Genomic DNA, 129,937 nt, shown 5'->3' on the forward strand with positions numbered 1-129,937 from the left:
TTCTCCCGAGAGCCGCCGAAGGGGTCCAGTTTCGGAGTTGGGGGGGCCCTGCAATGGGATTGGGAGGCCGGGGTGCGGGGTGGGGGTGGGGGGCTCTGTCCTGGGCTTCCTAAGAGACTCTGGTCTCCTAAGCCAGGGGGCCGGGGGGGGGGATTCCTGCCCTATATGAGGGTCTCCCTCCTGAGTCCGCAGAAGGGCTGGGGGGGGTCCCTGCCCTGTAGGAAGGGGGGCGGCTGTTTGTCCCTAGGCGGCAGAGGGGTTGGGGAGCTCCTTTCCCTGTCTGAATGGGGGTCTCTGTCTTGAGCTGGCAGAGGGGCCGGGACGTCCCTGCCCTGTCCTGAGCCGGCAGAGGAGTTGGGGGTGGTCCCTGCCCTGTTCGAGGTGGGGGGAGGGGGTCTATCTCCTGAACTGTCGGGGTGGGGGGCGGGTCTCTGTCCTGTCCGGGGGTCGGGGAGGGAGTAGGGTGTCTCTGTCCCGAGCCGTCGGGTGGGTGTCAGAAGGTGCTGGAGCTGCAGATGGAGACCCAGCGGGAGACCCATCACCGGCAGCTGTCGCGTCTGCGGGACGAGATCAACGAGAAGCAGAAGACCATCGACGAACTCACTGAGTGAGGGAGCAGGCCGGGCCCCGGGGGTGGGAGTGGGGGCCGGCGAGCCCAGCCCCGAGGGGCGGGGGGAGGGTGCGGAGTCGGGGCTGCCGCGTCTCCCCTGCAGCCCCCCGTCCCCGCCCCCGCCCTCCGCAGCCTCAACCAGAAGCTGCAGTTGGAGCTGGAGCGGCTGCAGGCCGACTACGAGGCTCTGAAAAGCGAGGAGCGCGTCAAGAGCGTCAAACTGCAGGAGCTGACGTGAGTCCCGCCCGCTCCCCCGCACACCGGCCTCACCCCCGCCACACGGACGCCGGGCGTGGGACTCGCCCACACAAGGGCCTGGACGGGGACCGGTCGCGCTGTGTGTGTGTGTGTGTGTGTGTGTGTGTGTGTGTGCGTGCGGGTGAATGTCTGCGGGTGCGGGGCTGGCGCGGGGCTGCCTGTCCTGAGCCTCGATTCCCTGGCGGCAGAGGACGGGGGCTCACGGTGCCCCCTCCCCTCCCCGGCAGATTTCTGTACGAGCGGCAGGAACAGTCGCAGCAGGACCTCAGGGGGCTGGAGGAGACCGTGGTCAGTGGCTGCGTTCGACGGGGTCTGGCCGGGTGGCGTTGCGGGGGGAGCCCGCGGCTCAGCAGACCGCTCTTCCTTCCGTCCGAGCCGGCGGGGGCGCAAAGAAGCGGTGTCCCTCGGGCTCTGGAGACGGGGTGGGGGCCGCGGGGGCAGGAGATGGTCCAGGGCAGTCCGCCCTTCCCCCCTCAGGCTCGGGAACTCCAGACCCTTCACAACCTGCGGAAACTGTTCGTTCAAGACGTCACGACTCGAGTCAAGAAAGTGAGTGACTCCCTGGGCCCCCCCTCCCGCGGTGTGAGGGCTCCCCCCGCTCAGCCCGGTGCGGTGTCCCTCCCGCGGTGTGAGCGCTCCACCCGCTCGGCTCCTTGCGGTGTCCCTCCCGCGGGGTGCGAGCCCGCCCCTCCCCGTTCGGCTCCTTGCCGTGCCCCTCCCGCGGTGTGCAGCCCCCCACCCCCGCTCAGCCCCGTGCGGGGCCCCTCCCGCGGTAACAGTCCCTCCCGGCCCCGCCGTGCCCCCAGAGCGCAGAGCTGGAACCCGAAGACAGCGGGGGGCCCCACTCCCAGAAACAGAAGATCTCCTTTCTGGAGAACAACCTGGAGCAGCTTACAAAAGTTCACAAGCAGGTGCCGCGCGGGGGGGCCCGGCGGAGGGGGTCGGGGGGCTGGGGGGCCGGAGCGGCCGGCGGGGCCTGATCACCGGTTCCTCCGGCCCTCCTCTCCGTCCGCCCGCCCCGCAGCTGGTCCGTGACAATGCAGACCTGCGCTGTGAGCTTCCGAAGCTGGAGAAACGACTTCGCGCTACGGCTGAGCGCGTTCGGGCCCTGGAGGGGGCACTGAGGGAAGCCAAGGAGGGCGCCGTCAAGGACAAGCGCCGCTACCAGCAGGAGGTGGACCGCATCAAGGAGGCCGTGCGCTGCCAGAGCGCCGGCAAGCGGGGCCGCTCGGCGCACATCGGTGGGCAGGCCCGGGGGCGCGGGGAAAAGGGGCCCGGGAGGGACGGGGCGGGGACGGGGCCTGCAGGGGCCCGCCACCGCGGGCGAGGTAGGAGGCACGGGGAGAGGACCTCCCTCTTCCCCCTCCCCGCCCCCCACCGGTCCCCCCTCGTGGCCTCAGGCCTCCACCCCGTCCCCGGCCTCTCTGCGCCCTCAGCTGGGCCGGGGCCGGGGGTTCTAGCGGCAGGTGGCCGGCGCGGCTCGGACCTCGCCGCGGGGAGGAGGAGAGGAAGGCCGGTCCCCGAGGGGGCCTCCGCGCCCCGGCGCCGGACGGCGTGACCCAAGGTGGGGGACCCCGGGAGCCAGGGGTCAGAAGGCGGGGCCCCGTGCGCCCCCTCCCATCTCTCGTCCTTTCCCCCGCTCCAGCCAAGCCCGTTCGCCCCGGCCACTACCCGGCCGCGTCGCCCACCAACCCCTACGGCAGCCGCAGCCCCGACTGCGCCAGCTACACCAACAACCTCTTCCAGAGCTACCAGGGCCTGTTCCTCCCGCCGCCGGGCCCCGCTCCTGCCGCCGGCCCCGGCCCCGGCCCCGGCCCCGTCGACTCCTAGTGAGTACCCTCTCCTCGCTCGCCCCGCCCTGAGTGGGCTCGCCTCCCCTGAATGTCGTCCCCGGCCCCGAGTGGGCCCTTCTCCCCCGAAAGCCCCCTCCCCGGTTCCTAGGGAGCGCCCCCGGCCCCACCCCTCAGCCACGGCCAGGCTCAGCCGCGGGCAGGGGCCGGGCCTTTCCCAGCGCGCCATCTCCCCTTGGCCCCCTTCCCCTCCGCGCCCCAGTCGACCGGGCCGCGCTTTTCCCGCGGGGGAGAGAGGGGTCTGGGGGCTCCCAGCGGGGTCCCGGCGTTCATGGTGCGGGAGGGTCGTGCGGGAGCGGCGGCTCGTGCTGCAGCCCCCTCGCCCGCTCCCGCAGCTTCGGAAAGGCCTGCAGCGGCCCGAGCGCAGGCGGAGGCGCCACCGCCGCCCACCAGCAGCTCCACGTGGACAATGGTGCGGCCCGTGGGGCCGGGGGCTGGGCTGGGGGGGGGGGGACGGCGGGTCGAAGGGGACCGGGGAGGACCGGGATGGGGGGGGTTAGGGGGAATCGGGCGGGGGAAGACAGGCGGGGGCCTGGGGGAGAGGTCCCTCCTGAAATCCCTTTCGTTTCCCCGCCCCGGGCCGCCGTCTTGCAGGAAACGTCACCGACATCAACGACAACAGGTGCTCGTGCTTGGGTCCCGGCTGCTGGTCCTGTCCTCGGGGGGCTGCCAGTCTCACGGGAGGGACGGGACGGACACCCTGCCCCTCCCCCACCTTCACCCCGGGAAGAGATAGAGACAAGAGGGAAAACCATCCCTGCCCTCGTGGGGGAAGGGTTGAGGAGGGCTGCCAGTCTGACGGGAAGAGACGGGACATTTGCAGCTGGAGGAGGGGGAGCGCTGGCCCATAGGGTCAGACCGGGGGGGGGGGGTGTCTCCCTAGAGTAGGAGAGTGCGGGAAGAGGGGTGGGGGTGTCGCCTCACTCGCACCTTCCCCCTTCCCTGCCCCAGGAGTGACCTCCCCTGCGGCTGTGAAGCCGATGACCAGTCCAAGCTGTTTCCATTGCAGCAGCCAGAGACGGCGGCCAGTTAGAGCCGGGCCAGCAGGTGCCCCGATCGGGGGGCGGGGGGGGAGGGGGGAGGCTGAGCCCTAGGGGTGGGGTTGAGCCCTGGGGATGGGGCTGTGGGGAGGGGCTGAGCCCTGGGGGGTGGGGCTGGGGCCCGCACAGCTCCAGGGAGGTCCGAGGCCCAGGGAGGCCTGCGCTGTGGACTCAGACCTGCCATCCCTTGCTTCCCCCGACCCCCGTCCCTAGTGGCGTAATGGGATCAAAGCCTCTGCCGTCCGTCCGTCCGTCCTTCCTTCCGTCCTTCCGTCTCTCCGTCCGTCCTGTCTCTCAGCATGCTGCTCCCTGTGATCTGACTCTCCCACCCTCCTGTAACTCGCTGCTGCTGTGCCTGGACTATGGGTGGTTCGGCCCCGGCCCCGGCCCCAGCCCCGGTCCCGGCTCCAGACCCCTCCCTGGTCCTGCCGCTCGAAGCTGCTGCTGATCCGGCCCCCTCCCCACAAGCGGCCGACAATTCCCCAGTCAAAGTTTAGTGTCTGTCCGTGTCCAGGTCTAGGGACGGTCCACTCTTAGCCCCCTTCCCCCAAGCCGGGGGCTGAGGCCGGGCCCTCTCTCTGCCCCTCCCACACTGTTGGCTGCATTTTGGGGGTGCAAGAAGGGGACACAGCAGCACAGCCAGACTCAGCCTCAGCCTCAGCCTCCGCCTCCCTCCCAAGCTCCCCCACAGACTGCACACGGCGACGTGCCCATGTGCTAAGGGGCCTTGCAGGGAGCTCCTGACCTGGGGACTCCTGACCTGGGGGCTCCTGGCCTGGGGACTCCTGACTTGGGGGCTCCCGGCCTGGGGGCTGGGGGAAAAGCCTGGACACTGGATTCCCTTCTGCTGGAGGCTGGGGCGAGTTGGTGGGGCAGCTAGGGAGAAGACCAGTAGGGGACCGGTGCCCCCTGCCCTGGCAGCCGCCCTCTCGGAGAAGGAGGAGGAGGAAGAAGAGGGGCGGGAGGTGACCTCACGTGTCTCAGCAATGTTGCATGTCGAGTGGAAAGGAGCCCCCGGCCCTCTCCCCTAGGCCCTGCCTCTGTTGCCATAAATAACTGAAATACAAAGCTACCATCACCACAGTGGTCCTAGTGTGACTCATTCGAGCAGTAGTAGTTTTTAGCGAGGTCCAGTGCTCTACCAAGTGCTTGGGAGAGTGCGATAGTCAGGAGGTGGTATCCCTGCCCTTACAGCCTAGTGGGGGTGGCGGACCCGAAAGCAAACTACTGGTAGGAGGAAGTCACGGGGTATTAAGACATGTGCCTAAATTCATGGGGCAGGGAGAGGGGAGGCCCCAGGGGCTAAGGTGATTTGTGGGTACCCACTGGCTATGGTGCCCTCTATCGTGCTTGGGAAAGTCAGAACAAAGGAGGGGCACGTTCCTTGCCTGCAAAAAGCTTATGCTCTAATGGAAGGACTCAAGAGGCAGTGGGAGGGGGACATTAGGTTAGCTTCACAGGGCAAGGTATCACTGGGGTAGGGGTACCACCCCTTGCCTGCTGGGGAGACCTAGGGCCAATCGCTTAACTTCTCTGGGTCTCGGTTCTTTGCTGTGGAGACCCAAGTCTGATCGCTTGATGTCCCGGGGCCTCGGGTTCTTCCATCTGTAAAATGGAAATTAAACGACCTGTTCTTCCTCCCTTTTAGACCCGGAAGTCCAGGTGAGACCAGGACTGCGCCTGATCTGATTGTTCTCTATCTACCCCAGCACTCAGCACAGTGTTCAGTGTCTAGTAGGCATAGATTGAATGCCACAGTCATTATAGTTACCGTTCTTATCGTGCCATCGGTGTGCTACCTGCAGCCCACGACTTTCTTGCCCTGCACCTGAGGCAGGAAGGGAAGCACCTGGGGTTCAGCTGGCCAGTCCCATTCCCCAAGAGATCAGCCTGCCCCGCGCTCCGCTAGTCCCTCGGAGGTTCCTTGGTTGGAGCCAGACACCCCTGGCTCTGTACAGATAACCAGTGCTTACTTGAGGGATTAAAAGGCAATGATATTTGAGCCCCGGGTCTGGAAAGATCCCCAACCTCCTTTCCCTAGTCTAGAACATGTCCCCCACTCACCGGGGTGGCCTCGGCCCCAAGCCACCGGATGCAGCTCTCCGAGGGGAGCTGCCTTCTCCCCCATCCCCTCCTCCCCCTAATTTTGGGCCGGTGACCCTCTCTGTGACCACGGCTTTCTTGGTGAGTGACCCCCACCCCCGGCCGGCCCCACGATGGAGCCCGCGCTCCGGTGGCCTTTCCCCCCGGATGACTCCAAGATGGAGAATGGGACTTTCGCTTCCAGGTCCTTTGGGTGCCCACCCGGCCCAAGTGGGCCCACAAACCACCCTGGGGTTTCTTCCCCATTGAGCTAGCCCCACCTGCTTGGCCAAATCCCGCCCTATGTTTGGCTGTGTTCCCTCTGATATCACCAAGGGGCAGGGGAGGGAACTGACATCTTGGGAGGGCTCTGGTGTCATCTGAGCAGGGAGGCATGTCTGCTCTTGGAATCTCCGAGGCCCACCCCCAACCTTCTCTCCAGGCACAAGCGAGGCTAGGGTGAGAGCTGCCCTTGGAGCTCCAGGCCGGACCGGGCCCTCCCGGAGCCAGGGCTGGAGCCGGGAGCGGCAAGAGCCAGAAGGTCCCGCTAATCAATCCATCGGTGGTATTGGTAGAATGCCTCTGCATGCGGCGCACTATACTAAGCGCTTGGGACAGTACCGTTAAGTTAAAATACACAATCCCTGTCCTCAAGCGACTTGCAGACTGGGGGAGGAGAAAGAAAGGGAAATTAGGGTTGTGGACCTGAATACTGGGGGGGGGGGGGGTGGAGGGGAGGATGGAGGGGGAAGGTGGGAGGAGGAGGAGGAAGAGAAGATGGACCTCAGGAGGAGCCTTGATTTCTCTCTCACTTGGGAATCTCTGCACCGCCTCTTGCTCCCAGAACCTCTGTCTTAGCTCAACATGTCAAAATTTTGCTGAAGGCTGAATTCATCTTCCTGACCAAATCCTCACCTTTCCCATCACAGCTGACAAAACCACATTGTCCTGTCTTGTCCCGTCTCCAAAGCCCACAACCTGGACGTTATCCTTAAGTCTCACTCTTAATTCTCACATTCAGCCTGTCACTAAAGCCCACTGGTTCTCACCTCCACACCATTTCCAAGATCCGCCCCCATCCTCTCCATCCAAACAGCCACCAGCCTTGTTACCCCGCGCCTCGACCGGTGAATCAGGCTCCTCACTGATCTCCTCTGGCTCTCCTCTCTCCAGCCCCTACTTCACGCTGCTGCCCAGGTGATAGTTCTAAAATGTCGCCCTGTACGTTTCCACATCCCTCAAGTACCTCTAATGGTCACCCATTCCTCTCGACATCAAGCAGAAAATCCTGACCCCTGGCTTCAAGGGACTCTAGGCGGTAAGCTCCCCTCTCGACGGTAAACCCGTTGTGGGCAGGGAATGTTTCTGTTATATTCTTCTATTGTACTCTCCCAAGCGCTCAGTACAGTGCTCTGCACACAGTAAGCGCTCAATAAATACGATTGACTGACTGACTTTGTTCTCTCCCTTTTTCTTATCCGCTCTCTTCTCTCGCCAGACCCCATCTCACACGCTTGGTTCCTCCTCGATTCACCTTCTCACGGGGCCTTGTTCTGGACTGTCCCGCCTCTGATCCCTAGACCGGACCCTTCTTCCCACCTGGAACCCCCTTCCCTTTCAAATCCGACAGGCCACTTACACTTTCAAGGCCTCCTGAAATCCTCCCTCCACCAAAACAGCCTTCTCTATTAACGCCTCACGACCCACGTCACATCAACCCATAAGCCTCCTCTAGCTCTCGCCTATCGACTTCCTCAGCATCGTGAATATATGAATAAAACTACCGCATAGTTACAACTGATAGTTACTTATTCTGATTACCCTATTCGTAAATTATTGTATTTCTGTCTCTCTCATTAGACTGCAAGCTTCTTATGGGAAGGGAGGGCGTCTACTTATGGAAGTGCTCAGTACAGTGCTCTGCCCAGAGAAAGTGCTCAATAAATACCATTGATTAATTGATTGGCCAATGATGGCCCTCGCCGATACCAGACAAGGAGACCCATGAGACAGAAATTCCTCACCACTGGCTTTAAAGTACTCAATCAGCTCTCCCCTTCCGACCTTACCTCACAGATCTCCTACTACAGCTCAGGCCACCCACTTTGTTCCCCCAGTGCCAGCTGACCCGATGTGCCCTTGTCTCGTCTGTCTCACCATCGACCCCTTTCCCACGTTCCTCCCCCAGCCCGAAGCTCCCTCTCCCTTCATGTATAGCGGACCACCACTCTCCCCACCTTCAAAGCCTTAGCGAGGTCACATCTCCTCCTCGAGGCCTTCCCTGATTAAGCCTTCTTTACCCCAGCTCTCTCTCCCTGCTGTGTCATCTATGCACTTGGATCTGTGACCTCTGGGCATTCGATACTCGCCCCACTGTCAACCCATGGCACTTATGTACATATCATCCATTAGTTATATACTATAAATTATTTATTTACATTAATGTCTGTCTTCCCCTCTAGACCGTAAACTCACTGTGGGCAGGAAACCTATCTGCCAACTCTTGGTTTTTTTTTGTATTTTCTGAGCGCTTAGTATGTGCAGGGCACCGCACGTGCACTTGGGAGAGTAAGTGCAACAGAATTAGTGGGCACATTCCCTGCCCATAATGAGGTTACGGTCTAGAGGGGGAGACAGACATTAATATGAACAACTAAGTAATTTCTAATGTGTAATATATCAGTTACATTGGACTCCCCCAAGCGCTTAGTACATTGCTCTGCACACAGTGAGTGCTCAGTAAGTAGCATTTACGAGTGACGATACGAGATGTGTAACACGTGATTACGTGACGGGTGCCATTCGGGCGCCACCCTAGCTTTTTCCTCCTGGGCCCCGGGGGGGACTTTGGGCCCCTCTCGCTCCAGGGCCTTCAGGCCCCTCCCCGGGGAAGTGTGAAACGTGACAGGGCATCCAGAGAAAACCAGAAAAGGACAGAAAAGCTTCTGGTCCGAAGTGGTCCCGGACCGGGGACAGGCCGGCTGGAAACCAGGCCGTCACTGTCGTAGAAAACCAGGTGACAGAGCACTGTGGCTCGAGGTGGGGAGAGCAGGGCCGCTTAGTCATTGGGATGAACGTTCAGAGCACCTAACCCGGGGCTAGGCGCTCTACTGAGGAAGCTCTTCGGAGGATGGCAAGACACGTGATCCGTGGCTTCGGTTTTACCGGCTAATCAAATAATTAAATGTATAGGCAAACGAATAAAAACATTCCCAACCTACACGGGGATTGGGATTAGGGATAAAAAGCAAGAAGTTAAAGGTGAACGTTGGAGGGACGTGACGGGGGAAGGCCTCCCGGAGGAGGCAGAAAGCCGCGGGACGGAGGCCGGCACTTAAACCGGGCCAAAGGCCAGTCTGTAATGGTCGCTTCGGCCTCGGTTTCCCCCACGACCCCGGGAGGGGAGAGCCTCGGGGGTGCGGCCGCCCACCGACTTGGCCGTCGGTTGGGCGAGGCCCGGGGACGGACGAGGCTCAGGGACCATCGAGCGCTTAATACAGTGCTCCGCACATAGTAAGCGCTCAGTAAATACTGTTGAGTGATAATAACGTTGGTATTTGTTAAGCGCTTCTTATGTGCAGAGCCCTGTTCTAAGCGCTGGGGGAGATCCAGGGTCATCGGGTTGCCCCACGTGAGGCTCACGGTCTTCATCCCCATTTGGCAGACGAGGGAACTGAGGCCCAGAGGAAGGGAAGTGACTGGCCCACGGTCACCCAGCGGACAGGTGGCGGAGGCGGGATTCGAACCCATGACCTCCGGCTCCCAAGCTCGACCTCTTTCCGCGGAGCCACGCGCCGAAGGAATCGTCGGGGCCGCGCAAGGGGGCGGGACCAAGGGCGCCCGCCCGGCGGCGGCGGTCGAGAGACAGGTGCGAACCGGCTCCCCGCTAGGGGGCAGCGGGCGCTGCCTCAGGCGCCGCCGCCGGGGCGCCCCCTCGCGGCCGACCCAGGTCCCCCCCCCCCCCCCCCCGCCTGCCTCGCCGCCCTCCCTCTGGCGCCGCGGGGAGGGGGGGGGCGGGGGCCGGCGCGATGACGTCACAGGTCTCGCGGAGCGGAGCCAAACGGCCCTCGTCACGTGACGGAGGGGCCGCCCGACGCCACTTCCGGGGTTGGTGTGGGGCGGGAGGCTCCGGCTCCGGCTCCGGCGGGGCGGGGGCTCCGGGGGCTCCGGGGGCTCCGGGGGGCGGCCATGGCGTCGTCGGCGTCGTCGGCGGCGTCGGCGTCGGCCACGGCGGGTCCGGCGGGGGCGGCGTCGGCGGGTCCGGCGGGGGCGGGCCCGGGCCCGGGCTGCGGCTTCGCCTCCAAGACGAAGAAGAAGCATTTCGTGCAGCAGAAGGTGAAGGTGTTCCGGGCGGCGGACCCGCTGCTCGGCGTCTTCCTCTGGGGCGTGGCCCACTCGGTGAGCGCCCCCTCCCCCCACCCCCCGGGACCCCCGGACCCCGCCCGTCCCGGTCCCCCGCCCCGCCCCGCCCCCCCCCCGGGGGTCGGCGAGGCTCCCCGTGCCCCCCTCCCCACCGCCCGGCCCGGCCCCGGCCCCGGCCCCGGCCCGTCCTCTCCCCGCAGATCAACGAGCTCAGCCAGGTGCCCCCCCCGGTCATGCTGCTGCCCGACGACTTCAAAGCCAGCTCCAAGGTCAAAGTCAACAACCACCTGTTCCACCGGTGAGCCCCGGCTCCGCCCTGCAGCCCCCGGACCCCGTCCGTGGTGTCCGCCGGGCACCCGCTCTCTGCAGAGCCCTGCGCTAATAAATAATAATGTTGGTATTTAATAATAACGTTGGTATCTGTTAAGCGCCTACTATGTGCAGAGCACTGTTCTCAGCGCTGGGGTAGACACAGGGGAATCAGGCTGTCCCACGGGGGGCTCCCAGTCTTCATCCCCATTTGACAGATGAGGTCACTGAGGCCCAGAGAAGCGAAGGGACTTGCCCACAGTCACCCAGCTGCCGAGTGGCAGAGCTGGGGTTCGAACTCATGACCCCTGACTCCAAAGCCCGTGCTCTTTCCACTGAGCCACGCTGCTTCTCTACTAATAATAACGCGGGTATTTGCTAAGCGCTTACTACGTGCCAAGCACTGGGATGATCCGGATGCGGGGCTCCCAGTCTTCATCCCCAGTTTTACGGATGAGATGACCGAGGCACAGGGAAGCGAAGTGTCTTGCCCCAGGTCACACAGCTGACAAGCGGCGGAGTCGGGATTAGAACCCGTGACCTCTGACTCCCCAGCCCGGGCTCCTTTGGAGCCACGGGAGAGTGGGGGACGTAGACGCCATCCCCGCTTTCGGGGAGGCGACGGTTTAGGGCTGTGGGCGGATGCTAGGAGGAATCGGCCGGCGGGATCGATGGAACGTTTTTCCTGTGCGGAACACCGGACGGAGCACTTGGCGACAGGACGGTTCCACGCGACGGGCAGACGCGTTCCCTGTCCTGGGGAGTTGACAGCCTAGAAGGGGAGGTAGACGTGAAAATAAATCACAGCTCAACCGGTGGCATGTTTTGGAGTCTTTACGGCGTGTGCAGACTGCCGTACTAAGCGCTTGGGAAAGTACAATAGAGCAGAGTTGGTAGACACATTCCCTGCCCACGGGGAGCTTACAGTCTAGAGGCGTGCACGTCTCCCGACGTGTCGGTCGCCAGTTGAAGGTTGAATGAGAGCGGTGAGGAGAGGGCCAGAGTCAAGGGCCTGCGAGACAAAGGAGGACGGCGGCGTTTTCGGTGACGGGAAAGTCGAGGGGAGGATAGGGTCCGGGTGGAAAGATGAGTTCTGTTTTGGACGTGTTAAGTTTTGAGGTATCTTTAGGACATCCAAGTAGAGACGCACCGGAGGCAGGAGGAAATGCGAGACTGCAGAGAGGGAGGTAGGTCAGAGCTGGAGATGGAGATTTATGAATCATCTGCCCCTTGGAGGAGATGTGCTCGTTAGTAAGTTGAAAGGTATGAAGATATGAATGTGAGGGCTCTGTGGGGCACAGAGCGAGGGAAAGCCCAAAGGTGGCAGAATCGCAGAAGGCCAAAATGACAGTCGGGGAGGAGATGTAAGGCGGCAAGTTAGAAATTAATCGGGGGAGGACTTCGGAGATAGGAGAGTTGTGGTCTGCTGGAGATGAGGTTCCAGACTGCAAGGAGAGTGTGAGCGAGAGGTTGGTGGTGAGAGAGATTAGAACAAGGCACAGTAACTGGGTCTTTGAGCTGAGGTCGGGTGGGAACGGAGGGAGGGTAAGGAGGAGGGAGATTGCCGATCGACTGTCTTCAAGGCAGGGTTCTGGAGTTTCGGCTCATGGCAAAGGGGATAGGCAGCCGTTGGAGATTTCTGAGAAGCGAGGAGATGTGTGCCGAGGGGGTTTTAGAGAAATGATCAGGGCAGCAGGGTGTAGCATGGACTAAAAAGGGAGGTCTGCGAGGAGGCGGTTGCAGTAGACGAGGCGGGAGATGCCGGTTGTTTGGACTAGCCTGGTGGCTATTTGGATGGAGAGGAAAGACTGTATTCCACGCACATCACGGAGAAAGAACGGTAGCTTCTGTTGACCGAAGATAGGGCCTGGAAGAGAGGGAGGAGTCGACGATAATGTCGAGGTTGTGGGCTTGAGAGTTGGGGAGAATGATGGTGTTGTCACCAGGTGTGGGAAAGTGAGGAGAAGGAGAGGATTTGGGAGGGAGGTTGAGGAGATCAGTTGTGCATACGTTGAGCTTGAGGTGCCGGCAAAACATCCACGTAGGGATGTCCCAGAGGCAGGAGGAGGAGGAGCGAGGTGGCAGGGGAGAACGTTGGGGCTAGCGCGACGACAGGGAGGACAGCGTGTGGCGTTTGCACCGGGGCTCACACCCTCCCTCTGGTCTGGAACCTCCTCACATCTGGCAGACCACGACGCTCCCCAACTCTGGAATGAATCAGTCCACCCCTGATTAATTTTTAATTTGTCACCTTACATGCCTTCCCCAACTGTCATTTTGGCCTTCCGCGATTCCTACACCTTTGGGCGCTCCCTTGCTCTGTCCCGCCCCGGAGCACTCACATCCCTATCTTCATTCCCTTCAACTTACTAAAATTCACATTTCCTCCAAGGAACAGTTGTTCTACACATCTACATCAGATCAGACTCTCAGTTCCTGCCCCGCATGGGGCTCACAGGTTTAAGGGGAAGGGAGAAGAGGTGTCTCGCCCTCATTAGAAGCAGTGTGGCTCCGTGGAAGTCAGAGGTCATGGGTTCGAATCCCTGCTCCACCACTTGTCAGCTGTGTGACTTGGGGCAAGCCACTTCACTTCTCTGTGCCTCAGTTACCTCCTGTAAAATGGGAATTAAGACTGTGAGTCCCACGTGGGACAACCCGATCACCTTGTATCCCCCAGTGCTTAGAACAGTGCTCTGCACGTAGGAAGCGCTTAACAAATGCCATCATTATTACTATTTGATCGATGAGGAAACGAAGGCACAAAGAAGTGAAATACCCAAGATTACCCGGTAGGCAACGATCTTCAGTGGAGTTCTTCAGTCTCGTCTATCTTGCCGTCGATCTCTTGCCCACGTCCTGCCTCAGGCCTGGAACACCCTCCCTCAAATCCGACAGACAGTGACTCTCCCTGCCTTCAGAACCTTATTAGAGGCACGTCTCCTCCAAGAGGTCGTCCCTAAGCCCTCGTTTCCTCTTCTCCCACTCCCTTCTGTGTCACCTTGACTCTCTCCCAGCCCCACAGCACTTACGTACGTATCTGTCATTCATTTATTAACGTCTGCCTCCCCCTCTAGACTGTTTGCTTGTTGTGGGCAGGGAATGTCTGCTTATTGTTATACTGTACTCTCCCAAGTGCTTAGTACAGTGCCGTGTACACAGTAAGCGCTCAAAAAATATGATTGAATGAATGAATGAATGGACAGAGTCAGGATTAGAATCTGAATCTCCCAACTCCCGGTCTGGGGCACTTTCCACTTGGAGTCTAGGTATCTGCCTGGTGATGGCCCTGGAAGTCTTGGGAGTGGGCGGGTAAACGGAGGACAGAAGAGGTCCTAGAGAAAAGTCCTGAGGAACACTCACTGTGCGGGAGTGGGAGGCAGAGGCGGGGTCGGTGACAGGGCCTGAGAAGGAATGGACAAAGAGGCAGGAGGAGAGAACTAGGAGAGGGCAGGGTCAGAGCAACCAAGCCCCAAGTAGCACTTCTGGGAGAAGCGGTGGTCCGCGGTGTCCGAGGCAGCCGGGAGGTTGGGGAGGATGAGGGTGGCGTAGAGGCCGTTAGATTTGGTGAGGAGGAGAAGGTCATCCGTGTCCTGGGAGAGGGCGGTCCCCTCAGTGGAATGGAGGGGGCGGGAGCTGGATCGGCAGAGTTCGAGGAGGGAGTTGGAGAAGAGGACGTGGAGGCAGCGGGGATAAGCAGCCCGCTGGAGGAGTTTGGACAAAAGCGGGAGCAGCGGGGGAGGTGGGTCCTGAGCCGGAGCGGGCCGTGGGGTCGAGAGAGGCTTGCTTTCGGAGAGGGGAGAGGTGGACGTGTTTGAAAGCGGAGGAGAAGGAGCTGTCTGAAGACAGTTGAAGGTGGTGATCCGGGAGGGAAGAAGGATGGGTGTGGGTGTTTTTAGAAGGGGAGAAGGGATGGGGTCAGAGGCGCAGGAGTGAGAGGGACAGATTGTCAAAGCAGACAGGAGGCTCTTTGAGTAAGGGCCGAGAAGTATCAGAGTAGATATTGATATGGGAGGGAGGTGAGGGGCAGATTTTGGGCTATTCCCACCTGATAGTTTCAGCGTTGGCAACAGAATAATTGGCAAGGTCATCGGGCTGACACGAGGGTGGTTTCGGAAGGGAGAGAAAATCAGGGAGTAGTTGGTGCGGGCCGTGGGCACCGGAGTCAGTGAGGGAGGCACACCAGTGACCAAGCCCTCATTTCCTCTTCTTCCACTCCCTTCTGCGTCCCCTTGGATTTGCAGCCTTTATTCACCCCTCAGCTTCACAGCACTTCCGTCCCCATTCATAATCTATTTATTCGTATTTCAGTCTAGAGGGGGAGACGGACGTTAAGCTCACTGTGGGCAGGGAACATGTCTGCCGACTCTGTCGTATTGTAGTGTCCCAAGTGCTTAGTACAGTGCTTGAAAGGTGGATAGTGTTGCCGGGCAGAGTGAGAGCCAGGAAGGTTGGGGAGGACCAGGTAGGGCTGGTGGCAGGATTCTTTTCCTCCAGCAGAGCCGCGCTCCGAGGGCTTAGCGCCTGAACGGAGAAAGTGACTGTGGGGGCCGTCCAGGCCTGCAGGTTAGGGTTGGGGGGCGGGGGAGTGCTGGGGGCCATCCAGGCCGGTGAGTTAGGGTTGGGGGCCGGGGTGAGGGGCAGGACGGGGGCGTCAGATCGAAGAAAAGATGGGCATCGAGAGAGTTGAGTTCAGCGTGGAGTGGGAGACTGGATGTGTGCGTCGAGAAAGGGTACGATGGCGAGGCCACCCTCACGAGGCCTGGCGGCCTGGTGAAAGTGGTGGGCGGAAGGGTGGGTGTCCAGAGATCAGAGGTCTCTGGGCAGAGGGCAGGGTGGTTTTGAGGGGAGGGTTGATGGGAGAGAGGGCAGGTGAGGAGGATGAGGTTGGGGACTGGGATTTCAGAGTCAGTGAAGTTAGAAAAGGTCCAGAGAGCTTCCCGCTGCCCCGAGTCCCTTGGAGCTGACCCCCTGTGTCTCACCTCTAGAGAGAACCTGCCCAGCCAGTTCAAGTTCAAGGAGTATTGCCCCCAGGTGTTCCGCAACCTGCGAGATCGGTTTGGTGTTGATGACCAGGACTACCAGGTGCGTCTTGGCCCCCAACCTTTCTCCCCGGCCCCTCCTGTGGGTTGGACAGTCCCAGCCTCCGTGTCTGGCGTGAGTGCGGGTGATGCCTGCCTCCCTTCCTGCCCCAGGTCTCCCTGACCCGAAGTCCCCCCAGTGAGACGGAGGGCAGCGATGGCCGCTTTCTGGTCTCCTATGACAAGACGCTGGTCATCAAGGAAGTGTCCAGCGAAGACATTGCCGACATGCACAGCAACCTCTCTGACTACCACCAGGTGAGTTCCCTCCCCACCCCCTTCGCTCCCCGCCCTCCCTCCGTTCCCCCCCGCCCCCGCCTCCCTTGACCCCGGGCCGTCCCGGGCAGCACCTCTCTCTCTCTCTCTGCTGCGGCCCAGTACGTGGTGAAGTGTCACGGGAGCACTCTGCTGCCGCAGTTCCTGGGCATGTATCGGGTCAGTGTGGACAGCGAGCACAGCTACCTGCTCGTCATGAGGAACATGTTCAGCCACCGCCTGTCGGTGCACAGGAAGTACGACCTCAAGGTGAGGGGCCGCGATGGGGGGTGGAGGGCGGGGATGGGGCAGTGGGAACCCAGCCCCGCCGCTGATGGCAGCTCTCCATCTGTGTCCTCCCGGCAGGGCTCCCTGGTGTCCCGAGAAGCCAGTGACAAGGAGAAGGTGAGGCCCTGGAGGACCATGGCTTGGAGGGGGTGGGTGGTCCTGGGTCTCTGTCGGAGCCTGGGGGTGTCCAAGGGGGTGGGGGGCATGCAGGTGTGTCGTGGGGGTCTGTATATTTGTGGGGGTGGGGGGGGCTGCATGGGGAAGGGACTCAGTGTGTATGAGCCTGCCACCCCCAGGTGAAGGATCTGCCCACGCTCAAGGACATGGACTTTCTGAACAAGAACCAGAAGATTTACGTAGGGGAGGAAGAGCGGAAAGTCTTCCTGGAGAAGCTCAAGAGAGATGTGGAGGTGGGACTGCCACCTTGGATCCCGCCGGCTCGGGCCCCGGCCGGGAGGGAGAGAATTTGGGGGGTCGGGACGTGGGGGGAGGGAGGGGAAGTGCCGGGCTGTCAGTAGGGAGTGGATGGGGGCAGCGGGGACAATTCCTTGACCACCAGACCCACAGAAGCAGTGTGGCCTGATGGAAAGAGCATGGGCCCGGGAGTCAGAGGACCTTGGTTCTAATGTCGATCCGCCACGCATCTGCACTGTGACCTTAGGCAAGTCACTTCACTTCTCTGGGCCTCAGTTCCCAGAGCTGCAAACTGGAGATTCAGTACGTGGTCTTAGATTATAGATTGTGTAGCCCCATGTGGGAATTGATCTTTATCTAGTCCAGTACTTGGCCCCTAGTAAGCGGTTGACAAGTCCCCCAGTCCCGATTGACGGTGATGACGATGATGATTATTCTGGGTGCGGTGGCTGTGCGCAGTTCCTGGTGCAGCTGAAGATCATGGACTACAGTCTCCTGCTGGGCATCCATGACGTTGAGCGCGCCGAGCAGGAGCAAGAGCAGGAGCAGGAGCTGGACGGCGAGGGGGACTCTGGGGCCACTCCTCACCTTCTCCCGCCGGGCTCCTACGGCTCCTCCCCCGAGGGCATCGGCGGCTCCGTCCACGCCCACCGGCCCCTGGGACCCGGGGAGTTCGAATCGCTGATCGACGTGTACGCCGTCCGCAGTGCCCAGGGTCAGTGGCTTCCCAGGCCGAGCACCCGGTGGGCCGCCCGAACCCCCCCCCCCCCTTCCTCTCTCCCCCCCGCCTCCCTCATCAACCCCACTCTCTTCTCCTCCTCCTCCTTCAGGATGGAAGAGACCCCGTCCCAGGCCTCAAGGGGCTGCCAGTCCTCAGGGGGAGGACATCTCCCCAGCCAGAGCGGGAGGGGTACTGGGGGGCCCGGCGGCGGGCAGAGGAAAGGAGGCGCGTGGCCCTCGCCCCTGAGGAGCCGCCGGCTTCTCGGGGGAGACGTGGCCTACATGTGGAAGGACAGCGGTGTGGGGGAGTGGGTGCTACCGGGTCAGTCCTGAAGGCTGCTTGGGAGAGGGTGGTGGAAGGGGCAGTGGAGTGCTCCCCAAGGGACAGGGTGACCCTTGACCCCTGCCTCCCCATTACGGGTGGGAGTCTAAGTCTGGCCCCCCACCCACTGTACCCCAGGTGCCCCCCAGCAGGAAGTGTACTTCATGGGCGTCATTGACATCTTGACCCAGTACGATGCCAGGAAGAAGGCAGCTCACGCGGCCAAGACGGTCAAACACGGGGTGAGCGTGGGCATCAGGACAGCTGCCCAAGGACCCTTTGCCCCCAACCCCTCTCCCCACCTCCCAAGGGTAGGGCAGAGGGTAAGGCGTTGGGCTAGGCTAGCCGAGTCACCCCGACCCCGAAACTCTCACTGCCCATATTGGATGGTGGGGTTGAGAGCACCTCCATAATGCCCAGCCATGCTCCCAGCCCTCCCTCCGGTGACCCCACGCCTTCTGGGCCCCCCCCCACGTCCCCCACACCTTCTTCCCCTCTGGCCCACTCCCACCCTGCCCTTCTACCCGCAGGCCGGCGCAGAGATCTCCACTGTGCACCCTGAGCAGTATGCCAAGCGTTTCCTGGACTTCATCTCGAACATCTTTGCCTAGGAGATGGGCAGAGGGTCTCTGCCTCCTCCTGCCTCCTTCCTGCCCCTCACCACTCAAGTGCCTTGTCCTTTCTATGATGATCCAAAAGTAGAGGAAGCTGCAGCTCTGCCATCCACCGCCTCCCACACACACATAAAACTCACCCCGGTCCCAGAACTGTGCTGTCGTCTTTATAGGACTGACCCAAGGTCATTCCCCTACCCGCCCCCCCCCCCCACTTGCCCTCCCAGTCTGCCCCAGGTGCTGGCCAGCTGAGGCATCTCACCTGCTGCCCTCCTCCCTGCCAGCAGGCAGCAAGGAGATAGAGGATACAGCTGGGCCTCCAGCCCCCCCACCCCCCGGGCCCTGGCCACGGTCACCCTGCCAGGCTTCCAGGGGTCAATCGTGGACCCCTCCACTCTTCCCCAACCCATCGTGGGCTGAAGCCGGCTTGGGGGGACTGAGGGGTAACAAGGGTCCGTTGGGCCGCGGAGCCATCGGCGACTGGAGTAGTGTGCGGTCCCCCTTTTGGCGTTTGATCAATCTTGTCTGGTCTCCCCATCCTCTCCCCCAAAGGTTGGTTTTGGGTAGGGGGGATGTGAAGGATGCCTGTTTCGGGGAGGGGGGAGGGGCTTTGTTTTTTTAAGAGAAAAAATGGGGACTTTGTCATCGCACCCAGAATAAATTATTGAACTGAGCCTGCCCCCCAGCTGACTTTGGACATCATTTAAGCGGTCGGGGGGCTGTGTGGGTGGCAGTCGTCATGGGGCCCGGGGAAGATGGTCAGCCAGTTGGCTGGCCCACTGGTCACTCAGGATTGGGGGGCAGGGGGAGGGGAGGGCGATGTTTGGTGTCAGAGGCAGCTATCTGATGGGCAGGGGGAACTGGGCATCTGGGGCCGGAGTCGGGGGTCGGGATTGAGAAGCAGCCTGGCGTGGGGGCTAGAGCGCCGGCCTGGGAGTCGGCAGGACCTGGGACCTGGGGCAAGTCACCTGACTTCTCTGTGCCTCAGTTCCCTCATCTGTAAAATGGGGATTACGACTGTGAGCCCCACGTGGGCCACGCTGATGACCTTGTCTCTCCCCCAGCGCTTAGAACAGTGCTCGGCACATAGTAAGTGCTTACCAAATACCACCGTTACTTTTACCGTGCGTGGCCCATAGTGAGCGCCTAGCAAATACTATGATGATTATTATTCTTGTGGTGGGTGTTGCGGGGGCGGGTGGGAGCTTGGCCCCCCGCCCCTCCCCTCCCCTCCCCCCTCCCCCCCCCCGCCGGTCCGTGGGTCGCGCCCGCCCCCGTTGCTAGGGCCGGACCGTCATCCCGGCAACGGCGCGGTCACGTGACGATGATGGCGGCGCTGCCGGGAGGTAGGAGGCACCGCGCCCCCCGCCCGCGCCCCCCGCCCCCGCCCCCCGAGACCCTCTCAGGTCCGGCCTCCCGCCTGCCCCGCACCCCACCCCCACCCCCGGACCCTCTCGGCCTCCGTAGCGGCGTCTGGGGCGGGGGAGCGCGCATCCCGGCCTCCCCCCTCATCCCCTCCCCGGCCTCCCCGTCCCCTCCCCGGCTTCCCCGTCCCCTCCTTGGCCTCCCCCTCCCCTCCCCGGCCTCCCCGTCCCCTCCTTGGCCTCCCCGTCCCCTCCTTGGCCTCCCCGTCCCCTCCTTGGCCTCCCCCTCCCCTCCTTGGCCTCCCCATCCCATCCTTAGCCTCCCCCTCCCCGGCCTCCCCCTCCCATCCTTGGCCTCCCCCTCCCCTCCCCGGCCTGCGGGTCCGGGTGCCCGGGGCTGGAGGTCCTGCCCACCCCCCCCGCCCCCAGCCGCCCGGGTAGCGCCCTCCCGCCCACCTGCCCGGGCCCCGGAGGCCTCATCCCTCGCTCCCTCTCCCCCCATCTCCCCGAACCCCGCTATCCACCGGCCTCATCCTCTCGTGTCCCTTCAGCCTCCCCCGGGCCCCTCCCCGGGCCCCCTCGTGCCTCCCGATTGCCCCCGCCAGACCTCATAGCCTCCATCGTGTCTTGTCTCTCCAAGCCTCAGTTTCCCCGCCGAAGGGAGGGAGACCTCCGGGCGAGGGTCCTCTCTCCGACCCCCTGTGGGGGTAGCGGTTCCCGAGAGGCGAGGGCGGGGGAGAGCCCCGGGCTTGGGGTCTCCCCCGGCCCCCGGGCAGTGAGCGGAGTCCCGGGGTGGGGTCAGTGGGGTTGACCCGGCTCCTTTCCCCGGCCTCAAGGGCCACCCAGTCTTTGGGGGAATGTGTTGAGGGACACTTTTGGAGTCGGGAGGCTGGCAGGGGGCTGCGCTGATGCCGACCTGGCCTTGCAGGAAGCCAGGGAAGTTTACTGGCTCAAGCTGGCCGTTCATTTCTTGGGCAGGGAGACGGGCTAGTTCCCCCGGGGCTGTTTTAGAGGCTCAGTCGCCTGGGGACAGGGCAGTTAGATGGTCCTGTGGTAATGTAGACATTCCCCCTTCCCCCTCCGGCCCCCCACGTGCATCCCCGGGGCCTGAGGCCCATCCTCTCGGAGCCCAGATGGTAGCCGTTCCAGTACCAGCGACATCCGTGGGCTCCCCAGATAGAGCTGACCACCGGGACTGACCCCTCCGGGTTGACTCTCCGAGCATTGATCTCCCCCGCCGGGTTGCCCGCCCGCCTGCCCGCCCGCCCCTAGGGTTGAGCCCTCCATGAGTCTGACCGCCCCCCACCCCCAAACTGACCTCCCCCGGGCTGCCCCCACTCCCGGACCGCCCACCCCTAGGCCTGAGCCCTCCACAAGACTGACCCTCTCTCCTCAGGATTTATCTCCTCCTGGCTTTCCGACCCCCTGGACTGAGCCCACCCCAGGACTGATGTCCCCTTCCCGGGCTGCAGACGCCCCACCACCCCTCCCCGCCCCCCGAGATGGCCCATCCATAGGACCGAGCCCTCCGTGAGACTGACACCTCCATGCGCAGATCACTGGCTCTCAGGGCCATCCCTTCCCCGGGAATGATCCCCCGTGGACCTTGGACTTCCCACCCTAGCGCCTGAACTCTTCTCCAGATTTTCTGTCCCTGCCTGCCTGCGCTCAAGGCTGCTTCCCTCCGCCCTGTTGCCCCCGATCCGGGACTGAGGCCCCGCGCACCCCCCACCGGGCTGATTCTCAAGAAAACTAGTGCAGGAGGTGCCGCAGATAGTTTTAGGGGGCAGGCCCGGGCCAGTGGTGGGGGCCGGGGTCGAGGGGCATCTGGCAGGGGAAGGGGAGCCCCCCGCTCCTGACCGGACCCCCCGCCGGGGGGGTCAGTGTCCTTTGTGCTGTCCAGGATGGCCGGCTGCGGGAGCAGCTGCAAGAGTAAAGTGACGGTGCCCAAGCGGCTGTGGGAGTTCGTGAGCCGGGACAGCCCGGCGCGGCTGGCGCGGCTGCGGGAGGAGTTCCGCGTGTCCATCCTCATCGACGGCGAGACCTCGGACATCTACGTGCTGCAGATCGCCCCCCAGGCCGCCCCGCCGCCCCCCAGCGGCCTCCACCTGGCCCGCAAGGCCCTCAAGGCCCTGCTCAAGGAGGCCGAGAAGGAGCTGCGCAAGGCCGAGCGGCTCGGGGAGCCGGCGCGCTGCCTGGTCCTGGCCGGGCCGCCCCCCGCCGGGCCGCCCCCCGGGCCCGGCCCTGCCCCCCGCGGTCCCCCCGGCCCCGCTCCCCCCGAGGAGCCGGACGACACCTGCCCCATCTGCCTGGGCGAGATCCAGAACGCCAAGACGCTGGAGAAGTGCGGACACTCGTTCTGCGAGGGCTGCATCGCCCGCGCGCTGCAGGTCAAGCAGGCCTGTCCCATGTGCGGCCGCTTCTACGGCCGCCTCGTGGGCAACCAGCCCCTCAATGGCCGCATGCTGGTCTCCCGCGACTCCAGCCTGCTGCTGCCCAGCTACGAGAAGTTCGGCACCATCGTCATCCAGTACGTCTTCCCACCCGGCGTCCAGGGGGTAAGAGCCCCTTCTCCTTCTCCTCCCCCAGCCCCGCCGCCCTCCCCCGCCCCCACAGTGGCGGCCAGCCCCCTCACCCTGTCGAGGGCGGGACGCACAGCAGGGCTGGGGCGAGAGTCTTTATTTGGCCACCCGCGTGCACGGTACCAGAGGAGCGGGAACCTGTTTGCAAAGAATAAGATTGCCCACACCACCACACAGTGGCTCATTGAGGCCACTCTTTTTCCTTTTTTTTTAATGGTATTTGTTCAGTGCTTACTATGTGCCAGGCACCGTTCTAAGCGCCGGGGTAGACCCAAGATCATCGGGTTGGAAACAGTCCCCGTCCCACCTGGGGCTCACAGTCTAAAACCCCACTGTACGGACGAGGTAACTGAGGCCCAGAGGAGTGAAGTGACTTGGCCAAGGGCACACAGCAGACACGTGGCAGAGTCGGGGTCAGTACCCAGGTCCTTCTGACTCCCAGGCCAGGGCTTTATCTAGCGGGCGGCACCCGCTTCTCATCATCATCCCGTTCACTGGGGAGGCAGTGGGTTTCTATGGCCCCGCGCTCCAACGCTAATCCATGGAAGGTGGCTTTCCCAAGGACAGACTCACAGTGGTAGAGAGAGGAAACCTAGGAGACTCCGGTATCACCCATTCCCAAGGGTGATTCAGGGGAACAGTGAGTATCAGGTCTTTAAGGGACATACCTACAGGTCAGACCTGCGCACTCAGCCCCAGGGGGACGCCCGGCGCTGTTCTAGGCCAATGGCAAGGGGAGCTTCACTCACGTTCCCAGTGGGTTCCTCACGGTGTCACCGGTGCCGGCCATCCCAGAGCGGTCGTCCCACACTCTAGGGAGGGGTCTCGTCCCGCTACGGAGAGCCGACTCCCGGGTGCCGGTCGTATAGGGTATCTGGCCCATCCAGGCTTCCCATCCAGGGTGGTTCTCCGATGGCGCGCTCTTGGCCAATCAGGGTAGGCGTGGGCGAATGCCGCCCTCCCGGGGTCTTGCCCACGCGCCATCAGCGATACTGGGCGCGGACCGCTCCCTTGATCTGCTGACAGCGCTTGGCGAGATACACCACTTCCCGTTTCCCGGGGGCTCCTCACTCACTATCAGCCGTGTCGGTCGAGGGTCGCCCCACTGCTCTGCTCACCGCGCCCGTGGACGCGGTGTGTTCGCTCCGACCTAATGGTGGCCCTGGCTGACAAAATGGAATCGGTCCGGTCAAGCCTGTCACAGGCGGGTGGGCGGATGCCCGAAGGAGCTTGGCTGTCCCGCTGTTCCCCATCGTGAGTGCATATCGAGCACCTCCCCTGCCTGCGACCGTTGGACTGGGCTCCACCTGGATACAGGCTGCTTGCCTGCGTACCTGCTGCATGCAGAGCCTGGTGCTGGACGCCGTCTGGGCTCAGAGCCCGGGGCCGAGCACCCACTGTGTGCAGAGCCCCGTGCCGGGCACCCACTGTGTGCAGAGCTCTCTGCTGGGTACCTGCTGTGTGCCAAGCCTTGTGCTGAGTGCCCACTGTGCGCAGAGCCCTGTCTTGTCTTATGCCATCGAGTCGTCTCCGACCATAACGACACAGTGGACACATCTCTCCCAGAGCGCCCCACCTCCTCCTTCAATCATTCCGGTAGGGTACCTATAGAGTTTTCTTGGTAAAAATAGGGAATTGGTTTACCGTTGCCTCTTTGCGTGCAGTAAACTCGAGCCCTCTCCCCCCACCCCCTCCCATGCCGCTGCTGCCCAGCACAGGGAAGTTTTGACTTGTAGCAGAGGCCTTCCACTTGCTAGTCACTGCCCAAGCTAGGAACGGAATGGGTAGGTCTCTGCTTGACTCTCCCTCCCATAGTCGAGACTGGTAGACTACTTGAAACTCTCCAGGTGCGATCCTGAGAGGGGGCAGTGCCCTGTACTGGGCGCCTATTGTGGGTAGAGCCCGGTGTCGGGCACCTACTGTGTGCAGAGCCTCGTCCTGGGTGCCCACTGTGTGCAGAGCCCTGTGCGGGGCGCCTGCTGTATGCGGAGGCACTGCGCTGGGAGCCGGTTGTCACTGCTGGGTGCTGTACTGGGCACCCCCAGGGTACTGGGTTCCCTCCTGGGTGACTGCTGTTTGCAGAGTGCCAGCCTAGACACCTTGTGCTGGGAGCCTTCCGGGTGTACTGGGCATCTAGTGAGGGCAGAACCTTTAATAGGCACCTGCTGGGTGCCTGCTGTATGCAGAACACCGTACTGGGTGCCTACTGTGGCTAGAGCCCTGTGCTGGCTGCCGACTGTTTGCATGACTCTGGTCTGGATGCCCGATGAGTGCAGAGCCTTGTGCTGGGATTCTCCTGGGTGCAGATGACTGCTTTACTGCTCTGTGCAGACTGTTATACTGCTGTGCCCAGGGTTCTTTCCCCTTTCCTCTCCATCCAAACTGCTGCTCCGTTTATCCCATCAGTCACTTATCTTCTCCCACCTGGATTACCGTATCAGCCTCCTTGCTGATCTCCCCGCCTCCTGTCTCTCCCCACTCCAGTTCATACTTCACTCTGCCGCCCGGGCCATTTTTCTACAAAAATGTTCAGGCCGTAATAATAATAATTCCGGTATTTGCGCAGCCCTTACTGTGCGTCAGCCGCTGCAGTAAGCGCTGGGGTGGATATAGGCAAATCGGGTTGAACGCAGTCCCTGTCCCACGTGGCGCCCGCAGTGGCCGTGTTTCCCCATTCCTCAAGAATTCCTCGAGAACTTCCAGTGGTTTGCCCATCCATCTCCGCATCCAACAGAAGCTCCTCACCCTTGGCTTTCAAGCGCTCACTCCATCTCCTTGCCCCCTCCTCCCTCACCTCACTACTCTCCTACTAAAACCCAGCCTGCACACTTCACTCCTCCTAATGCCAACCATCCCACCGTTCCTTGATCTCGTCTCTCTCGCCACTGACCTGTCGCCCACCTCCTGCCTCTGGCCTCGAACTCCCTCCCTCCTCATATCTGACAATGACTCTCCCCGCCTTCAAAGCCTTATTGGAGGCCCATCTCCTCTAAGAGGCCTTCCCTGACTAAGCCCTCTTTTCCTTTTCTCCCACTCCCTTCTGCGTCGCCCTGACTTGCGCCCTTTATGCTTCCCCCCCTCCCAGCCCCACACTACTTATGTCCATATCTGTCATGTATTTATTTCCATCAATGTCTGTCTCCCCCTCTAGACTGTAAGCTCCTTGCGGGCAGGGTATATGTCTGTTATATTGCTATATTGTATTCTCCCAAGCGCCTAGTACAGTGCTCTGCACATAGAAAGCACTCAATCAGTACCATTGACCGACTGACTGGCTGAGTACCTTCAGGCTACAGGGCCCTATCCCGGGTCCCTACTTTAGGCAGAGCCCTGTGCTGGGCAACTTCAGTATGCAGAGCACTCTACTGGACCTCTTGGGAGTGGGCAGTAGACGAAGCAGACCTGGTCCCCGCCCTGGGGACACCAGGGTCCTGATAAACGGTCCACTACAGAGAAGGGGGCTGAGGGTGGAGCCATAACGGGGCCCCTCGCCCTGGGCTGGGGGGCCAGATAGAGTTTCTGCGAATACCACAGGCCTGGGTGGAACTTGGTTCCACTCTGTGAAAAATCCCCAAGAGAGGCAGTGAGGGGCATGTGGGTGGTGGGAGCTCATGGGGCAAAGGGGCCCAGGGGGCAGGGGGCCCCGGGCCCAGGAACGAGATGGGGGGGGTGGTCCCGGCAGGCACACTACCCTCTGGGGCACAGACCTCTCAGTCAATCGTTGGACATAGGCGGGGGAGGCGAAGGGGGGAGCGGTGTCGAGGTCAGCCAAGAGGCAGGTGGTGGAGGGCAGAGCACCCTGGGGAACACCACGCTCGTCTGTCCCGTTACGGCCGGCCGTGCTGCCCCTCTCCACGTGCCCCGCCTCCCCGCAGGCCGAGCACCCGAACCCAGGCGTCCGATACCCTGGCACCACGCGGGTGGCCTACCTTCCCGACTGCCCCGAGGGCAACCGCGTCCTGAGCCTCTTCCGGAAAGCGTTCGACCAGCGGCTCACGTTCACCGTGGGCACCTCCATGACCACCGGGCGGCCCAATGTCATCACCTGGAACGACATCCACCACAAGACCAGCTGTACCGGCGGCCCCCAGCTGTGCGCCCCCTGCAGCCCCCCCCCCCCGCGGCCCCCCGCCGGGCGCCCCCACCGCACCCGTTCCCCAGATGCGACCACAGCCCCTCCCCACACCCCCTGCCCCCCCCCAACGGCCCGCCGACCCCTTGCAGGGCACTGCCCGCCTTTGGCCCCCCGCCGTGCACCCCTCTGACCCCACATTGCGCCTTCAACTCCATCCACTTCAGCCCCCGACCCCAGCTCTGCACTCATCCCTGCAAGTCCCGACTCCGCCAAACCCTCGGGTCCCCTCCTCCCCAGTGTCCCGACTCCCCCTTCCCTGGGAAATGCCCCCCCTGGGGCCCGGGAGGTCACCGGAGGTCAGGTCGGAGTCCGGGCCGGAGGGTGGGAGGGCGGGGGCGGGGGGGGCCTCGGGATCTGGCTGACGCTCCTCTCTCCCGCAGGTTTGGGTATCCCGACCCCACCTACCTGAGCCGAGTGCAGGAGGAGCTGCGAGCCAAGGGCATCACAGACGATTAAGTGACCCCGACCTTTGACCTCTGACCCGACCCCGAGCCCCCCACCCCGACCTGCCTGCCCAGCTCCCTGTTTCCCAGGGCCTGCCTGGATGGGGGGGCTGCCCAGCTCCCCATGTCAAGTGAGCTGTGACCCCCCCGCCCACATTCACACACACACACACACAGACGCATACGCACACCCAATTCCGGGCGAGGCCCAGCATAGCCCAGGACTCAAGCCCTCCGTCCAGCTGGCCTCTGGACAGTGACCCGCCCCCGCCCCCGGCCCGAGCTCCGCCCCGACCCTACCACTAGCTGCTCTAGAAGAGACCTGGGAGAGGCTTCGTGCCCCCTTCCTGGCTCTTATTCCCAGGCTCTCACTGCCGCCCCCCGCCCGCCCCGCCCTTTGGCTCCGCTGTTTCTGTGTCTCTGCCCCTACTTCGTCTCCAGGTCTCTTTGCCTCTCAGTCTCTGCCTCTGCCCTCATCTTCCCCCCACCCCCAAGACCTCGTAGCTTTTGATTTAATAAAAAGAAAATGAAGCAAATGTGACGGGACTTGTCCTGGGAGTGTACTCCCTGCTGAGGGCTGGAGAAAGGCCAGAAGAAAGAGACCGGGCTGACGACTGGGAGACGGCAGACACGTGTGTGGCTGTGTACACACACAAACACACACTTTCCTCTCCTGGCTGCTTCTGGAGGGAGGGCCGGTTGGCGAGGGGCGGGGGAGGGCAACCTCAGAGCCGGGGGCTGGTGGGGGTGAGCTGGGATTGGAAGCAGGGAGCTGGAGGCCAATCAGGGAAGGCTGCGGGGAGGAGGAGGTGAGCGGGGGACGGCTGTGAGGCGGGGCTCGGGCGGGGCACGACCCTCCAATCCCTTTGGCCTTGGGGAAGCGGGGGCGGTGCGAACGTCCCTCGTTCTCCGAGCGCGGGGGCGGGGGCGGGGGCGGGGAGGAGCCGGTCCTCCGGTCGCCGCCGAGGGTCGCGGGGCCCCGGGGCCACCGCCCTCACTCTCCGGCCCGCCCGGGGCCGGACCTGCGGACATTCGCACCGCGCCCAACCCGGCGGGGGAAGGGGACGGGAGAGGAGGGCAAGGGAGGGGTCTCAGAGCCGCCCAAGGCGGGGCCTGCCACACTTGGGGTGCCCTGCGCCCCCCGCCCCGCCCGCGTCCCCCCGAAGGACCCTCCTCCCGGTGTCCAGAAAGAAGGGGTGGCGGTAACGAGGAGGGGGGCGCGGCCCGGGATGTCACCTTAATTGTCCCCGGGCTGCGGCTGGAGGTGGAGGGCCGCCCGGGACCCCCCGGGACCCCCCGGGACCCCGCGGCCCGCTATCCGCAGGGGGAGGAGGGAGGAGGGAGGAGGAGCAGGGTCCGGCCCGGCCCGGCCCGGCCCCGCCCCGGCCCGCGGCCTCCCGGAGCCTCCGGCCTGCTATTTGGTCGGCCTCTGAGCCCGCGGGCTCCCCCGGCCCCCTCCCCCGGCGGGCTCCCCCGGCCCCCTGGGCCCCTGCATGGCCGGGCCGGGGTGGGGGGCGCGGGCGTCATGCGGGGGGGCCGGCGGGGGGGCCGCTGCGCCTGCGCCCACCTCATCCGAAAGCTTTGGGCCAAATGGGGCTGCTGCTTCCCGCGGGGGGCGGCCCGCGGTGAGTGCGGCCCGGGGGTCCCCCGGGGAGGGGGGCGGCCCGCGGGGAGTGCGGCCCGGGGGTCCCCCGGGGAGGGGGGCGGCGGGCCGCGGGGAGTCCGGGCTCGGGGGGCGGCCCGGAAGAGTGGAATGAGCCCCTGGGCGCTTGTCTGTCTGCCTCCGGCGGGGATGGAGGGGCAGGGGGCCGGTGGTCTGCCCTCCCCACCCCAAATCCAGGCCGCCCCTCCCCCTCTCTCCAGGGAGAGGGGGCTGGGGGCGAGGCCTTGCCGGCCCCATGACCGCCCTCCCCCCTCCCGTCCGTCCCCCCAGAGGCCTACTCGGTGGCGGCCAGTGAGGTCAGCGTCTCGGTGGCGGCCGCCTCCGTCCCGCCCAGCTCCGACTGCAGCTCGGGCCCCGCCACGCCCCCGGGACGGCCCAGAGATCGCAGGAGGGAGATGGGAGCCGGCTCCGGACCGGAACCCCGGTCGGACGGAACTCAGGTGAGTAGGTGGGAGCGGAGACCCTGCCGCTGTCCGGGACCCGGCCCCCAGCTCCGCCCCCCTCCCGACGAGGCCCGGACCCGGGCCCGGGGGCTCCGGCCGCTCCCCGCCGACGGCCCTGCTGGGCCAGGCTCAGGGAGGCGAGCGAGGGTTCTTGGAAGATCTGAGGTGTGAGACACCTGCCTCCTGATGTCCTTCCCTCCTCCCAGGACGACACCTCCCACCGGCCCCCAGTAGAGCCCCCGCCCCGGGCCGCAGAGGAGGAAGAAGTGGAGAAGCAAAGTGCGCTGGAGAAAAGCAGGTAAGGACCCCCGGGCTCCCCCGGACTCCCCCGGACTCCCCCGGACCCTGAATCCTGCTCTGCCGGACCCTCCCCCCCACTCCCCTCCACTCCAAACACCGGACCGGCGAGGCGGGGGGGTCCCGGAGGAGGGGGCTGCCCCCGAGGCTGGGGTCGCCTCTCCTAGGTACGTTCTCAGAGAGCTGGTGGAGACCGAGAAGATGTATGTGGAGGACTTGGGGTGCATCGTGAAGGTAACCCCGCCCTTCCCTCCTCATGCCTGTCCCTCCCTGCCCCCGTCCCTGCTCCCTCTGCCCCCGTCCCCCTCTCGAGCGGCTCCCACCTCTCCTCCTCTCCTCGCCGCCCGGCTGCCCGGCCTTCCGATGTTGAGAGCGTGGGCCGGCCGGCCGTCTGTCCATCCTGGCCGGCCGGCCCGCCCCCTCCCCCCCACCCCAGGGCTACATGGCCACCATGGCGGCCCAGGGAGTCCCCGAGACCCTGCGCGGCCGGGATCGCGTCGTCTTCGGCAACGTGCAGCAGATCTACGAGTGGCATCGCGAGTGAGGGCCGGGGTCAGGGCGGGGATGGGGTGGAGCTGGGGCCCGGGGAGGTGGGAGGGGGCCAGGGCACTGGAGAGGGGAGCTTCTTGGTGAACTGTGGAAGCGGGGGCTCCAGGCCGGGGTCTCATCTTCCTTCCCCCTCTCTCTGCCTCCCCAGTTATTTCCTGCTGGAGCTGCAGCGTTGCCTCCTAGACCCCGATTGGCTGGCACAGCTGTTCATCAAGCACGTGAGCGGGAGGGGGACAGTTTCGGGGGTAGGGGCCCTGCCTGGCGCAGGCTGGCGGAGGGGGTGTCGTGGCCTGATCTTCCTGTACCCTTGCCTCCCTCCCACCAGGAACGGCGGCTGCACATGTACGTAGTTTACTGCCACAACAAGCCCAAGTCTGAGCACGTGGTGTCAGAGTTTGGAGACCATTACTTCGAGGTCAGAAGGCGTGGGGCGGGAGTGGAGGCGGGCTGTGGAGGAGGTGGGGAGGGCCCGGGTCAGAGGTTCACAATGCTCACCCTGCCCCTTCCAGGAACTACGCCTGCGTCTCGACCACCGACTGCAGCTCAGCGACCTGCTCATCAAACCCGTCCAGAGAATTATGAAGTACCAGCTGCTGCTCAAGGTCAGGGGTCAGCCGGAGCCAGGGAGATCGATGGGAGCGGGGAGTCGGCGGGAGGCGGGGTTAGTGAGAACCACGGATCCCAGGGGCAGGGAACCCGGGGTGTCGGTGGGGGCCGCAGATGCAGAGGCGGTGGGAGGCGGGGTTAGCGAGAACCGTGGACCCCAGCGTCGTGGAGCCGGGGGGTCCGGTGGAGGCCGCAGATGCGGGGTTAGAAAAAGGCGGGGCCGGTGAAGACCCCAGATCCCGGGGTCAAGGAGCTGGTGGGGCCGACCGGGGCCGACCGGGGCCGCAGAGTTCGGGAGGGTTGGGGGCAAGTCAGCGAGCGCCCTGGAGTTAGGGGGTCAGGGAGGTTTCGGCCCTGCCACGCAAGGATGGGTGGTGGGTGGGAGGTGGCTGGTCTAGGGGCCAAGTATCTTGTTGTAGGATTTTCTCAGATATTACAGCAAAGCGGGGATGGACACAGCAGAGCTCCAGGTGAGCCCTCCCTCTGCCCCCACCCCCACCCCACCTGTGCCCGATCCCCTTCTTCTTACCTTACATGACCTCTCCTCCGCCCCTGCCCGCCCCATCCCTTCCTGCCCCAGTCCCCATCCCTCCTTGCCCCTCCCCATCCTAACCTGCCCCTCCTCTATCTCTCCCTGCCCTGCCTACGTGTGATCCCTGCTTTTCCTACCTGCTCCCTCCTCCGTCCTCATCCGCTCCTGATCCCTCCCTGACTGGCCTGTGTGCAATCCCCACCTTTCCTAAAAGCTCCCTCCTCCCCCAACCTTTTTTTTTTTCAGTGGCGTCTGTCAAACACTTATTACGGGCCAGGCACTATACTAAGTGCCAGGGTAGATACAAGATCACCAAGTTGGTTACAGTCTATGTCCCACATGGGGTTCGCAGTCTTAATTCCCACTTTAAAGAAGAGGTAACTGAGGCCCAGAGAAGTGAAGCAACTTGCCTAAGCTCTCACAGCAGACAAGGGGCAGAGCCGGGATTAGAACCCAGGTCGTCTGACTCCCAAGCCTTTACACTTTCCTTTAGACCACTAGGCCATGCTGCTTCTGTCAGAGACAGAAATGTAATGTAAGGGACTGGAAGGAGTTTGGCTGCCTGCCCCACTCCCCGCCCCTCCCCACAACTCTCCTCTCCCCTCCCCTCAGCGGGCTGTGGACGTCATGTGTTTCGTCCCCAAACGCTGCAACGACATCCTGAGTCTGGGGCGGCTGCAGGGATTTGAGGTACTGGGGCGGGGGGGGGGGGGGCCAGGACCCTCTAAGGGAGAGGGACCACCACCAACCTGACCTCACCCACCGCCCCTCCCTCCCCCTGGGCTGACTGACCCCTGCTGACCCCCACGGCGACTGCCCTTCTCAGTCTGTTGATCCCCTGCCCTGACCCCACTGCCCCCCAGGGACGGCTGACTGCTCAGGGGAAGCTGCTGGCTCAGGACACCTTCTGGGTGACGCAGTTGGCCAGAGGGTCCCGTCCCCCAGCCCCCCGCCCACGCCGCGTCTTCCTCTTTGAGCAAATTATCATCTTCAGTGAGGCTGTGGGGGGCGGGCCATGGTCCAGGGAGCCCAGCTATGCTTACAAGAGCAGCATCAAGGTGGGTCCAGACCGGGCTGGGGGCCGGGCCTGGGGAGCGGGGCCAGGGCCGGGGGGAGCAGGGCCCTGATTTGGGCCGTGGGGTGGCAGGTGGGGCCTTGACTCAGACCACGGGGCAGCTGGGGAGCACTGGATGGGAGAGCCCGGTTCAGACCACCGGGCAGTGGGCGGGAGGGGGAGGGGGGACCCTGGCTAAGACCACAGGGCGGCGGCTGGACTGGGACCCCTGGCTCAGACCTTGGGGTTGGTGCGGGGGGCTGGTCAGGGTCCCTGGTTCAGGCCACGGGGTGGCAGGGGTGTGGCAGGATTGTGGGGGGTCTGGCCAAGCGCTGCCTCTGGCCGGCTGGCCGTGACCCCCTCCTCGGCCCTCAGATGCACTGCCTGGGTCTGGAAGTGTCTGGAGAGGCCGGCCCTTTTGTGCTGACATCCCAGGAGGCGGGGCGCCCGGTCCAGCGCTATGTCCTCCAGGCATCGGACCCAGCGGTCGGCCAGGCCTGGACCAGCCTCGTGGCCCAAATTCTGGAGAGCCAATGCAACTTCCTCAATGGTGAGACCCTTTATCCGATTGACCCCCGTGCCCTGTTCCCAGCGGGCAAGGCCACCCTCCCCCAGCTTCCCCCTCCCTAAGGCTATGCCCTCAGTGGAGGAGAGGGGCCCTCTCTCGTGCTGACCCCAGCTGACCTGTGCCCCCCCCCCCCCCGGCACGGCCCCGCTCCAGCCCTCCAGTCCCCGATCGCCTACCAGCGCCGGGAGAGTGAGAGGAGCAGCCTCGGCCCGCAGGCGGCACTGGGCCAGGGGAGCTCCGGGAGCTGGCCCCGACTGGCCCCTGCCCGCGCTGACCCCCCACACCTGCCGCTCACTGGGCCAGAGGAGCCCTCGCCTCCCCACCATCCTCAGGTATGAGGAAATTGAGAGGAGTGGCAGGAGGCAGGGCAGGAGGGGGTGCTGGGTGGGTGTTTGACCTTCGACCCCTTGATCTGCGCTCCCTGACAGGTCGCCCCAGACGTGGTCCGTCAGGCGCAGTTGGCCAGGCTGGATGAAGACGAACTGTAACCTGGCGGGGAGGGGAAGGCTGCCCAGCCCCTTGGTTCTGGTCTCTCGCCTCCTTTTGGGCCTTTTGGGGTGGGGGGGGTCTTCATGCTGTGGCCCCTCCCGCCTCTTCTTGCATGTGCTTCGTGGGAGGGAACTGGGGGAACGGGGGGGTGCTCACCTTGTTTGGTCACTTCTATTTCCTAAAATAAAGGTTTTGTTACACGTTGGTGGCCGTGACCAAGGGGAAGTGGGTTTCTGGCCCTGCCAAGGTGGGGCCCTCATTGGTGGGGACTGGGGGTGTGGGGGCGGGGGGGTGAGGGAAATAGGAGTCAATCAGTCAGTCATATTTATTGAGCACTTACTGTGTGCAGAGCACTGTATCAAGCACTTGGAGAGTACAATATAACAGACACATTCCCTGCCCACGAGTTTACAGTCTAGAGGGGGAGACAGACTTTAAATAAATAAATGACAGATATATACAGAAGTGCTCTAGGGCTGGGATGGGAGGTGAATAAAGGGAGTGAGTCGGGGTGGCGCAGAAGGGAGAGGAAGAAAAGGAAAAGAGGGCTGAGTCAGGTTAGGCCTCTTAAAGCAGAAGTGCCTTGGGTGAGGCTTTGAAGAGGGGGAGAGTAATTGGCTGCCGGATAAGAGGAAGGAAAGAGTTTCTGGCCAGAGGCAGGTTGTGGGCAAGAGATAGGCAACGGGATAGACAAGATCGAGGTACAGTGAGAAGGTTAGCGTTAGAAGAGCGAAGAGTGCAGGCTGAGTTGTAGTGGGAGAGTAGTGAGGTGAGGTAGGAGGGGGCAAGGTGATTGAGGGCTTTCAAGCCGATGGTGAGGAGTTTCTGTGGGATATAGAAGTGGATGGGCAACCGCTGGAGGTTCATGACGAGTGGGGAAACATGGACTGAACATTTTTGTAGAAAAGTGATCCGGGCAGCAGAGTGAAGGATGGACTGGAGTTAGGAAAGAGAGGAGGCAGGGAGGTCGGCAAGGAGGCTGATACAGTAATCAAGGCGGGAGAGGATAAGAGCTTGGATTAATATGGCGGCAGTTCGGATGCAGAGGAGAAGGGGGAGTTTAGCAACGTTGTGAAGGTCGAAACAACAGGATTTAATGATGCCCTGAATATGTGGGTTGAATGAGGGAGAGGAGTTAAGGATAATGCCCAGGTTACGGGCTTGTGAGACAGGGAGGATGGTGGTGCCGTCTACAGCGATGATGGAGAGGACAGGGTTTGGGTGGGAGGATCAGGAGTTCTGTTTTCGACATGTTAAATTTGAGGTGGTGGCGGGACATCCAAGTAGAGATGCCTTGAAGGCGGGAAGAAACGTGAGACTGAAGAGAGGGAGAGAGACTGGGGCTGGAGATTTAATAGTGAGAATAATAACCTTAGTATTTGTTAAGCATTTACTATGAGCCAAGCACTACGCTAAGCGCTGGGGTGGATACAAGCAAATCCGGTTGGACGCAGTTCTTCTCCCTCGTGGAGCTCACGGTCTCAATCCCCAGTTTACAGATGAGGTAACTGAGGCACAGAGAAGTAAAGTGACTCACCCAAGGTCACACAGCAGACAAGTGGTGGAGCTGGGATTAGGACCGGTGGCCTTCTGACTCTCAGGCCTGTGCTCTCTCCATTACGCCATTCTGCTTTTCTTGTAGTTTTGGGCATCATCCACCTAGAGGTGGTGAATGAGTTCAAGGGAGTGGGCTTAGATGGAGAATAGAAGGGGACCCACGACTGAACCTTGACGGACCCCCACAGTTAGCGGATGGGAGGCGGAGGAGGAGCACATGAAAGAGACTGAGAATGAGGGGCCGGAGAGAGAGGAGGAGAACCAGGAGAGGACAGTTGTCAGGGAAGCCGAGGTTGGAAAACGTTTCTAGAAGGGGGTGGTCCACAGTGTCGAAGGCAGCTGAGAGGTCGAGGCGGATTAGGATGGAGTAGAGGTCGTTGGATTTGATGAGAAGGAAATCACTGGTCACCTTTGAGAGGACGGTTTCTGTGGAGTGAAGAAGGGGACACAAGCCAGATCGCAGTGGATCGAGGAGAGGATTGGAGAAGGGGAACTTGTGCCAGCGGGTGTAGACGATTTGCTCAAGGAGTTCGGAGAGGAATGACGGGAGGGAGATGGGGCGATAACTTGAGGGAGCCGTGGGATCAAGGGAGAGTTTTTTTAGGATGGGGAGACGTGGGCATGTTTGAAAGCAGTGGGAAAGAAGCCACTGGAGATTGAGCAGTTGAAGATGGCCGTTGGAAGAAGGGAGGGGGCGAGTGTTTTGATAAGGTGTGGAATGATGGGGTCGGTCGTGCAGGTGGAGGGGGTTGGATTTTGAGGGAAGGCAGAAGATGTCTTCAGAGGAGGTCACTGCCTGTCTTGAACGAGCCTGGCTCAGGACTGAGATTGGTGGGGGTTGTGACTGAGGGGGTGAGGGGTGGGGAGGATGCCCGGTCGGGGGGCAGTCACGGAGCAGGGTTAACGGGCTCCCTAGCGCTCAGTAGCCGACGGCCACCGACCCTCAGGCGGAGAGGAAAGTCGTGGCTGGAGCCGAGACGGGGGTCAGGCCGGCTGAGCTCCCAGCTCCAGCCAGGGCTCCGTGCCGTTCCCGGCCTCTCCCATCCCCAGCCCTGCTCGTGCTCTCCCTCCCCGCCCAGCCCTTCCCTGATTAGGAACACAGGGTCCTGGGGGACTCTCAAGAGCTGCAGATGCCTTGAGGTAGGTTGCAATGTGAGTTTTTGGCAGGCAAATTTGATCCCTCCCTTCCCGGGACAGGAGCAGGGAGTTGTCCCCCACCCCCTCCCCGCAACCCCATCTCTCCCTTCTCCAGGGCAGGAACATGGAGTCCTCCTTTCCCTGGCCCATCCCCGCTCCTTCCCTACAGGGGGCAGGAGCTGGGCGGGGGGGGGGGGGGTCGCCTCCTCCCTGGCTGTCCTTGGCCAGCTCCCCGCAGGGAGGGGAGGGGCTCGAGTTCACACCTTCCCCGGTACAGGAACCCAGAGAGCAGAGATCAGACATGAACCAGAAGTGACCATGTGTTTAAGGCCCCCAGTCCTCCACTGCCACAGTGAGCCTTCTCAGAGGCCGGGGCTTTGGCACAGGTTGCCGGGGTGGGGGCCGGGGGGGGCGGCGGGGAGGGGCCGGGGCAGGCGAGGGCTCGGGGCATCGTTCTGTCCACAGGGGCCCCCGGCCCCTCCTCGGGGTGGCAGCAGCCGGGGGGGGCGCCTGGCCGGAAGGAGGCGGGGGCTAGGTCACCGGGACCGGGCCCTCTTGGGGCTTCCCCTCAAGACCGTTCCAGAGGCTCGGGTGAAGGAGGGAGCAGTCAGTCAGCGGTCATGCACTGTAGGTGCTGCTTGTGGAAGAAGAAGAGTTGGTGCGTGGTGACCACGCTGGTGTCCGAACTGCTGGGGTAGCGGAAGCGGCTGTAGCTCTCCTCCGCGGCGCCCCGCGCCGCCCACGGCAGCTTGATCTTGGACGCGTGGTCCACGACCACATCCGCACAAGAGCCCACGTGCAGCGAACCCAGCCCGTCCAGGAAGAACTCTGCAGGGGTCAGGGGGCAGAGGGTCAGCTGGAGAGAGGGGCCCGGCTCTGGGAGGGGGCGCGGGCGGGGAGCAGGGGAGCAGGGGAGCAGGTCGGGAGGTAGGGGGGAGGGGAGGGAGAGGGGGCCGACGCAGGTAGGCGGTGGGGGAGAGGGCCGGCGGCCTACCCAGATGTCCCACACGGCTGAGACGGGGGTCGAAGCCGACCTCCCGGACCCGTTCGGTCCGCGCCAGGAAGAAATTGACCACCCCGTCAGTGACCACACAGCCGGGGAAGCCGGGCAGCGGGTGGTGGAAGCCGCGGCGCTGGTGCAGGCAGCCGCCCTGGCCGGGGCCGCCCGGCTCCACGTTCAGCCGCTGCCGGTAGGTGGTGGTGAAGCCGGTGATTTCCCGCACGGCGCCTCCGACCTGCGGAGACGCGGGAGGCTGGTGATGCCAGAGAGCCGCGGGGCTCAGTGGGGCGGCCGGAGGGACGGAGAAGGGGCAGGAGCCAGAGGGAGGGATCAGAGTGGGCTTCCCGCCAGATGACCAGAATGGGCCCCGCCGAGCCCCCCGCCCCCTCCCTGGTTTTCTGCCCGTCTCGGGATAGTACCAGGCCCCTCCTCGTGGAGCCCAGGCTCCGCGGGGTGGGGGTGGGGTGGGATGGGGTGGGGGAGAGTCACGCTCCCCCTCTCCCTTCCCCCTGGCCGGAGCCCGCACGGCTCATCGCTGCCTCACCAGATCCAGGGGAGTCCTCTCCAGGACGTCCACCAGCGTCTCCAGCCGCGTCCGTGCCGTGAACACAAAGTCGTCGTCCACCCACAGCACGTACTTAGTGGTCACTTGGGACACGGCCAGATTGCGGCCGGCGAACCAGCCCTGTGGAGCGCGGGAGACGGGAAGCTGGGGCCTCCGTAGGCGCGGGGGGCGAATGTCCCACCGCGGCCACCCGCTCACGGCCCCCCGCCGCAGACCTTCCCGAAGGGCATGATGTAATGCTCGACGTAGGGTCCGCGAACGGGCTCGGGCCGCTCGCTGTCATCGGCGATGACCACGGTGACGGTGGGGTAGAAGCGCCGGATGCTGGCCAGCAGCGTGCGCAGCCGCTCGTAGCGAAGGAAGGTCTTCGTGGCAATGGTGACCAGGGCGCTGAGATTGTATGGGCCGGGGGCTGTAAGAGACCAGCGAGCCAAAGCTGCAGATGCCCCCCCGGCTCCACCGCCCCCGGCCTCCGCCCTTGCACGGCAGGGCGGGGGTGGAGGTGGGGATGGGGGGGCCCTCGGCCCCTGTTCCAGTGGCAGGCACTGCCTGGCCGCGGTCACCATTGGGCAGCGGTGGCAGAGGAGGCAGGAGCCTCGGCAGCTGTCCGTGCTCCGGCTCGCTCCCCCCCCCCCTTGGGTCGACAAGTGGGGAGACGAGTGCGTGCTTTCACTCCACCCTCCTCCCTGCCTGGCAAAATTATTTCTCCATCCTTATCAACACACACGCAAGCCCCTTGCCCTCGCCGCTTGTTCCAGAAGTTCAACTCCCTCCTCAGTTCCCCTCCTCCCAATCTCTCCCATCTCTTGCCCGGAATGACCTGGCCACCTACTTTATTGAGAAAATTGAGAGTATCAGGTGTGATCTCCCTAAAGTCTTTCCTGCTCCTCTCAAATCACTTCCGCCTCCTCTCCTCCCCCTTCTTCAACTCTCCCATCTTTCTCTGCAGTATCTCAAAAGCAGATCTCTTGCCTTCTCTCAAAATCCACCACCTCCACCTTATGAAAACTCTTCCTTCACACGTTATCGAAACACTTGCCCCCTCCCTTCTTCTCTCCTTAACCTCCATGCTCAACTGTTTGCTCTCCATTGGCTTCTTCCCCAGTGCTTTCAAACATGTCCATGTCTTCCCTATTCTAAAAAAAACCCTCCCTTGACCCCACGGCTCCATCCAGTTAACACCCCATCTCCCTCCTACCATTCCTCTCCAAACTCCTTGAGTGAGTTGTCTATACCCGCTGTCTCAAGTTCCTCTCTTCCAATTCTCTCCTCGACCTCCTCCTGGCTTCCGTCCCCTTCGCTCCATAGAAACCGCCCTCTCGCAAGTCACAAATGATCTCCTGTTCACCAAATCCAACAGCCTCTACTCGATTCTAATCCTTTGCGACCTCTAGGCTGTTGACCACGTCGGCCATCCCCTTCCAACCTCAGCTCCGCAGACACTGTCCTCTCCCGGTTTTCTCTGGTCGCTCATGCTCAATTCTTTTTCTTGGGCTTCTCCTCTGCCTATGCCTCTGCCTCTGCCTCTCCTCTGCCACCCACTCCCTTGGAGGACTCATTTGCTCCCATGGCTTCAACTACCACCTCTTCGCGGATGATTCCCAAACTCCATCTCCATCCCCGATCTCTCTCCCTCGCTGTAATCTCGCATCTCCTCCCGCCTTCAGGACATCTCTACTCAGACGTCCCACCGACACCTCAAACTGCACATGTCCAAAACAGAACTCCCACAGCCCACGCCCTGTCCGCCACCTAAGTTTCCCACCACTGTAGACAGCACCACCATCCTTCGTGTCTCACAAGCCCGTAACCTTGACGTTATCCTCGACTCATCTCTGTTTTTCTACCCCCACATTCCATCCGTCACTAAATCCCGTCAGTTCAACCTTCACAGCACCGCTAAAAATCCAACCTTTCCTCTCCATCCAAACAGCTACCACGTTAATCCAAGCATTTTACCCTCTCCCCTCTGGATCACCATATTGGCCTCCTTGCTGAGGCCCTGCCCCCGACTCTCCCCTCTTCAGTTCATACTTCACTCTGCTGCCCGGATCATTTTTCTACAAACACGTTCAGTCTGTGCTTCCCCACTCCTTCAAAACCTCCAGTCATTGCCCAGTCACATCCACATCAGGCAGAAACTCCTCACCATCGGCTTTAAAGCACTTCATCCCCTTGCCCCCTCCTACTCCTCCCTACTCTCCTACTACAGTCCAGCCTGTCCACTTCAGTCCTCTAATGCCGACCCGCTCACTGTACCTCAATATCATCCATGTCTCCACCGATCTCTCACCCCCATCCCGCCTTTGCCCCGAACACCCACTTTCATTCAATAGTATTTATTGAGCGCTTACTATGTGCAGAGCACCGTACTAAGTGCTTGGAATGAGCAAGTCAGCAACAGATAGAGACAGTCCCTGCCGTTTGACGGGCTTACAGTCTAATCAGGGGAGACAGACAAGAACAATGGCAATAAAGAAAAAAACCCACCCTCTTCGTATCTGACAGACGGTGACTCTTCCCCCGTTCAAAACCTTATTGACGGCGCATCTCCTCCAAGAGGCCTTCCCAGACTAAGCCCTCGTTGCCTCTTTCCCCAATCCCTTCTGCATCACCCTTGTACTTGGATTTCTTCTCTTTACGTCCCTCCCACCCCCAGCCCCAAAGCACTTATGTCCATACCCGCAACTTATTTATATTAGTGCCCGTCTCCCTTTCAAGACCGTAAGCTCGCTGTGGGCAAGGAATGCATCTACCAACCCTGTCATACTCTTATATTGTCCTCTCCCAAGCATTTGGTACAGTGCCGTGTGACCAGTAAGCGCCCGCTAACCACCGTGATCGATCGTTTGAACTCGTGCAGATGGAACTGCCCGCCTCGGGATCTGGGAGAGCCTGGGCTGTGGTGGCGACCCAGGGAATGTGGTCTCCGGGGACCTTGTCTCCCCCCGCCCCCACACACACACACACACACACACTCCCGGGGGAAGGTTCGGGCTGTGGTTTCCGGGCACCCTGCCCCCCACCCTCGGCCGGGCGTCTCTGGCTTCACCCGCCCCAGCGTCGGTTTTGCATACCCCACCCCCATCAATCCCGTTTCCTTCTCCCGAGTTTCGGCGAAAGCTCTGAGATGAATAAGCAATAGTTTAGAAAAAGGGTGAGATTGTTGTAATATCCTGTTGGGAGATTTTGTAAGAGAAAAGGCCCCTAGGGCGAATAATGCCGAACCATAGAGGAATGACTCAGTCCCCCTCTTACTCCCGCCAGACGTCCATTCCCTCCCTCGGCCCAGCCCCCAGCCCCCTGCCCCACGCCCCCGGTCGGCTCCTTGCTCACCCCCATCGGAAGCTGGGCCCGTGGGATACAGGCGGGGATTAGGCCGATGCTGGATCCGGATAACGAAAGCGGCTTGGTGGCCGTCGGTGGTGACCCGAACTGGGAAAGAGGGGGAGAAGTGAGTTGGGCGGGGGCGGGCGGCGGGTGGAGGGAGCGGGCCAGGGTTGCGGCTGGACGGACTGGTTCTCCCCCCTTCTCCCCTCCCCTTCCTGCTCCTCCCCCACCGCGGACAATAGGGCGTTCTTCCCAGACGGAAAACACTGGCCGGGCCGGGCCGGGCCGGGCCGGGCCGAGCCGCCCCGTCCCGCCGCCGCGGCCCGTCGCTGTCGCTTCTCGCACCCGTGTCGGCCGAGTGCGGCCGGTAGTGGACGCTGGTGTAGGTGACCAGCTGGAGCTGACGGTTCAGTCTGTCCAGGTCCGGACTGGCCAGGCCGAGCTGCGCCCGCCCCTCCCCTCGCAGGGCCACCCCCTCCACCTCTCCGGCCACGTCCCAGATTCCCAGGGAGGCGGAGAGGTTGACCTGCGGGTGGAACGGCCCGTCAGACCGCGACGTGCCCCCCTTACCCCCTCCCGGCGCCCCTCGTCGTCTCCTGCCTCCCCGCGCCCCCCACCCATCATTTCCCCCCCGCCCGCCCCCTCCAGGCAGCCCCCTCACCTGGTATAGCTCCCTCCCGGAAGCCTGCAGGCTCAGGCCTGGGGTGGAGGGGGGGAAAATGAGCGGAGAAGGAGGGGTCAGGTCCCCGGCCAGGCAGCGGGCCCCCCCGCCCCCCTCCCGCCCCCGCTCCCGCTCCTCACCGGGGACCAGCACGCTGCCCAGCGGCCGGACCTGTACTCCCTGCAGCGGATACTGCAGCGGACTGTTGGCCGGAGCGACGAGCAGCCGGTCGGCGGGGGACTGGACCCTTCGGGCAGAAGAACGGGCGGTCGGCGGGACGGACGGTCGACGGCCCCCGGCCCCCTCCCCCGTCCCGTCCGCCGCCCCCGCCCCCACCCCCACCCCCGGCCCACCTGTCCAGGAAGCGGCGGTATTCGCGTTCGCGGGCGGCCGACGCTGCGAGCAGCTCGGCGGGGTCGAAGGCCGAGCCGAAGTCTAGGACGTGGACCTGCCGCTGGAAGGGGAGACCCAGTCCGAGGCCGAGGTCCAGCGAACCCCCGGAGCTCCCCACGCAACGGCAGCTGTTCCGAGCCAGCAGCCTGGGCCGGGGACCGGGCCGGGGACAGGCGGTCAGCCATCCCCTTCCTGGACGCTCCCCTCCTCTCCGCTGGGCCGCCCCCTGCCCCCTCGCCCCCCTCGGCCCCCCTCGGCCCCCCTCGGCCCCCTCGGCCCCCCTCGCCCCCCTCGCCCCCTCACCCCGCCACGTGCTCCTTGATCCGGACGGGAATGTGGGCGTAGCGGGGCTCGGCGGGCAGGGCAGCGGGGGGCTCCGGTCCGAGAGGGTCCGGGGGCGGCCGGGGGGACCCGGGGGTCCTGGGCGTCCGCACGCGAAAGTAGAGGAGGCCGAGCGAGGCGGAGAGGAGGAGCAGGAGCGCGCAGAGCGCCCGCTGGCCCAGCCGCATCCTTAGCCTTCGGGCGGGGAGGCGGAGGATGGATGCCCCCTTCGTGAGCCGCGCCGGAGCCGGAGCCGGAGCCGGAGCCGGAGCCCGAGCCCGAGCCCGACCGGGCCCGGACGAACCGGGATCCTTCCCCTTGGCGGCCGGGATTTCCACCCGCAGCCGTCCCCGCCCCCGCTCCGGCCAACGGCCCCGACTCGGGCCCGGAGCCAAGGGCAGAGCGGGAGGGGACCGGGGAAGGCGGGTCCCACCCTCCGCCCGGTCCCGGCTCCGGTCCCGGCTCCGGTCCCGGTCCCGGCGAGGCGAAGACCTCCCCCTCAACGCCCCGACCCCCACCCCCGGCCAGGCCCCACCTCCGCTGCCCGGGGCACCGGCCGCCGACCTCAGGCCCGGGCGGGGCCGGGCTGTCGCCTCTGCGGTGGCGGGATCCTGAAGAACATCGCGGAGGAGGGAGGGGCCCGGGCCGGGTCCGGGGGCGGGGACGGGGGCGGGGGGGTCCGGCCCCGCGGTCAGCGGCTCTGCCGGTCCTGGGGCGGGGGGAGGGGGAAGGGCGGTAAGAGCGGCGCCCCCGTCCCCCTTCTTCCCTCTCCCGCTCCCCGGGCCCCCTCCCTCTCCCGGCCGCGCGCCTGGAACAAAGCCCCGGTTTGGGAATCTCTCGGCACCGCTACCTGCCGAGCCCCGCGACCTCAGGCCGCCGCCGCCGCCGCCGCCGCCCTCTTCCTGCCTCCCGCTCTGCCTGGGTCGCTCCCCCCTCCGGCCCCGGCCCCGGCCCCGGCCCCGGCCCCGACCCCGATCCCGGCCCCGGTCCCGGCCCCGGTCCCCGCTCCGGCCCCGGCCTCGGCCCCGGCCCGGGCCCCGGCCCCGCGCATTCTCCCGCTCCGGCTCCGGCTCCGGCTCCGGTGAGATCGGGAGGCCGGCACCGTCGCCCCCTGGTGGCCTCCGCGGACAAGTGCAAGGGTCGGGATGGGCGGGGGGCGAGATGGGCCGGGATGGGCCGGGATGGGGCGGGATGGGCCGGGATGGGCCGGGATGGGGCGGGATGGGCCGGGATGGGGCGGGATGGGCCGGGTTGGGCCGGGCCCGCCGGGAGGGGCCGGGAGGGGCCGGGCCCGCCGGGAGGGGCCGGGAGGGGCCGGGACCAAGAAGAGGACGGGGCGCGGGGGGAATGTGGTGCGGAGCGGGGTAGGGGCGGGCCCGGTGGGATGTGGGGGTGCGGGGGTGGAGGGCAAAGGCCAGTTCAGTGTAGAAGGGGCAGAGGCCGCCGAAGCCCCCGGGCGGGCCCGGCAGCTCTCTCCAGTGACCTCCGCCCAGCCCTCCACCGGCCCCTGTCGGGCAGTGCCCCGGACCCCCGAACCCCGGCCCCCGCCCCCGCTTCGCCCCCCCCCCCCACACCCCGGTAACCGCGTCCACAGGCTCCGGCCGGAAAGAATGTCTAGGGCAGGAAGAGTCCGGGGCCTGGCTGGCTTCGCCGGCTGTCCTACCTCACTTCGCTCCTCTCTTCCACTCCAACGCGGCCCGCACACTTCCTTCCTCTTATGCTAACCTTCTCACTCTACCTCCCTCTCTTCTATCTTGCCAACGACCCCTCGCCCACATCCTGTCTCTGGCCAGGAACGCCCTCCCTCTTCATATCCTGCTACCCTCCCCACCTTCGAAGCTCTATTGAAGGCCCATCTCCTCCAAGAAGCCTTCCCTGAAGCCCCAGCCTTCCCTCCCCACCTCTTCTCTCCACCCCGTTCTGCGTCGCCCTGACCGGCTCCCTTCATTCACCCTCCCTCCGTTCCCCACAGCACCTATCTGTTATGTATTTATTATTTATTTATTTATGTAGAGTAATTTCTGCCTCCGCCCTCAAGACTGCCAGCTAGTTGTGGGCAGGAAACGTGCCTGTCCGTTGTAGTGTGCTCTCCCAAGCGCTGAGTACAGTCATTCATTCATTCATTCAATAGTATTTATTGAGCGCTTACTATGTGCAGAGCACTGTACTAAGCGCTTGGGATGAACAAGTCGGCAACAGATAGAGACAGTCCCTGCCGTTTGATGGGCTTACAGTCTAATCGGGGGAGACGGACAGACAAGAACAATGGCACTAAACAGCGTCAAGGGGAAGAACATCTCGTAAAAACAATGGCAACTAAATAGAATCAAGGCGATGTACAATTCATTAACAAAATAAATAGGGTAACGAAAACTGCGTCCTGTGCACGCAGTAAGCGCTCAGTAAAGATGAATGAATGAATGCATGAATGAATGAATGAATTAATGAATGAGTGTGACCTCCCGAGGCCCGTGCTCACCCGGAGGTCTGAACCCTAAAGAAAGCGCCTGGAGCTGGGGCTCTGAATCGACCGATCACTCAGTGGCATTTCTCTCAGTCCATCGCTTCTCCTGGTCCTGGCTTCAAGGCGATCGACCGAATGAATGAAAAATATTAAATTAGCACTTTCACAACCTTGCTTCTGTTGCATTTTTGTTCACGTAAATTTGCAGACTCTGCACTTAAAACATTTCTTGCTCCCATGTGTAATTTTTTTTTTCTGGGTCCCCGGCTAGACCGTAAGATCCTCAAGGAGAGGGATCTTGTCTTCAAACTCTGTCATATGCTCCCAAGCGTAATTATGTTGTGTACACGGTATGCCCTCAGTAAATCCCATTAACCGACAACCCATCCTGCTAACCTGCAGCCCTGGATCGCCTCCACCATACACTTCCTCCACACCTATGCTCGAGCTGCCACACACTGCTGGCAGAAATCCTGACCCCAGCTGTGCCTCTTCTATTTTGATTCATCCTCATCTGCTTTAATTCCACCCTCTCCTCCACCGGACAGAAATGCTTCTCCATCTTTATTGACTCGTGTTTCCAGTGGTCTGTGCAGACATTTAACTCCCTCTAAAAAATCCCTGGCTCCTGACCACCAATCACTTGCCCCCTAATGACCTGCCCACATACTGTACTAATAAAAATGAAACCAGCAGGTGTGGTCTCCCTAGTATATCCCCAGCTCCTCTCCAGGCTCTCCCTCTTCCTGGCCCTCCCTCTTCCTGGCCCTCCTTCTTCCTGGCCCCTCTTAGGCTTTCCCATCTTTCTCAGCAGTATCTCAAAAGATCTCCAGCCTCCTCTCGTAATCCACCCCTTCTACCTGCACTTACGGCCCCATTCAATCAGTCGATTGATCAGTCAATCAATCATATTTATTGAGCGTTTACTATGTGCAGAGCACTGAACTAAACTTTTGGGAGGGTACACTATAGCAATGAACAGATACATTCCCTGCCCACAGTGAGTTTACAGTCTAGGGGGGAGGCAGACATTACAGTAAATAAATAATTAAATAAAGAAACCAAATAAATAAATTGCAGGTGTGGACATAAGGGCTGTGGGGCTGGGAGGGGGAAATGAATAAAAGGAGCTAGTCAGGGCGATGCAGGAGGGAGTGGGAGAAGAGAAAAGGAGGGCTTAGTTAGGGAAGGCCTCTTGGAAGAGATGTGCTTTCAATAAGGCTTTGAAAGCAGGGGAAAGTAATTGTGTGTCAGAAATGAAGAGGGAGGGCATTCCAGACCAGAGGCAGGACATAGGCGAGAGGCCGGTGACAAGATAGATGAGGTCGAGAACCAGTGAAAAGTGAGCATTAGAGGAGCAAAGCGTGAGGGTTAGGTTGTAGTAGGAGAATAGCGAAGTGAGGTAGGAGGGGGCAAGGTGATTGGGTGCTTTAAAGCTAATATTGAGGAGTTTTTGTTTTGGTGTGGAGGTGGTTGGGCAACCACTGGAATTTCTTGAGGAGTGGAGAAGCATGGTCTGGATGTTATTGAAGGAAAATGATCCCGGCAGCCGAGTGAAGTATGGACTGGAGTGGGGAGAGCAGGAAGCAGGGAGGTGAGCAAAAGAGGCTGATACAGTAATTGACGTGGGATAGGATAAGTGCTTGGAATGACAAAGTAGCAGTTTGGATGGAGAGGAAGGGGCTGAATTTAGCCATGTTGTGAAGGTTGAACCGACAAGATCCAGTGACAGATTGAATACGTGGGTTGAATGAGAGAGATATCTGTCTCCCCCTCTAGACTGTAAACTCGTGATGGGCAGAGAACGTGTCTGTCATATTGTTATATTTTACTCTCCCTAGCTCTCAGACTGTAAGCCCGTCAAAGGGCAGGGACTGTCTCTATCTGTTACTGATGTGTACATTCCAAGTGCTTAGTACGGTGCTCTGCACATAGTAAGCGCTCAATAAATACTATTGAATGAACGCTCTGCCCACAGTAAGCACTCAATAAATACGATTGATTGATTGACTGATTGATTGAACCTTGAGGGATTTCCACAGTTAGCTGGTGGGAAGAAGAGATCGGAGGAGAAGCAGGAGATGACAGGGTCAGTGAAATTGAGATTGGATAATGTTTCCAGGAGAAGGGAGTGGTCGACAGTGTGGATGGCATCTGAGAGCTCAAGGAGGATTAGTATGGAGTAAAGGTCGTTGGATTTGTCAAGATCACTGGTGACTTTAAGAGGGCGGTTTCTGTGGAGTGAAGGGGATAGAAGCCAGATTAGATGGGGGTCAAGGAGAGGAATTTGAGACAGTGGGTGTAGACAATTAGCTCAAGGAGTTGGGAGAAGAATGGTAGGAGGGAGATGGAGCGATAACTGGAGGGACCCTTGGGCTCAAGGGAGGGCGGTTTTCAGGATGGGGAGACCTAAGTATGATTGAAAGCACTGGAGAAAAAGTAATTGGAAAGTGAAGAGTTGATGATGCAGTCAGGGACAGGGTGAGTGCTTTGAGAGATAAAGTGTGAAGAGGCCTTATTGAAACACTGGCCACCTCCCTTCCTCCCTCCCTCCGACATCCACCTTCAACTGTTTGCCTTTCAGTGGCTTTTCCCCTGCTGCTTCCAAAGATCATTTCCAGCCCTGATCTCTCTCTCTCTCTCGCTCTCTGCAATGTCTCAGTCTTTGCAGTAAGCACTCAATAAATACAATTGAATGGATGAATAATGAAGTATGCTCAAGTCTTCCTTAGCCTGAAAAAAAAACCCCAAACCCTTCTTAGCCCCAAGGCTCCCTCCAGTTCTCTCCCCATCTTGTTATGGGCAAAGAACGTGTCTGCTAATTCTGTTATTTTGTACTCTCCCAAGCGCTTAGTACAGTATTGTGCACACAGTAAGGGCTCAATAAATACCATTGATTGATGGATTGATTGATTGCCAAACTCCTTAAATGAGTTGTCTACTCCTGCTACCTCCACTCCCCCACCCCCAATCCTGTCCTTGAAGCTCTCCGATTTGGCTTCAGCCTCCTTCACTTCAGGGAACCACCCTCGGTCAGGTGACCAGTGGCCTTCTTTTTGCCCAATCCACGGCTCCGCCACATGTCTGCTGTGTGACCTTGGGCAAATCAGTTGGGAGAAGCAGCGTGGCTTAAGTGGAAAGAGTGCGGGCTTGGGAGTCAGAGGACATGGGTTCTAATCCAGACTCCTCCACTTGTCCGGTGCGTGACCTGGGGCAAACCACCTAACTTCTCTGTGCCTCAGTTACCTCATCTGTAAAGTGGGGATTAAGACCGTGAATCAGTTGGGAGAAGCAGCGTGGCTTAAGTGGAAAGAGTGCGGGCTTGGGAGTCAGAGGACATGGGTTCTAATCCAGACTCCTCCACTTGTCCGGTGCGTGACCTGGGGCAAACCACCTAACTTCTCTGTGCCTCAGTTACCTCATCTGTAAAGTGGGGATTAAGACCGTGAGCCTCACGTGGGACGACCTAATAATAATAATAATAATGGTATTTGTTAAGCGCTTACCATGTGCCGAGCACTGTTCTAAGCACTGGGGTAGACATAGGGGAATCAGGTTGTCCCACCTGGGGCTCACAGTCTTAATCCCCATTTTACAGATGAGGGAACTGAGGCACAGAGAAGTGAAGTGACTTGCCCACAGTCACACAGCCGACAAGTGGCAGAGCTGGGATTCGAACTCATGAGCCCTGACTCCAAAGCCCATTCTCTTTCCACTGAGCCACGCTGCTTCTCATCTGATTACCTGATTACCTTGCATCTACCCCAGCGCTTAGAACAGTGCTCGGCACATAGTAAACGCTTAACAAATCCCAAAATTATTATTATTATTATTCTCTGTGCCTCAGTTACCTCATCTGTAAAATGGTGATGAGTGTGAGCCCCAGTGGGACAATTACTGCGTTCAACTTGATTAACTTGTACCTACCCCAGGGTTTAAAACAGTCCCTTGGCACGTAATAATAATAACGATGGCATTTGTTAAGCGCTCGCTATGTGCCGAACACTGTTCTAAGCGCTGGGCTAGATGCAAGGGGATCAGGTTGCCCCACTCGGGGCTCACAGTCTCCATCCCCATTTTCCAGAGGAGGGAACTGAGGCCCAGAGAAGTGAAGTGACTTGCCCGGGGTCACCCGGCGGACAAGTGGGGGAGGCGGGATAAACGCTTGACAAGTACCAGAGGTATTAGGGGCATTCTCACTCTCGTTATTATTATTATTATTATCATTATTATCATTATCGTTGCTGTCGTTCTGGGTATGGGAGGAGCCGAGCGGGGGGGGGAAGGGCCTCGGGCCGGTGAGGCGGGGCAGCTCCGCGCCTGCGCCCTGGCACGCGCCTCCCCGCTGACTTCGCCCAATCGGCGCGAGGCGGGTGACAGTCCCTTGCATCACGCTCGGGTCAAGGCGGTGACGTCACGGAGCCCCGACGACCAATCGGAGCCGTCGGGGCGCGGAGGGACAGACGGGAGAGCCAATCCCGAGCGCCGTCGTCAGGGGGCGGGACCAGGCGCCTGCCCGCAGAAGGGCGGAAGTGGGGCTCCGCCCGGAGCCTTCGGGGCGGGGTGGGGGGGAGGGAGGGAGGGGGAAGATGGCGGTGTCGCTGTCCCTGCGGCCGGGGCCGCCGCTGCCGGTCCTGCTGCTGTTGCTGGGCACGGCTTCGGAAGCGGCCGTGGGCTCTCTGAACTTGGCGGAGCTGAGCGACATGCGCTATGGCATCGAGATTCTGCCGCGACCCGTGCTGGGGGGGCAGGTGCGCGCTGGGGCCCGGCCCGGGGGTCGAACGGACGGGACGGACAGACGGACCGGGAGCCGGGGCGGCGGCGGTGGTGGTGGGGACAGGCTCTTGCTTCTCGTTCCCGGAGGGCCGCCCCTCCCCCGCGCCCCGAACCACAAAAGACTCGGACGTCAGATCGCTCAATCTGACGAGCTGGAGAAGCAGCGTGGCTCAGTGGAAAGAGCACGGGCTTTGGAGTCAGGGCTCCTGAGTTCGAATCCCAGCTCTGCCACTTGTCGGCTGGGTGACTGTGGGCAAGTCACTTCACTTCCCTGTGCCTCAGTTCCCTCATCTGTAAAATGGGGATGAAGACTGTGAGCCCCACGTGGGACAACCTGATTCCCCTGTGTCTACCCCAGCGCTTAGAACAGTGCTCGGCACATAGTAAGCGCTTAACAAATACCAACATTATTATTATTCAATCGGTGGGATTTAGAATAACAATAATGTTGGCAGAGCACCGTTCTAAGCGCTGGCGGAGACACAGGGTCATCAGGTGGTCCCACGTGGGGCTCACCGTCTCTTCATCCCCATTTGACAGATGAGGGAACTGAGGCCCAGGGAAGGGAAGCGACTGGCCCACGGTCACCCAGCTGACAAGTGGCAGAGCTGGGATTCGAACTCAGGACCCCTGACTCCAAAGCCCGTGCTCTTTCCACTGAGCCACGCGGCTGCTTCTATGCACTTACTATGCGCAGAGCGCTGTACTAAGCGCTAAGGAGAGTCCAGTGCCACGGAGCGGCCGGTCACCTGCCTCTTCCCTCCCCCGTAGAGCCGCGAGGAGGAGGTGGTGGTCCTGTCATCCAGATTCAAGCAGAAATACGAATGCCGCCTGCCGGCCGGCGCGGTCCACTTCCAACACGACGGCCAGGACGAGGTGCCGGCCTACCAGGGGCCCAGCGTGCCCGAGCTGCTCAGGCCCCTGGGGCTGGGCCCGTGCCTGGTGAAGGTGGGGCCCCGGGGGGAAAGGGAGGCAAGGGGCTGAGCCTTACCGGTCGGGGAAGGGGGCCGGGAGACACCCTCCCACCCGTGGGGGCCGGCCCGCGGCGACGCGCTGACCGTGGGCTCTGCTTCCCAGACCAAGGATTGGTGGACGTATGAGTTCTGCTACGGACGACACATCCAGCAATATCACCTGGAAGGTGACCGCCCCCTGCGTAACCCTCCCCTTCCTTCCACACCTTCACCTTGCCCTCCCGCCCCCCGAGCCACGGCCCCTCTCGTCCCCTCGTTCCGGGAGCCCCCCTCGATCTGTGCCGGTCCTGAGGGCCTGTGGCGAGAGCGGGTGTGGGGATAGCTGCCCCGCCTGCCCGCGTCCCGCCCCTCCCGCCTCCCTCCGTCCAGCCCCGTTTCTTTGGCAGAGTCCGAGATCAAAGGTGACATCCTGTACCTTGGCTATTACCAGTCGACCTTCAACTGGGAGGATGAGAGCGCTAAGGTGTGTGAGACGCGGGAGGGGGGGCGTTGAGGGCGAGAGGGCCGCGTAGCCGACCGGGCTGCCGGGTTTGTACCGGGTCCGTACGCTCGGGTCGTCCTCTTCTCCCCCCCGCCCTCCTCGGGTCCAGGTGACCCCGTGTCCTCCTGACCTCTCTCCAGGCCTCCAAGCAGCACCGGCTGAAGCGCTACCACAGCCAGAGTTACGGCAACGGCTCCCGGTGTGACCTGAGCGGGAGGCCCCGGGAGGCCGAGGTCCGGGTGAGTAGCGACTCGGGGCCGGCCCGGCGGTCGGGGCGCCGCGCCCCCTCGCCCCCCCGGCTGATGCCCCTCCCCCACGACTTCCTGGCGGCGGCCAGTTCCTGTGCGACCAGCGGGCGGGACCGGACGGCGGCAGCGACTACATCGACCGCGTGGATGAGCCGCAGTCCTGCTCCTACGTGCTGACCGTGCGCACCCCCCGGCTCTGCCCCCACCCGTTCCTCCGTCCCCCGCCCAGTGCGGCTCCCCAGCCCATCCGATGCCACCCCGCCCTGCCGCCTGCCCAGTACGGGGAGTTCATGCGCACCCAGGCCTGTGAGTGCGGGGACACGGAGTTCCCTAGAGGACCGGGGGTGGGGGTGGGGGTGGGGGCGGTGTGTGGAGCTGGGGAGTACGGGGTTTTGGCCGGGCGGGGGTTCGTGGCTCAGGGGACTGGCCCAGCTGGGGAGGCCACAGTGGAGGTCGACCCATCCTGTCCCCCCCCCGCCGCCGGCCCCAACCCTGCACACCTTCTCAGCTGACTCGCAGTGGCAGGTGGAGGAATTCCAGCATCTAGATATGGCTGGCAGCAAGGACGCAGGTGAGGCCCACTCCCCCTCGCCACCTACCTCATCCTGTTGGCCCCCTCCACCTCCCGTCCTTCCCCCCCGCAGCCCCCAGCCGCCATCTCCTACCCTTCTACCCCACCGTCTCCCATCCCCCCCCACCTTCTAACACCCCCTGCATCCCATCTCCCCACCTTCCTCCCGACCCCACCCATCACATTCCAACCTTCCCCTGCCGCCCCGACCCCCCGACCTGCCCCCAGGCAAGACCCTGCTGGAGGAGGATCCCCAGAACACCTGGAACACAAAGCCAACGCCTGAGGGCAACCCTCCGCACCCGGTGAGGAGCCCCCACCTGGCAAAATAACCCCCTTCACCCCAGTGGGACCGGGAGGGTCCCCTTGTGGCAGGGCCTCACCGACCCCCTCAACCTCACCCCTCCTTCCCCTCCTCATCTTCTCCAGGATCCAGAGCCCAGGCCCGAGGCGGAACCGCCGAACCCCAAGCCCCTGAGCAGTGAGCGTCCCACACTTGCCCCCAGTGCCCTCTAAGCCCCACGCCATCCGCTTCCCCTCCCCCAAACCCAGCAGTCCCCGGCTGTCCTCCACCCTGCCGCCGCCACCCCGCTGCCGCCCTGTGTCCCGCAGGTCTCCGCAGGAACGTTCAGATTAAGGTCATCCGAGGCCCCCGGGACCTGGTTCAGTTCATTGAGGAGCTGAAGGACATCGCAAAGAAGGTGGAGGCTGGGGGGCGGCTGCGGGGCAGCTGGGGGGCAGGGAGGGCACCGGGCGGGCCCACCAGCGTAGCCGCTTTGTCATCTCCCTCCCTCCCCTTAGCTTCCGTCTATTCTCCCCACCGCTTTTCCTTCTCCCCACCTCCAGCTTCCCCCATTCCTTCCTTCATGACCTCCCAACTGCTGCTGTTTCCCAGGAGAACACGGCCCCTCAGCCCCCCTCAAAGCCACCACCCGAGAGCCCCCCAAAGATGGCCCAGCAGGAGGAGGAGAAAGAGGTGGAAGGACCTGAGGAAGAGGAGGAGAAGGAGGTGGCGACAGCAGTGGGGGAAGAGGAGCAGGAGCAGCAGGAGGAGGAGGAAGAGGAGGAGGAGGAGGAAGATGTGGCGGTGAGCGGTCTGGACCTGCTAGGGAGGCTCCAGCGGGAGCTGGAGGAGTCGCTGCTCACAGGTGTCCGCCACCAACCGCAGCCGGAGGCGGGGGCCGCTGCCCACTTGGAGCGGGGGCAAGACCTGGATGGGGGTCGGCAGGAGGTGAGTGCCGTCCCCCGGGCTGAACCTGGACTCACTGGGTTGAGGGGGACGGGGCCTGTCTCCGAGGATTCATTCACTCATTCAATTGTCTTTATCGAGCGCTGACTGTGTGCAGAGCACTGTACTAAGTGCTTGGTATGTACGATTCGGCAACAGATAGAGACAATCCCTGCCCCACGGTGGGCTCACGGTCTCAAAGGGGGAGACGGACAGCAAAACAAAACAAGTAGGCATCAATACCGTCAAAATAGATAAATAGAATCGTAGATATATTTATATACATCGTTAATAAAATAGAGTAATCGTATATACGGATGGGGAGGAGAGGATGGTGCGGAGGGGCAGAGAGGGAAGGTGGGGGTGTTGTGAGGGCAAGGCCCGGGTCCTGCGACCGGGGCCCTGTCCTCAGGCCGAGCAGGATGCGGGGCCGGAGGGACGGGCCGGACCGGCCCAGCGGGCCCGAGCTTCCCGAGCCCTGGCGGCCACCCTCAGCAGACTGGTGCAGAAACTGGATGCCGACCGGGCCGCCTCGCAGCACGGAGAGGGAGAGGGGCAGGGAGAGCGTCAGGGGGAGGCCTCCCCTCAGCCTCCCTCGGCCCCTGATGTTCCAGGTGAGTGAAGCCGCTGGTGGGAGAGAGCGAGTGATCTTCCTCGGCGCCGCCCCCCCCCGCCACACCCACCCACCCTCCACCAGACAGCGGAGAATAGGGAGGCGAGAGAGAGAGTCCCCATGTGAATAGAGGGGTGGTCCCAGGCCCCTCCTCCATCTATGTCAGTGTCCCCAACAAGTAGACTGACCACCGAGTCAGGGTTCAGGTCACATGGCAGCAACAGCTGAAGGGGGACAGTGCCGTGACTCCTGGTAAGGGGAGGGGGGCCGCAGCAACCTCTGCACCACCCTTCACCTTCCCATCTTCCTTCATCTCCCCATCCTCCCTCTCCTCCCCATCCGCCCTCACCTCCCCATCCTCCCTCTCCTCCCCATCCGCCCTCACCTCCCCATCCACCCTCACCTCCCCACCTCACCCTTCACTTCTTCCCTCACCTTCCCTCCCATCCTCCACACCTCCCCGTCTTCCTTCCCTCCCCTCCCCACCGACCCCGCCAGGTAAAATAGAGATCAAGATTGTGCGGCGGATGGGGGCCGGGGGGACCCTGGAGGATGAAGCCCAATGGCTTTCCGACGAAGACAGTAGGGATCTCAAGGAGATTTTTTTCAGCATTCTGGTGAGCGCAGTCCTCGACCCCAAGGCCCCCAACCCCCTAATGACCTGCCTGCCTTTGGCCTCCCTAGTCCTGGCCTTTGTGACCCATGACTCTCGACACCCGCGTCCCTGACTTCCTTCTCCATGCCCCCCCCATCCCCCTGTCCCTGCCCCCACACTCCCCCTTTTCCTGCACCCCCCGCCCCCCGCCCCCACTACCCCTGGCCTCCCTGTCCCCTCAGATCCAGGGTGTGGAGGAGGCTCAGCAGGAGCGTCAGAGACAACAGCAGCTGGAGAACAACTACCGTCGTGTGTGGGGACCACGGGGGGCAGAGGGGACTGGGGATCCAGACGAGTTTGACTTCTAATACCTTCTTTTCCCCTTCACCGCCCCCCCCCCCCCCCCCCCCCCCCCCCCCCCCGAGTTCCATCTCTTCCTCTCCCTTCCCCTTCCCCAGGGCTTGGCAGCAGAGCAGTGCCTGGGCAGGGAGGGCAATGCTAGCAATGACTGGGGTTTGGGGAGGACGTTCTCTGAGCTGCCCCAGACTCCCCTTCAAGGAGGGGTGGGTCCTTATTTGCACCCATCTGCCCGGGTCCATCCTATTCAGCGCTTGCCGGCGGTGGAAGGTGGCCCCATGGCTTGGGGTGGGGGTGGGTTTGAGGTCGCTCCAGTGGTGTTTCTGAATAAAGTGCCCTGGATCCAACCCCCGTATCTGTCCATCCTACTGAGGCCGGCCAACAGCTCGCCTGGATTCCATCCCAGCCGTGCCACCGGACGGGGCCTCCCCTCCCGCCCCCCGGCCCTGGCCGGCGCTGCCCCCAGCCTGGAGAGAGCCACACAGCTGGTCCAAATTATTGTCACTTTATTCCACTTGAAATCCCCACCCGTACGGGTATAGGGACGGCCAGGCCGGGCCTCCCCCTCCCCTCCCCCCCGCCCCCCCACTGTCATCTGAATTTTAGCCCAAACCACTGACACCGATGGGGTGGGGGGGGGGGGGTGGGGGGGGTGAAGGGATTAGGGAATGAGTGACCAGCCCCCTTCCACCCCTACGTCACAACCCTAGGCCCCCTCCGCTCCTTCACGTGTCCAGAGCTGGGGGTGGGGGGCCCCGATCCCTTTCACAGAAAGGGTCTGGACGGTCGACATCCCTCCAAGAGGCCCTGGGCCCGCCGGGGTCAAGAACGGACAGTCGGTGTGGACCGATGGACCGAGGGAGGGTCCCTGCTGACCCCCCACCCCCACCCGCACCCTTTGGGGGTACGTGTCGTGATCTGCCTCGGGTGAGCCCGGACCTCGGCCTCTGGGAAGGCTCGGTGGGGGAGAGACCCCCCTCTCCCCAAATGCAAAGCAAGAGCGGAGGGGAACCCCGGGGAGCGGTGTTGGGGGGTGGCCGGGGGGAGGGGGGGACGGGGGAGAGGGACAAGTGTCTGTGAGGAGGGGAGGGGAAGGGTGTGCCCGGTGAGGGGGGGCACCGGAGAGGGGTCTGTGCCCAGAGCGAGGGAGTGGGTCCGTGCCCCGTGTGAGGGAGCGGGACCGTGCCCCGCGTGAGCCCGCCGAGGAAGGCCCCGAAGTCCGTGCCCGGTGAGTGGGGGTCCCAGCCCCCCGCCCTCCCTGCAGCCCGCCCCGGGCGGCCGGCTATACCAGGGCAACGGGGGCGTCCGGGCGGCCCAGGCTGGCGGTGCTGCTCTTGCGGGGGGCCCGCGGGGGGCTGGGGGCGGGCGAGGGGGCCGCGCTGCCCCCTTCCCCGGGGCAGCCGTGCTGCAGCAGGATGTCGGCGCAGAGGCGGCTCCCCGCGTGCCTGGCGTACCACAGCGCCGTGCGGCCCCGGGCGTCCCGCGCCGACACGTCCGCGCCGTTCTGCGCCGGGGACACGGAGACCCGGAGACACGGCCGTAGAGACGGGCAGACGGACAGACAGACAGACAGACAGACGGACAGAGGGGCAGCGCTGGGGCCCCAGCGCCGGGAAGGACCGGCCGAGCCCCACCCCGTCCCCGGCCGCAGCGGGGGCAAGCGGGCGGGACCGGGGCGCCTCCTCCCTCCGGGCCCGGCTCCGCGCCTTGCCCCCCGCCGTGCCCCCCGGCCGTGCCCCGCGCGCCCCCCGGCCGTGCCCCGCGCCCCTACCCAGACCAGCAGCTGCGTGATGACCACGTGGGCGAGCTCGGCGGCGAGGTGCAGCGGGGAGCGGCGCTGCGGGTCCCCGTCGGCCGCGGCCTCCAGGGCCCCGTGTCGGGCGTGGGCGAGCAGCAGCAGCACGGAGGCCACGTCCTGCGCCTGCACGGCGGCCCACAGGCGGGGCCCCAGCGGCTCGGCCGGCCCGCTCAGCGGCGCCAGGAACAGGAGCTGCTCGTACTTGGCGCGGATCCACGACTCGCGCTCCTGCCTGAGGGGGCGGCGGCCCGTGAGGACCCCCCCCCCACCCCCGGCCCGCCCCGGCCCCGCTCCCCCGGCCGGCCGGCCCGCCCCGTCCCGCCCCGTCCCGCCCCGTCCCGCCGGCCCCCCGCGCGCCGCACCGGGACGAGTCCTGCGTGGGCTTGGTCCGGCCCTGCGTGTGGCTCTCCCAGACGCGGTTGGCCATGTCGTTGCCCACGGCGGTGAGCACCAGGGTCAGCTCCCTCGGCCAATCGTCCAGGTCCAGCGAACGGACGCGCGACAGGTGGGTCCCGAGGTTGCGGTGGATGCCCGAGCACTCGATGCAGATCAGCGCCCCCAGGTTCAAGCTGGCCCAGGTGGGGTCTGCGGGGGCGACGGCGCCCGGAGCGCGTCGGCCTGCGGCCCTGCTCGGAGCCCGCGGCCCCCTCGGCCCTCCCGGCCCCCACCCCCACTTCGTAGCCCCTCCCTCCCTCCCTCCCTCCCTCTTTCCTACCCTCCCTCCCTCCCGGCCAGTCCCGGCCCCGCCGAGGCCGTCCGGCCCCGCTCCCCCCGTCTGCCCCCCTCACTGGCGGCCCCGCAGTCCACGCAGGTCGAGTTCCCCTTGGCGTTCCGGATGGCCTGGATGGCCACGGCTTCGCTCTGGCTGTCGGTGCGCAGCTGGGGACGGGGGCGGGGGACGGCAGGGCGAGGGCCGGGGGGCGGGGGCGAGTGGGGAGGTCAGAGCGGGGCTCCGCAAGAGTCCGGCCTCGTCCCCGGCTCCTGCCCCTTCCCGCTTTCGAGGCGGGCCGCACCCCGCCTCGCTCTACCCCTGCCCCGCTAGAATGATCAGGGTCTCGGTTAAACTCTTACCCCCGCCCCATCTCGCGGCCCCCCCCCCGCCCCTTCCCCCAGTCACCTTGACCTTGCTGCTCTCGCAGCCCTGCAGGCTGGCCAGGATCTGGCTCTCGATGGCCTGAACCCAGGCGTCGCGTTCCTCGAAGCTGCTCGCCTCGAAGTGCCACGTCTGTCCGGTGCTCGACACGATCAGGAACTCAAAATTCTCCTCTGGGGGTAGGTCGGGGTCACGGGTCACGGAGACGGGGACGGGGGTCCTCCCACCCTCCCCTGAAGCAGTCGGGGAAGGGGCTGAGGTTTCTGCATCCCCACTCAACCCTTCGGAGGACCCCACCCCCGCCCCCGCCGCCCCGCCGGTTACCTGCTTTATAAATATTTCTTAAACTACCAAAGGATTTTAGTTTCCACATTTTGCGCTTGGCTGGCTCCCCGCGGCGAAGGCGACAGAGACAGAGAGAGGCCGAGGCAGGCGGAGACGGACAGACGGACAGGGTGCGCGGGGATCGGAAGGGGGCGGAGAGGCGAGGGGAGAAAGGCGAGGGGAGAGGCGGAGCGGTAAGGTGGGGAGGGCGGGAAGGGGGAGGGGAGGGGAGGGGAGGGGAGGGGAGAGAAAACCGGAGAGTCAGTGGCCCCGGAGCAGGAGCCGAGAAAGTGAGGATTCTGCCGTGGTGGAGGAAGGAGGAGAAAAGGGGCGGGGGGCGAGCAGAAGGGCGGGGCCGCGTGGCAGGCGGCGGGCCGGAGGAGCGGAGGGTCGCGGCCGGGGCGGGCGGCAGAGTCGGGGTCGAGGAGTCAGACGGGCCCGACCAGGAGAGGGCCGAGCCCAGAAGGTTGGGGCTGGGGGGCAGGAGGGAGCGGGGCCTTGCCGGGGGTGGGGAGGGAGGAGACGGGGGCACAGCTTGCGGGATGGGCGGGGCGGGGCCTTGATCCCACCTTCCGCCGCCTGTCCGGAGGACCCCTCGGTCCGGGACGGAGTGGTCAGCTTCTTCCTCCGCTGCTTCTTCCCCAGGGGCGAGGGTGGGGGGTCCCGGCTGGGCGGGCTGAGGCCCCCCGACGGAGTGCAGTCTGGGGACACGAGGGCTGCTCAGGCTCCTCCTGACTCTCGCGACTCCTGCCTGTCCCGCCCTGTGACTCTCCGTGACTGCCCCACCCCCCCCGTCCCCGACCATCTTCCCTCCTCTCCCCTCCCTTCAGAGCCCCCCACCCCACTGACCCGCTGGCCAGAGAGGAAACTGCAGACCCTCCAGGTCAGGTGCCACAAGGCAGGGTCGCTCTGAGCCGGGGGTCACAAGCCGCGGTCACTCTGGGCCCACACGCCCACCTCTCATCTTTCCACGTCGAGCCTTCTTTCCCTCCGCTCCCCCGCCGCCCCCCGTCCGTTTACTTCCCCCCTACTTTTCCCCCACCACACAACCCCAGTCAAATGCAACCTGGGGAACCCTCCAACCCGCCTCGGGCAAGCTCCCCTTCATCCTCTCCCCGATCCTGACCCGATCACTCCTTGCTCCTCGCCGTCCCCGAGCCTGGCATTCCCCTCCTCCTACCTCCGCACCCCCCGCCTCGTTCCTCGCGGGGGAGTCGTCCCGCTCCTTGCCCCCAAGTCCGCTTTAACATCTTCCCACCCTCTCCATCTCCTCCCTCAAAGCCCGCGGGGGCCCCCTCTCCCACCCCCTTCAATGAGCAGTGCCGGTCATCATCCGCCCACCCCCGGCCTCCTCCTCCACTTTTTTCAGGGATTGATTTTGTCGCCTCCCCCGCCCTCCTTGTCCGGCCCGCACGGATCCTCGGGGACGGTGATGTCCACGTGGACGTTCCTGATGACTCTCATCTGCCCCCTTCCTCTCTCTCCTCTGCTCCTCCGGCCTCCTGCTCCGCCCCACCTCGCCCGCTCACCCACTAGGGCACACTCTGCCTCTCACCTTCGCTAGTCACTGGCCCTTCCCCCCCCCAGATGCCCCCTATCTCTTGACCCCTCCTCCACACACACTTATGCCCGGCCACCAGGCCCATTACGGCGGTCACCCCAGCCTCTCGATGCGCACACCCACGGCCTCCACGCTACCCTCCGCGCTGACCTTGACTCGACGTCTGTCTCTCCTTCGATCTGGCGTGTCACCCCCCCCCCCCCGCCCCCAGCCCCCAGCCCCAACCCGCGGGCCTGAATGGTCAACGCCCCGTCCCCGCCAATCCTAACCCGCAGGCCTGGACGGCCCCCACGCTCGCTTCCTCCACTCAGGCTCTCTCGCTTCCTCCACTCAGGCTCTCTTCCCACGGAGCGCTGCTCTGCAGGAGGAGGAAAATCCTTCCACCAGCCCGACCCGATCCTCCTCATCCTCCCCGGCTCTCACTCTGCCCTTTCCTCTGCCCAGCAACACTACCGCTCCTTCCTCGATGACCCCCGTGCCCATGGCCCGCACCAACCGACTGCCCACACCTGAATTTTAATCCTCTTCTTATCGTCCCCAAAGCCCCACCTGCCCATCTCTTGCCCCTGACCACCTTGCCATCCGCTTTATGGACAAAATTTTAACTATCGGGAGTGAACTCCCTCAAATCTCCCCCTCACTTCCCCAGTTCCCTCTTACTCCCTTCATCCATTCTTATATCCTTCCTGCCACCTCTCAAGAGGAGAGCTGCTGTCCCCTTTCGAAATCTGCCCTCTCCACCTGTACCTCGAACCCCATCCCTTTGCATCTTATTAAAACACTCGAGTCCATCCTTCTTCCCTACCCGACGGCCATCTGTTACGGCTCTCTCTCTGATGGTCCCTGTCCATCTACTTTCAAACCTGTCCCCGTCTCCTCTACCCTAAAAAAAAATTTAAAAACCCCTCTTTTGCCCCACTGCATCATCATCGTCCCCCAGCCCACTCCCTTTCTCCGTCCTACCATTCCTGTCCGAACCCCTTGAACGGATCGTTTATGTCAGCTGCCTCCACTTCCTCTCCTCCAACTCCCTGCTCGACCCTCTCTGATCAGAATTTTTTCCCCTCCTCTCTCCTTCACTGAACCTGCTCTCTCCAAGGTCACCCATGTGACCAGATCTAGCAGCCTCCATTCCATCTTAATCCTCTTCGTCCTCTTGGCTGCCTTTGACATTGTGGACCACCGCCTTCTGGAATCCCTGCTTAACGGTGGTTTTTCTGTCACTTCTCTCCTGGTCTCCTTCTACCTCTCTGACCTCTCTGCCTCGGTCTCTGACTCTGCCCCTGCCCCTTACCTGCTCAGTGTGGAAGGGCCCCTCAAGGCTCAGTTCTGAGTCCCTTTCTATTCTCAATCGACACTCACTCCGGCCCTCATAAACGCTCACAGCTTCGACTCCGACGGCTCTGTGCGTGACCCCCAAATCTACCTCTTCAGCCCCAGCCTCGGCCCTCCTTTGCAATCTGGCACTGTCCCTTGCCTCCAGGACGTCTCCTGTATGGATAGCCCTTCGGCACTTCATGCTCAGCATGTCCCAAAAGGAATTTTTCATCTTTCCTCCCAAGTCCTCTCCTCCTCCAAACTTTCCCATCATTGTCGATTGCACCACCATCCGCCCTGTGAATCAAGTCCTTGTCCTCTCCCTACTCCACTATCGAATCAAGCTCCTCGCTGACCCCTGGCCTTCAACCTTGAGAAGCTGTGTGGCCTAGAGGAAAGAGCAAGGCCCGGGGAGTCAGAGAACCTGGGTTCTAATCCCAGCTTCGTTACTTGTCTGATGTGTGACCACAGGCAAGCTGCTTCACTTCTCTGGGCCTCAGTTACCTCATCTTAAAATGGGAATTAAGACCGTGAGCTCTATGTGGGACAGGGACTGGGTCTAACCTAGTTATCTTGTATCTGCCCCAGCACTTCGAACAGTGCCTGGCACATAGTAAGCACGTAACCATACCAAAAATCAAAACCAAAGCCCCTCTCCCTTCTCCAGTCCATACTTCACTCTGCTGCCTAGGTCATTTTTTTTTGGAAAGTTTTTTTTTTTACTTTTCAAAAAAACTCAAATGGGAAGAGGAAGAAGGATGAGGAAGAAGAATTGTTATTATTGTGGTATTTGTTGAGGGCTCTCTCTGTGCCCGATACTGTACTGTGTGCTGGGGTAGATGCCAGTTTAGGCACAGGTTGGGCACAGGGGTTGGCCCACAAGGGGCTCATGGTCTATGGTATTTAATCCCCACTTTATAGATGAGGAAATCGAGGCCCAGAGAAGTGAAGTGACTTGCCCAAGGATCCCCAACAGCTCCCTCGTCCCCCCACTCCTCCCCCGCTCCCATCTTTCACCCCTCTCATGCCAACGTACTCACTCACTGAGACTCCTCCTCATTTCTGGCAGTTGACCTCTTGCTCGCATCCTTCCCCACCCCTGGAAAACCCTCCCCTTTCATATCTGGCACACCGGTGTTCTCCCCCTCTTGAAAAAGCCTGTTGGAATTACATCTCCTTCTGGAGACCTACCCTGATCCATCTCGACTGGCCACCCTGTCGCCCCCTCTACCACCACTTCTTCCCTCACCCTGTCAGCACTCGTCTTCGAACCCCACCCCCGCCCTCAATAAAGATATAGCTTTACACTTGGGTGCTTCCCCTACCTATAACTTATTGTAAGAGTTCTCTCTCTCCACGGCGACTCCCCTTGCCGCCCCACCACACACACACCTCCGCCCCACCCTAGATTGTTAACTCCTCGAGGGCAGGGAGCACCTCTCCTACCTCTGTTGGACTCTCCCCAGGGCTCGGTACGGCTATGATCAATACATGCTACTGATCGATTGAGTGACCGATTCCCGGCAGGTGCACTAACCGGTGCTCAGGGCTCGTGCCAGGTTGCGATCTGGCTTCAGGAAATGCTTGGAGGCTGGATCCGGGGGCGGCTGCAGGGTGCTGGGGCTGGGCGTGGGCGTGGGCGTGGGCGTGGGCGTGGGCGGTTCAGCTGCGGGAAGACCTGGAATGAGAAAGGTCCTCCCCCTCTCCGCCCCCTTCCCCTTTTCCCTCCCCCACCGCCCTCCCTGCCCTCCTCCCCGCCCCCTCCCTCTCACCGCTCCCTTCGGCCGCCGGGCCGGACCCCACATCCTTGACGAGCCCGTTGATGCTGGCCGAGGGCCCAAAGGCCGAGATGGCCCTCGGTGGCCGCTTGCCGGGGACCTTGACCGTTGTCCGGAGCAGGTCCATCTCCTTGCCGTGGACGCCATGGATGTAGTCCTGGGGGTCAGTGAGGATCGTCGGAGGTGGTGGTCCGAGGCGGAGGCCCATCACTGGGGTGCGGGCGGGGCGAGGGGAGGGGGATGGACGAAGCGGGAGAGGGGGAGGCCCAGGCGGGAGAGGAGGGGGCGGGGCGAGGGGTGGGGACGCTGCCGGCGGACCCTGGGAGCCTCCAGGAGGGAGCGGGGCGAGGGGAAGGGCGGGTCCTCACGGGCCGGGGAGCGGGGAGCGGGGCCAGGGCCGGGGAGCCGCAAGAGGGGACGGACGGACGGACGGACGGACGGACGGACGTTCAGAGGGGCGGGCGCTCACGTGGACGCTGGGATGATAGAGCAGGTAGCCGTTGCTGGACAGCGTCACGTATTTCTTCTTCCACTCCTTGTTCAGCGAGTTCCCGCTCCGCTTCAGCAGGAAGCTCTGCGGGGCGGGAGGCCCGACACTGGGGTCCGGAGCCGCCGGCGGGAAAGCCCGCCCCCCCGCCCGCCCTCGCCCCGCGACCCCCGCGGCCCCCGCGGCCCCCGCGGCCCCCGCGACCCCCGCGACCCCCGGCCCCGCCGCACCTGTTTGATGGGGATGGCCCGCCCGCCGCCCGCGGTCTCTCCGCGACTGTCCAGGCTTCGTTTCTCCGAGTCACTGCCCCGGCGGTTCTGTGGGAGGCGGGGGCGGTCTGGGCTCCGTGGGCGAGGGAGGGGAGAGGAGGGGAAGGGAGAGGAGGGGAGAGGAGGGGAGAGGGAGGGAGGGAGGGAGAGGAGAGGGGAGGCGGGCAAGTGAGGGAGGGGAGAGGAGAGGAGGGGAGGGTCGGCCGGGGTTGGCACCGAGTGCCGAGGACCGGTACCGGTACCGTTACCGTGAAGAGGCTTGTGCGTCTCTTGGCGGCTCGGTGCAGGGACCCCGGGGTGCTCAGCCCGGCCGCCGCCGCCGCCGCCGCCGCCACCGCCGCCGCCTCGGCCCGAAGCTCTCGGTGGCCCACGTTGGGAGAGGACGGGAGGGAGGAGGAGTAATCGCTCGTGTGGCCGCCGTCGCTGGCCTGGGGAGAGGGACGGCACGGGGGTCAGCGGTCCGTCCCCCGCCCCTGACCTGGGCCTTCGTCCCGCTTTCCTCCCTCTCCCCTCCACCCCTCCCCTCGGCCCGTTCGTCCCCCCAGATGAAAGACGGGGCGCCGGCTCCAGGGCAGAGCGCTGTAGCGGGCGCCTGCTGAGGGCAGAGCGCTGTAGTGGGCGCCTGCTGAGGGTAGAGCGCTGTAGCGAGCTCCTGAGGCCTCGACTGCCACCTTCACCCTGCACCCCCCCGCCCCAAGACACACACACACACACACACAAACCCTCTACTTACCATGGCCCTCCCTTTAGTTTGGAGGCCTCCATGGCCTCTCGGACCCCCACCCGCCCCTCCCGGGGCCCGCCCCTCACCTGGCCGCCCGAGCGGGGACACGGGGGCCGTGTGGCTCGGGGAGCTCGGCAGAGACTTGCAGGCTGCCAGGAGCTGCTGCTGCTTCCGCAGAGTCACGACTTTCTGCGCCACTGGGGTAGGGGGTGGGCGGAGGGGAGAGAGGGCATGAGGGAGCAAGAGGTGCCACCCGCCCGTGAGAGCGACCTGGCGCCCCCTCCTCACCCCCGCGGCCCTTTTCCAGATCTCCTGGAGCCCAATAGAGCCTCCTTCGGGAAGTCCTACCAGATTGACCCCGCTCCCTCCGCTCCATAGCTCCAAATCCACTCCCCTCCCCCACACCCTCATCCCCTCCGCCCCGTGCGCCAATCCCGTCCTGTCCTGGCTGGGTCCGTCGGTCCGGACCGGGCTCTCTGAGAGTCTAGAACGGAGGCTCCCTGAGAAAGGGGATCGGGTCTGCCCGTCGGCCGTCATGGGCCGGCCGCTGATCGCCAGACCTCCCTTGCCCTTCCGCCACGGCCCCCTGTCCGGCCCCCTGCCCTGACCCCTTGCCTCAGGCCCCCAGCCCCCGGGCCCCTGCCCCCGGTCCCAGGCCCCTGCCCCGATCCCTGCCCAGGCCCCCTGCCCCCTGCCCTGGCCTCCTGCCCCCGGTACCAGGCCCCCGGGCCCCTGCCCCCGGTCCCAGGCCCCCTGCACCCGATCCCCTGCCCCAGGCCCCTGCCCCTGCCCTGGCCTCCTGCCCCCTGCCCCTGCCCCGACCCCTTGCCTCAGGCCCCCAGGCCCCGGGCCCCTGCCCCCGGTACCAGGCCCCCTGCCCCGACCCCTTGCCTCAGGCCCCAGGCCCCCGGGCCCTGCCCCCGGTACCAGGCCCTGCCCCGACCCCTTGCCTCAGGCCCCCCGGCCCCCGGGCCCCTGCCCCCGGTCCCAGGCCCCTGCACCCGATCCCCTGCCCCAGGCCCCTGCCCCTGCCCCGGCCTCCTGCCCCTGCCCCCTGCCCCGGCTTCCTGCCCCGGCCTCCTGCCCCCTGCCCCCTGCCCCGGCTTCCTGCCCCCTGCCTCCTGCCCCTGCCCCCTGCCCCGGCCCGGTTACCTTCCTGGAAGACCCTTTCCACGTTCAGCCCGTAGGTGGCGCAGGTCTCGTAGTAGCTACAGCGTTTCATGTCGCCGCAGAGGGCGCGGGCCCGGGCGTCCGCCACCACCCGAGGGGACGAGGCGCTGATCCTGTCTGGGGGCCGAGGGAAAACTAAGGCAGCAGACCCCACCCCCCCCCCCCTTCCCTCCATGCGCTCCACTGTCGTCCTTGCCTTCTTCCTCCCTGGCCCTCGCCCCCTCGCCCTCGTCCCCGTTCCCCCCCCGCCCCCCACTCTGCCCTCGTTCCCTTCCCCTCCCTCGCCCCCTCCCCCTTCTCTACTCTCTCCTCCTAGCCGTTGCCTTCGCCTCCTCCCTAACCATCCGTCCCCCTCGCCCTTATCCCCCCTCCTCCTCCCCTTGCCGGCTCCCCGCAACTCCTCCCACCCGCCTCTCCTCGGTGGCAGGGGTGGAACCTCCGGGAAGAGGCAGAAGGGCAGCAGCGAGGCCGGCCAGCGGAAGCCCTTTCTCCCCCCCCCCCCCCCCCGCCCCTCCACTCCCCGGGGCCCCCGCCCCCCTCACCTTGCGTCCCCACCAGGGCCAGAGCCAGGCCGGGCCCCCCTCGGTTCTCCCCCCGCAGGGCGGTCAGCTGCCGGTGCAGCTGCCCCACGGCCTGGAAGCTCCTTTCATCTTCCAGGCTGAAGACGAAGATCACGGCGTCGGCCCAGCCTGAGAACTGGGGGAGGGCTGGAGGGTCAGGCCGGGAGAGACCCTAACCCTCACTGCCCTGCCGGGCAGTGTCCCCGCTTCCCCCCGCAGGCCTGCTCCCTGGCCCTTGCCCCCCGCCCCCTTCCCCTTCACCTTGGCGTCTGGCGCGGACCCCTCCTCCCGGATCAGCAGTAGGTAACTCTGGCCTTCCACCAGCATCTCCTTCTTGTGCTGTTCGCCTGGCCGGGGAGCGGCGTTAGTGGCCGGAGCAGGGTTCGGACCCTGCTCCACCCCAGCCCCTGACCCCTGACCCCTGACCCCTAGTTCTCGTCAGGACTCACTTTCTGTCTTCTCCAGTGCCTGGTAGGAGCCGGTCAGGAAGCGGTGGACGAGAGCTGACTTTCCACTTCGGGCATCTCCCAACACTCCCTAGGCAGGGGGAGCGGTCAGCAAGGTGGGGGGGGGGGGCGGGGAGGAACGACGGGGACGGCGGGATGGGACATGGGACGGTCAGCGAGGCCGGGGACAAAGGTCAGTGGGGGCTCAGGAGTTGTTGGGGGGAGGAAAACACCCTTCCTCCGGGCACAAAGATCCTGGGAATCGGGGAGCCAGGGCGAACACGTGGCCCGATGCGAATCAGAAATGCGGTTGGGCGGCATGAGGGCAGTGACAGGCACTGCGAGGAGGGCGGGGGGCCCGACAGGGGTCCCGTGGGAGGGGATGGGCCCATGTACTAGCAGTGGTTGGAGGGGAGAGGGTCCGATACCCCAGCAGAAGGGTCGTGAGTTGGGGGGGGGAGTTTATGCCCCAGCAGGGGATCTGAGGGGGACCCACTGCCCAATCTCCACTGAGAGGAGGGAAGGAAGGATGGGAAGAGAGAAAGCTTCCGCGGCTGGGGGAGGCGGTGGCGACCCTCGCAGTTGGGCGGCAGGACACAGAGGAATGGGGGCGGGGGCGGGGGTGGTAGGGGAGAGGGGGCGGGCAGAGCCGGGGAAAGGGGTGGGGGAAACACACCAACCGCAGGTCCTGGACGGAGCGGCTCAGGGTCCATTCCGGACTGTTGAGCACGGCCTCTGGGTGGGGAAAGGGGACAGATGAGACCTCGAACCCCCTAATCGGCCCCCGTCCTGTCGCCCACTAATGAATCCCCCCCGCCACACACACACACACACACACACACCCCCACACCTGTTCCTCTGCAGCTGGCGCTTACATTGCCCAGTTGCTTAGCAACAGCGCCAGATGTGAGAAATGCCCCCCTCCGCCCCCCAGCCGTTAGCCTCCTTTGTGAATCCCAGAGCTCCTCGCTCCCCGGGAGATCGGAAGCCCAAGTGGCATCCAGTCCGTCACGGCCACCCCGCCCCCCGCCCCCCGCCCCGGTCCAGCTCCGGGCCGCCCAGGTTCCCCGACTCGAAGAGAACCGGGATAGGCGCCCCCCCGATCCCCCGTCCTCTTCAAAGCTATACGCAACCTCGCTCACTCCCCCAACAGGACCGGCCGGCCTCAAAGGTCACTCCCGGGTCGCCAAGGAAACTGAGGCACGAACGGCGGGGAAGGAACTGCTCCCCGAGGTAAGGACTCCTTGCCTTGGGCCGGGTGCTCTCCCCCCTCCCCCCGCGAAGTTGGACCCAAGCGTCCGGCCGCCCCTTCCCGTCCCTGACGGGGATTCCAGCGTTCGGCGCCCCGGCGCCCCCGCCTCCCCGCCCTCCCCGGTTGTGGGTGCAAAGGTCAGGCCGCCCCTCTCCCACAGACTTGGACCCAAGAGTCCTGAGTCCTCTACCCCTCAGACCTAGACACAAGGGTCCGGCTGCGCGCTCCCGTCCCTCCCGGCGTGGCCCCAAGGGTCCGGCGCACTGCCCACCCCCCCCCGGCAGGACCCAAGGTACGGCGACCCCTCCCCACCCCCGCGGCGTGGACCCAATAACTCACTGGGGGAGACGCTCCCCAGTAACTCACTGGGGGAGACGCGCAGCTCAGGAGGCCCGGGGCCGGGGCCGGGGCCGGGGCTGGGGCCGGAGCCGGGGCCGGAGCCGGGGCCGGGGCCGGGGCCGGGGGGCGCTCCGGTGCTCTTGGCGAAGATGCCACTGATGAACTTGAGCATTTTGCGGTCGCGCGTGGAGGCCCGTCCCCCCTCGCGGCCCCGCTTCAGCCCCGGCCCGAAGGCTCCAGAGTGTAGGCGGCGCGGGCCCGGCGGGCGGCGTGGAGGAGGGGCGGCGGCGGCGGCGGCGGCGGTTGGCGGCGGCGGCGGCGGCGGGGGATGCAGCGGCGGCCCGGGTGCAGGTCACTATTGTCCAGCGTTTTGCTCTTGCCTTTGCGGGGCGACAGCTTGACCCTGGGCCCGGGTCCGCTCCCTCCGGCCGGTCCGGCCGGCCCTGCCGGTCCGGGCCCCGCGGCCCCCGCCGAGCTCTTCGGGTCCCGGGCCCTGGCTTTGGCCTCGCTGTCGGGCCACGACAAGCGGCTGGCGGCCCCCCTTTGGCCCCCCGCCCTGTTCCGCTGGTGGTCACCGTCCTGCAAGGCTTCGGGGCGGGGGGCGGCGGAGCCACCTTGAGGCGGCGGCTGCCGGTGCCCGGGTGCGGGGACGAAGAGCCCGGGACCCCGCCGCCCCCGGTCCCCGGTCCTCCCCAGCTGGGGCTACTCAGCAAGGGGCGCCGGGGCGGGCCGGGGGCGGCGGCGGCGGCGGCGCGGCGGCGGCGGCCGTCCCGGCCCCGGGGATCCGGGGTCAGCCCGCCGGCCAGCGGGGGCCCGGGCGGCGCTGCCCACAGGGAGAGGCGCCGGGCCGGGCCGGGGGCGGCGGGCGCAGAGCGGGCTGGCGGGGCCGGCGGGGCCGGAGGGCTGGCGGGACCGGCGGGACCGGCGGGGCCGGGGGTGGGGCCGGGGGTCAGGGGAGGGGGCTCGGCCCCGGCCCCGGCCCCGGCCCGGCCCCGGCCCCGGCCTCGGCCCCGGCCCCGGCCCCGGCCCCGCTGGTGCTGATCCACAGCGCATCTTGCCGATGGAACAGGCGCTTCTTGACGGTCTCGTCTGCGGCCCGGCGCCCCCGCCCGCCCCGGCCTTGGCCCCGGCCTTGGCCTCCCCGGCCTTCCCCGCCCGGCGTGGCCCCCTGCGGACCCCGGCGGGCTGTCCGGGCTGTCCGGGCTGGCCGGGGACGGCGGCGGCGGCGGCACGGACTCGAGTTTGACCAGGGTTAGCGAGATGAAGTAGGTGTGGTCCGGCGCTGCAGGGCGCCCGCTCCCCGGCTTCATCGGGACCCGAGAGCCCCCCCGGGCGCGCGGAGGGGGACGCGCTGCCCCGGCTGCGCTCAAGGGGGCCCGGCCATGGGGCCGCCCTCCGCCCCGGACCCCCGGATCCCGGGACTCCCGGACCCCCGGACCCCCGGGCCCCCCGGCCCCCCGGCCCCCCGGACCCCCGCCCCGGCTGCGCTCCCTCCGCCGCCTCCGCGCGCGCCCTCCGCCCATCACACGGGGTGCTGTGGGCCCATCGCCACCCTCAGCCGCGCCCCCGGAGCCCCCGGAGCCCCCGGACCTGTAGGAGCTCTCCGGGGAGGAAAGGGTGCGGGGGAGGAGGCGGAGGGGACAAGGCCTGCGGGGGCCGAAGGAGGAGGAGGTGGTGGAGGAGGAGGAGGAGGAGGAGGAGAAGGAGAAGGAGGAGGAGGAGGAGGAGGGTAGGGAACGAGGGAGGGGGGTGGAGGCGGGAAGGAGGGAAATGGGGAAGGGGTACGGGGGCGGGCTGGGGGGAGGGAATAAGGGGAGAGAGAATGCGGGGGGCGGGCTAAGGGGAGATGCGGGGAGGGAGGGCGGGGGGGGGCTGGCTGGGGGAGGATGCGGGGATGGGGAGGGGGCGCGAGGGTGGTCTGGGGAAGGATGCGGGGACGGGGAGGGGGTGCGAGGGGTGGTCTGGGGAGGATGCGGAGACGGGGATGCGGGGAGGGGATGCGGGGGACGGGCTGGGGGAGGGTGCGGGCTTGGGGAAGGGGCGCGGGAGAGGGGGCGAGGAAGGGGGGCCGGGGAGGGGGCGGGCACGGGGAAGGGTGCAGAGAGAAGGGCTGGGGAAGGGGTGCGGGGACGAAGGAGGGATGCGGGGGTGGGGTAGAGGAAGGGGGCGGGGAGGGCGGATTCAGGGGCGAAGATGCGGGAGGTGCGAGGCGGGAGGAGCGGGGCCCGGGGGGCCCGGAGGAAGGTCCGCGGGGCTGGCCGGGGCTCGCGGGGACTCGGTTCGGTCCTGATGCGCGCTGTGTCCGGGCGATTCCCTGCACATTGAGCAGGAGGCGGCCCTCCCCCCGGCCGCCCCCCCCCCCCCACCGCCCGGCCGCCTCCCGTCTCTCCCCCCGCCCTCCTCCCCGCCCCCCGCCCCCCGCCCCCGGGCCCCGGCCGCTGCTAAAACCCGCACTGGATTCCCCCCCTCTCACATCCCGGACTGGATCACCCCGGATTGGAAGTCGCTCTCTCCTCTTTCCCTTCCTTGCCTTCCGCCTTCCCCTAACCTGGGGAAGGGGCTGCAGAGGGGCGGGGCCTAGGCAGGGCGAAGGTAGGTCGCCGGGGGAGGTCAGGTTCTTTCCTCAGTCGTACGAGCCCCCCTTCCCCTTCCTCCCCACCCCAGCACCCATCGCGTTGGAACCGGGGGGGAGAAGGCCGGGGAGCTCGAGGTGGCTCCCCCAGGGACAGTCGACTGCCCCCGGCCCAGCTGCCTCCCTTTCCTGTCCCTCGCCTGACACTGACCACGTGTGGACCCTCCAGCTAGACTTTATTCGACTTTTTTCACCCGCCTCTCCTTATGCCCTTCCCTGGGCGTCCCCCCTCCCCCCTCCTCACACCTCCCCCCCCAAGGGAAGAAGGGAAGAGGTGGAAATCCCTTCCGAATTTCGGGGGTCTGCCAGCGGGAGGAGAGTGAGTCAAGGTCCCCGGGGCGGGGGCGCATCTCCGGATTTACCCAAAACTCTTTCTGCATCTTGTCGCCATGGCAACCGCGGCTCCGCGCGTGCGGGGACCCAGTGGGGATGGGGGACGAGGGACGGGGTGGGGGAGGCCGGTGGGGGGAGAGGGGAAAGCGAGAGGAAGGGTCTCAGCCCCTCAGATCGATGGGTGCCCCGTGACCTCTGTAGCCTGATGGGGACGGCGGGTTTGTGGCGCCGGGAGCCCCCGTTAACTCTGCCCCCGCCCCGCCCCGCCCCGTCCCGCCCCGGGTTGCTTTCTTAACCTGGAGAAGGGCCGATTCCTCCAGCCCCAAGAGCCCGGGCCCCTCCACCTGAAAGGACGTCCCGCCTCCCGCCCCGCCCGGGCTGTGAAAGGCGAGGGACGACGCGGGCTGGGGGTCGTCTCCGCAAGCAGAAGCGGGAGCGGCGCAGGGGGTGGGCCCGGCGCGGACTATCCGGGGTACGGGAAGTGTGGGCTCTGTCCTCTGAGTTGCGTGGCCTTGGCTACCCTAACTCCGGCTCTAGGTCTCAGTTTCCCCTCTCTGTACAACGGGTCCGGTTCAGGAAGGGAGAGGGAGCAGGACAGCTCCTGGGAAATTGGAGGTCAGAGGTCAGCGCCTCTTCCCCGGCTGGGCACGGTCTCGGAGAAGACCCCCCACCCCCCCCAACACGCACACCTCTTCCCCGGCCGGAAGTCCATTACCATAGCAACGCAGCCCACGCTGCCTCCTTCTGGAACCCCCGCCCCCCCCAACCTCCGACTCCTTGCCCCCACCCCTCCACCTCCGGTCTGTGCCCCAGTCCCTCCTCCTTCTCCCCACCGTGCCAGCTCGTTACCATGGTAGCGCCCCCCCAGCTGCCACGTGGGCGGTGCCAGCTGTCGCCCCTGGCAACGGACCCGGGTAGCAAGGGGAGGGGGGATGACAGGAGGCCCGTGGGAGGCTCCCCGGGGCGACTGTCCGCGGGGAGGGGCCTGCCCGGGTCCACAGGGCGGGATAGGGTTTGCCCCCCCACCCGGCTGAGCGCCCCCTCGAGTGGGCCCAGATCTCGGGCAGCGGTGCCACCTCTCTACCCGCACCAGGCGTCCCTGGAGAATGGGGATGGGGGAGTCTGGTTCCCCGGCCAGACGAACAGGGGAGAAGTCCGTGGGGGCGGGGAGGACCCCCTGATTGTCCCCAACGTGTACCCCGCTTTGATGGCGACAGGGCCTGGGGGGGGCTGCTGAATCGAGGAGGGGTACTATGGGTCCTCCTGAGCCCCAAGCCCCTCCCCAGGCCAGGCCGCAGAGAGGGGAAAGCAAGAGGATGCAGCGGGCAGAGTTGCCATGGCAACACTTCCGCCCGGTGTTGTCACCGCTGCTTCACGGCGCTCGCGGGGGTAGCGGAAACCGGGGGCATAGAGCGACGTTGGGGGGGGGGGTGCATTCGTGTGTGTCATTACTAGGGTCTTTGTGTCCCATGGGTATCTGGGGGGGTCATGATGTGCACCTGTGTGGGTCACTGTCTTTCGCCATGTGGCTGTGGTGTGTGTCTTAATCACACTAGGAGTCTGATTGTCTATGAGAATGTAGGGTCTGTATCTCTTATTCCATGACGTATGGATCCCAGGGTCTGTGACTTTATCAGAGTGTGTGTGTGTGTGTGTGTGTGTGTGTCTGTCAGAGGACTCTCCAAGGTCACGTGCCCCAGGGCAGGCCTGGGAGCGGTCACTCCCACTCCAGCCCACCCCTCAGATGCTCGCACCGGCTTTCACCTGGGGCAGACAGGCTGCCGCTTCCTGGTTTCTGATGTAGGGGCCCTGAGGGGACGGGGCAGGTGAGGCGGGCCGCCCTCCCTCCCAGTCCCTCCCCGGACCCCCACTGCCTTCCTCCGACCTGCCTCAGGTTCTGACTGCAGATTGGTTGAGGAAGGGCCTCAGGGAAGCAGCGCGGCCTCCTGGTTAGAGCTCGGGCCTGGGAGTCATGAGGACCCGGCTTCTAATCCCAGACCCCCTCCACCACTCGTCTGTTGTGTGACCCTGGGCAAGCCACTTCACTTCTCTGGGCCTCAGTTCCCTCATCTATAAAATGGGGATAAAGACCGTGAGCCCCATGTGAGACAGGGACTGTGACCAAACCGAATCACTGGTAGCCTCCCCAGTGCATAGTACAGTGCCTGGCACAGAGTAAGCGCTCAACAGATACCACAGTCGTTCTTCTTCTTCTTATTATTATTACAAGGGTGAGCCCAAACCGGCCTGGGCCCCCAGGATCCGGAGCCGGACCCCGATCGCACGCTCACCTCGGACGCAGTCCAGCGAGGCCTGGAGTTTGTCCTGGAGATCTGGGCTGGACACCTTTTGGACCAGATGGCTGAGCTGGCTCAGGTGCAACTTGGTGACCTCGTGACGTTTGACTTCTGTCCGCACGGCGGCCACGGTCAGCTGCCTCTGTGTGTGCATGATGGCCGGGCCCCCCGACCCCCGACCGGTCTACCGGGCCTCGCTCCCCCAGTAGGCCCCCATCCGCCCGCCGTCTGTCTGTCTGTCTGACTTCCTGAGTGTGCACGGGAAACCGAGAGGACACACCCTCGCTGCGCGTCGCTGGGTCCCCCCCCCCTCGCCCCCGGCCCCCAGCCGAGCCCGCCCGGCTCCCCGGCCCCCCCGGACTCGCCAGCCCAGGACCCAAGAGGCAGTCTTCATGGGCGATGGCAAATTCATTCGTTAATTTACTCGTTCGTTCCAAGTGGCAGGCAGAGGGGGGACTGGGGCAGAGCTGGGTTCCAGGTGCCGCCTTCTTGCACCCTCACAGCTTTGCATGCTGGGAAACTAGCACACCCACAGTCTTAGCATTGATGTGTATTTCTCTGTATTAGTTCATTGCCTAGACTTACTTTTATCCTTTGTAGCTGTGCTCTTTCTCTTGTTCTGACTGGCTCGGCGGTTGGTGTCTGCTTGTCCATCCACACCCCTCCTCTCTGCCCCGGCCCCTAGATTGTCAACTCTTGAAGGACAAGGTCCACATGTTTCACTTCCGAAGTCCTCTCCCAAACACATAGTACAGTGCTCTGCACCCAGTATGTGCATCTGATAAAGACAGCGACTGACTGCACAGAGGGTGCCGAGGCCTTCCACGTTGACAATTCTTTAATTTTTTAGGGTTTTTGTGATGGTATTTCTTAAGCGTTTACTATGCAGTAATAATAATGATGATGATGATTATGGTATTTTTTAAGTGCTTCCGCTTCCTGTGTGCCAGACCCTGTACTAAGCTCTGGGGTAGATACAAGCTAATCAGGTTGGAGGCAGTCCATGTCCGACACGGGGCTCTGAGTCTTAACCCCCATTTTACCGATGAAGTAACTGAGGCACAGAGAAGTGAAGTGACTTGCCTGAGGTCTTACAGCAGACAAGTCGTGGATTCAGGATTAGAACCCAAGTCCTTCTAACTCCCAGGCCCTTTTTCTACCCACTAGGCCAGGATGCTTTTCCTAGCTTTCCACACCCTCTAGCCTGGCTCACTCCTCACATGCTGGCAGGCTCACATTTAGCCCCCTACATAATCAAAATTATAATCATGGTAACTATGGTATTTGTTAAGCGCTTACTACATGCCAGGCACTGTAATAATAATAATAATAATAATTGCTTGCTAAGCACTTACTCTATGTCAGGCACTGTACTAAGCTCTGGAGTGGATACAAGCAAATCGGGTTGGACACAGTCTCTGGGCTTCATGGGGCCTCAAGGTCTCAATCCCTATTTTACAGATGAGGTAACTGAGGCAAAGAGAAGTGAAGTGACTTGTCCAAGGTCACATAGCAGAGAAGTGGCAGAGCCGGGATGAGAACCCACGACCTTCTGACTCCCAGGCCCGCGCTCTATCCACTCTGCCATGTGGGAGGATGAGCAGACGTATCCTCCCACATCGGCACACACAGGCTCACTCTGACTTTCAGAATCTGCACTACTTCCCCTTTCCCGCTCATCCCCTTGCACACCTCAGGGCCCCGTGGGGTTGGTCAGAGCGGGGCGGGGCAGGGCCACAGGCTGGGTTGGAGCAGAATCCGCCTTCTCCTTCCCTCACCCAGCACGGCAGCTCTAGAGTATGGCGGACCTGAACTCCTGCTCAACTCCCTCATTCCCTTCTCCATGCCCCTGTGCAGTGTCAGCTCACCCCTGCCCACCTCCCCACCCACCCGGGGCCCCTTGATGGTTACTCAACCTCAACGTCCCCCCCACCCCCGGCCCCGAGAATCTCCCCCAGGGCTGGGGGGCCTGGCAGGGAAGGTGGGCAGCGAGGGATGTGTGACGGAGGAGCGTACGTGGCTCCAGGGAGCAGAGGGGAATGGGGCGGATTCTCCTCGAAGGCGAGGGCGCAGCCTGAGGCCAGGCAAACTCGCCGGCTACTTATCGCCAGCTCCCGGCTCCCGCCCACCCAGTCGCTAGAGCACACCCACCCCCTTGGTCAGAGCCGATGCCTCCAGTTGGCATTCCTGATAATGTTAATCCTAACTCCGGCGCAAATCGGGCCTTCCCCCTGGCTCCGCCCTGCGGGGCCACCTGCTCTGCCTTGACCCTTGGAGTGTCTTCTCAATCGATTGCTCTGCCCACTCTTCGCTCTAGAAAAAACAAAATAGTCACTGTGGTATTTGCTAAGGGCTTCCGATGTGTCAAGCGCTGTGCAAAACGCTGTGCCAAGCGCTAGCTACAAACTGATGAGATTGGACGCGGTCCCTGGCCTTCCTGGGCTCCCTGCCGCTGGGGTCCCTGGTGAAGGTTCCTGGCGGGGCTGGGGCAGGGGGCTCTGCCTCAGCCCACCCTGGGCCTCTACACGGTAAGCTCACTGGGAGCAGGAAATGTGCCTGCTTTTTGTTGTGATGCACTCTCCCGGGCGCTCAGTACAGTGCTCAGTACACGGTAAGTGCTCAATAAATATGACTGCCCGGCTGCCCAGGAGTCCTCAGGGGCCAGCGGAAGTGGGGTGCTCCCTGAACCATGATGTCTATTCCAACAGGACGAGGCCTGCAGTCTTGTTTTTTTTTTTTCCTTAATGGTATCTGTTAAGTGCTTACTATGTGCCAGACGCTGTTAAAAGTGCTGGGGTAGACATAGTTCATGTCCAGCCTGGGGCTCACGGCCGTAATCCCCATTTTACAGACGAGGTAACTGAGGCCCAGAGAAGTGAAGGCACTTGTCCAAGGTTATACGGCAGACAAGTGGCAGAGCCAGACTAGAACCCGGATCCTCCTGATTCCCAGGCCCCTGCTCTAGCCACTAGGCTACTCTTTTTCTTAGTCTGTCTCTTTCCAATTGTTCCCCTGATTTCTTGGTGGGCTCTGTTACTAGGGTCCCGCAGGCCGGCTCTGTTACCACTTGCTCTGGTGGCAACGTTCTCGAGTGGGTGCACCTGCCAGAGGTCCAGTGGCTCAATGGGTGTGTCCACCTTGGAGGCGGCCTACGGAGGGGTGAGGGTGTCCACGAGTGTCCACAGGAGAAAACGGGCATATTCTAGAGGCAACGTTTAGTGGCACCATCTGGGGACGCTCCTCTCTAGTATTATGAATATTAGGCAGTTAGTCCCTTGTGGGCAGGGAACGGGTCTACTGACTGTCGCACTGTGCTCTGGGAAGGGCTTAGAACAGTGCTCTGTGTGCAGCGCTCCATTAATGCCATTGATGGATTTTCCATAAGGGTGCATGGCAGCGTGAGTGCAGCGGGTTGGGTGGAGTGGGGGGGACCTCGCCCCCGACCCCCGACCCCTCACTCCGGGGCCTCTTAGTGAACTGGTTTTCATCAGCGTCTTCAAAGCAGGTCAAATCACGTCTTCAACAGTAAACTCGTTGTGGGCTGGGAACGTGCCTAGCAACTAGCGCACTTCTCCCCCTCCGAAGCCCTACTGAGAGCTCACCTCCTCCAGGAAGCCTTCCTAGACTGTGCCCCCCTTTTCCTCTGCTCCTCCTCCCCTCCCCATCGCCCCGACTCCTTCCCTCTGCTCTGCCCCCTCCCCGCCCCACACCACTTGTGTATATATGTACATATTTATTATTCTCTTCATTCTATTAATGATGTGTGTATATATATGTCTATCTATAATTGTATTTATTTAGATTGATGCTATCGATGCCTGTCTACTGGTTTGGTTTTGTTGCCTGTCTCCCCCTTCTAGGCTGGGAGCCCGTCGTTGGGTAGGGATGATCTCTGTCTGTTGCCGAATTGTAGAGTCCAAGCTTTTAGTCTAGTGCTATGCACACAATAGGCGCTCGATAAATATGATTGAATGAATGAGTGAATGATGATTGAATGAATAATAACAATAATGTTGGTATTCGTCAAGCGCTTACTATGTGCCAAGCACTGTTCTAAGCACTGGGGTAGACACAGGGGAATCAGGCTGTCCCACGTGGGGCTCACAGTCTTAATCCCCATTTTACAGATGAGGTCGCTGAGGCCCAGAGAAGTGAAGTGACTCGCCCACAGTCACCCAGCTGACAAGTGGCAGAGCCGGGATTCGAACTCATGCTCTCTGACTCCGAAGCCCGTGCTCTTTCCACTGAGCCACGCTGCCTCTCATTCCATGAATGAATGGATGGATGGATGAATGAACGAACGAACGAACGAAAGAACGAACGAATGAAAGAACGAACGAACGAATGAATGAATGAACTCTATTACAGTGTCCTCTCCCAAGCGCTTTAAGTAGTGCTGTGCACACGGTGAGGGCTCAAGAAATAGGATTGACGGATGCGGGTCCCGTCCATCACCTTGGCCCCGCCTTTTTCCCCGCCCCGCCCCGCCCCGCCCGTCCTCCCTCCCTCCTCCGAGGCGGGCCAAGGAGGAGCCCTCGGGGGGGGAGGGGCGAGGGCCTGCGCGGGAGTCCCCAGACCGACGGGTCCCCGAACCAATGAGGCGCTCGTTCGGGGCCAGGCCCCGCCAATCGCGGCCCGGGGGCGGGGCGGCGCAGGCGCAGAGCTCCGGGGCCTCTGCTGGCCGATTTGAAGAGGCCGAAGGGGCCGGCGCCTCAGCGGCCGCTCGCCTCGTCCGGTTCCGGTGCCCCCCCCCCCCCCTTCCCTCCGCCCCCCGTCCCGGGACCCCCGCGGCCCCCGGGACCCCCCGCCAGCCTCCAGGATGGTGTGCGGAGGCTTCGCCTGCTCCAAGAACGCGCTGTGCGCGCTGAACGTGGTGTACATGGTGAGGGGGCTGGATGCCCGCCCGCGTTTCCGGGGGCGGGGGGGGAGGGGCGCGGGGGGACGGGGGGGTCCGGGGTCACCCCATGGTGGCTGACCGGGAGGCGGGGCCGGTGTCGGGTCCCCGGGCCGCGCCCCCGCGTTGGTCACGGCCCCCCCCCCCCCCCCCGCCCCCTTCTCCCTTTGTGTCCCCCGGGTGCGGGTCCCTCCCCGGCGCCCCCAGCTGGTGGGGTTCTTGCTGATCGGCGTGGCGGCCTGGGGCAAGAGCCAGAGCCTGCAGCCCAGCGACCACATCATCGGGGGCATCATCGCCGTGGGCGTCTTCCTCCTCTTCATCGCCGTCGCCGGCCTCATCGGAGCCGTCAATCACCACCAAGTCCTGCTCTTCTTCGTATCCTTCGCCCCCGCGGGGAGGGGCCCGGACCCCGGGGGCGGCGGGGGGGGGGGGCCGCGGGCGGGCTGAGACCGGGCCGCCCCCGCCGTCCACCGAGGCCGGAGCGCGGGGACCGGGTCCGCCCCGTTAGCTCCCCTGACCCCTGCCCAGTACATGATCATCCTAGGGCTGGTCTTCATCGTCCAGTTTGGCATCTCCTGCTCCTGCCTGGCCATCAACAAGGAGAGACAGGTGAGACACCATCTCCCCGTCCCCCCGTCCCCCCGTCCCCCCTTCCCTCCAGTCGGGGGGGGGGAATTGGAGGTCGTTGGGGAGGGGGCTCCTCGCGGGGCGCGGCGAGGACCCGGATCCCTCCCGCCTTCCTCAGGAGGCCATCCTAAACGCATCCTGGAGGGTCATGGGCCCCAGGACGCGCACCGAAGTGGAGCAGAGCCTGGATTGCTGCGGTTTCCTCAATGGCACCGCCGACTTTGCCGGAGACCGGGACACCTGCACCGCGGTGAGGAGGACGGCGGGGGGTGGCGAGAGGACCGCTCTCCCGCCGGGGCCCGCCCTCCCGGACCCCTCGGCTGGGGAGGGTCGGGTCTCCGCCGAGTCCCCCGGGGTGACCGATGGCACTCGAACCTCTCCAGCGCTGCAAGACCACCCCCTCGGTCCCCTGCCCTGCCTGCGGAGACAAGATCCTGAAACACGCAGACGAGGCCCTGAGGATCCTGGGTGGGGTCGGCCTGTTCTTCAGCTTCACCGAGGTAACCGCGTCGGCCCCTTTCCCCCGCCCCCCACCCCATCCCCCCGCCCCCCACCCCTATCCCCCCACCCCCCACCCCTATCCCCCCACCCCCCGTCGGTCTCTTCCCCCGCCCCATCCTCTGTGTGCCTACCCTGCCTATCCCGTCCCCATCCCCAGGTGCTGGGTGTGTGGCTGGCACTGAGGTACCGGAACCAGAAGGACCCCCGGGCGAATCCCAGCGCTTTTCTCTAACCGGGAAGGGCGTGGGGAGCCCCACCCGGAGAAGGGGCCGAGGCGTCTTTCGTCCTCCCAGCCGATCTGGGCGGCCGCGGCTCCGGCTCCCGCCTGGACTTGAGGCGTGGGGGTCGGGGTTCCTCCTCCCTCCTTCCCTCCCTCCTTCCCTCCTTTACTCAGTGACGGTGTGTAGTTGAGGGGAACCCCATGGACGCTGCACTCCTCTGCCCCCACCCCATGCCCCCCTGCAGAAGTTGAACTGTCACTGGGAACTTTTATTAATGTTAAAAAAGGAAAGAATAAAATCCCTTTTTCACATACTGCAGTCCGCTCCTCTTCCGAAGAACAGAAGCAGAACAGAGGCGAAGGTCGGCTTTCCGTTTTCTTCCCGAATACGAAAAGGGGAAGCAGGGCCCCGAGGGTGGGGGCGGGGGAGTGGAACTCCAAGCTTCGGGTTGGGGAGTGCTGGTGAAAAAGGGGGCTGGGGGTAGGGGGGCGGCAGCGGACCTGGCCCACGTGACTCCTGTCTGGACCCGTGTCTGGGGCCTCCCGCGGAAGTGGTGAGCCAGAGCAAGGAAGGCCGAGGTGCCCTGCTGGATGTTAAAGGTCAGCATGTCCTGGTTGGTGGGGGAGGTGAGCAGAGAGAGCCTGGCTTCCCCCACCCCCTTACCCCCACCTCACCTCCCAGCACTCTGCCTCCCCATCTGTAGCAACTTTCCCCCCAACCCGGCCCCTCCAGTTCAGGCCCAGCTCTGGTCAGTGGCTGTCGGTCCTTCTCTGCGCCAGTAACCCAATCAGCCTGCCGGGGAGGAGAGAATGAAAAAGGGGGCCTCTACAGCTATCAGAAACATCCCCCACCCCCTGGAAAAAAAAAATGTGGCTAAATTGACCCGCTTTTATGTATCTGTAGGAGAGGCCTGGGGAGGGGGCAGGGGTCAGTGCTGAACAGGTGGCATAGTCGGGGGAGTGAAGGGTCGGGGATTTGCCACTGTCTGGTTGCGGCGCATCTTAGCGAAGCTGCACCCACCCACCGCTCTGTGTGTCCACAGGAGTGGTGTTGCCTGACGGGAGCAGGACGACGGCAGTCTAGTACCACGGGGTCACGACTGCGGGGTGGAGGGCAGGGGACAGAAGGTCCTAGACCTCCGGGGGAAGGGGGAGGACCTGTAGGGCACGGGGCTCTGTCCGCAGCCCTAACCTCCAGGGGTGAAGACCGGAGCACCGGCGAGACGACGGATCCGCGGCCGTTGAATCGGCGGCTTTCGTTCATTGGATCGTATGACGTGCTTACCGTGCACAGGGCACTGTACTAAGCACTTGTGAAAGTGCAGTATTTCCTTCCCCACACGCGTGCACGGATCGGTGCCGGCCCGGGGGCTTGCTGCTCTGGGGGATCCAGTTCCAAAGGAATGTCCTCCGCCCCTTCGGGCAGCTGACACCACCGCTGCCGTGGAGGTCCGGCCCCACTGGACTCTCTCTGCCCCTTGACAGAGCTGGTACCTCTGCAGCTTGGGAGGTCCAGCCCCAAGGCAGAGAGCTGGTCCTTGTGCTGCTGGGGCCCAGCGTCCACCCCTCCTGGAAGCACCAGCTGGCAGCCATAGGTTCGTGCCAGGCTCCAGGCAGCCAGCTGACCCCAGCACAAGCTCAGGCCTCGGGACTCCGGGCATTGGTAGTTCAGTAAGTCAGCCGCTCCGTCGTACTTCCTGAGCGCTTACTGTGTGCAGAGCACTGTACTGAGCCCTTGGGGCAATATATTAATAGTCACGTTCTCTGCCCACAACAAACTTATCGTCTAGACGGGGAGGCGGACGTAGAAATAAATACGCTACAGATAAGTACCTAAGTGCTGTGGGCCTGGAGGGGGACGAATAGAGGGAGCAAGTCTGGGTGACGCAGAAGGGAGTTGAAAATGAAAAGAGGGCTTAGGGAAGGCCTCTTGGAGGAGATGTGCCTTCAGTAAGGCTCTGAACAGGGGGAGAGACATTGTCGGTGGGCTATGAGAAGGCAGGGCATTGGAGGCCAGAGGCAGGATGTGGGTGAGAGGTCAGCGGTGAAATAGACGAGATTGAGGTACATTGAGCTTAGCGGTAGCCGAGCGGGGTGTGTGGGTTGGGTTGTTGTAGGAGACTACCGAAGTGAGAGGTAGGAGGGGCACGGCGATGGAGTGCTTTTAAAGCCAAAGGGAAGGAATTTCTGCATGATGGTGCAGTGGATGGCAACAAATGGAGGAGCTTGAGGAATGGGGAAACATGGCCTGAATTTTTTTTTTTTTGTAGAAAAATGATCGGGGCAGCAGAGTGAAGGATGGCCTGGAGGGGGTGAGGTCAGTGAGGAGGCTGATAGAGTGATCAAGGCGGAATAGGACGAGTGACTCGATGATACAGTGGGAGCGGAGGAAGAACAAAATAGGCTGGAACTGGTGCTTATGGGGCCGGGGCCAAGCGGGGAGACGGTGAGGGGACGACGGAACCCGGTGTCTACCATCGTGTCGTGCCCCCAGCCCTCCTCCTCTACCCCAACCATGTCCCTCACTGGGCCAGGGTGGCCAGGCAACCCACAGGTGGAAGTCTTCAGGGTCTGGAAACGTCTTGGAAGAGCAGTGTCACTTTCTAATAATGTTGGTATTTGTTAAGCGCTTACTATGGGCCGAGCACTGTTCTAAGCGCTGGGGTAGATAAGGGTAATCAGGTTGTCCCACGTGAGGCTCACAGTTAATCCCCATTTTCCAGATGAGGTAACTGAGGCACAGAGAAGTGAAGTGACTTGCCCAAAGTCACACTGCTGACAAGGGGCAGAGCTGGCATTCGAACTCATGACTTCTGACTCCCAAGCCCGTGCTCTTTCCACTGAGCCACGCTGCTTCTCTAGTGTCTGTAGTGCTTGCTAAGCCCCTACGAGGGGGCCGGACGTGGTCCTAAACCCTGGGGTGGAAACAAGATACGCAGGTTCGACACAGTCCCTGTTCCACCGGGGCTTCACAGTCTAAATGGGAGGGAGGAGGATTTAATCCCCATTTTACAGAGGTGGGAGTTGAGGCCTAGGGAAGTTAGGGGATTTGCCCAAGGTCACCGAGCAGCCAAGGGCTTGAGCCGAAATGAGAACTCGGGTCGTTCGAGGCCCGGGCCACGCTGGACGTTGAGCTCACGCCTCGAGCTGGGGAAGTGGGTGACGTCCACCAGCCTGAGGGGCAGACGTGGATGTCCTCGTCCTCCTCGTCCTCGTCCTCGTCCTCCTCGTCGTCGTCGTCGTCCTCCTCCTCCTCCTCGTCCTCCTCCTCCTCGGCGCGTCCCCGGCCCCCGTGGAGGTGATGGTAGAGCGGGGCCGCAGCGCCACCTGGCGGCCGTCGGGGGCTGGGGCCGGGGGTCCCGGAGTCGGCCGCTTGGTCGGAGCCCGTCGAGTGACCGGCACCGCAGACCCTCCCCTCCCCCCTCCGCCGGGGGCCTAGAGGAGGGGCCGGGGGCAGACGCGTGACCAGCCACGCGTGCCCGGGGGAGCCGGCCACGTGACCTGTTGCTAGCACACGTGACCAAACCCTCCTCCTCGAAGGGGGGGCACGTGACCGGACCCCGCCGCTCTCGGGGAACCGGGGGGGGGGGGGGGGCGGAGCCTCAGGTTGTTGCCGGGGCAACCGGGGCTTCACGGCGGGCGGGGCCCCCCCCGGAGCGGGAGGGTGGCTGCCATCCTAACCCTCCCTGTCCCTCTCTTCCTCGGCCTGGGGTTGGTGTCGTCGTCTCTTCGTGCCTCTCCACCCGCCAGGTACTGGCACACGATAATAAGAACCCTCGTGCTAATGGTCGGAGCCGTTAGACGCTCGCGGTGGGTCAAGCGCCGTTCTAAGCGCTGGGGAAGGGGCGAGAGAATCAGGTCGGGCACGGGCCCGCTCCCACGAGCGGGAAGGAGAACAGATATCGAATCCCCATTTTACGGGCGAGGTGACGGAGGCCCGGAAAAGTTCAGTGACTCGCCCGAGGTCCCACAGCAGGTGCGAGATGGAGGCAGGATTAGAACCCAGGTCCTCTGCCTCCCAGGCCGGTGGTCTTTCCGCTAGGCTACGCTGCGCAGCCCGCTGCCCGCGATCCTACGAACCCTCAGACCTGATCACACACAAATGCCTCGGAGTCCCAGTCGCACACATTCGCTCTCTCACTCACACACGCACTAATCAGAGACAGATATTCATATGCACAGAAACACACCCCAGAATTCCAGACACACCTTCCTACATATCTACATCGGCATTCCAGACCTCCCTCCCTCACACATTTACACCAGAATTCCAGACCCACACCTTCACAGATGCCCGGAGCCCGAGGCGCTTTTACACTCATATCGGAATCTCAGACACACACCCAAACATCTGCACAACTAGTCGCAGATATTCCCATCGCCACAGTCTGACACGCACCACAAGCTGAGACATACACAAACACACGCTCACACACATGCTCAGAGTCCTAGAGACATGTACACAATGAGTCCCAGACACACACATTGACAAGTACCATAGTCTCAGTCTGTCTCTCTCTCTCACACTCACACACATCGCAGTCCCAGACACCCACACGCACCTCAGAGTTCTGGACTTACACACACCCACATGCATATAAATATTAGAGTTCTGAACCCACATATTTCCCAGCACACAAACAGTAGAGTCCCAGAAACACACATTGTCACAGGCACACCAGAGTCCCAGACACACACACACACACATATCAATTAGAGTCTGACACACAAACACACACACACACCAAAGTCCCAGACACACGCATTCTCTCTCACACGTACACACTTAGAGTCCCAGGAACACACACGCACACCCATACCCTCTGTCACACAAATGCACTCTCATACCCAATCTTAAAAACGTACACTCGCACACACATTCAGTCCCCAAAACATACTCCAAAGCTCCAGAAACACATGCATTCACACACATGCACACGCGCACATACAGACTCGGTCCCGCAAACGCACTCTCGTACACACGGTCCTAGAAACACACATTCACACACTCACATTCAGTCCCCAAAACATACAGTCACACTCCAGAGCTCCAGAAACACAAACAGTCACACACGGTCGAGTCCCAAAAGCAGACATACACAGATGCACTCCATCGCATACACATGGACTCCTCGGTCACATATGCTCACTCTTCTGTCCCACACATGCACTTCTCAGTCGCACGCACCCGCACTCCTCAGTCACATGCGCACACACACTCTTCTATGCCACATACACAGTCCCACACACTCTTCCATGCCACATACAAAGTCACACACACACACACACACTCTACAGTCATTCAGTCACATACTCTTGCACTCAGGTACACACACATGTACCTCCTCAATCACACCCACCCACACGCGTGCATTCTCCAGGCACACGCGCGCACGCGCACCCACACCCACAAAACATTCGCTGACCCAAGCGAACCCCTCCACGACACGAATCTCCTTCCCATGCTTCCCTTTAGACTGTGACCTCGCTGTGAGCAGGGAATGACACTGTTTACCGTTGTACTTTCCCAAGCGCTTAATCCAGTGCTCTGCACACAGTAAGCGCTCAAGAATTCCCCCCTTCCAGACTGTGAGCCCTTCGTTGGGGTAGGGACGGTCTCTTCTCTGTTGCCGAAGTGTACTTTCCAAGCCCTTAGTCCAGTGCTCTGCACACAGTGAGCGCTCACTAAATGCGATCGAGTGAATGAGTGAATGAATGAATGAATGAAATACGATTGATGGATTGATCGACTGACTATTGGAGCTGGGGCCGAGGAGAGGACGGGAGGGCAGAGAGCGGCCTTTGGGGCTCCGGCTCAGCTACCGCGGACAGCGACCTCGTCCCGCCTCTCTCTCCCGACCTCGTCCCGCCTCTCTCTCCCGACCTCGTCCCGCCTCTCTCTCCCGGCCTCGTCCCGCCTCTCTCTCCCGGCCTCGTCCCGCCTCTCTCTCCCGGCCTCTTCCTCCCGTTTCTCCCCGCCGCCCTCCTCATCTCCCCCGCCCCCGCCCCCGCCACGTCTCTCTCCGTCCCATCCCTTCCCACCTCTCCCCGTCTGTCCCTGCCTCGCCCCATCTCTCCCTGTCTCCTCCCTGTCTCTCCCCACGACGCCCCGTCTCTGTTTCTCAGGCCTTTGTCTCTGCCCGCCGGAGAACGGGGTGGGGCCCTGGGCTTCCGCCCTACCTTTCCGGGGTGGTGGCTGGGGGGAGGGGGCGACACGAATTGGCCTAGTAGCTGGCGGGTTGGCTGGCACATGGGTGGGCCCAGTGGCCACCTCCCGACCGGCACACTGACGGGCCTACAGATGGACCCCCGGCCCCCGACGGGCACGCTGAGGGGCACACGGATGGACACGCTGAGGGGCAGGCTGATGGACACACTGAGGGGCACTCTGAGGGGCACACGGATGGACACACTGAGGGGCAGGCCGAGGGGCACACGGGTGGACACGCTGAGGGGCATCCTGAGGGACAGGCCGAGGGGCGGGCCGAGGGGCACACGGATGGACACACCGGGCGGAAGTCCCCGCCCCGCCCTGCCCTGTCTCTTTGCTGACGGATCCTCTTGCAGAGTCGCGTAGCTCCGGGAGGCACCTGCGGGCGCCATCGCCCCTCGCCCCGGCCCCGCCTCGCCCCCGCCCCAGTCCCCGGGCCGGGCCCGGGCCCCGCCCCCCTCTCCGGCCCCGGCCCCGCCCCCCGCCCGCCGCCCCGGGGGTCCCCTCGGCCGCCGCCGCCGCCGCCGCCGCCGCCGCCGGAAGGAGCCGCCATTTGCCGCCGCTGCCTCCGCCGCCGCCGCCGCCGCCGCGCGCAGGACCGAGCCCCGGCCCCGGCCCCGGCCCCGGGCCCGGGCCCAACCCCAGACAACCGGAGCCGCGGCCCGAGCGGGAGGCGGAGCCGGGTCCGGAGCTCCAGCCCCAGCCCCAGCCGGGGGAGCCGCGCCGGGCCCGGACCGGGACCGGGACCGGGACCGGAGCCGGGACCGGGACCGGGACCGGGAGCGGAGGTGGAGCCGGGCAGGCCCGGGCCGGGCCGGGCCGGGCGGGCCGAGATGGCGGGCGGCGCCGCGGCAGGAGGAGCCGGAGCCGGAGCCGGAGCCGGAGCCGGACCCGACAGCCCGGGGCTCCGGCCCAGCCCGGCCGCTGAGCCCTAGAGTCCCGCCCGGCCCGGCCCGGCCCCCCGCCCCGGTTATGGCCCCCCGCCCCCGCCCCCGGCCCGCCTGGCCCCCCGCCCCCCGGGCCCCGGTGCTGGAGCGGCCGCGCTGAGCAGGGCCCCCCGGCCCCCCGGCCCCCCGGCCCCCCGGCCCCACCCCCCGCTCCCCGGGTCCCCGCCCCGCCGGGCCCCCCGGGGCTCCCGCCGCGCCCCCCGCCCTCCTCCTCCCCCCGAGGATGCTCAAGTCCCGGCTCCGCATGTTCCTGAACGAGCTGAAGGTGCTGGTGCTGACGGGCGGGGGGCGGCCCCACCCCCGGCCCCGGCCCCGACCCCGGCCCCGGCCCCGGCCCGACCCACAGCCCGGAGGCGGCGGGGGCGGGGGCGGCGGGAGGGGAGGGCCGAGGGGCTGCGGCTGGCCGCCTTTCTCCGGATGCTCGGCCCGGGACGGCGACGGCGACGGCGACGGCGACGACGAGGAGTACTACGGGTCCGAGCCGCGGGCCCGGGGCCCCGGGGTCAAGGAGTCTCGCGCCGGGCCGGCCCCGCCGCCCCCGCCTCCGCCCCCGCCCCCGCCGCCGCCGCCCCCGCCGCCCGCCGGGGGCCTGGATACCCTGTCCCTCAGCAGCAGCCTCGACAGCGGCCTCAGGACCCCACAATGCCGCATCTGCTTCCAAGGCCCCGAGCAGGTCAGGGGGGCGACGCCGGACCGGGCCGGACCGGACCGGACCGGACCGGGGCGACACGGCGGACATGGGAGACTGGGGGGCCCGGGGCGGGGGGAGGGGGCTGAGACGAGAGAGAGACTGGGGCTGGATCGTGGGAGACACGGTGTTCGGGGGGGGAACTGGGGTGAGAGATGGGGGAGACTGGGGCTGGATGGGGGAAACACTGGGGATGGGCTGAAGGAGAGGTTGGGGAGAGGCTGAGGTGGCTTGTGCTTGAGACAGGGACTGGATGGTGAGAGAGGTTGGAAGAGATTGTGGGAGAGACTGGGAAGAAACCGGGGCTGGACTGGGAGGGAGACTGAGGCTGGATTAGAGGGGAGACTGGGGCTGGACTGGGGGAGAGCTTAAAGAGAAATAGGCTGGATTGGAGGAGAGACCGGGGCTGGATTGGGGGAGACATCGGGGCGAGACTATGGAAGACACTAAGGCTGGATTGGGAGAGGCCCCGGGACAGGATTGGGGGAGACACTGGGGCTAGACTGTGGAAGAGACTAAGGCTGGATTGGGGAGAGACTGGGGCTGGACTAAGGAAGAGGCTAAGGCTGGACTGGGGGGAGACACTGGGACTGGATTGAGGGAGACACTGGGACTGGATTGTGCTAGAGACAGGGATGGGATTGTGGGAGAGATTGGAAGAGATTGGGGGAGATATGGGGGAGAGACTGGGACGAAACTGGAGCTGGATTGTGAGAGAGACTGGAGTTCATTCATTCATTCGATCGTGTGTATCGAGCACTTACTGTGTGCGGAGCATAGTATTAAGCGCTCGAAAAGTACAATTCGGCAACAGAGACAATCCCCACCCAACAACGGGCTCACAGTCTAGAAGGGGTTGGATTGTGGTAGAGGCTGAGGCTGCATTGGGGGAGAGACTGGGGCTGGATTCAGGGAGAGACTGGATGGAGACTGGGCCTGGATTGGGGGAGAACCTGAAGAGAAATAGGCTGGATTGGAGGAGAGACTGGGGGCTGGATTGGGGGAAGGCCTGGAGCTGGATTGGGGGAGAGACTGGAGCTGGGTTGTGGGCGACACTGGGACTAGATTGTGAGAGGCACTGGGGCTAGACTGGGGGAGACCCTGGGGTTGGATTGGAGGGGAGATTGGGGCTGTATTTAGGGAGAGATTGGGTAGAGACTGGAATGGATTGGAGGAGAGACGGACTGTGTGAAAGAGATTGGGTAGAAACTGCGGTGGATTCTGGTAGAGACGGGCTGGATTGTGGGAGAGACTGGGGAGAAACGAGGGCTGGATTGAGAGAGAGAGAGAGAGACCGGGGCTGGATTGGGGGAGAGATGGGAGCTGAACTGTGGGAGACACGACTAGATTGTGAGACTCGGGCTAGACTGGGAAAGATGCTGGGGTTGGATTGGAGGGGAGACTGGGGTTGGATTGAGGGAGAGATCGGATAGAGACTGGAGTGGATTGGAGGAGAGATGGGCTGGGTGAGAGTTTGGGTAGAGACTGGGGTGGATTGTGGAAGAGATGGGGTCTGGGCTGTGGGAGTGATTGGGGAGAAACAAGGACTGGATTGAGAGAGAGAGACTGGGCCTGGATTGAAGGAAACTGGGGCTGGATTGGGGGAGTCTGGGGCTGGAGTGAGGGAGTCTGGGGATGGATTGGGGGAAAGACTGGGTGGAAACTGGGGTTGGATTGGGGGAGTCTGGGGCTGGATTGGGGGAGTCTGGGGCTGGATTGGGGGAAAGACTGGGTGGAGACTGGGGTTGAATTGGGGGAGAACCTGAAGAGAATGGGCTTCACTGGGGGAGAGACTGGGAGTGGATTGTGGGAGAGACTGGGGGTGGATTCTGGGAGACACCGGGGTTGGATTGGAGGGGAGCCTGGGGCTGGATTGAGGGAGAAACTGGGGGAAAATGGGCTGGATTGGGGGAGAGACTATGTGGAGACTGAGGCTATACTGGGGGAGAGATGGGCTGGACTAAGGGCGAGACTGGGGTTGGATTGGGGGGAGACGAGAAAGACAGGATGGACTGGGAGAGAGGCAGGACCGGATTGGGGAGAGATGGGGAAGAGACTTTGGGAAGACTTTGGACTGGACTGAACGGAGAAAGAGAAGGGAGTAAATGGGGATGTGGGGGAATAGAATTGTGGCCCGAGGACTGGGGTTCACCGCTCCTGTTGCACATTGGGGGAAGCATCCTCAATGGAGGCAGAAGAAGAGATGAGATTCCCTAAAATGGGTCAGGGCAGGTCAGGTCGGATCGGGTCCCTCCGCCCCTCCTTTCCCACCCTCCTCCCCTCCCTTCCTTCTCCCTTCCCCTCCTTTCCCACTTGCCCCTCCCTCTTCTCTTCTCTTTTCCCCAAATTACCTTCTACTCCTTCGCCCTTTCTCTTCCCCCTTCCCTCCTCTTTCCTCTTCTCCCCTTCCCTCTCCTCATTGTATCTTTCCCCTCCCCTGTCTCTCCTCCTCCTGTTGCCTGTCTTTCCTTCTCCCCCTCCTCCTTGTCTCCTTTCCCCTCCCCGCTCCTCCCTGTCTCTTCTCCTCTTCCTCCCGTCTTCCCCCCCCCTCCTTCTCCGTCTCCCCCCGGCCCCGTTCTCCCTGCCTCTTCTCCCTCCAACCGTCTCTCTCCCCTTCCTCCCTGCCTTTTTTCCCGTCGTTTTTTTTTTTTAGACTGTGAGCCCACCCCGAGGGACAGGGACCGTGTCTAATGCCCACCCGTGTGCTCTTTCCCGGCGCTCTGCACCCAGTGAGCCCTTCATAAATAGTAGTACCACCGGTATTACCGGTAGCACGACGACTACGACTAGTCCTCTGCCCCGAGTCCAGTGGAGTGGGGTCCGGTCGTCCGGTGCGGTCCGGTGCGGTCCGGTGCGGTCCGGTCCGGTGGGGGTCGGGTCCGGTGGGGCGGGCCCCCCTGACCGCACCCTTCCGTCCCGCTAGGGGGAGCTGCTCAGCCCCTGTCGCTGCGACGGCTCGGTGCGCTGCACCCACCAGCCGTGTCTCATCCGCTGGATCAGCGAGCGCGGCTCCTGGAGCTGTGAGCTCTGCTACTTCAAATACCAGGTCCTGGCCATCAGCACCAAGAACCCGCTGCAGGTGGGGGCGGGGACCCGGAGGGGGGAGGGGGCGGGACCCCGGAGGGGGGAGGGGGCCGGGGAGAGGGAGGAGCATCAGCATCGATCCCTGGCCGGGACCGACACCCTTTCATTCATTCGTTCATTCAATAGTAATGATAATAATAATAATGTTGGTATTTGTTAAGCGCTTCCTATGTGCAGAGCACTGTTCTAAGCACCGGGGTAGACACAGGGGGAATCAGGTTGTCCCACGTGGGGCTCACAGTCTTCATCCCCATTTGACAGATGAGGTAACTGAGGCACAGAGAAGCTAAGTGACTTGCCCACAGTCACACAGCTGACAAGTGGCAGAGCCGGGATTCAAACCCATGACCTCTGACTCCAAAGCCCGGGCTCTTTTCCACTGAGCCGCTTACTATGTGCGGAGCACTGTACTAGGCGCTTGGAATGGACAAATCGGCAACAGATAGAGACAGTCCCCGCCCTTTGACGGGCTTACAGTCTAATCGGGGGAGACAGACAGACAGACAGACAAGAACAATGGCAATAAATAGAGTCAAGAGTCACCCTGCCCTAGGCAAGCCTCTGAAGCTGGGGAGCGCCGTAGTGGGGCACAGCTGAAGGGAGAGGGGCAAGCGGAAAGCCGGAACGATACTAGATAGCGGCATTAGCCCAGCGCTTACTACGCGTCGGCCACTCTACCGAGCCCTGGGGTAGACGCAAGGTAATCGGGGCCCACGTGGGGCTCACGGTCTACAAAGGAGGGAGAAGGGTATCGAATCCCCATTTTGCAGATGAGGAAGCCGAGGCGCAGAGAACCGAAGTGACTTGCTCCGGGTCACACGGCGGACGAGCGGAAGAGCCGGGATTAAATTAAAAAATTTAAATGGAACGGTGGCATTTGTGAAGCGCTTACTATGTGCAAAGCACCGTTCTCAGCCCTGGGGGATACAAGGTGATCAGGTTGTCCCACGTGGGGCTCAGTTTTAATCCCCATTTTACAGATGAGGTGACTGAGGCACAGAGAAGTAAAGAGACTTGCCCAAAGCAGCGTGGCTTGGTGGAAAGAGCGCATGCTCAGGAGTCAGAGGTCGTGGGTTCTGATCCCGGCTCCGCCATTCGTCTGCGGTGGACAAGTCGCTTAGCTTCTCTGTGCCTCAGTTCCCTCATCTGTAAAATGGGGATGAAGACTGTGAGCCCCACGTGGGACAACCTCATCACCTTGTAGCGACTCCAGCGCCTAGAACAACGCTCGGCACCTAGTAAGCGCTTAACAAATTCCATCGTTATTATTAACCTAGGTCCTCTGATAGTCAGGCCCGTGCTCTTTCCCCTAGGCCAAATTGCTTCCCGTGATCAAGAGATGAGAAGAAGGCACAGCGTGTAGGTTAGTTCTAGAGGAATGATGAGTGCGAGCTAAAGCGTAGTGGGAAAAGAGTGGATAATGAGGGAGAGAGCTAATTAAATGCCTTAAAGCCACCGATGAAGCGTTTCTGCTTAATGCAGAAAGGAAGATGGGAAACCGTTGGTGTGCAGAATGACATTTTAGAAAGGTGATCAGGGCAGCAGAATGAGGTGTATGCTGGAGAGGGAAGAGGCTAGAGGCAGGAAGACCAACGAGGAGACTGATGGAATAGTCAAGCTGGAGATTCATTCATTCACTCAGTCGTATTTATTGAGCACTTTGTGTGTGCAGAGCACTGTATTAAGCGCTTAGAAAGTACAATACAGCAATGAAGAGAGACAATCCCTGCCCACGATGGGCTTACAGTCGAGATGGGGGAGAGGGGCATCAGAACAAGTAAACAGGCATCAATACGAATATATAGAATTATGGATATGTACATAAGTGCCATGGGGCAGGGATGGGGTAAGGGGGAGAGCAAAGGGAGCGGGTCAAAATGACGTGGAAGGGAGGGGGACCTGAGGAAAAGGGGGCTTAGTCTGGGAAGACCTCTTGGAGGCAGTGCACCTTCAGTAAGGCTTTGAAGGGGGGGAAGAGTGATTGTCTGGCAGATTTGAGGGGGATAGGGCGTTCCAGGCTAGAGGTAGGATGTGGGCCAGGGGCCGGTGACGAGACAGGCGAGATTGAGGCACAGTGAGAAGGTTAGCACCAGAGGAGTGGAGTGTGCGGGCTGGGATGTAGGAGAGAAGGGAGATGAGGTAAGGAGGGGCAAGATGATGGAGAGCTTTAAAGCCAGTAGGTAGGAGTTTTTGTTAGATCCGGAAGTTGATAGGCAACCACCGGAGATTTGGGGGGGGGGGTGTGACATACACTGAACGTTTCTGTAGAAAGTTAAACTGGCAGTGGAGTAAAGTGTGGATTGAAGTGGGGAGAGGCAGGAGGTTGGAAGGTTAGAAAGGAGGCTGATGCAGTAATCCAGGCGGGATAGGATGAGTGACTATACTAACGTGGTAACGGTTAGGATGGAGAGGAAAGGGCGGATCTTGGCAATGTTGTGAAGGTGGGACCGGCAGGATTTGGTGACGGATTGGTTATGTGGGGTGAATGAGAGAGCGGAGTCAAGGATGACACCAAAGTGGCGGGCTTGTGAGACGGGAAGGATGGGGTTGTGCCTTCTAGGTGACGGGAAAGTTCGGGAGAGGACAGGGTTTGGGAGGGAAGACAAGAAGCTGTGTCTTGGACGGGTTGAGTTTGAGGTGGCGAGAGGACATCCAAGTAGAGATGTCCTGAAGGCAGGAGGAGATGAGAGCCTGCAGGGAGGGAGAGAGAACAGGGGAGGAGATATAGACTTGGGTGTCATTCGCAGAGAAATGATAGTTGAAGCCAAGGGAGAAGCCATGGGAGGGAATGAGTTCTCCAAGGGAGTGAGTGCAGATGGAGAATAGAAGGGGAGCAAGAAGTGAACCCTGAGGGGCCCCTACAGTTAGGGGACGGGATGGGGAGGAGGAGGAGCCCTCGAAGGAGACTGAGAATGAATGGCCCAAGAGATAAGAGGAGAACCAGGAGAGGACGGAGTCAGTGAAGCCAAGGTTGGATAAGGTATTGAGGAGCAGGAGATGGTCCACAGTGTCCAAGGCAGCTGAGAGGTCGAGGAGGATTAGGAAGGAGTAGGAGCTGTTGGATTTGGCAAGAAGGCGGTCCTTGGTGACTTTTGAGAGTGTGGTTTCAGTGGAGTGAAGGGGGGCAGAAGTCAGATTGGAGGGGGTCCAGGAGACAGTTGGAGGTCAGGAATTTGAGGCAGCAAGTGTAGATGACTCGCTCAAGGATTTGGGAGAGGAAGAGTAAGAGGGAGATGGGGTGATAACTGGAGGGGCCCCTGGGGTCAAAGAAGGGTTTTTTTTAGGATGCGGGAGATGTGGACATGTTTGAAGGCAGTGGGGAAGAAGCCATTGGAAATGACAAGTGTCCCAACCGGTCTAGTGGCCATTTGGATAGCGAGGAAAGGGAGGAGCCTAGCAGTGCTGTGGAGAAAAAAAAGACAGTTGAAAGAGTGGGAGGACTCAAGGATAAGGCCAAGGTTAGGGCCTTGAGAGACAAGGAGGATGGTGGTGGTGTCAACTGTGATGGGAAAGTTAGGTGGAGGAGAGGATTTGATTGACAACAAGCTTATCCTCTAGACTGTAAGCTCATTTTATATTATGATCCTTGTTAAGCGCTTATTATGTGCCAAGCACCGTTCTAAGCCCCGGGGCAGAGACGAGTTAATCAGGTTGGACACAGTCCCTGTTCCAGATGGGGCTCACAATCTAAGTAGGATGGAGTAGGATGTAATTCCCATTTTACGGATGGGCTAACTTCTCCTATGAATCGGTGCCTCATAGTGGCAGGGGAATTTGTGTACTCTGATGAAGCTTAGAGCGACGTCATATAGAGCTACGCGTAACGGAAAGGTCTAAGCCGCAGGATCGGACAAAGCCGATTCACCTATGCTGGGCAGCAGCGACATAGGAAAGAGTCAAAGGTGGATGATCAAGTGATCAAACGTTGATCAAAGACAATGGCAGAGACTCAAGTTTGTACTGCGTGGAAGACGGCAAGGATAAACCACTTCTGTAACTTTACCAAGAAAACTCTTCGGATCCACATACCAGAACCACTTGGGGACAGAAGGTGGGATGTTCTGAAGAGGGTGTGTCCATGGAATTGCTATGGCTTGGAAATGACTTGACAGCATTTCAGTAATAATAATAATAATTATGGTATTTGTTAAACGCTGTGTGTGCCCAGCGCTGTTCTAAGTGCTGGGGTAGATACGAGGTAATCAGGTTATCCCACGTGGGGCTCACAGTCTTAATCCCCATTTTAAAGATGAGGTAACTGATGCACAGAGAAGTCGAGTGACTTGCCCAAGGTCACACAGCAGATATGGCGGAGCCAGGATTAGAACCCAGGTCCTCTGACTCCCAGGCCTGCGGTCTTTCCACTAGGCCACATCGCTTCTCACTGTGGATAGGGAGCATGTCTACCAACTCTGTTATACTGCACTCTCCCGAGCGCTTAGTACGGTGCTCTGCTCACAGTAAGCACTCAATAAATATGCTTGATTGATCGATAACATTCAGTTTTAGATACCTTGAGCTTGAGGTGCCAGAGGGATATCCACGTAGATATGTCCCGGAGGCAGGAGAAGATCTATTAATGAGGAACATTTGAGAGTTTTTCACATACAGGTGGTAGTGGAATCAATCGATCGATCAATCAATCAGTCAATCAATGGTATTTATAGAGAAGCAGCACAGCCTTGTGGAAATAGCACAGGTCTGAGAGTCAGAGGACCTGCATTCTGATCTCGGCTCTTCCGACTGCTAGCTATGTGACCTTGGGCGAGTCGCTTTACTTCTCTATGCCTCAGTTTCTTCAATGGTAAAAACGGAAATTCAATAGCTCTTCTCACTCGTATTTAGACTGTGAGCCCCACGTAGGGCAGGGACTATGTCCAACTTGATTTACTTGTCTCTACCCCAGCACTTGGAACAGTGCTTAACATACAGTACTCTGCACATAGAAAGCGCTCAATAAATACTATTGAATGAAGGAAGGGAAGCCTGGGCTTTGGAGTCAGTGGAAAGAGCCTGGGCTTTGGAGTCAGAGGTCATGGGTTCGACTCCCGGCTCTGCCGCTTGTCAGCTGTGTGACTGTGGGCAAGTCACTTCACTTCTCTGTGCCTCAGTTACCTCATCTGTAAAATGGGGATGAACTGTGAGCCTCACGTGGGACGACCTGATTACCCTGTATCTCCCCCAGCGCTTAGAGCAGTGCTCTGCACATAGTAAGCGCTTAACAAATACCAACATTATTATTATTATGAATAGTGTTTAACAAATAATAGTAGAAATAGAGTACTTACTGTGTGCCGAGCACTATACTAAGCACTTGCAAAAGTACAATACAGTAGAGTTGGTGGACACAATCCCTACCCACAAAGAGCTCAGTGTCTAGAAGAGGAGCCAGACGTTAAAATAAATGACAAATCAAGGAACTGGGAGAAAATGAGGATATGTGCAAAAGGGCTGGGTGGGAAGAATATCAAGTGCTGAAGTACAGATCCAAAGGCATAGGTGATGTAGAAAGGGAGAAAAACAGGGGATGAGGGCATAGTTGGGGAAGGTCTCTTGGAGGAGCTGTGACTTTAGTAGGATTCTGAAGGTGGGGAGAGCGGTGGTCTGGAGAAATGGATTGAATGTCTCGTTCAGAAAAATGATCCGGGCAGCAGAGCGAAGAATGGGTTGGAGTGGGGAGAGACAGAGGGCAGCAGGGTCAGCGAGGAGGCTGATGCAGTAATCAAGGCAGGATAGGATAAGTGTTTGGATTAATTTGGTAGCAGTTTGGGTGCAGAGGAAGGGGTGGAATCTAGAGGTGTTGAGAAGGTAGATCCGACAGGCTTTGGTGACAGATTGAATCTGTGGATTGAAGAGAGAGATGAGTCAAGGATAATGCCAAGGTTATGAGCTTGTGAGACGGGGAGAATGGTGGGGTTATCTGTAGGGATGGGAAAGTCAGGAAGTGGACAGGGGATGGGGCCTGGGTATGAAGATGAGGAGTTTTGAGGACGCCACGGGTACAGGTGAGTTCCTTGAGGGAGGGGTGTTGAGAGAAGAGTGGGGGACCCAGGTCAGAGCCTGGAAGGACACCCCCAACGAGGGGGTGAAAAGCAGAGGAAGCACTGGGGAAAGAGAATGAGAAGGAGCGGCCAGAGGTGGGGGGAACCGGATTAGTACCGTAACAGGAATTATACCGAGGCCCGATAGGGTTTCAAAAGAGGAAGGAGTGGTCCACGGAGTTAGAGGCGACAGAGAGGGAGCCGCGGCATCTGAGGCAGCGGAGAGGGGGCCGCGGTGTCCGAGGCGGCGCAGTGGGGTTCACAAGGCCTAGGACAGAGTAGAACCCTTTAGACGTGGCTATAAAGAGGTCATCGTAGACTTTGGAGAGAGCAGTCTCCGTGGGATTGCAGCGGGCCAAAAAGAGAGTTGGAGGAGAAAGGGAGTGGAGGCCACCCATTCCAGAAGTTTAGTCTAGATTGTAAATTACTTGAGGCAGGGATCATCTCTACCAACTCCAATGTATTCTTCCAAGCACTTTGTACAGTGCTCTGCACACGCTGGTACTGGTGGTAGTAGAAGTAATAGTAGAAATAGTAAGATCTTATTTTGAGCACTCATTTGGTGTGGCGCACTGATCTAGATGCATGGGAAGTACAGAATAACCAAGCGACTTGTTTCCTGGGCACAAGTAGCTTACCTTAATGGGAAAGACAAATATAGACAATTACACATTCTAGTGGTCAAAAAACATCAATTGGATGGATTTATTATTATTATTATTATTATTAAGTGCCATCGAGTCATTTCCGATTCAGAGCGACTCCACGGATATAGTTTCTGCAGAAGGTCCCATCCCCTGCCATAATCCGCAACCTTTCCGGCGGTTCTTCTGTTATCATGGTTATGGTCTCTATCCATCTAGCTGCTGGTCTGCCTCTTGCTCGTTTTCCCTGGACTTTTCCTAGCATTAATGTCTTCTCCAGAGAATTAGTCCTCCTGATTATGTGTCCAAAATATTCATTAGTTCATTCAATCATATTTATTGAGTGCTTACTGTGTGCAGAGCACTATACTAAGCACTTGGAAAGTATAATTTGGCAGCAGAGATAATCCCTATCCAACAACGGGCTTGCAGTCTAGAAGATGATAATCTAAATCGAGCTATTTGGCCTTTCATTATATACATGAAAAGCAGTGTGGCCTAGTGGAGAGATCACGGGCCTGGGAATCAGCGGAACTGAGTTTTTATCCCAGCCCAGTCACCTGTCTGCTGTGTGATCTTGGGCAAGTCACTCAACCTCCCTGGGCCTCAGTTTCTTCATCTGTAAAATGGGGATTAAATACTTGTTCTCCCTTCTACTCTTGTCTCTCCCCCAGCCCTCAGGATGATCCTTGGCACGTAGTAAGTGCTAAACAAATGCCACCATGATTATTATGAGTGTCAGGCTGTAAACTCCTTGTGGGTAAGGAGGGTGGCTACTAACTGCACTGCATTATAGATTCTCAAGTGCTTAGTATAGTGCTCAATAAATACCACTGTTGAGCTGAGAGGGAAGGTGTAAATAAGTCTGTAAGTGCTAGAGATGACTGAAGGAATGGTATGACTCAGGTTGCTGGGAAATTAATCGGGGAAAGCTTAGTAGCCACTCAATAAATACCGCTGGTCGATTGGGTGGGGACAGGAAGATTGGAGGGTGCAGAGAAGTCCAGAGAATTTTTTTTTAGGTTAGGGAAGATTTAGGCAGCTTGAAGACAGAGGGGCAGGGTCCTGAGGGGTGGGATGGGGGGAGGGGGAGTGAGAGACAGAGACAGAGAAAGGTTGAAGGCGTTTGTCAGGGAAGAGTGAAGAGAGAGAGGTCATGTTTTCTAGAAGATGAGAGGAGTTAGGGTCAGAGGGTGGATTTTGAAAGCAGAAGGTTGACTACCTTTGGAGACGTCTAGGGTGGTGGAAGGAGAGAGAAAATATAGGCGGGGAAGGGAGGGAGTTAGGTTAATGGAAGGGAGATGGTGTGGGTCAGGCTGGGCAGGGCCACCAATGTCATTCATTCATTCGATCGTATTTATTAAGTACTAACCGTGTGCAGAGCACAGTACTAAGCGCTTGGGAAAGTGCAATACAACAATAAACAGTGACATTCCCATCCACAACGAGCTCAACAAGGTGTAGCAGGTGGAACGGGGATGAGGTGGGGGTGACTCTGGGGGCAGGGTCGGGGAGGACCTGAGACTGGCAGGGCGGGCCAGAGTCACTAGCGCTAAGAACCCCCTGCAGGGGGTCAGTGCCCCGGGGGTGGAGCTGAGAATGGGACGGGGACGGCGGGGGCCGGGGGGCAGAGGCTGGGGGTGGGACACTGTCTAGGCTGCCGAGTTGGGAACCTCACTCCAGGGTCTTTGGAGAGGTCTCCGGTCCTGGGCCCCTATGCCCTGGGGGTGTGTGTGTGTGTTCGTCCACATGGCTCTCCTCCCTTTGCAGTGGCAGGCCATCTCCCTGACCGTCATCGAGAAGGTCCAGATCGCGGCCATTGTGCTGGGATCCCTGTTCCTCATGGCCAGTATCTCCTGGCTAGTCTGGTCCACCCTCAGCCCCTCCGCCAAGTGGCAGCGGCAAGACCTGCTCTTTCAGATCTGCTACGGCATGTACGGCTTCATGGACATCGTCTGTATCGGTGAGAGCCGGTGCCGGCCCCGGCCCTGGCCCACCCCCGGCCCTGGGCCCCCCGTCCCTGACCTCCCGGCCCTGGCATCCGGCCCTGGCCCCCCGTCCCTGGCCTCCCCCCCCCGACCCCCCCCCGCCACCCCACCCCCTTCCGTGCCTTCTCGGGCCTGACCTCGTCCCTCCTCGCCAGGACTCATCGTCCACGAGGGTGCCTCAGTTTACCGCATCTTCAAGCGCTGGCAGGCGGTGAACCAGCGATGGAAAGTGCTGAACTACGACAAGAGCCAGGACCCGGGGGAGGGGCCGGGGGGCGGCGGGGCGAAGCCGGGCCGCAGGACCTCTCGGACAGGCCCCCCCGCGGCCCGCCGCAGGCGGACACTGCTGCCCCCGCATTGCCGCTACACCATCCTGCACCTCCTCACTCAGCTGCGGCCCCCGCACCCCCGGGCCGGGCCCCGCTCCGGCCGCGAGGTCGTCATGCGAGTCACCACGGTCTGACCGGACGCGGACCCGGCTGCGGCCTCCGGCCAGGGGAAGCCCCGCGGGGCCACTCTGAGAAGCGGCGGGAGGCTACCCCGGACCCCGGACCCCGGACCCCGGACCTCCGGCTCCCCGGCCACCCGGACCCCCGGACCCCGAGACTCGCTCCCACGTTGGCCCCTGCATGAGGGCGGAGCCCCCGGCATGAGGGCACAGCCCCCGGCGAGAGGCGGCATAAAAAGTCATTTATATGCAAGAGGAGGATCCGCTGTCGCGCTCTGTGTGGTGCCCCAGGGCAGCCGCCCGACCCTTGACAACTGTCGACAGCTCTTCTGCCCGCCCGACCCCCCTCACCTCCATCCCCAAGCCCACCCACTCAGAACGGAGTCAAACCCCTCTCCCTCCACCTCGGCTTCTCCGCTCTGCTTTAGGCCCTCCTGGGGGTGGGGGGTGGGGGGGCCGGGGCCTTTCCACACTTGCCGGTGAATAACTAACACGGGCGGGGAAGGGGCTTAGGAAGGGGCTGGGTTTTTCCGGCCTGGGCTGCGGGGGATTGGGGAGAGGCGGGTCTCCGTCCGGCCGAAGGCACCGCGGGGGCTCAGCCAAGGATGGCACTTTGGCTGTGTTCCTCTGTGGAACACCACTGGCCCACTTTACGGGGCAATGTGGAGAAGAACGGAGGGGTGGCCCACCGCATGACCCACTTCTCTCTCTGAGGGAATATCACGGGGAGGGCAGGGAACCAGGTCATCTAGGCAGCCGATGGAGGGGTGGAGGCTTCCCCGGTAGTCTTAGGGCAGGAGGGTGGTAATGGTGGTGGAGTTGTGCTGTGTAGGCCACTCTTGCGCACACACACGTGAGGCCGAACCTCCCCTGCAGAAGCTGAGCATGTCCTCGCACACCTGAGTGCACTTTCTCTTCCCTCATGTGCCCGGTGACCCGTGCACATACTGTGTTGCTGCTTCTCAGCATCCCCTCGCACCTAGATCCCCATCCGTGCACACAGATCCCCTCGCACCCAGACCCACGCTGGCCACGGGCACCCCCGACCCGATGGGTTCGGGGTCCCTCAGAACCCCGCAGGGTCCTGCGGTGCGGGCACCGCTTCCTCTCCCCCACCCTCGGGCAGGCTCAGGCTCCTTGTGGGCTGGGGTGGATGGACCTCTTTCACTGCGGCGTCGAGAGGTCAGGCTACAGGCCTGACCCTGGACTTCTGCAGGTGTCGGCTTTGGGCTGGAGGGAGTGGGGATGGAAGGTGGAGGGGGCGGGGTGGGGGCTGGGGCTGGGTATGGGGAAAACGGGAGGGTGGAGTGGGGATGTGGGGGAGAGGGTTGGAGGAGAAGAGATGCAGTGGGGTGGGGGAGGGAGAGGGAGTAGGGATTCAAGGTGGGGAACTGGTAATTCCCAAGGCAGAAGTGGGGTGGGGATTTAATTCATTTGAATTCAATCCAATCTTATTAAGCACTTAATGTGTGCAGAGCACTATACTAAGTGCTTGGGCAAAGACAATACAGTAAACAGTGACGATCCCAGCCTGCAATGAGCTCAAAGTCTAGAGGGCAGGGGAGACAGACATCAATACAAATAAATAATATTACAGATATACACATAATTGCAGTGGGACTGGGGCGGGGGGAGAGCAAAGGGAGCAAGTTAGGGCAATGCAGAAGGGAGTGGGAGATGAGGAAAAGCAGAGCTTAGTCTAGGGAAGGCCTATTTGGAGATGTGCCTTCAATAAGGCTTTAAAGGGGAGGGTGGGGGAGAGTAATGGTCTGGTGGATTTGAGGAGAGAGGGCTTTCTAGGCCAGAGGGAGGACGTGGGCCAGGGCTCGGCAGCGAGGCAGGTGAGATCAAAGGATGGCAGGGTGGGGCAGGGAGGGGGCCGGAGTGGGTTTGGCTGGTGGCCTCTGACCTGAGCCTGCCCCAGGCGTGACTGCTCTCTTCTGTCCCCTGCCCTCTGCTCTCTGCCTGCGTCTCCCTTGTTTTGGGAATCAGTCTCACCTGGGCAGCACCTCTTGGTCTCTTCTGTGAGGATCTCTGCCTCATCAGTGTCTACTTGTGGTCCCTCACCGACTGTAGCAACGTGCTGGTCGAAGCAGAACGGTGACCTGGTGGCCGCTTTAATCCACTGTTCAATCAATCAGTCAATGGCATGTATTGAATGCTTACTGTGTGCCGAGCACTGTACTAAGCACTTGGGAGAATACGAAACAACAGACTTGATAGACACATTCCCTGCCCACCAGGTGCTTACAGTCTAGAAGGGGAGACAGACATTAAAATAAATGATTGAGATGTTCGCAAGTGTCCTGGGACTGAGGGTGAGGTGAATATCTAGTATTTAAAGGGGGCGGATCCAAGTGCATGGGCGACGCGGAAGGGAGAGGGAATTTCGGATTGAGGGCTTTGGGTCCCATTCATTCGATCAATCAATCAAACAGTCAAATCAATCAGTTGTATTTACTGAGCACCTTCTCTTTGCGGAACACCGTAACATGCACCTGAGAGCGCACGGTCTAGTAGTCCAAGAGGTAGACACGGTCCCCGCCCTCAAGGAAGGTGCAATCTAGTCTGCTAGGCAGACAGTAGAGTAAATTAGAGGGAGGAGAGGCAATTGAGTTTAAAGATAAATGATCAATTTTGTGGGAGGAAGGGGGTGGGAAGAAACCCTCAATGCTATTTGAAGTGGTGACTCGCAAGTGCTGAAGTGGCAGTGTGTTGGGGGGGGCGCGGTTCTGAGTCCCCCCCACCCCGCCCCTGACCCCAAGGGGAGAGGCTGTGCTGGCTGGAGACGCCCCCCTCCCAGAGAACTGATGCTAGGGTTTACACCCGTGCAGAGGTGCAGGGCTAAAAGTAAAAACCCATTCCCGGGAAGGGGAGGAGTCATGTAGGAGAGGCGGGGCTGCGGCTGGCGGAGGCGGGGCCTGGCCTCCCAGCCTCTCCTTGGGCCCAAGAGGGCGGCACAGGTCCGCCGACCCCCGCCCAACCAGCAACAGACACACCTTGCCCGGCCGACCTGCCACGGCCCCTGTGGCTCTGGTCCTGAGCGGGGTCCCCGGCCCCGGCCCGGGGCAAGGGCGGAGTCGGGGGGCGGCACGGCGGAGTGAGCTGGGTCACAGCTGCGCAGCGGTAGGTCCCATTTCTATTTTATTCCGCGTCCCCCACGTCCCCCCACCCCCCCCCACACTCCGCCCCTCTTTCTGCTAGCGGTCCAAAAACTGCAGGTTGATGCTTCTCGCTGGCACCAGAACAGTCCGGGTCATGGGCTCTACGGGGGCAGCGCCCGGTTCCGGCCTCACCTCGAAGTGAAGCAGGATCTGTGGAGGGGGGTCTTGGGGTGACTCCCCAGCTGAGGAGGGGGTAACCCCAGCCTCGCCCCCCCTCCCCCGAGCCCGTCAGCCCCCCGCCCTCCAGGCTCCTTGGGCCTCCACACCTGGGCCAGGGTCAGGTGTAGCTCCAGCTCTGCCAGGCGCCGCCCCACGCAGCTGCGCTTGCCGAAGCCGAAGGGCAGGGAGGCGAAAGGGTGCGGGGCCGGGGCTGGGGTGACCGCGGTGCCCGACAGCCAGCGCTCTGGGCAGAAGGAATCCGGCGACGGAAACTGGCAAGGGTCGCGGGACGTGGCAAACTGGCAGAGAGTGACCAGCGTCTAGGGGGCGGAGGGGGAGAGGCAGTGGAGGAGGAGGAACGGCGCTTCGTCCACAGCACTGAACCTAGCGCTGGATGGGCTGAGGTGTAGACACGGCCCCTGTCCGCTCTCCCCCCCCCCCCAAAGATCTCGCCATCTGACAGTGAGGAGGGGAGGCGGGGGAATTGGCGACAGACCCTGAAGGAAAAGCCAACCCAAGTGAGAAGCAGCGTGGCTCAGTGGAAAGAGCACGGGCTTTGGAGTCAGAGGTCATGAGTTCGAATCCCGGCTCTGCCACTTGTCAGCCGTGTGACTGTGGGCGAGTCACTTCACTTCTCTGTGCCTCAGTGACCTCATCTGCAAAATGGGGATTAAGACTGTGAGCCCCACGTGGGACAACCTGATTCCCTGTGTCTACCCCAGCGCTTAGAACAGTGCTCGGCACATAGTAAGCGCTTAACAAATACCAACATTATTAATCCCACTCCGCCACTTCTCGGTTGTGTGACTTTGGGCAAGTCACTTCACTTCTCTGTGCCTCAGTTACCTCATCGGGAAAATGGGGATTAAGACTGTGAGCCCCATGTGGGACCAACTGATTACCTTGTACCTCCCCAGCGCTTAGAACAGTGCTTGGCACATAGTAAGCGCTTAACGAATGCCATCATTACTTATTATTATTATTCAAGAGAGACAGACGAGGCCGGCCGACTACCAGGGAAGGAGCAGCGAGGCTCCGGGCGGCCGCTCGGGGCCCGGCCCCACAGACTCCCCGGCCTCGCCGGCCGCTGAGGTGGGGGCGGCGGCCGGCGGGGGGCCCGGGACCCCTAATCCGGGGGATGGGAGGGGGCTTTGCGGCTCCGGGAATTGGTCGTCCAGGGCGGGGAGGGGGAAATGGCTTGCGGAGGATGCCGAAACCCGGCAGGGCTTGGGGAGGGAGGTAGCGGGGGGAGGCCCTGGGGGAGCGGGCGAGGCTCCGCTCCACTCCTTACGTTTCGAGGAATGACAAAACGGCCCACGCGAATGTCTCTGTCCGGGACGCGGGAGTTTCCTGGAACCACGGGATAGAGCCTGGGGCGGGGGGGACACGGAGCAGTGGGTTCCCTGGGCAGGGGACCTCGGGGTCCGAGCAAGCCCTCCACCCCCCCGCCCCAGCCCCCGGCCCCACCTCAGCACCTCCTTCACCACGGCCCTGAGCAGGGGCAGCCGGGCCAGGGCTGCGGCCGAGGAGGGGGCGCGGGGCGCCGCGGGCAGGGCCGCCGCGATCTCTGCGTGGAGGGCGGTCTGGACCTCGGGCCGCCGAGACAGCTCGTACAGCGTCCAAGACAGGGTGTTGGAGACCTGGGGGCGGCCCAAGGCGGGGGAGGAGAGGGTCACCTTGAGGGGCGCGGGGGGGGGGCCGGCCCCGACGGAGAGGGCAGCGGCCCGAGGGCCAAGGCTCTCACCGTGTCCACTCCGGCCAGCAGCAGCTCCGTCACGTTGCCCAAGACGGACTCTGGGGACATCGGGCCCCGGAGGAGAGTAGCGGCCAAGCCGCCCCCTGCCCGCTCCAGGTGGCGTTCAGCTGAGAGAAGGGGAAGGATGGCAGCTTCCCTCCGTCGCTCGCGGCGGCCCCCCGGCCGTCCCCCGGAGGTCCCCCGCCGCTTCCCGAAGGTCCCCCGGTGCCCCTGGAGGTTCCCCCGGCGCCTCGGCCACCCCCGGCCTCACCGAAGCTAAACATCCGATCCCAGTCCCGCTCCAGCCGCCGCCGGGGTCCGGGCAGCAGGCGGGGCACCACCATGGCCAGCAGCGCGCCCTCCAGGGCCGAGCCCACCGCGCGGATGAACGCGGCCGTGTCCGGCGGCGCCTCCTCCTCCAGGCAGCCCAAGCGGGAGCCCAGCAGCACCGCCGCCACCGCTGGGGGACGAGGGCGGAGGGTCAGGGCCCAACCCGCCGCCGCGGCTGGCGGAGGAGGGCGGAGGGTCAGGGGCCAACAACCCGCCGCCACGGCTGGCGGACGAGGGCGGAGGGTCAGGGGCCAACAACCCGCCGCCGCCGCGGCTGCGGGGAGGAGGCCGGACGGTCCCCCTGGCTGGACGCACCTTCGAGGCCGAACTTGTACAGCTCCCCGGCCACGTCGCTGACCAGCGCGGGCGGCCCGGCCCGAGCCCGGCCCCGCCGTCGCCGGAGCCGCGGCACCAAGTCACGGACGACGCCGTCCAGGGGCTCGGCGAAGGCCGCGGCGGCCCCGGGCCGCAGCAGGAGCGGAGCCAGGAGGCTGCGGAGCTCCTCCCACTCGCGACCCTCCCTGTGGGCGGACGACGGGAAAGGTCGCGTTATCATAACCATCATCATCCCGGCATTCGTGCGGTGCGGCACGCTTGCTGTGTCCCAGGCGCCGGGGTGGAGAGAAGCGAAGCGGGTCGGACGCAGTCCCCGTTCACCGTGGGGCTCGCCGATTCCATCCCCATCTTACAGAGGAGGGAACTGAGGCTCCGAGAAGTGAAGTGACTGGCCCAAGGGCGCACCGCAGACCAGTGGTGCAGCCGGCATTAGAACCCGTGACCCAGGGAAGCAGCGTGGCTCAGGGGAAAGAGCCCGGGCTGAGGAGTCAGAGGTCATGGGTTCTAATCCCGGCTCCGCCGCCCGTCAGCTGTGTGACTTGACTTCTCGGGGCTTCCGTTACCTCATCTGTCAAATGGGGATTAGGACTCTGAGCCTCAAGTGGGACAACCCGATTACCCTGTATTCATTCATCCAATAGCATTGATTGAGCGCTCGCTATGTGCAGAGCCCTGTACTAAGCGCTTGGAATGGACAATTCGGTGACAGAGACAATCTCTGCCCATTGACGGGCTTACAGTCTGATCGGGGGAGACGGAGGGACAAAAACAAGACCTATCTACCCCAGCGCTTAGAGCAGTGCTTGGCACATACCAAATGCTTAACAAATACCCACATTCTTCTTCTTACTGTTATTATGACCTTCTGCCCTTCTGCCCCCCAGGCCACTCGGCCACGGTGCCTCCCCCGCTAGGGCCGGGGCGGGACCGGACCGGACCGGACCGGACCGGACCGGACCCATAGCAGGGGGGCCCCTCCGAGGCCCCGCAGCCCGTCCCGCCCCCGGCCGGCTCATTCCCGCTCCGCCTGGCGGGGTGTGGCGTCGTGCAGCGGGCTGGGGGAAGGTGCGGGGCTGGGGGTTGAGGACTCACGCGGTGAGCAGCCCGCAGGCCCGGTCCCGCCGGCGGCGCTGCTCGGTCCAGGGCGAGAGGCGGCAGCGCTCGGGCCAGGGGCCTTCCTGCCGCAGGACCTGCTCCTGCAGCGCCGCCGCCGCCACGTGCACCGTCCGCACCGGCCCGAAGCGGGCGGCCCACACCGGCCCGAACTCCGCACGGCCCCGCAGCTAAGGGAGACAGCGGCCCCCGGTGAAGACGAGCGGCCCCCGCCCCCGCCGCTCCCCCTCGGACGGCCCGGCGCGGCCCGTCCGGATCGACCCAAGTACGAGCCCCCCCGGAGCCCCCGGGGCCGACGGGGCGGCCCCCCGAGCCCCCCGAGCCCCCCCGAACCTGCAGCTCGTGCAGGCGGCCCAGGCCCCCCCCGAACAGGAGCTCGGCCGCAAAGGCGGGGCCCGAGGGACCCGGGATGTCGTCCAGGCCCCAGGGCCCCGAGGCGGCGACCGAGGCGGCCCGACCCCGCGGGAGCCCCCGGAGCCAGGCCCCGAGCCGCGGCAGCCCCTGCACCAGATGGGCGACGCTCGGCATAGCGCTGACCGGCTCCTGCCCGGGACCGGTCCGGACGGCACCGATTCCCGGCCCGGCCCGGCCCGGCCCTTTAAACCACCCCGAGGGCCCGCCCACCCCCGCTCCCCGCGGGTTTCGCATTGGCAAATTTGTATTTCCCACCCACCGTCGGCCCCCCCTCCCCGCCCGGCCACCCACCTCCTGCAGGGGAACCCCCTTCCCCCGCCGGACGACACAAGGGGGCAGGGAACAAGTAAGGTGAGGAAGGAGTAGACAGCCTAGCTAACTCTCAAGCTCTGGCACCTCTGGGCTCGGGCCTCACCCACCGCCGGGGGTGAGACTCCCCACCCCTAAAACCCTCCAGGGGCTCCGTGGGCACCGAGTGATAATAACGATGGCGTTTGTGAAGCGCTCACTATGTGCCAAGCACTGTTCTAAGCGCTTGGGTAATCGGGTCGTCCCACGTGGGGCTCACGGTCTTCATCCCCGTTTTACAGATGAGGTCACTGCCCGAGGCACAGAGAAGTTAAGTGACCCAGCTGACAAGTGGCAGAGCCGGGATTAGAACCCACCTCCGACCCCGAAGCCCGTGCCCTTTCCGCTAAGCCACGCCGTCTTAGAAACTTCCAGACTGCGGCTCAGGTCGGGGTTCTCGCACGAAACAAAAACTCCTCACTCTTGGCTTCAAAGCTGTCCATCACCTTGCCCCCACCCCCTCCTACTTCACCTCCCTTACTCTCTTTCTACTGCCCACCCCGTACACTCCGTTCCTGTACCGCTCACCTCCTCACGGTCCCCCGTGCCCACCTGTCCCGCCGTCGACCCCTGGCCCACGTCCTACCACTGCCCTGGAATGCCCTCCCTCCTCACCTCCGCCAAACTAACTCCCGATCCCCTCTTCCAAGCCCTACTGAGAGCTCACCTCCTCCAGGAGGCCTTCCCAGACTGAGCCCCCCCTTTCCCTCCGCTCCTCCCCCCTTCACCTCCCCTCAGCACGGTGCATATCTGTATATATTATCTATTACCCTATTTATTTTGTTAATGAGTATATCTCCATGATTCTATTGATCTTGATGTTGTTTTTGGTTCTGTTTTGCTTTGCTCTCTGTCTCCCCCATTTAGACTGAGCCCATTATTGGGCAGGGATTGTCTGTCTGTTGCTGAATTGCACATTCCAAGCACTTAATACAGAGCTCTGCACATATGAAGCGCTCAGTAAATACTATTGAATGAATGAATGGTTCTCCAGCAGCCCTTCCCCCTTTTAAGTCTCCCTCACTCCCTTGTATATCCCCTTTACTCATACTTATTCCCCTGGCCCGGAGGTCCCCCACTATCCTAAAACCCAAGAGACCTTTCCTTCAGAGCCTCCTGAAAACTCATTTCCAACTAGCCTTTTCCAATTAATCCCATCCCCCTGTATCAGAGCCCACCCCAGCCCTCCCGAACCCAACAACTATAGCGTGTATGGATTTATTTAATCCAGTGCTTAATACAGTGCCTGGCACATTGTAAGCGCTTAACAAATACCATAATCGTTATCATTGTTAACGTGTACCGTCCTCGGCATTTGTGTATGTCTATTCAATTATTTAGTCTTATTCCACCTTGTAAATAGTCACACGTTGGTCTCCCTGTCTTTGGGGAGTAAACTTGTGTATAAGGAACGTCTTGTGTTTCTGCTGCACTTCCCCAAGTGCTTGGCACAGTGTACGGTGCACAGTAGGAGCTCAATATATACTATTTCAACTCCTACTGGACTAGGATCAGAGGTCAGCTCAGGCGAGGTGGGGAAGGATGGAGAAAAACTCAAAGGGGAAGAAGGAACAGTTTTAATCCACTGCAGACGGCGCCGTGGCTCCCGGCCACCAAGATGGAACGATCTGCTGGAAGCCCAGGATCCGGGGGGCGCGGGTGAGTGTCCCAATGCTCCCCCGGGAGTTGGTGGTCTCCCAGCTGCCTCAGCTGCCGGGGGAGCGGAGGCCTCTGTCCAGGCTCAGAAGGAGGCAGTTTTCACCGTGGGGAGGCCGGGGCAGCTGGTAGAGGCTGACCCCAGGTCCGTGGACCGGTCAGTGTTCGGCTCTAGTTCGGTGGAATGGGAGGTCAGCGTCCAACATGGTGTGGGGCGTCCATCCCAGAGCCCGGGTGTGGAGATGAGTGTCCAGGCTCTGGTGGAGGTGGTGAAGGGTCACTTTTTGGCCGGGGACTGCCCGACCCTCCGGAACACGGCTGGAAACGTCTGGCCTCCGGTGCGCCCGACCTTCTTCCCCTCCTCTGTCGAGGTGTCAAGCCTCTTCACGATGGGGTCGTCGCTCTGGGGGATTGGAGGCAGAGGACCAGAATGATCACTCCCTGTCCCTCACCCCCTTCGCCCCCCTCCTCCCTCCGGCCCCCACCTTCTCACCAGCATTTCCAGGGGCACACGCTCAAACAGCGGGTGTTCCTCAAAGTGAGTACAGATCCAGGAATGCAAGTCCGCCACGTCCGTGACCGTGTACACCAGCCCCTGTCCGAGACGATCCCCCCGCCCACCCCCAGCGAGTTCCCGGTCAGCCTGGCCCGAGCCGGAAAGTCTCCGGTCCCGTAGTGGCCGGGCTGACCGAGGCCAGCGTGTGCTGAGGCCGACGGCCATGGGCCCCTCCGTCTCCCCGCGCTCGCGGACGCCGGGCGGGCCTCACCCCGAGGGCCAGCACGTAGGCGTACTCTGCCAGCAGTGTGGGGCTGATGATCCGCCACTTGTGTTTCGTCCGCTTGAAGTGAGGGTCCGGGAACAGGAAGAACATCTTCGTCAGCTGGGAGCGACAGGCTGGTGAGAGGAGGCCCCTTCCCCTCCTCCCCCACGGCCCCCACCCCACCCCACCAGTCTGTGGTTCTCTCAGTTCCTCCCCGCTGCCCCCCCGCCCCCCCGCCCCGCGCTGCTCCCCCGACCCTTTCCCCGGCCCTGTGCGGCTTCCCATATTCACCCTGGCCCTGTGAGATTGTCCCGTCCCCGTCCCGCTCCCATCCCAGCCTCGTGTGCCCCTCCCGCCCCCCACCTGTCCTTTTCGGAAGAAGTTGGGGAGGTGCTTCATAGCGTTGCTGCGCAGACAGGCGATGTTCTGGTATCCGCCCTCGGAGGCTGCCCGCAGGGCCCGAATGCGGTCCTGGACGTAGTCCGAGACCTTCACCCTGATCTCCAGCCCCAGCATCAGTGTGGATGGGAACAGGGGAGACAGTTCCACTGTAGAGACATGAGGAGGGGGTGGGGGAGGAAGACAGTACTCCTGTAGAGACCGGGGTTGGGGCGGTTCCACTGTAGGGACATGGATGGGGTGTAGTTCCACTGTAGAGAGCTGGAGGAAAGGGTCAATTTGGGGGAAGTGGGGTCTGAGTGTACCAGCCGGGCTGTTCTGCTTCATTGGCTTAGCTAGCTGTAGGGGCCGCCCTGACGTTGGCCCTGACCTGCTCACTGACCCCGCTCACTGAGCTGCCCGGGGCAGGTACCGCTCCAGAGTTTGAGTAGACGGTGACGGCTCAGCCTGGGTAGCCCGATCAGCCTCCCCCGGGGCCCCGCCTCACTGCACCCCCCCCCCCCCCGCGCCCCCCGCCCCCTCCCCTGCCCCCTTCCATGCGGTTGGGGCCGGGGCTCCGGGAGAGCGGAGCGGACTGCTCTGACGTCAGAGAGCCACGCGCCCGGGTCCGAAGGGGAAAGGCCATGGGGCAGCGTAGCCTCCCCAAACCTGCCGAGGCAGCAGAACCTGTCCACTCTAGGAGGGCCGGGGGGGACAGAGGAGAAGGAGCGGGAACTGTGGCAGGACTCACCTAAGAGGCCTCCGTAGCCACAGCCGATGTCTGCGAATTCCACGCGGGCAGGGGGCCGCCCCTCCTCCTCCTGCTTTGTCAGTGGAGGGCAGAAAGCGGGGAACAGCTCAGACCAATCCATGTCCTCAGGCCGCACTGGGCTGGAGGAGGACATTATCACCAAGGGGAAGTCAACATATGCCAGATATGCCAGGGAAACCAGAAACCCCCAGAGGTCTGTGTCACTGGACAGAGGGAGGGAGGGAGGAAGGAGCCGAGCCTGCAGGGTCTTTGGAGTCTGCAGTCGGCCAGGCGGGTTTTCCTGAGTCAAAGCGCCTCCGGCCCCTTGGCGGCAGTCGGTCCACAGGGTGAGGAACTTAGCAAATCAATCAATCAATAGTATTTATTGGGTACTTACTGTGTGCAGAGCATTGTGCTTGGGAGAGTTCAAGACAATAAAGCTAGTAGACATGTTCTCTACCCTCAGGGCGCTTGCAGTCCACACTGAGAGAGAGCCATTAAAATGACTTACAGATTTATACATAAATGCTGAGGATGGGGTGAATATCAAGTGCTTTAAGGGGATAGGGAGAGTCAGAAGGGAGAGGGAATAGGGGAAATGAGGACTTAGTTGGAGAAGTTCTCTTGGAGGGGATCTGATTTTAACTAGGCCTTAAAGGTGGGGAGAGTGGTGGTCTGTTGGATATGAAGGAAGAGGGCGTTCCAGGCCAGGGGCGGAACGTGGGTGAGAGGTTGACGGTGAGATAGATGAGATACGGAGTTGATTGGCATTAGAAGAGCAAAGTGAGCAAGCTGGGTTGTAGTAAGAAAGCATGGAGGTGAGGTAGGAAGGGGTGGGCTGATTGAGTGCTTTAAAGCCTATAGTAAGGAGCTTCTGTTTCCTGTGAAAATGGATGGGCAACCACTGGAGATTTTAGAGGACTGAGGAGATGCAGTCTGAATGTTTTTTAGAAAAGACAAAACACAACATTCTTTACGGTACAGTGCTCTGCCCACAGTAAGCCCTCGATAAATACCATTGATTGGCACACTCAGAGATGAGTAATCACCTCTTTCCCAAGTTGATCTCCCACCTCCAATTTGGCAAGATTGGGGGCGGGGGCGACTTCCTCCCTTTCCCATTTCCCCAAGCGTTCTCGTCTGGCATTCCCTAGAAATCAAGCACTGTAGCCCAGGGTCAAGCAGCCATCGATCAGCCAGGCCCTGGTCTCCTACTCCAGCCCAGCCCTCACATTTGGCTCCTCCTAATGCTAACCTAGTCACTTTTCCTCCATCTCATCTCTCTCGCCGCTGACCCCTCGCTCACGTCCTGCCTTTGGTCAGGAACACCCTCCCCATTTATATCTGACAGACTACCTACCACTCTCCTCAAAGCACATCTTCTCCAAGACACCTTCCCTGACTAAGCCCTCATTTCCTCGACCGGCCCTCCCGTCTGCGTGGCCTCTGCAGTCGGCTGTGCTCTCTTTGAGCATTTTGATTCTCTCCCCCGTCCCACTTTGCACTGTGCCTTATTCTCGCCTGTCCTGCCGTTGAACCCTGGCCCACGTCCTACCTCTGGCCTGGAAGGCCTTCCCTCCTCAAATCCGCCGAACAATCGCACTTCCCCACTTCAAAGCCCTACGGAAAGCTCACCCACCTCCTCTAAGACGCCTTCCCAGAGGAAACCCTCCTTTTCCTCAGCTCCCTCTCCCTTCATTCATTCAATCGTATTTATTGAGCGCTTACTACCCCACAGCACTCGTGTATATATATGCACACACCTATAATTCTATTTATTTATATTGACGCCATCGATGCCTGTTTACTTGTTTTGATGTCTGTCTCCCTCCTTCTAGACTGCGAGCCTAATGTGGGCAGGGATTGTCTCTATTGCTGAACTGTACTTCCCAAGCGCTCAGTACAGTGCTTTGCACACAGTAAGTGCTCAATAAATACGACTGAATGAACACCACTCACTCTACCACTTCCCCTAGCTGTAACTGATTTTAACGCCTGTCTCCCCCGGTAGATTGTCAGCTCTCTGTGGGAAGGGATCATTCTTAGCGACTCGGCTCTGGTGTAGAAGCAGCGGGGCTTAGGGGCTAGGGACCGGTCCTGGGAACCACCTGTCTGCTGTGTGACCTGGGGCAAGTCACTTCGCTTCTCTGTGCCTCAGTTACCACATCTGTAAAATGGGAATAAGAGTGTGAGCCCGATTAACCTAACCCCCCACGCTTAGAACAGTGCTTGGCACATAGTGAGCGCTTAGCAAGTACCATGATGATGATGATGATGGTGATGATGAAGCGTGGCTCAGTGGAAAGAGCCCGGGCTGGGCAGTCAGCGGTCGTGGGTTCTAATCCCAGCTCTGCCACTTATCAGCTCCGTGACTTTGGCCAAGTCACTTCACTGGGCCTCAGGTCCCTCATCTGTCAAATGGGGATGAAGACGGTGAGCCCCACTGGGGACCACCTGATTCCCTTGTATCTACCCAGCGCTTAGAACAGCGCTTGGCACCTAGTAAGCGCTTAACAAATACCGACATTATTATTTGATAATATTATGCGGGGAGGGAGGGGAAAGGGCGGCGGGGTGACTCACTAGCGCAGCGTGTGGTCCGCCATGGGGTTGGAGTGCGCCCGCTGCCGGTAGAACCGTTTCTGGGGGGGCGGAGCGCCGGCCATGGCCGGTCCGGTCCGGTCCGGTCCGGTCCGGTCCGGTGCGGTCCGGTCCGGTCCGGTGCGGTGTGGTCCGCCGCGGCACGTGCAGCCCGGGCTGCTGGCGCAACCAAGTGACGCCGGACCCTGCCGGGCGCGCGCGCACCTCTCCCGGCCCCGCCCCTCTGGCGGGCGGCGGCTCGGCGGCGCTCGGCGGCGCTCGGCGGCGCTCGGCGGCGCTCGGCGGCGCTCGGCGGCGCTCGGCGGCGCTCGGCGGCGCTCGGCGGCGCTCGGCGGCGCTCGGCAGGGCCGAAGGGGTTTCTGTCCTTGGCCAGGAGGGGGAGCCGGCCGCCCTCCCGCCGCCACCCATTGGCTCCGGCCGGCGTGCGTGCGCGCGCGCGTGCGCGCCCCCGCCCCCGCCCCCGCCCCCGCCCCAGGGCCCTTGCTTTCTGGATGGCGGAGCGGGAACCGGAGCCGGAGCCGGAGCCGGAGCCGGAGCCGGAGCTCCCGCTGGGGGACGGGCTGTTCGCCGACGCTTTCACGGAGGAGACCCGTTTTCGCTTCTGCGGCCACGAGCTGAGCATCGCGCAGCGCTTTGGGGCGCGGCTCGGCGTGGCGGCCCCGGTGTGGGACGCGGTGAGACCCGGTGGCGGGGGGGGGAGGAGGGGCGCCACGTGGTTCAGTTAGTAGAGAAGCGGCGGGGCTCCGCGGAAAGAGCCCGGACTTGGAAGTCAGGGCCTGGGTTCGAATCCCGCCTCTGCCGCTTGTCAGCTGCGTGACCGAGGGCAAGTCGCTTCACTTCTCCGGGCCTCAGTGACCTCATCTGCAAAATGGGGATGAAGACTGTGAGCCCCACGTGGGATAACCTGATCACCTTGTATCCCCCCAGCGCTTAGAACGGTGCTTTGCACATAGTAAGCGCTTAACAAGTACCACCATTATTATTGTTATTATTCTCTGTGCCTCAGTGACCTCATCTGTCAAATGGGGATGAAGACTGTGAGCCTCACTTGGGCCAACCTGATGCCCCCCGTATCTACCCCAGCTCTTAGAACAGTGCTCTGCACATAGTAAGCGCTTAATAAATACCAACATTATTATTATTATTATTAATCCACCGATCTGTGGCATGGATTGAGCGCCCACTGTGTGCAGAGCACTGTTCTAAGCGCTTGGGAGACTACACTGCAGCAGCATTAGCAGACGGGTTCCCTACACCTAACGAGTTATAACCCGGAGGGGGCTTCGCCGGGTCACTTGGGGAGAACCGGGGGCGTAGGGTGGGCCGGGCTGGGTCCCCGGGGAGGATCAGAGTCTGGGATGCTCCATTCCTCCCCGTGAGGGTGGGTGTCCAGCAGGGCTGAAGAAGTTCCCTGCCAGTGGGGACTCTCCAGTCCTCCCAGTTTGATAGGCAGTTGTCACAGTTGGGGTTCCTTAAAGTTTCTCTGCTACCCAGTAGGCCCAGTGATTTAGAAAAATGCAAGCTCCGCCGCCAGCCAGTCCAGCGGTCACTCGTACTTACTGAGCCTTTACTCCGTAGCAAGCACAGAGACAACACCCTTTGAAGGGGGTAGTCGAGTTAATAGAGATGAACCTTGCCCTCCAAAGCCTCATAGTCTAGCCCCGCTCCGGAGAGTAGCCAGCCCAAGCACACGCCCTCCTGCTTTTATCCACACGCAGACAGTGTCCGGTGTGTAGACAACATCGTGCCGTACAGCATGAGCCCCCTGGAGACCGGTCCACCGGGGGTGATCCCGGGTCTTTCTTCTGCAGGCCGGGCCCCAACGATCCCCCGCGTTGGCACCTTGTTGCGTCCTGTTAGGTTCGTTAGAGGTCACAAACACCCTCCTTCTACACCCTGTATCTTCACCGCTGGAGATGGACCATCCTGGGTTGTCCTCTGGGGCCAGAGACCCGAGAGGAGCTGGCTGTCTCAGCTTCCAGAGGTGATGAATGACATCGCTGGGTTCCTGGTGGCTGTCAGCTCCTCCCCGGCCTTGGGCTGGCCTCCAGAGGGGCTCCCGTGGCGAAATGGGGATTTTGGGGGATTTGAGTCCAGTCTGGGGTCTTAACTGCTCAGGGTGGAACGCATCAACAGTCTTGCTTGTTCCTTTTAGATAAAGGGAAAGGTAAATAGCATTCTCCCATCGCCTCCTGTCCTCCCACCCATGCTCCTGCATGCACATACATGCACACAGACGTGTACACGTACTCATGCCCGTCCCTTACAGGGTCGGCCGACCTATCCCCTACTTTTCCCCTACTTTCTCGACTCTCAGGAGTCCTGTTTGGGGCCAGATCAGATTTCTAGCTTGTTCCCAAAGGCCGTACCCAGAGTCACCCCCTCAGGAGCGGGAAAATGCCAGGGGAGTGGAGGGACCGGTGGGATCATCTGCCGTTCTCCTCCCCCGGACCCGGCTGGCCTTGTTGGTCCACTGCTCCCAGTTTGCGTCGGGAACTTCGGGCTAGTTTGCCCACTGGCCTGTGTTTCGGGGCTGGGGGGTGAACCCGGTACTCGTGCTTTCCCAGCCTGCCCTGTGGGACCTGGAGATTCCTCTCCCGGTTTCTGATGGGTGCGGGTTTGGATCCAGGGACCACCAAAAGCACCGTTCCAGCCTCCTGGGGCTCCTGTTGGAGGCAGACGGGGCCCCGGGATGGACGGGCCGGCCGGGGGTGGGCACCGCGGGGCCGCTGGGGGGCTTGGTGCCCTCAGGGAGTCAACCGACACCGTACGCTGCCCCCCTTGCCCGGCTCACTCCATCTCACACCTTCTGTCCCTCCTAGGCCCTCAGCTTGTGTGGCTACTTTGAGCAGCAGCAGTTGGACTTTGGCGGAAAGAGGGTGATTGAACTGGGGGCCGGGACCGGTGTCGTGGGCATCCTGGCTGCATTGCTGGGTGGGTCCTGGGGGGCTGCCGGGGGCCAGCGGGGAGGGGAGGGGGGGTGGGTGAATCCTGTCAAGTACCATGGACTGACTGTCTCCCCCATCAGATCCCTGAGGGCAGGGACCGTATCTCCTCCCTCTCCCAATACTGAGCTCAGTGTGGGTGTGTGGGTGTGTGTGTCTGTCTCCCCCATAAGCTTGGCAGCTTCTTGAGGCCAGGGACCGGGTCTCTCGCTCCTCTCTGGCTCTTCCAGCCCAGGACTCCAACTAGGGGTGCCTCTAGAGATCAGACCCAAGATGGACCCTGACCCCTCCCCATCTGGCCCCCTCTGTGGTCCTCCCCCAGGGGGGTGACGTGGACCATCACCGGACCTGCCCCTGGCCCTTGGAAGCAGATCCAGTGCAACGTGCGAGCCAAACGTGCCAGGCCCGCCGGCCGGGCACGGGTCCGGGCCCTGCGCTGGGGGCAGGACCAGGGACTGTTCCCGGGCGACTTCGACCTGGTGCTTGGTGCGGACATCGTCTACCTGGAACCCGAGTTCCCGCAGCTGCTGGCCACTCTGCAACACCTGTGCGGGTCCCGCGGCACCGCACTCCTGGCCGCCAAGATGCGCGAGGAGCACGGCACTGGACGCTTTTTCCGCTGCCTGCTGCCCCGTGCCTTCCACGTGGAGCTGGTGCATTGCGACCAGGAGCAGAACATCCACATCTACAGGGCCACGCCCAGGGGGGCCGGACCCCCGGCCTGAAGGGGCCGCACCCGACCCCCGCGTCCCCGTCGAGGGCCGGGCGGGGGCATCCCCGCCCCGGAATCTTGCCCACCGCTACCGCTGTCCGGTTTCTGCCCTCCTGTGGCGGGGGCCGGCTGGAAGCGCGGCCGAACGGTTGGCCGAGTGGTCCCGGGAGAGGAGGCCCGGCCGTCCGGGCCGTCACCGGGCCCCTTTGGACGCTTTGGTCATTAAAGCCCTCCTGGAGCCCAAGGGTGTTGCTTCCTTGCTCTGTGGGTCCATGGCCCAGCTGGGGAAGTGGGGAGACAGGGGCGGTTTGGCTGGAGAGGGCAGGGAAGCGTGGCCCACCGGCTGGTCAGCAGGATGACGGGAGCCTGATTAGACTTTGTCTCTGCAGCGGCCCCTTCCAGGCCCTCTGGAACATGTCCGACTTTGGCCCACACTGGTCGCGTTGAGTCAGCAAGCAGGTTACGTCTGGAAAATGGCCATGGTTCCGCCGCCCAACTGCTCCATCTCAGTTTTGTCTCCAGATCCTCTCTATCCCCCGATCCCCCGTCTCTTCCCTTGGCTCTAGGGGCGCCCCCAGGGCTCTGCTGGGTCCCCTCCTCTCCCTGTAGCCCCAGTGGGGGAGCTCATCTGCTCGCTCACCTGGTTTCAGCTGCCAACTCCATTATTATTGTTGTTGTGGTATTTGATAAGCCCTTATTATGTGTTGAGTATTCTCTTGCGGGAAGATCCAAGATGATCAGGTCGGATGGCCACGCGGGCAATTCCTAAATCCCTGGACCTACTTTCTCATCTGACTGGCAGTCTCTTAGACTGGAAGCCCCACCGGGGGCAGGGACTGTGTCCAACTTGATTGTTTTAAATCTACTTCAGTGCTTAAAACAGTGCTTAGCACACTGTATGTGCTTAGCAAATACCATCACCAGCCATCCATGCGGCGTGGCTTAGTGGAAAGAGCCCGGGCTTGGGGGTCGGAGGTTATGGGTTCTTATCCCGGCTCCAACACTTGTCTGCTCTGTGACTTTGGGCAAGTCACTTGACTTCTCTAAGCTTCTGTTACCTCATCTGTAAAATAGGGATTAAGACTGTGAGCCCCACGTGGGACAATCTGCTTACCTTGCATCTGCCACATCACTTACAACAATGCTTGGCACATAGTAAGCACCTAACAAATACCATAATTATTATTATTATCCATCCATAGTGCATCTCCTCTTGCTTTGAGGACATGTCCTTCCTGATAATTCCACCTTACCCACAAACTCAACAGGCCCAAAAATGGACGATTCCCTCCTTCCCTCCAGAATTTCCTCCTCCCCTTTAGCTCTCTTGCTTGAGTCAGTGCCACTGCCCCCCTGCATCTCAAAAGCTCGTGGCTTCAGCTTCCCCTTCAGCTCACCTCGCTCAATCCGCTGGCAAAAACCTGCCTGTTCTCCACTCTCCCCCAGATCCCACCTCCAATGGTCAGGACTGTTTTGTTGCCTTTCTTACCTCCTTTCTTTCCTTCTTCCTTGACCTCAGCTTTCACCTGGATGTTTCTGAAGGTGTCCCAGCCTCCTGCTAACCCTATCTCCCCAGCTCCGCCGACCTGCCACACCCTACCTCGCCCCCTCATCAGCGTGGGCACCTGCTGAAGTTCATCATCATCATCATCATCTCTGGTCAGTGGAAAGTCTCTAACCTGTCAACTCTGTAATCCCTTTGACCACAGCCTCCTCACTTGCCTTCTCTCTCCTTCCTGAAAAACTCCCAGAGATCCGCCATTTATGCCAGGCCACCAGGCTCCGTTAGGGCGGCCTCCCCAATGTCCCCTCTCTCGACGTACACGTCCGCGCCTCCGCTCTGCACTCCACGCTGAACTTGACTCCCGTCCCTCTGACCTGGCCCCCCAGCCCTAACCCGGAGGTCTGGTTCACCCCACCCTCCCTTCTCTAACCCGCAGGCCTGGACGTCCCCCAGTCGCTTTCTCTGCTCGGGCGCTCGTCCCACGGAGAGCTGCTCTGAGGGAGGAGGAAAATCCTTTTACCAGCCCGACCTGGTCCTCCCCATCCTCCCCGACTCTCACTCTGCCCAGCAGAGTGCTTCTCCCTTGTTGACTAGGGTTCCCGTGGCCCTCTCTGGCTATTCCTCACTTTTAACTCTCCTTACACCTTCCTGGGCCCCACCTCCACCATCTCTCACCCTGATGATTCCTCCTCTTCCCACCTCCCCAGCTCCATCTTACTCCTTCATTCCCCTCTCATCTTTCCAGATGCTTCTCAAGAAGAGATCTCCAGCCTCCTTTCAAAGCCTGAGAAACAATGTGGCCTAGTGGATAGAGTACAGGCTTGGGAGTCAGAAGGACCTGGGTTGCCATGCCAGCTCCACCACCGTCTCTGTGACCTTGAGCAAGTCACTTCACTGGTCCTCAGTTACCTCACTTGTAAAATCTGAAAAATGTAAAATAGACTGTGAGCCCCATGTGGGACAGGGACTGTGTCTAACTTGATTTGCTTGTATCCTCCCCAGTGCTTAATACAGTGCTTGGCACATTATAAGCGCTTTCCAAATACCAAAATTATTACTATTATAACTTCTCTATGCTTCAGTAATCTCATCTGTAAAATGGGGATTAAAACTGAGCCTTAGGTGGGACAGGGACTGTATCCAATCTGATTATCTTGTATCTACCTCAGAGCTTAGTACAGTGCCTGGCACAAAAGTGCTTAACAAATACCATTAAAAAAAAAAATGCCGCCTCGGATCCCGTCCCTCTGCACCTTGTGGGCAGGGAATGTGGCTGCTTATTGTCATATTGTGCTCTCCCAAGCACTTAGTAGAGTGCTGTGCACACAGTAAGCACTCAATAAATATGATTGAATGAATGCATTAAAATGTTCTCTCCCTCTCTGATCACCATCTTCAACTGCTCACTCGCCAATGGTTCCACCCCTCTGCTTTCAAACATACCCTCATCACTCCTATTCTCCCTGCCTTCAAAGCCTTAGTGAAGGCCCAGCTCCTCCAAGAGGCCTTCTCTGACTAAGCCCCCTTTCCTCTTCTCCCACTCCCTTCTGCATTGCCCTGACTTTCTTCCTTTGTTCTTCCACCCTCCCAGCTCCACATAACTTATGTACATATGTGCAATTTATTTGTATTGGTGTCTGTCTCCCCCACTCTAGGCTGTAAGCTCATTGTGGGCAAAGAATATGTCAGTTTATTATTGTACTCTCCCAAGCGTTTAGTACAGTGCTCTGTACACAGTAAGTACTCAGTAAATATGATTGAAAAGAATGCAAAAAAGCGTCTTCAAAATAGTGCTAGTAATCCAAACTGACCCTTAACATGAACTCATTTTTCAAAGATTGTCATTAAAAATATAGGCGGTAGACTAAGCTCCTTATGGGCAGGGAACATGTCTACCAACCCTGTCGTATTGTAATGTACTGTCTTAGTACAGTACTCTGCAGACAAAAAGCGCTCAATAAATATGGTGGTGTCGCAGAACCAGCCGTGGCATAAGGACTCGATTGGAGTTCGGTCAGAGCAGAAGCTTTATTCCTCAAGCTAGAGAGAGAACACCGACAGCAGCAGAACCTCCATCCTGCTTGTGAATTCTGAGTAGCACAGCTTGGGCCTCCTTATTAAACAGTGATATGTGCACATCACTTGGAAGTCTTGGAACAAAAGGAGGAAATTGTGGTTACAGTTGGTCGTCGAGAGCACAGCCTCCAGGTGAGGAAAGCAATTGTTTCACAGAAAGGAAAGGGAAACAAGGCGCACGCAGGTTTTGGAAATTTTCTACAAGGGGCGGTCCAGAGGAGTGCCTAGGCCTGGTATTGTTTTTAACCTACAGGACTTGCCACTGAGGGTTCTGGGCCCCCGGGTCTAGGGGCTCAGCTTGCCATTTGGGTTCTGGAGTCCAAGGTACAGGGACTCGCCTTGGCTTTTGGGGTTCTGGGCCCCAGGGTTCAGAGGCTGGGCTTGGCTTTCAGGTTTCTGGGCCCCAGGGTCCAGGGGCTCGGCTTGCCATTCGGGGTTCTGGAGTCCAAGGTCGAGGGGCTCGGCTTGCCATTCGGGGTTCGGGCCTCAGGATCTAGGGGCCTGAACCTCGACAAGTGATTGGTTGATAGAATTTATAGGATTCGGGTTCTAAACCCTATGCCTTTTAGCAAATTCTTTACCGATACAGAAATGTATGTCCAAATGTTTCAGAAGTTTTCTGCTAAATATTCTGCTGCCTTTGAACATCTGCTTCATTAAAACAAGCACTAGGATCTCGGAGTCATTTTTCCTGTTCCTTTTGTTGGGGCCACCTTCTTTTCAAGCTTCACAATCAGTGGAAGAATAAATTCTCAACGTGACCTAGAGGAAGAGCATGGGCCTGGGCCTAGGTACCAGTCTTCTGTGTGACCTTTGGCAAGTCATAACTTCTCTGTTCATCACTTTCCTCATCTGTCAAATCTAGATTAAATTCCTCCTCCTAATGAGACTGCGAGCCCCTTGTGGGATAGGGACTAATGTCCAACATGATTATCTTGTATTTACCCCAGAACTTAGTCTAGTGCTTGGGACATACTGAGCTAAGACTTAAAAACAAGTATCATCATTAAGTCAGAGGATTTGGGATCTAATCCCGGCTCTGCCACCTGCCCACTCTGTGACCTTGGGTGAGCCACTTCACATCTCTGTGCCTCAGTTTCCTCATCTGTAAAATGGAGAGCCCTATGTGGGACAGGGGCGGTTTCCAACCCAATTATTTTGTATCTACCCCAGCACATAGTACAGTGGGTGGCACACAGAAAACATTTAACAAATACCATTATCATTATTATTATTCTTCTTTGGGCCTCAGTTTCCTCAACTATAAAATGGGGATGCAATACCTCTTTTCCCTCGTATAAAGACTGTGAGTCCTGTACGGGTCTGGGACTGTTTCAGTCAATCAATGGTTTTGTAAGCCAGTTATGGGCAGGGAACACATCTGTTAATTCTACTGTGTTGCACTCTTCCAAACGTTTAGTACAATGCTCTGACATAGTAAGTGCACAATAAATACCACTGATTGATTGTGTGCCTACTATGTGCAGAGCACTGTACTAATTCCTTGAGAGAGTCCAATATGACAGAATTAGCAGACACGTACCTACCCCGCGCTTGGAGCACGAGCATTGAACAAATATAATAGTAGTAATAACTGAGAGTAGACCCTAGACAGTGAGCTCGCTGTGGGCAGGGCATGTGTCTGTTATATCGTACTTTCCCAAAGAGCATAGTACAGTGCTCTGCACATAGTGAGTGCTCAATAAATAGGATTAATTGATCGATTGATAGTAAAGGCCCGCGGCAGCGTGGCTCAGTGGAAAGAGCCCGGGCTTGGGAGTCAGAGGTCATGGGTTCTAACCCCAGCTCTGCCACCTGTCAGCTGTGTGACTGTGGGCAAGTCACTTCACTTCTCGGTGGCTCAGCGACCTCATCTGTCAAATGGGGATGAAGACCGTGAGTCCCACGTGGGACCACCTGATGACCTGGTATCCACCCCGAGAGCTTAGAACAGCACATGGTAAGCGCTTAACAAATAGCATCATTATTATTATTGTGAAGCAGCGTGGCTCAGTGGAAAGGGCCTGGACTTCGGAGTCAGAGGTCATGGGTTCGACTCCCGGCTCTGCCACCTGTCAGCTGTGTGACTGTGGGCAAGTCACTTCACTTCTCTGTGCCTCAGTGACCTCATCTGGAAAATGGGGATTAACTGTGAGCCTCACGTGGGACAACCTGATGACCCTGTATCTACCCCAGCGCTTAGAACGGTGCTCTGCACATAGTAAGCGCTTAACAAATACCAACATAATTATTATCATCATTAACAAATGCCATTATTATGAAAAGTAGTTTACGGCGGTCTTCCGGCCGCCAGGGGGCAGCGCGTGCGCGCGCGCGCTCCTGTTTCTCTGAGGGCAGGGGACGGGCCGTTCTCTCCCCGGGCGGGCGGCAGGGGCGCGCGCATGCGCTCCTGGTGCGGCGGAGGCGGGGGGAAGGGGCTGGCCGCTCTCTCCCCGAGCGGGCGGCAGGGGCGCGCGCATGCGCTCCTGGTGCGGCGGAGGGGGGGGGAAGGGCTGGCCGCGCTCTCCCCGGGCGGGCGGCAGGGGGCGCGCGCGCGCGCATGCGCTCCTGGTGCGGCGGGGGGGGGAAAGGGCTGGCCGCGCTCTCCCCGGGCGGGCGGGCGGGCGGCAGGGGGCGCGCGCGCGCATGCGCTCCTGGTGCGGCGGGGGGGGCGGGGTCTGGCCGCGCTCTCCCCGGGCGGCAGGGGGCGCGCGCGTGCGCGTGGCGTCGGTATCGGGGTGGCGCGAGTCGATGGCGGCGCCGCTGCTGCTGCGGCTGTCGCGGGGGGGCGGGCGGGCGCCGCGCTGCGGCCCGTCGTCGTGGGCCCGGGGCCTCCCGCTGCCCGCCGGACGCGCGCTGTCCGGCCCGTCGGCGCCCCGGAAGGAGCTGCTGCTGCGCCTGCGGCGGCGGACCGGCTTCTCCTTCGTCAACTGCAAGAAGGCGCTGGAGGCCTGCGGCGGGGACGACCGGCAGGTCCGGGGCCGGGGCTCGGGGCCGGCGGGGGGCAGAGCGGGCGCGGGTGGGGGGCGGTGGGGGAGCCCGGGGGCGCGCGAGTTACAGCTCCGGGTGTCCGTGTGCGTGTGTGCCCGTGGCCGGTGCAGGCGGAGGCGTGGCTGCAGCAGCGGGCCCGGGAGGAAGGCTGGGTCCGGGCCACCGAGCTCCGCGGCCGGATCGCCCGGGAGGGGCTCGTCGGGCTCCTGGAGGAGGCCAACGCCGCCGTGCTGGTGGAGGTGAGCCAAGGGGCGCCCCTCCCCCGACACTCTCTCCTCCCCTTCCCCCTCTCCTCCTCCTCCTTCCTGTTCTTCGAGCCTCCCGGCCCCTCCTCCTCCTCCTCCTCCTCCTCCTCCTCCTCCTCCTCCTCCTCCTCCTCCTCCTCCTCCTCTCCCTCCTCTCCCTCCTCGTCCTCCCGCGCCCTGTTGCACACCGCCCCTCCCCTCTTCTCCCCTCCGAGCAGGTGAACTGTGAGACGGATTTCGTGTCGAGGAATGCCAAGTTCCAGCAGCTGGTCCATCAGGTAGCCCTGGGGACGCTGCGCCACTGCCAGTCCCTGCAGCAGCCACGGTCCACGTACAGTAAGGTACGGGGGGTGGGGATGGGGGGTGGGGGCGGGGAGGGGCGGCAGGGTCACCCTCGGTGGGGACGGGAAGGAAGCGGCCTCCTCCAGGCCGGGGCTGCGGGCTCCCCCCGGGACGAGACGGAGTCCGCCCCCCGATAGGCATCAGCTCGGGCAGGAGGGGTTGGGCCGCCAGGGCTGCCTTCGCCTCTCTCACTCGTGCCCGTCCTCTCCGCCCCCCATCCCACCCCACCCCCGTGCGCCCCTAGGGCTGTTTGCACGGCCCCGAGCTGTGTGACCTGAGACCCGGGCCCGGCAGAGACGGCTCTCTGGGGGACCAGCTGGCCCTGACCGTCGGTGAGTGGGTGCCCGGGCGCGACACAGGCCGGCGGGTGGCATTTGGGGGCGGCGGCCCCTCAGCGGGCAGGTGGGATCGGTGCCGCCCATCCTGGGCTTTACTTGGTCCCGTGGTCCTGCCTGTCTGTCTGTGGCCGGGGACGGGGGGGAGGTGAGGCACGGCCAGACCGGCAGACCGCCCCCCCACCCGGGATCGGTAGCCAGGCTGGGGCGGGGGGCCTCACCGTACGTCGGACGCTGAGCGGGAGCACTTGCTCGGGAATCGAGACGCCCCTCGGGAGCGGAGGGCCCGCTGGCTTTTGGAAGTGAGAATTGAAGGTTCCGTTTCCAGCTGTGCCCTCCCCGCTAAAGCTCTTCCCAGATTGCCGTGGGAAACTCCTCTCTGGAGGCGGCCCTGCCAGAAGCTGGCGGGCACCCTGGTCTCTCTCTGGTCTGGGCTGGGCTGGCTGGCGGGGGAGGGGGCCCCATATGGTGTGGTTTGTCCCTGGTGGAGGGGCGAGGAGCCGGGGGGCATGGGTTTCCGGGGTCGGAGGGTCCGGGGCCAGCGGGGTCGGGGTGACCGTCCGTCCCGTCGTGCGCCAGGCTCCCTGGGAGAGAACGTGCTGCTCCGCCGCGCCGCGTGGCTCACCGCGCCTCCCGGCTTCCTCATCGGCTCATACGTGCACGGGACCGTGGACCGGCCCTCCGACCCCAGCGCTCCCGTTGCCGCCGCGCTGGGTAAATACGGGGCCCTCGTCGTATGCCGGGCCCCCGACCCGACCCCCGACCGGACCCCTGACCTGGCCTGGCTGGGCCGGCGGCTGGGCCAGCACGTGGTGGGTATGGCCCCGCTATCCGTGGGCTCTCTGGACGACCCTCCCGGTGGGGAGGCAGAGACCCGCATGTTGGCCCAGCCCTACCTGCTGGACCCCGGCCTGACGCTGGGCCAGTTTGTGCAGCCGCACGGCGTCTCCGTGCTGGACTTTGTGCGCTTTGAGTGCGGAGACGAAGGTGGGGACGAAGGCGAGGGCGCGGTGGCCGGCGCCGGGTAGCGCCTGCGAAGGCTGGGGGCCGGGCCCGGGCCCCGGGCGAGGGGCGGGGCGGGGCGGGCCTCGAGTGAGTTGGGGGAGCCGGCCCTGAAGCGCTGGCTGGGATGAAAATAAAAAGCGTCTCGGATGACAACCCGCTGGTGGTCTGACTCTGCCTGCCTGGGATGGGGCCGGCCGGAGACGGCCCGGTTCCGCTGACCTGGGTTTCAGCGAGGGGGCGTCACTCCAAGGCGAGGAGCCGGGGGGCGGGGATAGGGGAGCTAGGCCTCTCCCTCTCTTCCTCTCTGGCTGCGGAGCGATCGGGTGGGCTGTCATTGGAGGAACGTTTCCCCTCTTCAAGGGATGGTGGCCCCCATCTCCCCCCATTATGCCCGCTGTTGGGGGCCCTGCCCCGCTTGGTTCGGGCTCACCGCCCCTTCCCCCCCCAAAAGGTCCCCCCATTTCTGTTTCATCTTCACTTGCACCTGTCGGGCCCAGGGCCCAATGCTCGGGTCTGGTTGTGGGTGATGAGCTGGAGCGAACCCGGGTGCGGGCAGCGGGGCAGGGCCAGCGTCAAGGGCCGCCGCCAGGGGACCCGACATCGTGCTTTCGCCGACTCCCTCTATCCCCTTAGGCTCTGCTCCCTCCTCCGGCCTGCAATCTGTGGGCCCTAGCCCTGTGCGCCGCCCCCCCCCCCCCCCCCAGGCCCTCCTCCCGCATCCTTCTTCCCCGCTACCACTACTTTCTGTCCATCAGGACCCTCTCTCTGTCAGGCCGATTATCTCGAGCCAGACTCCTACCCAGCAGGCACCCAGCCAGTCCTGACGGGAGGGCGGGGGTCACCCACCCACGGGTTTGGCCGTTTTCGGGGGCAGGACAGAGTTGGGACTGGCACGGATTCCCTGTGCCAGCCACGGAGTTGCCAAGTTGGGGTGGTCGAGGCAGGATGGGGGCTGCCCCTGGGAAAGGGTCTTGGCTGTTGTTGGCTCAAGCGGTCAAGGAGCGGGGCCCTCGGGAGCAGCAGATTCCCACCTGTGAGATGACCCTGGGCCGGGTGCATGCCACAGGTTGTGTGGGTGTGGGTCCGGCCAGGGGTGGGTTTGGCATGCAAGTGTGCAGGTTTGGTCCCCGCCAGCTGAGGGCTCTGCCTGCAGGATGGAGATGAGCGGGCAGTGGCGGTCCCGAGCGGGCAGTGGCGGTCCCTTCTTTCCAGCACCAGCGGCCCGGGGGAGCCGCCCTAGACGCCATCCCTCGCCCCGCTGTCACATCTGGCCTCGGGGAGACTCTGCGGCAGCCCACTCCCCTTCCAACCCCCACCCCAGCGGGGGACATTGCTGCCCTCAAAACTCCCTGGGGGCCAGTAGAGGGGTTCCCTGAGAGGACCACTTGCTGGCGCCCCATGAGGGAGGACCGGCCAGGGGCTGCAGTGGGCCCACGTCTTCGTTTTGAGGGAGAGCAAAGAGCTTGAACCCTAACAGAGTTGCAAGTCAGCCGGCACATCCTTTCCCGGGCCCACTCGGTGAGGGCCACCATGGCAAAGCACCGTGTGGCACGGCTCGCCGCTGCGCAGGGTTTGGAAAGCGGTGGTTGTGGTTTTTGGAGCGGAGTCTCCCTCTGCTCCTCCTGCCCGTTTTGCAGTTTCCCCGCATGGGGACACAGACTCTGGAGCAAGTGAGGGAGAAGCTCAGGAGCCAAGGTCCTCAATCAGTGAGTGGTTATTTATCGAGCTCTTACTGTGTGAAAAGCACTGTACTAAATGCTTGGGAGAGTTTGCTACAGCAGAGTCGGTAGACACGTTTCCTGCCCAAAAAGAGCTTACAGGCCCCGAGGGGGAGACGGCCATTAGTGTAAACACATAAGTTCTGGATGTGTACGTAAGTGGTGTGAGGTGAACCAGTCCCCAAAGGGTACAGACCCAAGTGCGTAGGTGACTCAGAAGGGAGAGGGCGTTAGGGAAAAGAAGGCCTCACTGGGGGAAGGCCTCATGGAGGAGATGTGACCTTAATAAGGCTTTAAAGGTGGGGAAAGTGGCGGTCTGGCGTAAACGGAGGGGAGGGAGTTCCAGGGTAGAGGGAGGACGCGGAAAAGGGGTTGACGGTGAGGTGGACGTGAATGAGCCACAGTGAGCAAGCTGGTGCTAGAGGAGCAGGGTGTGTAGTTTGGGTTGCAGTAGGAGAGTAGCGAGTAGCAGAGAGTAAGGTAGGAGGGGGCAAGGAGATCCCCCTCCTTTAAAGCCGACGGTAAAGAGTTTCTGTTTCACGTGGAGGTGGATGGGCGGCCACTGGAGGTTCTTGAGGGGGGAGACGTGGATGGAACTTCTGTTTTAGAAAAATATTGCCCAGCTGCCACCTGTCCTCCATCGTCTGCTGAGGGCCCCCCACCAGGTAGTGGGCCCCTGACACGGCTGGGGGCAGGCAGGCATCGGGCTGGTCTCGTCTGCCTCAAATTTATCATTGACCGCTTCAACTCTGCCCTCTCCACCCAGCAGCATTATTTTTCCACCTTCGTTGTCTCCCATGCCCGTCACCCTCATCGGTTGTTTCAGATGTTTAGCTCCTTCCTCGAGCTCCATCCTCCCGTCCCCACCATCTCTTTTCCCCCGATGACCTGGCCACGTGCTCTATTGAGAAAAATGAAACTATCAGGTGTAATTTCCAGAAAATTTTGCCAGCTTCACTCCGGTTCCTCCCTCCCTCTTGCCCCTTCTTTGACTCTCCCATCTTTTCCAGCAGTTCAAGAAGAGATCTCCTGCCTTCTCTCAAAATCCACCCCCTCTACCTGTGCCTCTGACCTCATCCCTTTGCACTTTATCAAAAAAAACTAGTTCCCTCCCTGACCATCTCCATTCACTTTCCAATAGCTTCTTCCCCCCACTGCTTTAAAACCTGCTCACATCTCCCCTGTCCAAAAAAAAAAGCCCCTGCCAGTGGCCCTCTGGCTTATTCTAGTTATCTCCCCATCTCCCTCCTAGTGTTCCTCTCCAAACCCCTTGAGCAAGTTGTAGGCCCCCACTGCCTCCACTTCTCTAATTCTCTCCTTGACCTGCTCCAGTCTGGCTTTCGCCCCCTTCGCTCCGCGGAAACTGTCTCTAAGGTCATCGATGACCTTATCTCGCCTGGCAGTCACTACTCCATCCCAATCCTCCTCCACCTCTCAGCTACCTTTGACACCGTGGACCACCCCCTTTGCCTGGAAACCTCATCGAACTTTGTTTTCCCTGACTGCCCTCTCCTGACTGGATCATTTTTCTAAAAAAAAAAGTTCAGTCTGTGTCTTCCCACTTCTCAAGAACCTCCCATGGTTGGCCATCTAACTTTTCCATCAAACAGAACCTCCCAACCATCAGCTTTAAAGCAGCATGGTCTAGCGGCTAGAGCAGGATCCTAGGAGTCAGAAGACCTGGGTTCTAATCCCAGCTCTGCCACTTGTCTGCTGTGTGACCTTGAGCAAGTCACCTGACTTCTCTGGATCTCAGTTCCCTCACCTTTAAAATGGGGGCGAAGACTGCAAGGCCCATGTTGGACAGGGGCCGGTGTCCGACCTGATCAGCTTGTCTCTTCCGCAGCACTTAGGGCTTGACACACAGCAAGCGCTTAACAAATAGCATCGTAAATTAAAGCAATCGGTTTGCCCCTCATCCCTTCCCTAATTTCCACACCCACTCCGCTCCTCTGCCAAAATGCTCACTGCACTTCCATCTTGCTGTCTACCCTTGGCCCATCTCATCCTTCTGGCTTGGAGCTCCCTCCTCCTCTGAAGAGGTCAGACAAGTTGTCTTCCCCACCTTAAAAGTCTTACTAAGGTCACATGTCCTCCAAGAGACCTTCCCCAACCAAGCCCTCATTTTCCCCGACCCCCATATCACCCTGGCACTTGGATGTGTACCCTCTAGGACCTTGATATCCACCCTACCCTCTGGCCCTCAGTGGTTACATCCATGTCCATAATTTATTTTCATACATCTCCCAGTCTAGACTGTAAGCTGCTTGTGAGCAGGGATCCTCTCTGCCTACTCCACTGTGGTGTCCTTTCTCAAGCAGTCAGTACCATGCTCTGCACACAGTAAGCGCTCAATCAATAACATTGATGGATTGGAAGGAGCTGTTCTCTGGAGGCCTGTGGGGATACATTGTGCTGTAGGCATATTCTGAATTATCTGGGTGCTGGGCTGCGTGTGCATTCTACACTGGCTCGGGGTTGCGCTGTGTGCATTCTCCATTGTCTGGGCAGTGTCGTGCATGTATTCTACATTGGCTTGGGGCTGTGCCGTGTGCATTCTATATATTAGCTGGGCACTGTGGGACTGGGAGGAGGTGTAAAGTGCCTCTGGGGGAGGACAGTTCCCTGTGGAGGCACCCAGGGGGCTGTGGGCGTTCTGCTGGAGGAGAGATGAGGGCAGGCGGGTTGGGGGTGGCCAGGCCGGCCTCCACCTGCCCCCAACACGGTCCCCAGCCATGTAGATTTGGGCTGCAGCCCCTGTCCCATCTGACCAAGCTCCCCAGCGTCCCTCCGTGAGCCTGAGGCCCAGGACCGCAGCCTCTACGAGCCCTCCCTGCTTCTGGGTGTGATATCGCTCGTCAGAGGCCGAGGCCACCCCAGATCCTGACCCTCCGGGTCGGACCACTGGAATTGTTCCTCTGTGAGCCCCCCAACCAACAGCGACTCATCCAGGCACTGCCCTGCGGACGGGGGTTCGAGCCCTGGCCAGGAGGCAGGGGGATGGGCACCTGGCTTGGGCCACCCCTGCCGCAGTGAGGGGAGGGGGTCCATCTGCCCCTCCCACGGTGCACCCCCGGAGGGTGGCTCAGTGGAAAGAGCATGGGCTTTGGAGTCAGAGGTCATGGGTTTGAATCCCAGCTCTGCCACTTGTCAGCTGTGTGACTGTGGGCAAGTCACTTCTCTGGGCCTCAGTGACCTCATCTGTAAAATGGGGATGAAGACTGTGAGCCCCACGTAGGACAACCTGATTCCCGTGTCTATCCCAGCGCTTAGAACAGTGCTCTGCACATAGTAAGCGCTTAACAAATACCAACATTATTATTATCCCTGCCGCCTCGGTGCAGGTGCGGCTTCAGGTGGTCGAGGAATCATTGCTCCCGTGTGTAAAACTTTATTCCGAGTCATATAAAGATTCCAAAAATAGAAAGTGTCGGCACTAGCGGCGCT

At 62.0% G+C, this 129,937-nt stretch overlaps 14 protein-coding genes and 1 non-coding gene across 23 annotated transcripts in view; 9 read left to right on the forward strand and 6 right to left on the reverse strand.

Moving 5' to 3' along the window:
- The window catches only part of KIF5A (kinesin family member 5A), an 18,068-nt gene extending 11,561 nt beyond the window's left edge, over window positions 1-6,507 (forward strand). Inside the window, exons 19-29 of one of the 3 annotated variants that reach the window (XM_029073982.2) lie at window positions 498-607; window positions 743-844; window positions 1,096-1,156; window positions 1,346-1,417; window positions 1,675-1,779; window positions 1,893-2,109; window positions 2,514-2,697; window positions 3,054-3,130; window positions 3,313-3,340; window positions 3,670-3,765; window positions 5,407-6,507. In XM_029073982.2, the coding sequence (XP_028929815.1) occupies window positions 498-607; window positions 743-844; window positions 1,096-1,156; window positions 1,346-1,417; window positions 1,675-1,779; window positions 1,893-2,109; window positions 2,514-2,697; window positions 3,054-3,130; window positions 3,313-3,340; window positions 3,670-3,751 (1,038 nt within the window). In that variant the 3' untranslated portion in view covers window positions 3,752-3,765; window positions 5,407-6,507. Of the gene's footprint in view, window positions 1-497; window positions 608-742; window positions 845-1,095; window positions 1,157-1,345; window positions 1,418-1,674; window positions 1,780-1,892; window positions 2,110-2,513; window positions 2,698-3,053; window positions 3,131-3,312; window positions 3,341-3,669; window positions 3,766-3,971; window positions 4,840-5,406 lie in introns of those variants that run through there. The other 2 variants (XM_029073981.2, XM_029073983.2) reach the window with 2 other exon arrangements.
- A 3,587-nt stretch (window positions 6,508-10,094) lies between these two features.
- PIP4K2C (phosphatidylinositol-5-phosphate 4-kinase type 2 gamma) lies at window positions 10,095-18,882 on the forward strand. 2 transcript variants are annotated; one of them, XM_029073962.2, is made up of 10 exons: window positions 10,095-10,238; window positions 10,403-10,500; window positions 15,497-15,593; window positions 15,704-15,847; window positions 15,968-16,114; window positions 16,211-16,249; window positions 16,429-16,542; window positions 17,006-17,261; window positions 17,727-17,830; window positions 18,119-18,882. In XM_029073962.2, the coding sequence occupies exons 2-10, from the start codon at window positions 10,436-10,438 to the stop codon at window positions 18,197-18,199; spliced, it is 1,047 nt and encodes a 348-aa protein (XP_028929795.1). In that variant the 5' UTR covers window positions 10,095-10,238; window positions 10,403-10,435; the 3' UTR covers window positions 18,200-18,882. The 2 variants fall into 2 exon arrangements, with proteins under 2 accessions (XP_028929795.1, XP_028929793.1); XM_029073960.1 differs by lacking the exons at window positions 10,095-10,238; window positions 10,403-10,500 and having other exon boundaries at window positions 15,501-15,593; window positions 15,937-16,114.
- Window positions 18,883-19,504: 622 nt separating this feature from the next.
- Window positions 19,505-27,382, forward strand: DTX3 (deltex E3 ubiquitin ligase 3). The gene is made up of 4 exons (XM_029072672.2): window positions 19,505-19,548; window positions 21,451-22,124; window positions 26,024-26,241; window positions 26,664-27,382. Exons 1-4 carry the CDS (start codon window positions 19,527-19,529, stop codon window positions 26,737-26,739), a joined length of 990 nt encoding a protein of 329 aa, XP_028928505.1. The 5' UTR covers window positions 19,505-19,526; the 3' UTR covers window positions 26,740-27,382.
- On the reverse strand, window positions 23,877-24,013 carry LOC114814845. The gene has a single exon (XR_003762642.1). It is a non-coding gene; the product is annotated as a small nucleolar RNA SNORA7 (small nucleolar RNA).
- Window positions 27,383-28,249: 867 nt separating the features above from the next.
- On the forward strand, window positions 28,250-33,142 carry ARHGEF25 (Rho guanine nucleotide exchange factor 25). Of its 4 annotated transcripts, XM_029074329.1 has the most exons (14): window positions 28,250-28,351; window positions 28,660-28,829; window positions 29,039-29,130; window positions 29,297-29,363; window positions 29,566-29,669; window positions 29,827-29,896; window positions 30,004-30,093; window positions 30,188-30,280; window positions 30,704-30,754; window positions 31,429-31,506; window positions 31,680-31,874; window positions 32,246-32,420; window positions 32,592-32,770; window positions 32,867-33,142. In XM_029074329.1, the coding sequence occupies exons 1-14, from the start codon at window positions 28,252-28,254 to the stop codon at window positions 32,924-32,926; spliced, it is 1,524 nt and encodes a 507-aa protein (XP_028930162.1). In that variant the 5' UTR covers window positions 28,250-28,251; the 3' UTR covers window positions 32,927-33,142. The 4 variants fall into 4 exon arrangements, with proteins under 4 accessions (XP_028930162.1, XP_028930164.1, XP_028930165.1 ...); XM_029074331.1 differs by lacking the exon at window positions 32,592-32,770; XM_029074332.1 differs by lacking the exon at window positions 31,680-31,874.
- Window positions 33,143-35,923: 2,781 nt separating this feature from the next.
- B4GALNT1 (beta-1,4-N-acetyl-galactosaminyltransferase 1) lies at window positions 35,924-42,550 on the reverse strand. Its single transcript, XM_029074145.2, has 10 exons — window positions 41,874-42,550; window positions 41,531-41,716; window positions 41,318-41,424; window positions 41,178-41,215; window positions 40,862-41,042; window positions 40,523-40,621; window positions 37,402-37,598; window positions 37,166-37,306; window positions 36,616-36,856; window positions 35,924-36,449 (listed from the first exon to the last, which is right to left on the reverse strand). Exons 1-10 carry the CDS (start codon window positions 42,077-42,079, stop codon window positions 36,229-36,231), a joined length of 1,617 nt encoding a protein of 538 aa, XP_028929978.1. The 5' UTR covers window positions 42,080-42,550; the 3' UTR covers window positions 35,924-36,228.
- A 6,376-nt stretch (window positions 42,551-48,926) lies between these two features.
- Window positions 48,927-54,545, forward strand: OS9 (OS9 endoplasmic reticulum lectin). Its single transcript, XM_029073537.1, has 14 exons — window positions 48,927-49,106; window positions 49,903-50,079; window positions 50,209-50,272; window positions 50,492-50,568; window positions 50,727-50,825; window positions 50,924-51,140; window positions 51,343-51,405; window positions 51,634-51,710; window positions 51,835-51,886; window positions 52,018-52,106; window positions 52,301-52,636; window positions 53,046-53,247; window positions 53,745-53,863; window positions 54,084-54,545. The coding sequence occupies exons 1-14, from the start codon at window positions 48,945-48,947 to the stop codon at window positions 54,207-54,209; spliced, it is 1,860 nt and encodes a 619-aa protein (XP_028929370.1). The 5' UTR covers window positions 48,927-48,944; the 3' UTR covers window positions 54,210-54,545.
- A 142-nt stretch (window positions 54,546-54,687) lies between these two features.
- Window positions 54,688-72,767, reverse strand: AGAP2 (ArfGAP with GTPase domain, ankyrin repeat and PH domain 2). The gene is made up of 18 exons (XM_029073539.2): window positions 72,573-72,767; window positions 66,402-66,460; window positions 65,729-65,816; window positions 65,541-65,626; window positions 65,262-65,415; window positions 64,702-64,836; window positions 63,625-63,746; window positions 63,074-63,253; window positions 62,787-62,873; window positions 62,539-62,643; window positions 62,064-62,226; window positions 61,829-61,957; window positions 57,983-58,114; window positions 57,114-57,262; window positions 56,785-56,875; window positions 56,359-56,581; window positions 55,970-56,228; window positions 54,688-55,702 (listed from the first exon to the last, which is right to left on the reverse strand). The coding sequence occupies exons 1-18, from the start codon at window positions 72,730-72,732 to the stop codon at window positions 55,481-55,483; spliced, it is 2,544 nt and encodes an 847-aa protein (XP_028929372.1). The 5' UTR covers window positions 72,733-72,767; the 3' UTR covers window positions 54,688-55,480.
- A 4,570-nt stretch (window positions 72,768-77,337) lies between these two features.
- Window positions 77,338-79,134, forward strand: TSPAN31 (tetraspanin 31). Its single transcript, XM_029072805.1, has 6 exons — window positions 77,338-77,460; window positions 77,680-77,847; window positions 78,001-78,081; window positions 78,218-78,349; window positions 78,483-78,599; window positions 78,758-79,134. The coding sequence occupies exons 1-6, from the start codon at window positions 77,398-77,400 to the stop codon at window positions 78,830-78,832; spliced, it is 636 nt and encodes a 211-aa protein (XP_028928638.1). The 5' UTR covers window positions 77,338-77,397; the 3' UTR covers window positions 78,833-79,134.
- Window positions 79,135-86,193: 7,059 nt separating this feature from the next.
- Window positions 86,194-99,124, forward strand: MARCHF9 (membrane associated ring-CH-type finger 9). Its single transcript, XM_029072755.2, has 4 exons — window positions 86,194-86,651; window positions 89,590-89,745; window positions 98,206-98,398; window positions 98,579-99,124. The coding sequence occupies exons 1-4, from the start codon at window positions 86,202-86,204 to the stop codon at window positions 98,884-98,886; spliced, it is 1,107 nt and encodes a 368-aa protein (XP_028928588.1). The 5' UTR covers window positions 86,194-86,201; the 3' UTR covers window positions 98,887-99,124.
- Window positions 99,125-102,054: 2,930 nt separating this feature from the next.
- Window positions 102,055-106,259, reverse strand: LOC114814717 (25-hydroxyvitamin D-1 alpha hydroxylase, mitochondrial). The gene is made up of 9 exons (XM_029073927.1): window positions 106,042-106,259; window positions 105,688-105,878; window positions 104,575-104,780; window positions 104,201-104,389; window positions 103,939-104,057; window positions 103,662-103,834; window positions 103,486-103,564; window positions 102,302-102,514; window positions 102,055-102,185 (listed from the first exon to the last, which is right to left on the reverse strand). Exons 1-9 carry the CDS (start codon window positions 106,234-106,236, stop codon window positions 102,072-102,074), a joined length of 1,479 nt encoding a protein of 492 aa, XP_028929760.1. The 5' UTR covers window positions 106,237-106,259; the 3' UTR covers window positions 102,055-102,071.
- Window positions 106,260-108,030: 1,771 nt separating this feature from the next.
- Window positions 108,031-112,753, reverse strand: METTL1 (methyltransferase like 1). Of its 2 annotated transcripts, none has more exons than XM_029072709.2 (6): window positions 112,600-112,753; window positions 110,017-110,156; window positions 109,251-109,435; window positions 108,894-109,007; window positions 108,620-108,743; window positions 108,031-108,529 (listed from the first exon to the last, which is right to left on the reverse strand). In XM_029072709.2, exons 1-5 carry the CDS (start codon window positions 112,680-112,682, stop codon window positions 108,660-108,662), a joined length of 606 nt encoding a protein of 201 aa, XP_028928542.1. In that variant the 5' UTR covers window positions 112,683-112,753; the 3' UTR covers window positions 108,031-108,529; window positions 108,620-108,659. The 2 variants fall into 2 exon arrangements, with proteins under 2 accessions (XP_028928542.1, XP_028928540.1); XM_029072707.2 differs by having other exon boundaries at window positions 108,620-108,721; window positions 112,600-112,745.
- Window positions 112,754-113,095: 342 nt separating this feature from the next.
- EEF1AKMT3 (EEF1A lysine methyltransferase 3) lies at window positions 113,096-117,881 on the forward strand. 2 transcript variants are annotated; one of them, XM_029072667.1, is made up of 3 exons: window positions 113,096-113,291; window positions 115,440-115,555; window positions 115,885-116,518. In XM_029072667.1, the coding sequence occupies exons 1-3, from the start codon at window positions 113,109-113,111 to the stop codon at window positions 116,285-116,287; spliced, it is 702 nt and encodes a 233-aa protein (XP_028928500.1). In that variant the 5' UTR covers window positions 113,096-113,108; the 3' UTR covers window positions 116,288-116,518. The 2 variants fall into 2 exon arrangements, 1 of the variants encoding a protein (XP_028928500.1); XR_003762292.1 differs by lacking the exons at window positions 115,440-115,555; window positions 115,885-116,518 and adding an exon at window positions 117,794-117,881 and having other exon boundaries at window positions 113,202-113,291.
- A 4,698-nt stretch (window positions 117,882-122,579) lies between these two features.
- On the forward strand, window positions 122,580-124,927 carry TSFM (Ts translation elongation factor, mitochondrial). Its single transcript, XM_029073651.2, has 5 exons — window positions 122,580-122,827; window positions 122,956-123,084; window positions 123,309-123,431; window positions 123,677-123,764; window positions 124,347-124,927. Exons 1-5 carry the CDS (start codon window positions 122,606-122,608, stop codon window positions 124,793-124,795), a joined length of 1,011 nt encoding a protein of 336 aa, XP_028929484.1. The 5' UTR covers window positions 122,580-122,605; the 3' UTR covers window positions 124,796-124,927.
- A 4,938-nt stretch (window positions 124,928-129,865) lies between these two features.
- Window positions 129,866-129,937, reverse strand: part of CTDSP2 (CTD small phosphatase 2) — an 8,152-nt gene continuing 8,080 nt past the window's right edge. Inside the window, 1 exon segment of the mRNA XM_029074115.2 lies at window positions 129,866-129,937. This exon segment is cut by the window's right edge and continues 1,200 nt beyond it. The gene's annotated coding sequence lies outside the window, so the exon portion shown is untranslated.

This window comes from Ornithorhynchus anatinus, chromosome 10 (assembly GCF_004115215.2).
Source record: "Ornithorhynchus anatinus isolate Pmale09 chromosome 10, mOrnAna1.pri.v4, whole genome shotgun sequence".
NCBI classification, from domain to species: Eukaryota; Metazoa; Chordata; class Mammalia; order Monotremata; family Ornithorhynchidae; genus Ornithorhynchus; species Ornithorhynchus anatinus.

What these genes read in the sequence shown, in the direction of transcription:
- PIP4K2C (XM_029073962.2), top strand. Translation starts at nt 10,436, where the DNA reads ATGCTGCTGCCCGACGACTTCAAAGCCAGCTCCAAGGTCAAAGTCAAC. An exon ending in TTGATGACCAGGACTACCAG is followed by an intron (nt 15,594 to 15,703) that starts GTGCGTCTTGGC and finishes TTCCTGCCCCAG; the next exon opens with GTCTCCCTGACCCGAAGTCC. An exon ending in CCAAGACGGTCAAACACGGG is followed by an intron (nt 17,831 to 18,118) that starts GTGAGCGTGGGC and finishes TTCTACCCGCAG; the next exon opens with GCCGGCGCAGAGATCTCCAC.
- DTX3 (XM_029072672.2), top strand. Translation starts at nt 19,527, where the DNA reads ATGATGGCGGCGCTGCCGGGAG. An exon ending in GATGGCGGCGCTGCCGGGAG is followed by an intron (nt 19,549 to 21,450) that starts GTAGGAGGCACC and finishes CGGGGGGGTCAG; the next exon opens with TGTCCTTTGTGCTGTCCAGG. An exon ending in TGTACCGGCGGCCCCCAGCT is followed by an intron (nt 26,242 to 26,663) that starts GTGCGCCCCCTG and finishes TCTCTCCCGCAG; the next exon opens with GTTTGGGTATCCCGACCCCA.
- ARHGEF25 (XM_029074329.1), top strand. Translation starts at nt 28,252, where the DNA reads ATGCGGGGGGGCCGGCGGGGGGGCCGCTGCGCCTGCGCCCACCTCATC. An exon ending in TTGGAGACCATTACTTCGAG is followed by an intron (nt 30,094 to 30,187) that starts GTCAGAAGGCGT and finishes TGCCCCTTCCAG; the next exon opens with GAACTACGCCTGCGTCTCGA. An exon ending in CGCCTCCCCACCATCCTCAG is followed by an intron (nt 32,771 to 32,866) that starts GTATGAGGAAAT and finishes GCTCCCTGACAG; the next exon opens with GTCGCCCCAGACGTGGTCCG.
- B4GALNT1 (XM_029074145.2), bottom strand. Translation starts at nt 42,079, where the DNA reads ATGCGGCTGGGCCAGCGGGCGCTCTGCGCGCTCCTGCTCCTCCTCTCC. An exon ending in ACATCATGCCCTTCGGGAAG is followed by an intron (nt 37,307 to 37,401) that starts GTCTGCGGCGGG and finishes CGCGCTCCACAG; the next exon opens with GGCTGGTTCGCCGGCCGCAA. An exon ending in AGAGGACTCCCCTGGATCTG is followed by an intron (nt 36,857 to 37,165) that starts GTGAGGCAGCGA and finishes GCGTCTCCGCAG; the next exon opens with GTCGGAGGCGCCGTGCGGGA.
- OS9 (XM_029073537.1), top strand. Translation starts at nt 48,945, where the DNA reads ATGGCGGTGTCGCTGTCCCTGCGGCCGGGGCCGCCGCTGCCGGTCCTG. An exon ending in CCCGGGAGGCCGAGGTCCGG is followed by an intron (nt 50,826 to 50,923) that starts GTGAGTAGCGAC and finishes GGCGGCGGCCAG; the next exon opens with TTCCTGTGCGACCAGCGGGC. An exon ending in CTCGGCCCCTGATGTTCCAG is followed by an intron (nt 53,248 to 53,744) that starts GTGAGTGAAGCC and finishes CGACCCCGCCAG; the next exon opens with GTAAAATAGAGATCAAGATT.
- AGAP2 (XM_029073539.2), bottom strand. Translation starts at nt 72,732, where the DNA reads ATGCACACACAGAGGCAGCTGACCGTGGCCGCCGTGCGGACAGAAGTC. An exon ending in GGTCCGCGCCAGACGCCAAG is followed by an intron (nt 65,416 to 65,540) that starts GTGAAGGGGAAG and finishes GCCCTCCCCCAG; the next exon opens with TTCTCAGGCTGGGCCGACGC. An exon ending in CCCGGCGGCCGAAGGGAGCG is followed by an intron (nt 61,958 to 62,063) that starts GTGAGAGGGAGG and finishes GTCTTCCCGCAG; the next exon opens with CTGAACCGCCCACGCCCACG.
- TSPAN31 (XM_029072805.1), top strand. Translation starts at nt 77,398, where the DNA reads ATGGTGTGCGGAGGCTTCGCCTGCTCCAAGAACGCGCTGTGCGCGCTG. An exon ending in CGCTGAACGTGGTGTACATG is followed by an intron (nt 77,461 to 77,679) that starts GTGAGGGGGCTG and finishes CGGCGCCCCCAG; the next exon opens with CTGGTGGGGTTCTTGCTGAT. An exon ending in TGTTCTTCAGCTTCACCGAG is followed by an intron (nt 78,600 to 78,757) that starts GTAACCGCGTCG and finishes CCCCATCCCCAG; the next exon opens with GTGCTGGGTGTGTGGCTGGC.
- MARCHF9 (XM_029072755.2), top strand. Translation starts at nt 86,202, where the DNA reads ATGCTCAAGTCCCGGCTCCGCATGTTCCTGAACGAGCTGAAGGTGCTG. An exon ending in GCACCAAGAACCCGCTGCAG is followed by an intron (nt 89,746 to 98,205) that starts GTGGGGGCGGGG and finishes CTCCCTTTGCAG; the next exon opens with TGGCAGGCCATCTCCCTGAC. An exon ending in CATGGACATCGTCTGTATCG is followed by an intron (nt 98,399 to 98,578) that starts GTGAGAGCCGGT and finishes CCTCCTCGCCAG; the next exon opens with GACTCATCGTCCACGAGGGT.
- LOC114814717 (XM_029073927.1), bottom strand. Translation starts at nt 106,236, where the DNA reads ATGCCGAGCGTCGCCCATCTGGTGCAGGGGCTGCCGCGGCTCGGGGCC. An exon ending in TGCTGGCCGGAGTGGACACG is followed by an intron (nt 103,835 to 103,938) that starts GTGAGAGCCTTG and finishes GGCCGCCCCCAG; the next exon opens with GTCTCCAACACCCTGTCTTG. An exon ending in GTTTTGTCATTCCTCGAAAC is followed by an intron (nt 102,515 to 103,485) that starts GTAAGGAGTGGA and finishes TCCGCCCCCTAG; the next exon opens with ACGCTGGTCACTCTCTGCCA.
- METTL1 (XM_029072707.2), bottom strand. Translation starts at nt 112,682, where the DNA reads ATGGCCGGCGCTCCGCCCCCCCAGAAACGGTTCTACCGGCAGCGGGCG. An exon ending in TGGCTACGGAGGCCTCTTAG is followed by an intron (nt 109,436 to 110,016) that starts GTGAGTCCTGCC and finishes ATGTCTCTACAG; the next exon opens with TGGAACTGTCTCCCCTGTTC. An exon ending in ACTTCTTCCGAAAAGGACAG is followed by an intron (nt 109,008 to 109,250) that starts GTGGGGGGCGGG and finishes TGTCGCTCCCAG; the next exon opens with CTGACGAAGATGTTCTTCCT.
- EEF1AKMT3 (XM_029072667.1), top strand. Translation starts at nt 113,109, where the DNA reads ATGGCGGAGCGGGAACCGGAGCCGGAGCCGGAGCCGGAGCCGGAGCCG. An exon ending in CGGCCCCGGTGTGGGACGCG is followed by an intron (nt 113,292 to 115,439) that starts GTGAGACCCGGT and finishes TGTCCCTCCTAG; the next exon opens with GCCCTCAGCTTGTGTGGCTA. An exon ending in CTGGCTGCATTGCTGGGTGG is followed by an intron (nt 115,556 to 115,884) that starts GTCCTGGGGGGC and finishes GTCCTCCCCCAG; the next exon opens with GGGGGTGACGTGGACCATCA.
- TSFM (XM_029073651.2), top strand. Translation starts at nt 122,606, where the DNA reads ATGGCGGCGCCGCTGCTGCTGCGGCTGTCGCGGGGGGGCGGGCGGGCG. An exon ending in CACGGTCCACGTACAGTAAG is followed by an intron (nt 123,432 to 123,676) that starts GTACGGGGGGTG and finishes GTGCGCCCCTAG; the next exon opens with GGCTGTTTGCACGGCCCCGA. An exon ending in CCAGCTGGCCCTGACCGTCG is followed by an intron (nt 123,765 to 124,346) that starts GTGAGTGGGTGC and finishes GTCGTGCGCCAG; the next exon opens with GCTCCCTGGGAGAGAACGTG.